Here is a 144,179-nt window from a genome sequence, read left to right as displayed (position 1 = left end):
ACTCGGGGATACAAAAAAAGCAGTATTTACTTTTCTACCCACTTAGTATTTGTGCTAATTATCAAAGACTTGTACTTGTAACGAGGCTAGGTTATTTTATCTGTCCTGGTATCGCCACAATTATATTTGATTGCACTAGATATACTGGTCATGTACCTCAAACTATTCAGACCCATTCATTTGCAGCTGAAAGCCCTTCAGAGTTTGGTCTTTTTTCTTGGCCACTACAGAGATTGATAAGATGTATGAATGCAATTACCATACCTTAAACGATCAATCAATCAAATAGCTTTATAATGGAGCCTTTTGCAATAGAACCCAGTCCAATCACTCGGGATGGGTTATAAATGTTTTTTACAGGTTTATTTATTGAATGTGTATGTATGTATTTATTTATTAACAACATGGAGTGAATTCATTTTTCATAGTGTTGATTTATGTGAGGTGATTAAATGTCTCTATTTTTGAGATATAAATCAGTTAATAAGATCCCATCCTCACCCTATTATTCAAATTAATAAGCACCTACCAAGACCAGGATTGAAACAAATGATCAGATACAAAATAAATAAATAAACAATATTAAAAATAATAATAAAAATATTAGTCCATGTTAATATACATAACACAGTAGCAGCTCAGATAAAATATGAAAAATGTTCTCAGTGAGAGATCTACAGAAAGACACAAACATTTCCCGGCAGACAGTGAAACGTCACTGTTGTCGCCTTTTTGTATAAATACTCATCATTATCAGAGGACCTGAGGTTTTGGTCAAGCACAGTGCTCCATGGGTTTTTTTTCCTGTCCTTGGCTTGTAAAGATCCGGCGCTTTTCTCTCTTCGCAGCTTCTGCATGAATTCACATATTAGAGCAAAGTGGACTAATGAGCCACAGCACTGACCGGCGATGGTAATCCATCAGTCATCCACCATACCATAGGTTAAAAAGAAAAGTAATTCGGATGATTAATGTCCGGTAAAATACTATTGGAAACATTCAGTTCCACTACAAGCTCAATAAAGCAGCTGAGGAAATTGGACAACAAGAGCAGACAAATGGCTGCCCTGCTGCTAAATGAACTGCTGTTGAGTGGATATTAATTCCAGTAATTTTACTTCAGGGAAACAACAACTCTCCCTTTGTATGTGCAGTCCTGTGTTTCACCTTTCCTGTAAGGATAAAGCCGCTGGCTGGGCCTTCTGTGAAAAACAACTTTCAGCGTGTGTCGAGAGCCTCCCAACAATGGGGGCAAGCAGCCACACAGCTCCTACTTTCAGTGGGGGCAGCAGCAGCATTCATTTTTAACCTTTTTACACATATTTCCGAGGTCAAATATGTGACAGTGGCTTATAATTGCGTGTCAGGCACCATAGCAGGTGATGACTGATGAAGCCAGTAGATGTAAATTGCCCATTAAGAATTTTATGAGGACTTCCATTCACAGAAAAACTTATTCATTTTCTCTTCTTTTTGGTAGCTTAAGTGTTGCCACATACCATATCGCTTAATTGCGATCCAATTATATGTAATTAAATTGGTGATCAGTGAACAATCCCTCATTTATCACCAAATGTCACCAAACAAGATTATTAATAATTGTGTATTGTAACAAGCTTGTATCTTAAGTAGTACCCTCTTTATAGCCCAACATCTCACAATGAGCATACATTCTTAAAGTGTAAGCTGTGACAATGTTACTGAAACAGCTGTGGGGGGGGGGGGAATTATTTTTTTTAATTATGTTTTACACATAATGGTTTCATTCAATAAATTTTGATTTTAAAAAAACTAAACAACTCCCCCCCCCCCTCCCACTTATGCTGATAGTCTTACTGGCTAGACTGGAGGATTTTATTTTAAAACTCAGTAGTATGATTTTCTTAAGAATTTAGCTCCAGTGACAAACTGCCCCCTACAAGGCAAGCACAAAATACTGGTCCTTTCCATACTTTTGATGATTACAACCTGAGCAACTGCTTTTAGAACAATGGGAGGAATGGAAATACAATCATATAAATTCAGCATTTTGTTTTTCTCACCAGTTTGTATTCTTTTGTTTAAATGTTCCCCTTTTTATCACTTATCACTGATGAAAGGCAAAACTGATGTCTGAACAACACACTTGAAAAGCCTTAAAGGTTTTCCTGTCATAAAACTCAGGTCAGCATGCCAATAAAATACCAGGATTATGGTTATATTACAGTGGACTGTGCATAAAAACATATTCAATTAGATAGTGACTGTTAATAATGAACTATGGTGCACAGTTTTCTTAAACCACCCTGACTTGTGTTGAGAATGCCAGCTGATTCTGCTAGCTAAGGATTTTAATATTTTCTCCAGTTATTAAACAAATAATAATAATAATATAGGGAAATATTGTGGATTTACTATGTTTTTATGGAAAGAGAGTTGACATCTCTGTGATGGCAAAAATGCAGAAGAATATTTACTTTGTTGGACATATTTTGAGAAGACGTTTGGTCAATGGAAAGCTTAACATAGCCTGACAGTCTCCTTCCACTTGTGTCTCACAGTTGCAGTTTTCTACACATTTAAATATTTCTATGCCTCTTTTGGTGAAGCTGCACTTATCAGAATAATATGCTTTTATTGGAGACTATAAGGAGATGAAAGAAATAAAATAAAAGATTTAGAAACTTTTAGTGTCACAGCAAATAAACAATAAGCTGAGAGATGGGTTGCACATGGAACTTTCCCACTCTGCATAAAAGATGGGCTTTGTGGCACTTAACCTTCTGCAAAACTTTCGCTGCCTGCATGCTGTGAATCCACATCCATAGTCTAAAGGAAGAAATAATAGTGTGGAGGTGAACAAAAAAAGTCAGCCTCTCACTCTGTATAATTGAATTTTCCACTCGGCAAAGTCACACAGCCTACCTCCCTGGCACACGTGGCGGTGACAGCTTCTATCCCAAGCTTTGGCGACCAAAAATGAGTCTGAGAGGAAGAGAGAGAGAGAGCATGTGTATGTGCTTGTGTGTGGGTGCGATGGGAAGAGTGAAACTGACCCAAAAAGCATAATGAGAAACATTCGATGAAAGGATATGAGCAAGAAAGGGAATGGGAGAGTAAATCGTGAGGGAGCAACAGGAGTTAGGGGAGTTGTGAAGTTCTATCATCCTCCGTTATTTGTGTAATTCATTTTCTTAAGTAGTCTTGCCTAAGTTTGTTTACATAGTTTTCCTTTCCCCCTCATACTTGTAGTTGATAATAATTGAATTGATTCTAAATTGGTTTATAGAACAGATTTGTATTTTCTTGCTGTGCATTTTTCTGAATTTGTATTTATTTAAAATGCACAAATGGACTATATAAGTTCACACTTGAATTTTGGCAAACTTGTATATATTTTTTATAACATATAATTGTTACACTATAACCATGGAAGAATCCATATCTTACGTAAAAATATGTGGTTTTATGACATTTTTTTTTTTAACTAGCAAACTCGATGCTGTACTGCTTTTGGCAGTTTAACCAATGGGCCATGCTCATACTACTACTTGCCAGAGATCTCTCAGAAGATAATGTCCTAACTGACACTTGCCTGAGGTGTGTTGACATGAAACCTCTGGAAAACAAAGGACTCGGGGAGTGAATCAAGTCTAATCTGATTTATCTGGCACACTCTGAAAACTCCATCAAGAAAGCAGCTTGTCTCATAGGGAATTCCTAGGGGTTTGTATTGCCATTCACTTGGACACAAAAAGGCGCAACAGATGAAATGATCAGTGTGAGGTGTGCTTGGGGCCTTTATGGATATGCACCAAAACACCTTCCGACAGCATTCCCGCTCTTAAGCAAAGACAATAGCAGGGTCCCTGTGTGCTGATCAATATACTTTCACCTGTCACTGGCTTTAGATCTCTCAATCTCTGGGACGTGGGGGGGTTTAAAAAGAATGACAGAGAGAATGGCATTTGGTTTGATTAGTCGTTTGAAGGACTATTTTCAGCAGAAATGAGCAAGCTCCCACCCCAGGGCTATTGGAGAGCGGTCACCCAGTGTCCAGGAGAAAGGGAGCAGTGTCTGGGCTGTGTTTTGGTGGGTGGGGTATGATTGATGTAGGCCTTGAGTTCTGCTTGGCCAGCAGTCCACAAGCTGGTGTGCTTCAGCAAACAGGAAGACACCAACTGAGGTGCCCAGCTTGCCTCTGCCCACCAAGCCCTCAGAGTGTGCAGGCAGCATAGAAAATACATTGGGAGGCTAAAGGTTAGAGAAGCAGCACAAAGGAATGCCAAAGGAAGTCTTGCTGTGTGAGGGCAGGCCTTAAGACAAGAGGAAAGGGCTCATTTGTGATGATGAGGACCAAGGCAGCAATTAACCATGTAGCTTCTGCTGGTTGCCAAGAGTCTGTGAGGGAAGGAGATTTTGCTTGGAAGCTGTAACCTTAAAAGACCCTGTAGAGAAAGACCTGTACAATTGGAGAAAGTGCTGACTCACAGAGCGGAGCAAAAAAGGCACATTCTCTGTGTTTTACTTTCTGTGTTTCACATACATAATGAAAAGGCAAAAGGAGTTAAGAATTAAAGAGCCTTGGAGAGAATGTTGCAGTAGGCAATACAGAGACAATGGATTGTGTGGAAGAGCCAGAGGCCTGTGTGGTTCTGCATTTGTGCCAACAGCTATAATGAGTCATAATGCACAGGACATACTCTCTCTCACACACACACATATGCACACGCACGCACGCACGCACGCACACACACACACACACACACACAGTGGTAAATGCACACTAGATTCTGAAGGACGACAGGACTATGAACTTTGACAATGTACATTAGATAAAAAGAGGTTTTCACACATCCCTATTCGTTTTGGTGGTGCAGTGATTCAGAACCAAGTTTTGAAGTTGCCAGCTGACACTGGCACCATCTTTCTCTGCGCTGATCTGTGTATCCGACCAATATAACAGACTGTTAAAACTTTCCAACAATGGAACGATATCTCTTGAAAAATGATACGTTAAATCCGTATTTAAATTTTTTTGGGGAGCGATGTGGTTGAGAGCATTTAAACGAACCTTGGCATCACGCAGCTGTGATGCTTGTGTGAAATCAAAATGGAAAAGGAAGGAGCAATGAAGCATAGAATGAATGTAGCTCCCTTAAAATTATTGTTGTTCTTTTCCTTTGTAATCATGATATCAAGTGGCACACTACACTTTGGTTTCCTACGGGAGGGGGTTACGCAGGGACATCTTTCAGGCACTTATCCATGAAAAACAACTGCTTTGCAAATAGATTTACATACAAATTGAACATTTGAGAGACACATGAATAGTCTGAGGGTCTCTAACTGTACTCTCATTTATTAATGTCATATGTTTGATACCTGTCTGGCAAAGGCATTTAAAAACAAATGAACAATTTTTGTCTTCATCCAGCTGAGCCCAGACTGAATTTTTGTTTAATACTGTCAGTAGGCAGGTGCAGACTACTATATATTAGAATATAGAATATTAGAATATATATATATTTGTTTGGTTTTTACTTAATTATATGTAATGATGTCTTTATTTGGTTGAAGAAGCCATATGAGCTACAAACAGCTTCCTTACAGGGGAGAGAGTGAGAGAGTTACAGTTATACAGTTGTACTCATTTTGGTACTAGTATATAAATTCCAGGTCACACACAATCGTAACTCAGGAAAATAGTCAGTAAACTCAATCTTTAACTGAATAACTGATGCTACCAAATATGTTCTGCCAATAGCTTTTCTTACAGTTTTTGTATTTAAATCTGAACATGTATTAGGCCTAAAAAAAGGAAGTCTTCTTAATTATGAAGGCAAAAGACATCTTTTACAACAGTCTCAGGCTGATTGTATGACCGGGGGTGGGGGTGATTGTAGATCTCTATAGACAGTGTGGCATACTGGTAGTCAGAAAAGGCAACCTAAAATGATCAGACGGGTGACAAATTAAAGGAAAAAACAACATAAATTGTCTCAGTAAGGTGTTTGGCCACCATGAGCCACCAGAACAGCTTCAATGCACCTTGGCATAGATTCTACAAGTCTCTGGAACTCAACTGGAGGCTTGGAACACTGATCTTCCAAAAGATATTCCCTCATTTGGAGGGTGGTGGAGAGTGCTGTCTAACACTTCAGTCCAAAATCTCCCATAGGCGTTCAATTGGGTTGAGATCTGGTGACTGTGAAGGCCATAGCATATGATTTAATATCATATTCATACTCATCAAGCCATTCAGTGACACCTTGTGCCCTGTGGATCGGGGCATTGTCATCCTGGAAGAGGCCACTCCCATCAGGATAGAAATGTTTCACCATGGGATAAAGGTGATCACTCAGAATAACTTTGTAATGATTTGCAGTGACCCTTCCCTCTAAGGGGACAAGTGGACCCAAACGATGCCAGGAAAATGTCCCCCACAGCATAACAGACCCTCACTGTAGGGGTCAAGCAGTCAGGCCTGCACTGTTCACTTGGTGTATGCCACACATGCACTCCCCCACTTGTCGATAATATGGTGAAGGATGACTCATCTGACCATATCATTTTTTTTCCACATCTCTGTAGACCAGTGCCTATGGTGCCCCAATAATGACCCCTCTTTCAAAGTCACTTAGATCCTTTCCTCTTGCCATCTTGGTCCAAAATTGAGGTCAACTGGGCCTGCTCAGCATTTTTATACATGACACAGAGCATGTAGGATGTTAATTACTTAATTGTATCATGCAGTACACCTGTTTGGAGGCATCTGCATTTGTTATGTTCCTCCACTCATTTATTCAGGTTTTTCCTTTAATTTGTCACCTGTCTGTATATAACCCATTACTAACTTGTTAAGATGCATCTGTAAAATTGAGTCGAACTGTGCATTTACATCAAATTGTTGATCAAAATATAAAGCAGTGGAATAACTTAAACTTAAAAGAGGTGTTATTGGTTAACCTGTCATCAGTTTAAAGGTTTAAGTGCTTCTTCACTTACACAGTTTAACAATCACTAACATACCATCTGCAACCTATACAATATAACAACATTAGAAATATAAGTATAAGAAATGTGTTTGAGAGGAGTAAATGTCACTTCAGCGTTGGTGACTAAGATGTTGTCGCGGATGAAAAACCTATCCAGCACACTGACATTTTATTTAGGACTTCTATGTCTTTTGGTTCATTACTTCCTGCTGTTGACTTTTTCAATTACCAAGGCTTTATGAACTCCTACGCAGTCCTGTGAAAAGCCATATTATTTGCTTAGTAATCAAATCCTCCAGTTCCTTAGAAACAAATTGATTGTGCACAATATAACTTCCTACAGTACACAGAATTGTATTATGTGCCTTTCAGTCTCTCTCCATAATAAAAAGGGTATCATTCAACAATGTCAAATTACTTTAGCCTTCAGCACACTTAAAACCTATTTTTTATTACACAGAGCAACTAAAATTAAGTTAACTGGGGTTCCCAACCCAGAATCATAACCATACCATTCCTAGATATATGGAAATATCACTGAAATAATACTTCTTGTGAGACGCATACAATCATTTCAAAAGCATATTATTTTTTCATGTGTTATGCTATTATGTCCAACACCAACGATGTGTAAAATTGGAACTAAACTGAGAGTATAGGTAAAGTATCTTTCATATGTGTCAGTATTGTCTCATTATCGGCTTTTAACACGTAAAAACAATCATTTTGGGAACTGCCATAGTTATTATTATTATTATTTTTATTTCTTGGCAGATGCCCTTATCCAGGGCGACTTACAACATAAGTGCAAACAAAGTGCAAAAATACAGAGAAGTACAAGGCATCAATCATTATAAATTCAACTTTAGCTAAAACATAGCAATTCAAAAGAATACATTTTACAAATTCCAATTTACAATTTACACAAGTACAGTAAGAGACTTCCTACATTCTGGACGGTGAAAGCTAAGTGCTGTCAAGATGTAGGGTTACAGACGAGGGCTATGGGAAAGGGAGCAAGGAGGAAAACAATAGTTGTGCTACAAGACTCATGCTGGTGGGAGAATGAAATGGAACCGAAAATCCGAAGACTTTTGTGATTCTCACCTGAGTTTGAGTCTTTACTGTTAACCAAAGGGGCAGCCAGAAGAGGGCAACCTTTTTCTAGTAATAAAGAAGTCAACTGCACTGCCCCCCTGGCATTTCCCTCCCTTTCACTTCCCCAGTCCGTCCCACTCTCCCCTCTCTCCCTCCCTTCCCCACGTCACAATCACTCCCACCAGCCTTAACCTCCTCCTTAATCCCTCCTCCCCCGGGTCTCCATGGCAACCGCTCAGACAAGCAGGTGACCCTTTGACAGGGAGCAGATGGTGTCCCGTGGAGGTAAGCGAGGCCAGACAATACCACCATATTGATCATGTTGCTCCTCTTTCTCCAACTTCATTCTGAAGTTTTCTCCCCACCCCAGTCCCCTTTGCCCCCCCTCCCACCTCCTCTCAGTGCACACTTCCAACAGCTCGCCAGACAGGCCCTGTGATGCCTAAAGAAGCCTGGCCTGGGAGGGAGAGTAGGCTGCGATAAACAACGAGGCCTGGCTCCCTCTCTGTCTGCGTCTCTCTCTCTCACACTCTACTGTGCTTTCAGACAGAGAGACCCCTCAGTGGAGGCATGAAAGCTCTGGAGAGCCATTCACTGATTTACACTAACTTCATAGCTGTCACATAGATTCATGACCAAGCCAGGCCATGAAGACTGAAGGGGTGAGGGGTGTGTGTGTGTGTGTGGTGGGGGGTTGTATGGACAAGGAGGACTTATGGGGAAGTAAGAAAACAAGAGAGTGCATTTTGCCTTGGTTTCTATGTGTACTGTCTGCAGGTGTTTTCTCAGCCTTGGCTACAGTAACTCACTCTAAAGTAGCTTTTTTTTTTTTTTCTAACCCAACCGAAGATAAAGTACAAGTCCACCCCCTCCCCTCTATCGCTCTCTCTTTTCTACTTCTTCTTCAAACTACTGAATAATCCACAAACAATGCCATGCTACAAAGCAGTCTGAACTAATGTCACAGTGCTGCCAGCCTGGAGCCTCACAGAGGGCTACTTGTTTCTTCGTTTTTATGGAGATCAGTAAATGCATGTAGGACATTGCGTCCAGGTTTTAGAACAAGTGGCAAAGAAAGTGTGCACCACAATGAGGCCTTTCTTATGCATTTAGAGCCCTGTGCCCACAAACACCTGGGTCTCACAATGGGGAGAAAGAGTGCCTATTGTCTCCAAGTTGCACTACGTATATCAATACTTTCCCTTGGCTCGATTGTTGGCGACGTCCACATTGAAGGCGGACTCTAATATAAAGATGCACAGCGAGGAGTTATTGAAAGCTGTCCTCTTTTCATAGATTTACTAATAGGTACCTATTGAGCAGAGCAAATGTTTTTTTAAAGTTTTGCAGAGCAGCAACAGTCTCCGTATGTGTTGCTTGACAATGTTGCTTCTAACAGCTAGCCCCCCCACTGAATTTGTGTGGGATGGATGCTATTAAAAAAAAAAAAAAAAAAAAAAGAATACTTTAGCAATAGAGTCTCAACCGTAAGAACAGAGTTGTTACTTGAAAGACAAATAATAAAACATTGGACACATTGTTTTTAGTGAATAAAACAATATGAATCTCTGAATCTGTGAGTATTTATAGGTGATTTTAGGCTTTGTTAATTGAGACTATCAGTAACAATATACTGGACAGTAGATATATTCCATGACACTTTGATACATCTTCAATTAAGTAATTCACCACATTTCTGATAATATTAATAAATATAACAGTAGTCGATCAGTTTTGTATTAGGTTCAGCCATTCCACACCATTTTTGTGACCTGACTTTTTTTTTCCCCTTCCTTCTCTGTGTGCACATTTTCCTCCTCACATCGCTGTTTATACAGTTCAGATGAAGTCTGCTCATTTAAAAAACACAGCTCACTCTCCCTTGGGAGATTTTTTGGGGTTTTGTTTTTGTTTGTGTGTTTCCATACAAAACAAAACCAGGAGCAGAGATTTAAAGGCTGTACGTTCAGAGCTGTTGAAAGGGCTGGTTATCTCTCTCTTTCAGCATGGTGCCCAAGCACAGCCACACAATACCAGAGCATGAATGTGACTAGTTCTCTATGATAATCTGCAAAAAGGGAAAACACTCTACCCACAGATTAAAAAGGATACCCCCCCGAAAAAGCCCCTGTATTTTACTTCCTATGAGCAAAAGCTGAACGTTTATATTGTGATACAAATCCCCTTGTGTAGCTCCTAGATGTTTTTTATTTTAAATGAATACAAGTACATTTTTACAAATGTACAAGTTTTCCCCCAATGTCTATGTGTCCAAAACATTGTGAAACATATAGCCCTGTTATAGATGGATCTCTTTTCATATTACACAAAGCAAGTTACTCTGATTTGGTCTAATTGTCATTATTTAGGGATTTCTTTGCTATCTTGCCGTCACACATTCACAAAGCCAGCATGTTTTGGTTTCGGCTCTGCCTCGGGCTACTTAATTTTGACCTCTTATCCTCCTAGGCCACTACAAAGAGAACCACTCTGCAACACTCTAGTAATGATTTCATGAACATTATTTCTAGAGCTATTATTATTTTCCCCCCAACTTTGAACTAGCATAACCGATTCACATTTTCTCAGTTTTGAAATTGTTTTTTCAACTCTACTGGCGCTAATAATTGCAAGCTCTCCAAAACAACACATAAAATGTTGTAGTTATTCTTAAAATCCTATTCCCATTTATATATTTTTTATTAACGTCGTTGTAACTTGTCAGTAAATGTTTTGGAATGCAACATAACTGAAATAACTCTGCAGTGTTCATACCTAATAGTGCAAAGACTGTTCTTCTATATGGGATTACACCATTGGGAAAAGCAATTAGCAGAATCTTGAGATTGATTATAGACAGGGAAATTCCAGCAATTTTCCATGCTTCCATAAAACAAAAGATCCTTTTAGATGTGTGTGAAAAGTCTGAATATGAAATATAATTGCCAGAATTCTGATGGTAAATGACTGAATGCTGTAGTAGGTTGTGTTCTGTTCCCAGTACAGTATAAAGCTACTTTTTGAGCTCAGGCACAGGGTATGTACTTTGTGAACCCTGCGCAGCATGGCAGTGACTAATGGAGAAATGTGGGGACCATATTGCGGGGCATGTTTTACCAGAGTGCTGACAGATTAATAGGAAGGGTAAATAGCAGCACACTCATTGTCGGCACAGTGGGCATTTGGCAGGATTGACTGCTGCCAGACTTTGTTGTATTTGCGCAGGGGAAGCCTGGGCAGGTCCTGCTGAGGAGGCCCAGCCCAGGTCACAGGCCTTTGTCTTTCATCCCCATCCCTAACAATGGCCCTCTCAATGTACGATGGCTTTACCCCCTCTACCTCCCCTTAAGTTATGCAGTTCCAGTACTTAGAAAGCTTTTCAGACAAATGGTCTAATCTGGGCCGAGTTTGCCATGGTGTGTCATTACGAATGCTTTTTATAACCTTCATGCTGGCTGTGGGTGACGCAGGAAGACATTCTGTGTTGTTTTCTGTGATTGTGTTTGATGCATATGTTTATTTGTGTGCTGTTCTTGTGGTGTCAGGGGCTGTTATTCCATTTTTGTTTTGGACAATACATTAGATTCGTTGCACCTTGTATCCCTATTATTATTATTATTATTATTATTATTATTATTATTATTATTATTATTATTATTATTATTATTATAATAAATACCTGGTCTGATGTTTTGGACACCAAGAAAAGGGTTCTACATTATGCAGATGATATTGTGAAGTTTTGTATCATCCCAAAGTATAAGACACCATTAAACATCAAATGGTGGCTCTTTCTCTTATAGACATGATGAGACTAGAAAATCAGTTTAATACATATTTCCTGCAGTTAAGTCTTAAAATGTTCATTAAATGAAAAGAATAGTGCTGAATTTTCACTGGAGAATTGCTTTTGATTTTGAGTAGGCAAAACTTGAACATTTGTTTTTAGATAAATTAGTTAATGGCTTAACTAAGCTGAAGGAGAATTAAATATACTGAACAAAAATATAAACGTAACATGTAAAATGTTGGTCCCATGTTTCTTGGGCTACATCATCAAAGATGCATCTATTTACATCCCTTTTAGTAAGCATTTCTCCTTTGCCATGATTATCCATCTAGCTGACAGGTGTGGCCTATCAAGAAGCTGATTAAACAGCATGATAATTACACAGGTGCACCTTATGCTAGGGACAGTAAAAGCCCAGTCTAAAATGTGCAGTTTTGTCACACTACACAATGCCACAGATTGGCATGCTGACTGCAGGAATGTCCACCAAAGCTGTTGCCAGATAATTGAATGTTCATTTCTCTACCATAATCCACTTCCAACATCATTTTAGAGAATTTGGCAGTACATCTAACCGTACTCAAAACCGCGGACCATGTGTATCCACGCCAGCCCAGGACCTCCACATCCAGCTTCTTCACCAGCTGATGAAATGGTGGGTTTGCACAACCGAAGAATTTCTGCACAAACTGTCAGAACCATCTCAGGGAAGCTCATATGTGGCTCATAATCATCACCGTGGTCCTGACCTGACTGCAGCCAGCAGTGAATCACATGCTCCCTCAAAACTTGAAACTTGAAATCCATAGATTAGGGCCGAATTAATCTATCTCAATTTACTTATATGAACTGTAACTCAGTAAAATATTTGAAATTGTTGGATTTACATAAAAATGCCTGATACAAAAGTTTTTGGAGCCTCTCCAAGTCGCAAAATGCAGAAATGGCATGTTCCTCAATACTCAGCCCTGATTTACTACTGTGTATACATCGACATGATACATTTCTGAAAAGCATCCTAGCAACAGATATAGGGGCAGTTGTGTTACCAGTGAACACTGCAGAGAAAACTGTTTTTAAAAAAGCAGGTAAAAGCAGGTAGACTGCAGGTGAAATTCTTGCCATAATCTCCCCTCTTGTTTCTTGTGTTGAGCCAGTAGTGCACAATAATGAACAAATCGGAATACTTGTGTGCCCCGCTTTCATTTGGAGTATTCATGAGTATTTTAAAAGTTTAAACTGCATAATCCTGCCAAACACCAGAAACGTGATTTCACCTTGAGTGACAGCAGTGTAGTTTTGGGATTCCCATTCAAAATGACTGCCCCTGGGGTGTCATGTAGTTTTGTGTCACTTCCTCCCTGAACATAATGTGATTAAAGTGCTCTCTGTGCTTCAGACTCCTCCCATCAGAGAGTGAGTTTGGAGAGCTTTTGTAACCATCTGTAGTTTATGGAAGTCAGAGGAGCACTTTCAAATGTTCTTTGTCTTGTCAGTAGTAGACAGGACTTAAGGCTGCCTGATTCTGTACTGTTCTGTCACTTTAATCAAGCCATTTGAGCCTTGTTTTATGCCTGTTGTCAATAGCAGTTGTGTAGGTAGACTAAGTTCAGGTGCAATGTGTAGTTTTGGCCAGCTATTGATAGGTATAGGATTAAAAGGCTACAAATTAAATTATTTGAACACTGAATGTGCATTTCAATGGTATAGAATAACCAATACTGATTATTCAGCAATTCCCAACATGTCTCTGAGCTAAAACGCCTGCCACAACCCAAGAGAGACTGAATACCTTTATTATTGGGATGCTTTGTGTCCCTAGGAACTACTAACTTCAGTCTTCCAATGGCATAGCCTGGTTTTGAACTGGGTGTCAGGTTCCAGTGGTTCTTATAGGCTTTCCATTGATGACTGATTTAACACCTGGAATAAATGGGTGATATGACCTCAATTAAGATCTGATTGGAAATAAAAACTAGAAACTACACTGACCTGTGAAACTGGATCTGCCCAGGATCTATCCTGTGGGGAGTTACCAGTTGGGACTCTCAGGGTATTATTTTGAATTATTTCAATGAATGCTCTCTACAATGTGAAATATTTTCTTCCATTTAGAGATATTGTTATTATTAATACTAGTATTATTATTCATCAGCTACAGGTGTCTTTGTTATACACAGCACAGGAGGAACACCACTTTACACTTACTGAGCCCTAACAAAAATTAAAAGAAAACTCTTTAATTATATTCAAGGCATTTATGTCATGGACAGAGAAGTTGGAAAAATTTGCAGTAATAATAACAAATTATGATAAAACTTGAGGCTCTTCTTTGTTCTTTAACCACTAGATGTGTGTCCTGTACTCTACTGTACACACATATTAGCTCTCTGTCAGTCTAAACACTATTAAACTGCCCCAGTGTCTTGTCACCATTGGTTACGCTGCTGTTAATTTCTAAAAGGGGCTTGTTAATATTTTACAGCAGATAGCTTCTTTTTTTTTCGCCCTCCCACCCCTCCTTTCAAGATGGAGTGTGGGACGAGGCCAAAAAATCCTGATCCAGAGCAACTAAGTGGGGAGAGACGCACTCATCTTAATGATTCATGATTGGAGAGGCTGATAGACTGCACTGTTTCCATAGAGCCAGCCCATATATTTCCCTTTAATGTAATTAGGCCCCGAGATTTATGAATACAGCAGGCCACAACTTGATCCATGTTCATTTTCAATTACTGCACTGAAAAGCCCCAGTCCAGATGTCTCTATTTACAGCATTCAAATGGCCGAGATGAGAAGCTCTGGGGGAGTGTCCAGGGTTGACACACTTGTTAATTCTTCACTGGGAGCACTCTGCAGAGGTCTTGGCTTTGACCTTCGCTGAAAAAGATGAGGTCCCCAGGAGCAAGTGCATCAATGATTTGGGAGACCGACTCCATGACCTGCCGGGGTCACGCGCTCTGCTTTGTAGGTATTTGTTTGCAGAAAAGGAAGGTCAGCCCGTTTTTATTCTGTGGTTACAGTTTTCAGGGCTGAGAGGGGAAAGAGGCTGCAATAGTGAGGCCAATGTGAGTTCTATGTCAAAGAAAGGCACACAAAATAGAAAAGGCTGGATTCCCTGACTACTGCTGACTATAAAAGACTCCGATTATGCTACGAAGGACAACTTTCATGGTGCACTTTAATGTGATTTATGATACAGTAAAAGTACTCTTTTATTTCATTTGACATCTGTCAACACTAACATTTTACTGTGTATTAGGTGAAAGATTTATATGAATAATAATTTAAAAAAGTTTATTGTCTTATTAAAAACATTTGAGAACCTAGTCAGGGGTTTCATGTATTTGTATGGATTCTATTGCCCAAAATTACATTACATAAAATCAACTTATAGGGCAAAGCATGTGAAACAAACATCAGCACCCAGATTTTAAATTAACACTTATGTATGAAGACTTCTGTATTTTCAAAGTGTAGTACTTTATTATAAATTGTGTTTTTAATTCTGTTAATTTTTATTTAAAAAAAAGACATAACCCCGCTCGATTAACATTTAGCTTTTTATTCTGCACTTTGATTATTATTGTATTTTTTGGTGTTACATGAAACTGAAAAAGTCATTTTTTAATTTGTTTTATGAAAATCTCAAAATTTGCAACACTTTGAGCAAATTCTCCATTAAATTGAAAGCGATTACAACTCCCTACATCCAATGATTTCCAACAGTATGTTTTAACTTCAAAAGGTAAAAAATATGATGACATGCTTTTAAAGCATTGTACAACAACTGCTTTACAGAACTTAAAGAACATGTAACTATGAGTGAACACAGGTTCTGGACATTCTTTTACAGATTGACTGGCTATGTGAGTAGAACTTGACATCTTATGGTTGCCATTAGAGTAAATATATTTTCTTTACTATTTCTCCAAAATTCACCAGTTTTCTTTTCTGAGAGGTTGAAGTAGAGGCAGACTTTTCTCTGGTTTAAAATTAACCTCTCAAAAATGATTAACCATAATAATCCAGAGCCTAAAGGGATAGAAACAAGAACTTTTCCTTCCCACACATGGAATGCATGAGTGAATTTGTTAGTCATTTACATTTCTGTTGGCGTACGTCCTTGTACCCTTCTAAGCATTGTGAAAGTGAGGAATAACATGTACGGCATGACCCAGACTAGGTGACGTTCTGAGGAAATTAGCAGAGCATCCATGTTGTGTTGTTGGGAACCAAAACGGGTGCCTGCACCCAGGAATGGCTTGAATGTGTCGCTTGGCAGGTACAGAACCTCTGTGTTTAAGGGATGTCTACAGGGTAAAAGCCACACTCGGGAGGGTCGGCCTTTTACGACTTCTGCTCCCCATGCAACCCGCCAGCAACTCTACAACAAGGAACTTCATAAACATACAGTAAGTTCATATATCAACATGAAGAACATTCATTTGGCTCATTAAGAGTGCTCACTACAGATTTATTTAATTACAGATCTGACCGTATTATTACATATTCCAGAATATATTTTGGAATAGCTTTGTGATTGGTCAACTGAAGGAATCATGAAAGGCATGAAAGGCCAGTGGGGGGCTGTCAGGCTTTGTCCAAGCACCTTCACAGAAAGAAGGAATATTTTAACACTATGGCAGAACGTGCTGTAAATAATTTTCTGAGACAAGGCTGAAAATAAACAATTCTGGTTCCCACTGATGTCCCCTAACCAGTGTGGCCAGCATTTTAGATCCAGATTTTAGGTGTGAAATGAAAGACAGTAAAATCTATCTAATTCATAATTTCTCTGTATCTAATTACTGCATCTAAAGAGAGCTTTGCACATTGCAGAGGGTGACACAAATTTATTTGAAAAGATTTTTAGTATTAGATTAATTATTTCTGGATGTTTGGAAACTTAGCCACTCATGTTCCGATGCCTGAGTAGAATACTAATTGTTCTGTTTTTTCAATCTTGTTTTTATTTTTCACAATTCTGGTCTTTGAAGTTCTCGGGGTACAAATGGTTTTGTTGTAGCTAAGCTCTTAATTATTTAACTTGCTTTCCAACATGATGCTGTCAGTAAACACCTTGACTGTCATTTTCCCCTCTTTGGCAGTCTTTACCTCTTTCAAGGTTCGACCACTTTTGACTTGTGTGATCGTAATCAGAGCACAATGGTTATGATCTCTCCACTTCTGCTCCTTTTGCTTTGACACCTTTGTGTCTCTCCACTGCTTGCTTTATTCTGAGAGCTACATCAGAGCCAGTCCCTCACCCAGTAGTCTGTATGTGATAGAACCTCCAGAAAAGGCCTAGGGGAGAGCTATAATCCAGTTTGTTTTATACACCTCCTTAAATTGCCAAGTTCTCCACAAAAACATATTCATTATTTGCGAAGCAGGACACTTGTTCAATGAAGGGAAGGAGGATTCTAGAAGGCGGACGTGTTCATTTTGTGCATTAATGATCTCCAAATGTATTAATGCACAAAATATCTTCTCTAGCAGGATGCTTCTGGCCTAAATCAATTCACTTATATGGGCAGGATACACTTTTCAGACCAAATGTTCCTGATAGTCCTACTCTGTTCAGACCAAGTGCCACTGATAGTCCAATGTTGGCTGTCATTTCTCCTAATTTCTCAGACATATGATACAGTGGTTTGACGTTATCATGTTGGTCCTCATCTCAAATTATTTTTCTCCTAACTTGGTTACAATACAATTGCTATGGGTCACCTTTGCTGCATCACCAAGAGATACTAAATTACTTTTATTAAAAGAGATATTAAATTACATCCTACTTGCTTCTAACCCATAATTACATGGTGAGGAGTCATCCCCCCCTCCCCCCTCTATTGAATTTAATTATCCACCTTTCTTGAAAAGCTTTCTGGTGAACATGGGCAAACTTCAGGGCTTTGTTGTAGCATTCAGCTGGCTGTCTTTAAAGTCAAAAGATCTACCCAACTTTGTACCCTAATGAATTTTAAGCAGTTTAGCAAGTTATTTATGGATATCACGGCGATCTAGCCATTGTGACAGCAGAGTCCAGCCAGTGCCATAGTTTTGTCCCATGGCTCACCCCTGACTATGTGGACTCAAACAGCTGTAACATTAACTTTTGCTCATCCTATTGTCATAGACCAAGCAGTTATATTGTGCTGATTGCTATTAAATTAAAGCAGAAAGGATGATGGACAAATGGGGAGTCCGGTGTGCCAGCAGGGATCTTCTTAGGCTTTTTTTGACTTGTTTCAGGGTCACAAAGTCATTGCAGTCACCTGACCTTTTGTAAAGCTCCTGACTGCCATGATATGCAGGACCCTTCTTTGGAAGAACTTAATTAAAGACAATTGCGTTTTCTTGCTAATATTAGCGGTTGACTTAATCCAGGCCTTTTTCTTATGTGTGTGTGTGTGTGTGTGTGTGTGTCTTTTTGTTTTCTTTAAAATGTTATCATCCAACTCAATGAAGTAACTAATTCCTTTTGTTTAGCACTTAAAGGTTTGGCATCTATGTCTCTGATCACTGGAAGGATTTTTATCTGACTCAGTGCTCTGCTGCTTTTCTCTTCCCTCTCCTTTGTCCGAAAGCTGCTGTGGTGAGGACTTTTCTTGTGTGTGACAGTTAATCAACAACTACCACATGTTGATAAAGGACCACCAAATGCACAAGTGAATGAAACCCCTTTCATACGTCCTCCTGCTTTTCAGGAGCGTATACCTAGTTGTCTTAGCTTTTGGTCCTTCATGTGCTTTCTTCTATTTCCATTCAGAATTATCATCCCTTCACAGAGAAGTAAACTCCCCCAAAGGCTTTTTCTCCATGTTTTCACTAATCAACAGCAAAGTTTCAGCAAACCTTTCTAAACTATAAAACTGACATATTTTCTCAATTCTTGTTAGTAACAGTAAAATATTTCTATATTAAAGATTCCTGTCTTTTATGGTTTGTGTGGAAAGGAATATGTTTTTATGCATACCAGCTATTATGTGTGGCGAAAGACTTTCTGATTATTAAGAATTCAATTACTGATTACTGGGTGACTGATTTAATAATGAGATGCTGGTTAACATTCAAATTAAGAGGCAATAAATATAACTTAAAGGGTAACAACAAGTTTTAGGGTATGTTATTTTTAATGATTGCTCAGTATTTTATTGAATTAGTCTAAAAAAGCCTCAACCCTCAATTTAGGTTCATTTGGACTCATGTGACAAATATATCAGAATCCTTTGTTTGGCAATGTTGAGGACACAATCTACCTATCTGACCTCTTCCTTCTGTATTCTTCCTTTCATTTCCTGGGGATGAGGGCAGGCTTCCAGAACCCATGCCTGAGGATTCTTAATTAGGGGACTAATTGAAACAAAATGGTTCTCTTAAAAAAGCCTTTATTCTTCTTCTTCTTCTTCTTCTTCTTCTTCTTCTTCTTCTTCTTCTTCTTCTTCTTCTTCTTCTTCTGTTGTTGGATTTCATTGGGAACTCTGCATCTGGAAATCAGCTATTGTTAAATAATGGCAGGCTCATCACAGTTTTTTGCAACCTGTTTCCAACAAACATCAGTTTCTCGCACAGTGGTACTCTATAGTCCCCTCCACGTGTCAAGTTTCCATCTGAAATGTAATGCTGTTTGGTTGTCTTCGGTGGGAGACACAGAATTGATTAAATGTCCATTTGTGTAATCCGGCACAGTGCGAGTGTAATCAGGTAAAAGTCAATTAATAAAACATACAGAGCTAGAAATCAGCATGGCATTGGTCCCTTGGCTCTGAAGGACAGATGGTCCATAAGCACGGCCCTACTGAGGATTTACCTACTTTACTTTCCTTGATTAGCATAAAACAGACAGGATATCTTTTACCATAAGCTCAAATCAGGTTATGCATTTGCTTCAACTCCACCTAGTTATTTCTGTGGTTTCATTATATATATATAAATATATATATATATATTGTCAAGGGAGGCAATATGCCCCACAGACCTCGGCAATGGAAATTGTATGTGAGTATAATCTCTATAATCTCATCAAGGACTAAACTGAATTAAACATTTAGATGGGGAGGATGAGTTTGAAGACAATACATTTTTTTACATTTTCAAAAATCATCATAATAATAAAACAGACATATTTAATCTCTTTCACAGTAGAGGCTTTTCGCTAGTATGCAAACACCTCTCATTATTGTTATATTATCTTAATAATTATACATTCATTGATATACTTTTAAAGTCCGTCTTGTGTTTGTTGATTATTAACTTTAGTTAATTAGTTCCTTTTTGCTCCATAACATTAAACATACATATTAGATATCTAGATCATGAGAAATTCCTGCACAAATTAAATACAAGTGTTATTTGAATTCAATATGCCAGATGACCACTATATATATATATATATATATATATATATATATATATATATATATATATATATATATATATATAGTTCCTTGAAAAAGTCCCAAAACACTTTTCAGAATTCAGAATTTTAAATATATTTAATATTGTTTTTTTCCCCACTGAACTACAAAGCATTGAGCACCATGTCAAATCAAAATAAATATTCCTACAGCTTTAGCTTTTACTAACAAATAAAAAATGGAAATGTTCAGATTAAAAAAGTATTTGTACCCTTTGTAATTGAAGTCTAAATTAACTCAGGTACAATATATTATATAAGTCACAATTTTTCCAACTGTGTAAGAAATTATTGGATCACCTGCTTTAAATTCATCTGTGAGGATAAATACCACTCTCTCTGTATGGTCACACAGTGTGGTAGAGACTTTTAACAGAAAGAATCAAAATGAAAGTGAAATAGCATTCTAAGCCAGGGATGTCATTATAGAAGAACAAATCTGGGGAAGGGTACAAAACCATTTCAACGGCATTTCAACATACCCCGTAGCTCAGTGCAGTCCATCATACAAAAGTGGAAAAAATAGCTGTGAGTTAGAATGAGTTAGTGGCTACAATGGATGATGGTCATGTATCAACAATCTCCAAGGCATTCCACAAAAAGAGCCTTTATGGGAGAATGACACCTAGAAGATACTGCAGTTACACAGCAGAACGTCTTGGCCTGAGCGCTAATCAAGCACTACACACACACTACACACTACAAGTCAGGTAACACCATCACCACCATAAAGTATGGTGGTAGTAGGAGGATGAATGGCACATAGTACACAGAAATCCTGGATAAAAACCTGCACCCTTTGGCCAAAAAACACAAACTGTGAAGGAAGTTTGTCTTTCAACAGGACAATGATCCAAAGCACACTGCCAAAGCAACACTGGAGTGGCTTGAAATTAACAAAATAGATGTCCTTGAGTGGCCCAGAGACTTCTCCAAAAATAGCTGTAATAGCTGCCAGAGGTGGTTCAACCAACTATTGACCCAGGGAGATAAATACTTAAACTACATTTCAGTTTTTAAATTGTTACATCTTTTATTGTTTACAATGTACAATGGTATACATAGTACAGCATAAATAATAGTTGTTCTGTGTATCTGTTTCTGAGATACTTCAGGTTTTCCTGACATGATTTACAAGGAAAAAACAAACATCCTTCAAACACAGCCTGTTGTTTTAAAACCCCCAACCTCACATGTCATGTGACAAAGCCTGTGGCTTCCATATTCTGAAGCGCGGTTTTCTTATGTATCTTCCGTATCTTCCACATGCCACATTTATTGCATTTTACCCCAGTTTCAGATGACAAGCGGTTGCTTTTTTGTTTTTGGCAGTTTAAAATGGGATTGCAGTTAAATGTAAATGAAGAGAAGCATAGCAGAACCCCCCGCCCCTTCCCCCCACCCCCCCTATCCAAGTGTGGACAGAATCTGATAATAAGCAAAGCCTTGGCCAATTCCTTTGATGGCTTTGAAGTAATAGAATGTAAAATTAGTGTCTGAGCAAATATTTCTTGATGTCTGGAGGAGAAGGCCGCACTGTACCGAAATGTCTCTATAATGTCTCCCGCATTAGTGACACTCGTAGAGAGGTCATGGCAGGCCCTCCCCCAGACACACATTGTCCCCCTCAGGCCAGCCAGTTAACCCCAGCTTTGAGGAGGCCTGACCTGCCATCTTTTCTCAGACTCTCACTGTCATTGTCTGCTGCGTACACGCGGGCAGCACTTCAGGCTCCTCGTAATGACCTGAGAAAATGTTTACCCTGAGTCAGTTTCAAGCTCGCGGGGGAAATAACAGCCCTGAATGATGAGTGTTGACCCATCCCCTTGCTCTGACCAAGTAACCTGGGTTTCTAAAAAAACAAGGCTGTATTGTTATGTTGTTATATTTTCTGTTGAAAGAGAACTGCTTATTTGAAGGTAGAAACTGCACCGTCAAACTTCATTTGTGAGTGATGTACCCTGTCAAAAAGTGCCTCTATTTGGCATTTGCAGTGAATTGCCTATAAATGTATTCCTTAAAAATTAAGTTGCTGACCATAGCACCATATGGAAACCACCCCCACATGCCAAATAAAGCATGTAAGATTAATGACAAGATTCAATAATTTTATATGAACTTGAATTGGGTTGTTATAGCACTGTGTTCAAGCTCTTCAGGTGAAAAGATTTAAGCCAAAGGAGGGCTGTCTGTTGTGATTCTATTCAGTGAAACAATGTAGGTAGGCCTGTCACCCTTTATCATTCAAGGAAGTCATGCATGCCTCTTCTCGTGATATGGTCAGTGATGAAGAATGACCTGGGCCTCCAATCTATAGTACCTATGCTAATCCTCTGGCCAGCACTGGAAACACGTTTTGCATATTGGCTACACAACCTCCCCCCATCCTTCACAAATCTAAAAATCACCATATCATTCTATCTACAGGACAAGATGGAGTTCAGCCTTGTGCATAGTATAGGATTTCAATGCACAAATGCAGATGGAAAAAATGTATGGTAAAACTGGATATTAAAGTGAAATTAATGATTCTTGATTCAGGGATAGACTTTCTGATTTGATGCTCTTCTGAAACAGTCAGCCATCCCTGATATCTGGCCTTGACTTGGGCATAGTTGAGAACAGGGGTCTGCAAATCTGGTCTCTGAGAGCTATAGGGACTTCTGTTATCAGTTATTGACGTAATTTGGTACTGTTAATGGTGTTTTGTTTTCAGGTCTCCCGTCAACCCTCAATTAAAGCGCCCTATTAGTGCTGCAGGACTGTGGCTCTCCTTCAGCAGAACGTCAGACCCAGGGTAAAACGTGTGGGAGGACTTCGGTTAAACAAGCAACTGAAATCGTGTGCTTAGTGGTATATGAATAAGGCGTACTTTTGCTATGATTTTAAGTGTGCGTTCCAGCAATTCCCAAAACTAGAATTTTAAAATTAAAATGACATTTAAATAGGAGCTACTGGTCTTGTATATTAAAGACAAGCCCCCCCCCCCCCCACCACACACACACATTTTAATTACTGCTCCGGTGAATACAGCAAGGAGATAATCTGGCCTAACCTCAGAGTGGGGTATCGTATTACATTTTCATTAGTGGAGATTTCTGTATGCAATTAAGGATCAGACTTCTTGAGACTCAAGAGGAAGGCAAACTAACTTTTCTTCTCACGCACCTGATCGGCAAGGTGGCCTCATTTATGTGCTTGGAGTACTTGTGACGAGTTTGTGCACTGCATCGACCATCTGCCTGCACTTCACTAGGAACCATTTCTTTTTTATTCCCGCAGCGATGTTGCCTTTTTCTGTTATTTTTCTGTTCCCTCCCCCCCATTTATAAACCAATACCTTTCTGTTCAGAGCCAGTCTGTATTCATCAATTCCTCATTCAACACTGTTAGCAATTAACACCTTCCTTGTTATCTGCCCATGTTTTCTATTCTTCCATCATCTTACGCTTTACACTTGTATGGCACCCCCCACACCCCCATCACGCATCTTTTGTTCTAAATACACTTGATTTGGCTTTGAATACCTAATTAGTGCCAACAAGGTAATTGTCTCATAAGTGCTTGCAGTTTGCCGCTTTATTGGCCCCCATTTATCAGCCACTATTATCTGGCTACCCTTCAATTAAAATTAAAGTGATTGTAATGAATTTCTATTGCCATATTCATATGCATTGAGCAGGAATCAAGTGCAAAGACCAGTAGAGCCAAGGCATATCTTGTAGCGGCAACCCTGTGAAAGCAGCAATGCATTTTGCTGGGTTTCTGTGTACTGGCATCTGTTGGAAAAGGTTTTTAGGAACTCAAAGTATATTTACTAAAAGTGTCTAATTTTACATCTGAGTTTGAGGATATGCTAGAAATTGTACAGAACATGTTTTTTTGAAAAAACATTGTATCTCAAGGTCCCCTATGAGCTGTATATTATAGAAATGTGAGATGCTCACTTCAGGTCATTCAGGTCAAGAACATAAATGACTGACTATATGACCCTCCATCCGTCTATGGTGTATATTATTTAATCCCTGTGATACCAATGCTTTCCAATTGCCAAGGTTGTACTTTAACTGTGGTAAACACTATTGAATTGCTTTTGTTTGTTTTCCGTCATCTTCTGAGTTTCTTGAAGCCAGCCCTGGAACCTCCACAGTGGACTCAGTGTAGGGTAGAAATTGCTCTGGAATGTGATAAATTGCACTCAGGCCGTGGACCACCCTTCCACAGAAAAGATGTCAAGTCACTCAATCCTCTAATCTGCACTGACTGGATTCCATTAATCAAACAAGATGGCGGCAGGGTGGACGTGCAGCAGCGGGTGCTTTGAGGCTTGTGATTGGAGCAACTGAAAGGAGAAAAGATGGTGTGTGCCACCCTAACATATGTGAGTTGGAGGGTCTTCATTATGATCCTGCCAAGTGTCAAATGCAGATGGATGTATTCTGCTGGGTGCTGGATTTTGTCAGCTGAGCTTTATTGATGACAATACCACAGAGCTCTGCTAGGGGTGTTCAAAGGCTGCTGTAACAGGTGGCACCAATTGACATACTTTTTCTTTTTTTTGGGGGGTGGCACAGATAATGCTGACCTCTAATGCTTGTGAAAAGCTAATAGGTTATGAACTCTAAAACCAACTGCTTATACACATTTGACCCTTTTCAGACGGCACTTGATACACTGCCGTGATTACTCACGGCTGCTCTTCAGGGATATGGATTGTTAATTGATGCACTTCTTGCTTGTGATACGACACTGATAAAGGCTGTAGATCTGACAGACTTCCATGATTGTGCTCTACTGGGATCTGATAAGAATTTTGGGAAAGGGCTAGGCTTTAAGAGACTGGAAAATGTCTGTCTATGGACCGAGTTCTCCTTTTCAGGCACAATTATTTTCTTCTGCATTACAAGTGGGGTACAATTTATTAGAGGAAAAACAATATATTAGTTGACAATTTGGGGTGAGAAATTTGCTCTTTTTACACTGATCGTTTGATCAACATGCATAAAACTGTGTACGTGCAGAGAGGTGTTAATGGAAGATGCATAAAAGGAGACCTGAACAGTTATTGAAAACTGATTGCTGAGCTGGCCATTGAAGTAAAAATTCAGTACATGCATGTAACTGGGACAAAATGTTGATTTCATTAGCAATCTATAATAACACATGCCAGACATCATTGATCTTTTACTTTTGTGTTAGGAGTTGAGTTAAAAGTGGCAAATGCCTAATTACCATCATGAAAACTTCTGATTTAAGGGCAAAGAGGATGTGGAAAAAGTAACGGTTTTCATTTTTGTATTTTGCAGGCTTCTCCATACTATGTGTCCTTTGTCAGTGGTGCAGTCCTGTGGGACAGAGGAGTTTATCATTACACGGTAAGCCTGCTAGATTGCATACAACAAAAATAGTGTCACGTTTCTGTCAAGTGAGCCAATTGGTTCATCGTTTATCCACATATAGCTAGTGATGTAGTCTGCAGATGGTCTAGTCAGAGATATCTGTGTAAAAATTACATAATCAACCACATACAGTACTGTGCAAAAGTTTTAGGCAGGTGTGAAAAAATGCTGTAAAGTAAGAATGCTTTCAAAAACAGACATGCTAAGATTATATTTATCAATTAACTAAATGCAAAGTGAGTGAACAGAAGAAAAATCTACATCAAATCCATATTTGGTGTGACCACCCTTTGCCTTCAAAACAGCATCAATTCTTCTAGGTACACTTGCACACAGTTTTGGAAGGATCTCGGCAGGTAGGTTGGCCCAAACATCTTGGAGAACTAATCACAGGCAGTCTCAGTTGCTTCTCTCTTCCTGTAATCCCAGACAGACTCGTTGATGTCGAGATCAGGGCTCTGTGGGGGCCATACCATCACTTCCAGGACTCCTTGTTCTTCTTTACGCTGAAGATAGTTCTTAATGACTTTCTCTGTATGTTTGGGGTTGTTGTCATGCTGCAGAATACATTTGGGGCCAATCAGATGCCTCCCTGATGGTATTGCATGATGGATAAGTATCTGCCTGTACTTCTCAGCATTGAGGAGACCATTAATTCTGACCAAATCCCCAACTCCATTTGCAGAAATGCAGCCCCAAACTTGCAAGGAACCTCCACCATGCTTCACTGTTGCCTGCAGACACTCAATCGTGTACCGCTCTCCAGCCCTTCAGCGAACAAACTGCCTTCTGCTACAGCCAAATATTTCAAATTTTGACTCATCAGTCCAGAGCACCTGCTGCCATTTTTCAACAGCCCAGTTCCTGTGTTTTCGTGCATAGTTGAGTCGCTTGGCCTTGTTGCCATGTCGGAGGTATGGCTTTTTGGCACTTCTGACCAGACTTCTCCGGACAGTAGATGGGTGTACCAGGGTCCCACTGTTTTCTGCCAATTCTGAGCTGATGGCACTGCTGGACATCTTCCGATTGCGAAGGGAAGTAAGCATGATGTGTCTTTCATCTGCTGCAGTAAGTTTCCTTGGCCAACCACTGCATCTACGGTCCTCAACGTTGCCTGTCTGTGCTTTTTCAAAAGATCTTGGACAGCACATGTGGAAACCCCTGCTGCCTTGAAATTTCTGCCTGGTAGAGACCTTGCAGATGTAGTATAACTAACTTGTGTCTTGTTACTGTGCTCAGTCTTGCCATGGTGTATGACTTTGGACAGTAAACTGTCTTCTGCAACCTCACCTGTTAGCTGAGTTCGGCTGTTCCTCACCCAGTTTAATTCCTCCTACACAGCTGTTTCTTTTTCAGTTAATGATTGTGTTTCAACCTACATATTGAATTGATGATCATTGACACCTATTGTTTAATCATACACCTGACTATATGCCTACAAAATCCCTGACTTTGTGCAAGTGTACCTAGAAGAATTGATGCTGTTTTGAAGGCAAAGGGTGGTCATACCAAATATTGATTTGATTTAGATTTTTCTTCTGTTCACTCACTTTGCATTTAGTTAATTGATGAATATCATCTATTAACATGTCTATGTTATTAACATGAATATAATCTATTTTCACACCTGCCTAAAACTTTTGCACAGTAGTGTTTTCATTTGTATTGAAAAAGAACAGTTTTAACTAATCACAATTTATAGTGTGAATGCCTATAATGCTCCCCCCCACACTCTTTTTGGGGGAAAAACACATTCTTTGGGTTATGATCTGTGATCTATTTTAGAAATAAATACACAGAAGTGGTAGTAAAGTATTTGTAAAGGTGTAACATTTTTATTCCCATATATATATATACATATATATATATATATATATATATATACACTCACCTAAAGGATTATTAGGAACACCATACTAATACTGTGTTTGATCCCATTTCGCCTTCAGAACTGCCTTAATTCTACGTGGCATTGATTCAACAAGGTGCTGAAAGCATTCTTTAGAAATGTTGGCCCATATTGATAGGATAGCATCTTGCAGTTGATGGAGATTTGTGGGATGCACATCCAGGGCACGAAGCTCCCGTTCCACCACATCCCAAAGATGCTCTATTGGGTTGAGATCTGGTGACTGTGGGGGCCAGTTTAGTACAGTGAACTCATTGTCATGTTCAAGAAACCAATTTGAAATGATTCGACCTTTGTGACATGGTGCATTATCCTGCTGGATGTAGCCATCAGAGGATGGGTACATGGTGGTCATAAAGGGATGGACATGGTCAGAAACAATGCTCAGGTAGGCCGTGGCATTTAAACGATGCCCAATTGGCACTAAGGGGCCTAAAGTGTGCCAAGAAAACATCCCCCACACCATTACACCACCACCACCAGCCTGCACAGTGGTAACAAGGCATGATGGATCCATGTTCTCATTCTGTTTACGCCAAATTCTGACTCGACCATCTGAATGTCTCAACAGAAATCGAGACTCATCAGACCAGGCAACATTTTTCCAGTCTTCAACTGTCCAATTTTGGTGAGCTTGTGCAAATTGTAGCCTCTTTTTCCTATTTGTAGTGGAGATGAGTGGTACCCGGTGGGGTCTTCTGCTGTTGTAGCCCATCCGCCTCAAGGTTGTACGTGTTGTGGCTTCACAAATGCTTTGCTGCATACCTCGGTTGTAACGAGTGGTTATTTCAGTCAAAGTTGCTCTTCTATCAGCTTGAATCAGTCGGCCCATTCTCCTCTGACCTCTAGCATCAACAAGGCATTTTCGCCCACAGGACTGCCGCATACTGGATGTTTTTCCCTTTTCACACCATTCTTTGTAAACCCTAGAAATGGTTGTGTGTGAAAATCCCAGTAACTGAGCAGATTGTGAAATACTCAGACCGGCCCGTCTGGCACCAACAACCATGCCACGCTCAAAATTGCTTAAATCACCTTTCTTTCCCATTGAGACATTCAGTTTGGAGTTCAGGAGATTGTCTTGACCAGGACCACACCCCTAAATGCATTGAAGCAACTGCCATGTGATTGGTTGGTTAGATAATTGCATTAATGAGAAATTGAACAGGTGTTCCTAATAATCCTTTAGGTGAGTGTATATATACACTCACCTAAAGGATTATTAGGAACACCTGTTCAATTTCTCATTAATGCAATTATCTAACCAACCAATCACATGGCAGTTGCTTCAATGCATTTAGGGGTGTGGTCCTGGCCAAGACAATCTCCTGAACTCCAAACTGAATATCTGAATGGGAAAGAAAGGTGATTTAAGCAATTTTGAGCGTGGCATGGTTGTTGGTGCCAGACGGGCCGGTCTGAGTATTTCACAATCTGCTCAGTTACTGGGATGTTCACGCACAACCATTTCTAGGGTTTACAAAGAATGGTGTGAAAAGGGAAAAACATCCAGTATGCGGCAGTCCTGTGGGCGAAAATGCCTTGTTGATGCTAGAGGTCAGAGGAGAATGGGCCGACTGATTCAAGCTGATAGCAGAGCAACTTTGACTGAAATAAGCACTCGTTACAACCGAGGTATGCAGCAAAGCATTTGTGAAGCCACAACACGTACAACCTTGAGGTGGATGGGCTACAACAGCAGAAGACCCCACCGGGTACCACTCATCTCCACTACAAATAGGAAAAAGAGGCTACAATTTGCACAAGCTCACCAAAATTGGACAGTTGAAGACTGGAAAAATGTTGCCTGGTCTGATGAGTCTCGATTTCTGTTGAGACATTCAGATGGTAGAGTCAGAATTTGGCGTAAACGGAATGAGAACATGGATCCATCATGCCTTGTTACCACTGTGCAGGCTGGTGGTGGTGGTGTAATGGTGTGGGGGATGTTTTCTTGGCACACTTTAGGCCCCTTAGTGCCAATTGGGCATCGTTTAAATGCCACGGCCTACCTGAGCATTGTTTCTGACCATGTCCATCCCTTTATGACCACCATGTACCCATCCTCTGATGGCTACTTCCAGCAGGATAATGCACCATGTCACAAAGGTGGAATCATTTCAAATAGGTTTCTTGAACATGACAATGAGTTCACTGTACTAAACTGGCCCCCACAGTCACCAGATCTCAACCCAATAGAGCATCTTTGGGATGTGGTGGAACGGGAGCTTCGTGCCCTGGATGTGCATCCCACAAATCTCCATCAACTGCAAGATGCTATCCTATCAATATGGGCCAACATTTCTAAAGAATGCTTTCAGCACCTTGTTGAATCAATGCCACGTAGAATTAAGGCAGTTCTGAAGGCGAAAGGGGGTCAAACACAGTATTAGTATGGTGTTCCTAATAATCCTTTAGGTGAGTGTATATATAATATAATAAAACCACAGACATGTTTAATCTCTTTCACATTAAAGCTTTTTTGCAAGTACACAAAAAACCCTTATTAACTTCAATACTTTCAAACAAAGTCACTGAAATACAGGCAAAGAAACATGATTGACTCTCCCTGTCCCTGTCCCTCTCTCTCTCTCTCTCTCGCTCTCACTCTCTCTCTCAGGCACAGCTTTACCCTTTCAGGGCAATTCTTAGTAACCCCTCTCATTGGTAAATTATTTTGCCTTCTTCCAGCTGGCATAAGCCCAGATGACTTCCCTGGGTCTGCCCGAGTGTAGGCTTCAGCTGATAGACCACAAATTAAGCACTGAGACCTGCACATAATCCATCACAAAGGCCTCTTTCTATCATCCCAGAATAGCCCCACGCCTGCGTCCTTACAGAGACACTACGGTGGCTGACACCCTCATTTATGCCTTTGTTTCTCTGAAATCTCTCCTTGCTGGGCTAGCCTTTTAAGCTGCACCTTCACCAATAGCTTCCCGTGTGATACACCATCACACTTTCCCCACATGCATCAAAACAAGGCTTAAAAATCTTCCTGATGCCTTTTCAAGATCAACACAAAATTGGTACATGCAGACAAACACACAGACATTTACATATGGTTGCAAAGACGCATATATTTCACTCTTTAACTTTGTTAAATAACTGTTATTATTCAATTATTCTTGACCCGTGCCTGTGCCTATTACCATTCACACAAGCAACTACACTACAGCTTTACATTTGCTCTGTCCTCAGATGCTGGGGTCATTCATGTAAATCACTGAGATCTTACCACCTTTATTAATTATTCTGTGCAACATTTTACCAGTGAAATATTGTATTAATGTTTGAAATGAAGGCATATAAGACTGGTATCCCTGGCGGGACTGTTGTAGACCCAGTGACTGTGTTATTGGTGACGAGAAACTGTCTCATAAAGGTGAAGGAATTAATGCAGCAGTAAATGATGACGCTGCTCCCTCCTCTGCTGTTCTGAATGCTATTTCATTTAATGGATAGAAAATGTATCCAAGAGCATGTTAAACATGCAGTGAAAAGTGTGTATTTTATTTAAAAAAACACCCCCAGAATGCAAGATGATAAGGTTTACATTTAATGCTTTAATGGCACAGAGTTAACTACAGTTATCACTTATTTGACATTTAGTTGATACAGAATTAAGGATGAATTTGAGCAGTAAACATTTTATCGATGATTTGGAAATATCTAGCTTTAAGACATTATTCAAGTAGAAAAGGTCAAAGAGAATCTGATTAAAGTACAGGTGTATGCAGATCTGCTTCCTCTTGCCCCTTGTGATTGATCTGTGGTGCACTGTTGCACCATTTTCCGCTTTCATACCAATTGCAAGATTTGTTTAACTGTGTGGTAACACTCGTCCAGTCTTTTGCAGCCCTAGCATTTCATGACGGAACTACTGTGAATGAGAGGTACCTTTTAATGTTGGTAAATGTCAAATTTTTCATCATAAAGTCAATTTAGCTCAGGCAATGCTCCCTTTACCCTATTATGACAAATACATATGTGTGCTCACAGGGAACAGCAGCCATGACACATTAAGTCCTGTAGTTGTTTCGTTTGTGTAATAAAAAAGGTTAACTCTGGATTGATAGTTTAGATTAAATTCTCTCTTTTTAATGAGATGAATATCAAACTGACAGGATGCTAACTCACCCCCCACCCCCACCCCCACCCCCTGCCTTCATCAATGCACATTACTGAAGGAATCAGGGAAATGGCCAACCTATTATAGCTTCATTTCCAATGTGGCTGTCCTCGCATTCATTAATGCCACTTAATCAGAGTTGAACTCTGTTGACCTTCCCTTAGAATGTCCCCACACACACTCAGGAGAATGGGCTGCGGGTAGGTGTATGTGTTGAGCTGGCGTCTACAATCGACACGGCATGTTGCCATGGACACGGCGGAGGTTTCCCTTGCCTGCATCCTGTGGAAGGCCTTTGCTTAAACAAGCAGAAACGCAAGACAAAAGCGTTCGCCACAGCTAATGGCTTAATTTACATTTTCAACTTGCTCAAATGTTCCCATTTCCTCCCCTCTTCCTCTTTTAAGCTGGTCACAGTAACTTTTAAGGATGACCCCGCTGTTAAGGATGTGCATTCTGATGCGACAGTATAGACATAATGTACTGAATGAATGGGCTGTGGGACAGACCCCTTTTTACCATTTAGTCTTAATGATGCCTCGGCCTTGTATGGTGGGAGACTGGGCCTTTTGTTAAGGCTGGAAGGAGCCAGTCTTGTTTTACTTTTCTCAGTTGAGTTTCTTAATTTAACTTGTTAATCTATCTTGTCTATCTCTCTCTGTTAACTTAAACATTGGTTCAATAGTCATGCTTTTCTGTGTGTGTCTTTATATGTATTTAACCCTAGCTCCATATACACCTTGCGTGCTTATTATATATCTGAGACACAGTTCGGAGTTGCTGTGATGCTCTCCTCTGGATGTAAACTGTGTTGTTAAATTTTTACTTAATGGTAATATTTCTATATTTTAAACAGTTAACATTCTCACTATATACATGTTTTTTAAGTGCCGATGGCACTTTTAAATCACACATTTCTTAGCCATAAATTTTGAAGCTGCTGTCTAAACTTGATTCTAAGCAGAATAGAAGCAAACATTATAACAGGAATCAGGGTTAGTGCACATATATGATCTGAAAGACATGCAAGTTCACTGTAGGTTATATAATTATGCTAGGCAATGTCCTGACAAAATGCAAAATATGCTGAACTATAGCGAGAATTTATAAATGTTGAAATCTTCTTTATGCATAGAATGTATTCAATGTTTTCTTTTTCCCCATTTCATATACAATCTGAAGGGGAAATTGCAACCTGTTACAAAAATGCACAAATACAGTATCCTATTTAAAAGTAAACACAGAAAAGAAAGGCAGTCTTTTTTCTATAAATCTGTCCCACCACAATGATGACATTAAACTGCAGTTGAACTTTGCTGCAGTGCAAATACAAATATACTTCTTTTAATTGTTGAAATCTCCTTGACCTACAGTGAGATTCCACAAAACAAATCTTCATTGGTTACTTTTAAAAGCCCGTTCCTATCACCAAGGCCACCCTGACTAACAGCGGATTGCAGGCAAATCGTCCAGCGCAACGAGGGAGAGAATTAAAGACCTGCAGAAGTAATGATGCAGGTGCACAAACATGACTATTTGCAGAAGGAGTGAAATTCATTATTCATTTGGATGCTTTCAAGTTTAAATATTTTGCCTGAACTAATTTTGCTAAACGCTGAGTCATCCACAGAGTGTTTTCTTATTTGATTGTTTTATTTTTTCAAACGTCTCTCACACAAATACATCCTGTTCTTGCATTTCTAATATGGGAATAAGTCAATATTTAATTAAATGGTATGGTTTTATTAAGAATGTAATGTATAATTATACCAAAAAGGCTTATTCAATATAGAATTACACATTATACATAACAAATACTGGTTGCATGAAAATATAAGGGAACGTCACTAATTTAAATTTTCAAATGACAATTCACAATTATTGTATACTCTAGCTTGTAAACCCATTTTTATGGCTTCTTAACTCTCTATACCTTATATTTTGTCTTCAAGTTGACCATTATGTGGATAAAATAAATGGAGCTAACTGATATACAATGTGTTGTAAATGAGGAACTGAGTGATACAGAATACAATAGATTTACATTAGAGGTTATAGTATATATAGGTAGTAATCATGTTTATTGAATTGGGGTGATCATTTACCACAGAAATGTTGGCAACACTCAAGTAAAAAGTGGTAATTTACTGATATTTCCATTAATGCAGCTGTGTCCAGTGTAATGTCCATAGCATGATTGTGAATTATTTTGACACCCTCATACACATTAAAAATTAAATGTTTGCTTTATATCCTTTAAAAATAAAATCTATAAAATTGGTAATCTGCTTGAGGCCTGTTTACCAAAAACTTGGTAGATTTTTGAAATATTATTCTCTGACCTTCAATATTCCAGTAACCTTACTATGTCTAGTCCTGTGTACCTGCTTTCTGTTTCAGGAGTACTGCCAGAGTGGATGGGTTGTGTAGGTATAGTGAATGTAGACTGGCTGCATTTTAAGGTCAGGAGGTTATAACCTAAGACCATAGGTCAGACCTGGGGTTGCATTAGAGAGGTAATTACTGTTTATATTGGAGTACAAAAGTATCTAAGGATAAGTTATTGTGTGGAATGATGGACTTCTGCTTTATTTCTGGCACAATGAGCACAGATTGGAGTGGAGGTTTAGAATTTTTAAAACTTGTGAAAACAATTAAAATCGCCCTGGATAAGGGCGTCTGCCAAGAAATAATAATAATAATAATAATAATAATAATAATAATAATAATAATAATAATATAATTAATTAATGCTGTAGATGGAATGTGGGACTTACTTCACAATCTTTGAAAACACATACAGGTTTATTCTATAAACACAGAAAGTTCTTCCAGTAACATCAAATCTTCTTTTTAGTTTTTTGGATGTTAGTTCAAGTTCAAGCAGGTTGAACACACTGCATTCTGGTACTGCTTTTTTACTTCCCTTGCTCAAAGCCTTTCTGACCAGCTCACAGTAGAGAGACTAGGAACAGTCTTGTTTCTCTACAAAGCATACAAATCTTAAATAAACCAACAAATAAATAACAAACTATAATCAGTTTAACAGGTTTGAGGAACTTATTGGTCTGAAATTCCTTGTCTAGAGTTTCTGTCCAGTTCTTGTGTTCTGCTGTGGACAAAGACGAGCAGCATGCATACTTGTAGGGGGGAGCTGAAAAGAGGAGTAATTATCTCTCAGTGAAAGTAGAAAGTTGGGCTGAATGCTAAGCTCCATTGTAGCCTGGCTTCTGACACGAGCTGATAATCAGATTTTCTTCCCTAAATCCGCGGGGCCTCAACAATACTCCCCACTGTCTGAGCTTCCCAATATTAAACTTAATTAGAATGAGCAGAAACACAAATCTGAATTATTTAAAAATCTGTTTTTTCATGGTCAGTGCTCTGGAGGGTTTAACCTTGTTAAAACTAAGCCTGGCTTTTTTAGCCGTCAGAGTTCTAAAGAATTAACTTTTTATGAGGGCACAGAAATTTCTAAATAACTTCTATTCAGCTTAGAGACATTTTCAGCTTTTTTTTTTGGTCTCCCAACAAGATAGTTCATTTAGAGTCTAGGCCATTTTGTGGCGGGGGTGGGTCCTCACTGTCGGCTTTCTGGTAGCCATCTGGGATACTATCTAATAGACTTCCTATATTCATTTCAACAATTTTACATTTACGTTAACAAGCTATTAACTGTGAATAGTCTAATCATATTATCTAGACCTTTTAATATAAGGCTGATGTGGGCTAAAGCCATGACTTCATCCTCTGTTTCTTGAAAGTAATCTAGAAGCACAAACGTGGCATGCAATTTGCTATAGTAGTTCCTTATAAAATCAAGGTTTCACAAGCCCATTATTATTCTGCTTACAGAGTGGTCCCCTTTTTCAGACACTACTGGGAAACATTTTAGACACAGCAAAGAATGACTTTGGAGCTGTAGCTGTAGTGTCCAAAATGAATTGCTTGTTTTGAGACTTAATGCATCAAAGATGGTCTTTTCAGTCATGTAGACGTGTCTTTGGAGACTTTGGGCATGAAAATTGAATATTAATTATAACTTCACAAACACCAAAAGGTTTGTGTGTGTGAGAGAGAGAGAAAAAAGCAACTAACCCAAATACAACAGTAATGTAAAAGTAAAGCCTGATGTGATGTGTTTTAGGTTCTGAGATATTAAATGTCTCTGAAATTATATATATATATATATATATATATATACACTCACCTAAAGGATTATTAGGAACACCATACTAATACTGTGTTTGACCCCCTTTCGCCTTCAGAACTGCCTTAATTCTATGTGGCATTGATTCAACAAGGTGCTGAAAGCATTCTTTAGAAATGTTGGCCCATATTGATAGGATAGCATCTTGCAGTTGATGGAGATTTGTGGGATGCACATCCAGGGCACGAAGCTCCCGTTCCACCACATCCCAAAGATGCTCTATTGGGTTGAGATCTGGTGACTGTGGGGGCCAGTTTACAGTGAACTCATTGTCATGTTCAAGAAACCAATTTGAAATGATTCGACCTTTGTGACATGGTGCATTATCCTGCTGGAAGTAGCCATCAGAGGATGGGTACATGGTGGTCATAAAGGGATGGACATGGTCAGAAACAATGCTCAGGTAGGCCGTGGCATTTAAACGATGCCCAATTGGCACTAAGGGGCCTAAAGTGTGCCAAGAAAACATCCCCCACACCATTACACCACCACCACCAGCCTGCACAGTGGTAACAAGGCATGATGGATCCATGTTCTCATTCTGTTTACGCCAAATTCTGACTCTACCATCTGAATATCTCAACAGAAATCGAGACTCATCAGACCAGGCAACATTTTTCCAGTCTTCAACTGTCCAATTTTGGTGAGCTTGTGCAAATTGTAGCCTCTTTTTCCTATTTGTAGTGGAGATGAGTGGTACCCGGTGGGGTCTTCTGCTGTTGTAGCCCATCCGCCTCAAGGTTGTACGTGTTGTGGCTTCACAAATGCTTTGCTGCATACCTCGGTTGTAACGAGTGCTTATTTCAGTCAAAGTTGCTCTTCTATCAGCTTGAATCAGTCGGCCCATTCTCCTCTGACCTCTAGCATCAACAAGGCATTTTCGCCCACAGGACTACCGCATACTGGATGTTTTTCCCTTTTCACACCATTCTTTGTAAACCCTAGAAATGGTTGTGCGTGAAAATCCCAGTAACTGAGCAGATTGTGAAATACTCAGACCGGCCCGTCTGGCACCAACAACCATGCCACGCTCAAAATTGCTTAAATCACCTTTCTTTCCCATTCAGACATTCAGTTTGGAGTTCAGGAGATTGTCTAGACCAGGACCACACCCCTAAATGCATTGAAGCAACTGCCTTGTGATTGGTTGGTTAGATAATTGCATTAATGAGAAATTGAACAGGTGTTCCTAATAATCCTTTAGGTGAGTGTATATATATTTATATGTTGGACTATTGTTATTTCTTTGTGTTTTTGCCCATTATAAGAGAGCTGTTAGATTTAACAAACCATTGACCAGTGACTGGCATGTTTAGGCCTGTTATTCCAGAGGTCAGGAGTTGCAATCCAACCGCCTTCGCCTTGAATTGAAATAATACCCGTGGCCTTGATCTTTGTGACCGCAAGAGTAATAACTGTCAGATTTTCCGATCAGAAACTTTCCCAACGCAGCACTGCACTGTAGCTCTTGTGTTCATGGGAAAATCTGTGGAGGGAATTTCAAAGCCATCATACTTGAGAGGTGAACATGGGGCGAAGGTCACACTGGTTGCATCTCTCTTATGATCATGTAGATATGGCTCCAGATCAGATATTGTGTGTCTTGCTTTTGTTTGACTTTAGGGAAAAAAGTATATCTTAAATCTTTGCAAAGATGACTGGTTGAAACACACTGAAAGGACTGACTTATGGGTATCCACTAATAGTTGTAATACAAAATATAAAGAGGCCTCACATGAGTAATGTAATCTTCTATGGATGAACATTTACCTTAATGCCTGATGGTAAATCTGATGTACTGTACCACAATGAGCAACACAATATATGGAAAGTTGCTTTGCCTTCCTAAGTGTCTTGGACCCCGTTTACACTTATTAGGCCGGGTCTGGGCCGCCTCAAATTTAGGCCGGATTTTTTCAGACACCCCATTCACTTGCGGGTTTAGAAGCCTAAGTGCTTTAACATATGCGGGCGAAAAGCCGGCCTAAACGAAATGCATGCCGGGAATAAACAAATCTGCTCAAACAAACCAGTGACGCAGGACATTAGCTCTGCTTACAGTTGTATGTGCTGTATTTATAATCACAACTTATTAATATCGATTGGCTATTGTTCGGTTCTATATTTTATTTGAAAGTAATCTTAACCCTTTGCAGCCGAAGCTTTCTAAAATAATTAAAAATGTGCTGGTTCAATGGGGAATCTAATTCATATATTTCCCTTTTCAAATGTCTATCTTCGGTTCTGCAAGTGTAAAAGTGCTGTTATACAATCCACCCGAAAGCGAAGCACCTTTATTATGACATCTGCATTAAATCACAATAAATCGTGTGCATTAGTATGCAATCGACTGCATGGAAAGCAGCCTCTGTGATGCGTCTATAGTGATATCAGACAGCAGCGCTGTGCACTTCTGCGGTTTCTGTTTTAACTTCATCTTCATCCACATTGTAAACAGCGCTTTCATTTCTGCATCGTCCCAGTTTTTACCTCTAACGCTGGCATTTGAGATTGTACTGCTTAGCTCAATATAACTGCATTTCGGATTGCATAGTAAATAACCGGTATCGTATTAAAATGCACTGGTTTGAATGGAAACCTGCTTCGGTTAAATTTATATCGTTTTAATGTAAAATTCGGATAATTAATAAAGTTATGGTCCCGTTCACAATGCAATTTCCACGTGTAAAATGCATACTGTTAAATTTCAGACTTCAATCATACTTAGTACAAGAACAAACAATAGCAAGTTTACCAGCTACACTTTTATTTTAATCGACCGAGTAGTTTGAACTGTTTACATTCTAACTCATTACTTAGCCTATACTTTTATAATATATATAAAGATGTGAGCTAGTGAAATGTAACAATACAGTTAAGGCTATACATCGATATGACATTCAAACAATACAGAGACAATACTGTGTCCTGCAGCGGTGCAGCTGTTTCGGTGCCCGTGTTTACGCTGTTATTTATTCCGCGTCTCTCAGACACGCAGTCTCTGGGGGGCGGGGCTTGAGTTGCGTCACACGCTGACGCTTTTCACCCGGCCCAGGGCCCGTCGCGTTCACAATTACATTTAGGCCGGCATTAGGCTGGGTCGAAAAATTTGTGGCGGGTCGAAAAGCGAGACTACTTTTGACCCGGCCCAAGGCTGGCCTAAATCTATGACCCCGTTCACATATGAGTTAGGCCGGCCCTGAACGGTGTCTTAGGTATTTTTTGAACAGGAAAATAAAAAATGAACCGTGACTAGGGTAGGTATCTGATTGCAACCTTAACATGAAACAACATTATGCTGATACTTTGTTACATACAGTGCCATGCAATAGTATTCACCCCCCTTGGCATTTTTACTATTTTGTTGCCTTACAACCTGGAATTAATATTTTAGATTTTTTGGGGGGGTTGTATCATTTGATTTACACATGCCTACCACTTTGAAGATGCAATTTTTTTTTATTTTGAAACCAACAAGAAATAAGACAAAAAAACAGAAAATGTGAGCGTGCATAACTATTCACCCCCCCCCCCCCAAAAAAAAAAAAAAATCAATATTTTGTTGAGCCACCTTTTGCAGCAATTACAGCTGCAAGTCTCTTGGGGTACGTCTCTATAAGCTTGGCACATCTAGCCACTGGGATTTTTGCCCATTCTTCAAGGCAAAACTGCTCCAGTTCCTTCAAGTTGGATGGATTCCGCTGGTGTACAGCAATCTTTAAGTCATACCACAGATTCTCAATTGGATTGAGGTCTGGGCTTTGACTAGGCCATTCCAAGACATTTAAATGTTTCCCCTTAAACCACTCGACTGTTGCTTTAGCAGTATGCTTAGGTTCATTGTCCTGCTGGAAGGTGAACCTCCGTCCCAGTCTCAAATCTCTGGAATACTGAAACAGGTTTCCCTGTATTTAGCACCATCCATCATTCCTTCAATTCTGACCAGTTTCCCAGCTTCACTGTGGGGATGGTGTTCTCGGGGTGATGAGAGGTGTCGGGTTTGCGCCAGACATACAGTTTTCCTCAATTTTAGCCTCATCTGACTAGAGTACCTTCTCCCATATGTTTGGGGAGTCTCCCACATGTCTTTTGGCGAACAGCAAACGTGTTTGCTTAGTTGTTTCTTTAAGCAATGGCTTTTTTCTGGCCACTGTTCCATAAAGCCCAGCTCTGTGGAGTGTATGGCTTAAAGTGGTCCTATGGACAGATACTCCAATCTCTGCTGTGGAGCTTTGCAGCTCCTTCAGGGTTATCTTTGGTATCTTTGTTGCTTTTCTGATGAATGCCCTTCTTGCCTGGTCTGTGAGTTTTGGTGGGCGGCCCTCTCTTGGCAGGTTTGTTGTGGTGCCATATTCGTTCCATTTTTTAATAATGGATTTAATGGTGCTCTGTGGGATGTTCAAAGTTTCAGATATTTTTTTATAACCCAACCCTGATCTGTACTTCTCCACAACTTTGTCCCTGACCTGTTTGGAGAGCTCCTTGGTCTTCATGGTGCCACTTGCTTGGTGCACACAGGTGGACTTTATTTAACTAATTATGTGACTTCTGAAGGTAATTGGTTCCACCAGATCTTATTAGGGGCTTTGTAGCAAAATGGGTGAATACATATGCACATACCACTTTTCCGTATTTTTTTTTTTTTAAGTATTTTTTTAATTTTACACTATTTTGTGTATGTCTATTACATGAAATCCAAATACAAATCTATTTAAATTACAGGTTGTAATGCAAGGCACTTTCGCAAGGCACTGAATGTTGGGAACTACAAGGTTGGGGTGGCCCCACCAATAAACAAACTAGCTTTGAGTTTAGCTAGAGAGAGAGAGAGAGAGAGAGAGAGAGAGAGAGAGAGAGAGAGAGAGAGAGAGAGAGAGTATGTACTCGGTGGCAGAATAACTAACTAAGTAAGAGACAGAATAAGTACTTGAATTGAGTTGTGTGTCTGTGTGTGCGGCTCTGGTAGAAGAATTTATTACCTGTACAGTAAAAAGTGTGTCCTTTGAATGCCAGGGCCGCAAGAGTGCTATTAAATTATTTCCTGACAAGAAAAGATTGTCTGGCTGCACCACAAGGCAGACTTTTGGCAGGCTGAGTGTCGTGTGCTCAGAAATCAGTCATGAAAATCAATATTTGCTGCCCGCTGTCTTTTATTGCTAGCTGGACTCTGGACATGTGTCTTACTGCACTTACTGCTTTTTTTACTTCAGGTTGGGCACAGACCAGAGGAGAAATTAGCTCTGCCCTTTGAAATGAACAATTGGAAAGACAATTAAATTGCCACTTGCAGCTGTAAGTTTGTAGCCTGAGTGTGGCTCACTGTTTGGGTGATGAATATGGGGTTTTGGGCTTTGTAATATAAGTAAATCTTACTTACATTTTAAGACAGCAGTTGTTGAAAAGCCACTGAAATAGGTGTTTGTGAATCTGTGTGTATTTTGAGTAACATCTTTGAAAGAACTCTAGACATATGGTTCGACTGCTCCTGATCTACTCCCCTTCAACTCCTCACTCCTCTCTGGCTGTTTCCCCTCTGCATTTAAACAAGCTGCTGTCATCCCACTCCTCAAGAAACCAACCCTTGACCCTACCTCTCTTCAGAACTACCGCCCCGTCTCACTACTCCCCATCCTTTCTAAGACCCTTGAGCGTGCTGTCTACCGTCAGCTCTCTGCATTTCTTTACCATCACTCACTCCTGGATACTCTGCAATCCGGCTTCTGCACAGCTCATTCCACTGAGACTGCCCTCTTGGCAGTCACTGACTCCCTCAGCTGTGCTCGGGTGGCCTCCCTCTCCTCAATCCTAATCCTCCTCGATCTCTCTGCAGCATTTGACACTGTCGATCACTCAATCCTCCTCTCCTACCTCTGGGACTGCTCTAGCCTGGTTCTCCTCCTACCTCAGCGACCGGACCTACCAAGTGACATGGTGAGGTTCCTCATCCACCCCCCAACCTCCTCACAGGCATACCCCAAGGCTCCATCCTGGGCCCCCTCCTGTTCTCTCTCTATAATCGCTCCCTGGGCCTCCTGATCGCATCCCATATTTTCTCTTACCATTTTTACGCAAATGATGCCCAGATCTTCCTGTCTTTTCCCTCATCCGACAGCCTCATCCCCTCTCACATCTCTTCCTGATTATCTGCTATCTCCGCCTGGATGCACTCACACCACCTCAAGCTCAACCTCTCCAAATCTGATCTCCTCTTTCCCCCCCCTCTTCCTCACCTTCTGCTGATCTCACCATCTCAATCCCATTAGAGTCTACGACACTCTCTCCCTCTTCTTCCGCTAAGAACCTAGGAGTCACCCTCAATCCTGCGCTCTCCTACACTCATCACATCACCACGCTGACACGCACCTGCAGATTCTTCTTGAGCAACATACGTCTTATCCGACCCTACTACTCGACTCAGCTGCTCGTCCAGTCACTGGTCCTCTCCCGTCTGGACTACTGCAACTCCCTCTTGGCCGGCCTGCCTGCAACTACTACCTTCCCGCTCCAGCTGATCCAGAACTCTACGGCTCGTCTGGTATTCTCTCTGCCCCGATTCGCACGCGCTACTCCACTGTTCCGCTACCTCCACTGGCTCCCGATATCGGTACGGATTCAGTTCAAGACACTGACCCTGACCTACTGCTGTCTCGAACAGACTGCACCGAGTTACCTGCAGACCCTCATCTCTCCATACTTGCTCTCCAGACCGCTGTGGTCTTCCGGTGACAGAAGACTAACTCTACCTCCTCTCCACTCCCCTTCCTCCAGAGCCCGCTCCTTCTCATCCCTGGCCCCTAAGTGGTGGAACAACTTTCCCACTGAAGTCAGGAAAGCAGAGTCCTTTACCTCCTTCCGGCGATTACTCAAGACGCATCTTTTCAGACTCTACTTTTAATTTACTCATTCATTCTCCTGTAAGATTGCACTTATACAAGTTTTGTCATAAGCTTGCTTTACTAGCACTTGTATTGTTTATTTTGATATCCCCTGCGCTCCCTTTCCCTTAGCTCTTAACTTTGACTTAACATCTTGTCTGCACTTATCAGCTAGGATGTAAGACCTTATATATTGTTTACTGTATACCTCATATACACTTGTGTAAACTGTGAATTTGTAAAATGTACTATGCCTTGAATTACACTTTTGTAAATCACCCTGGACAAGGGCTTCTGCTAAGAAATAAACAAATAATAATAATAATACAGTATTTCAACAGAATAAAAGAAAACAACTTGTAATAATTCACTTAATTATGTGCAATGTATCCTCTCTCCATGATTTTAAATTATTTTTAAAAAATACTTTTTTGTTTGTAATTATTTTAGATAGAACTGCTTTCCAAGATTCATGCTGTATTCAATTACATTTTGGCTTGTTATAGACTTTGAATGTCAAAATCCATCTAAATGACCTGTCTGTATTTTCTTGTTGCTGGCCCTTTTCATGTGTGTATTATCTTAAGCGATAGGCTGAATGATGGTGTATACCATATATTGCTCAGAATCAGTTCAATAGAGATGTCAGGCCTCATGTGTGTGGGTAGAGTGTGGCCTCCAGAAAACACAGTGTCTGTGTGCGTTGGATATGTGCTTTATTGGGCTTTAGCATCTGCCCTATCCCACACAGACAATAGAGTTGAGTTTCATTGAGTGTGCTGTTTGTAAATTGAAGATCTTGCGGATTTCTTGGCATCCCATATGGAAAATTGATATATTTACCATATATAGATATTTTATTTTCATATATTTGTAATATATTTATAATACTATACATATATTAACGTCTATTATAAGTATGGGTCGAATGTTGGATTCATGGGGTTAATTGTATCTGTCTGTGAACCTCCATTGTCGAATCCATGCTGCATCCCATCTGAGATGTCTTTAGGACATTTTTGCCAGTGATTATAGAAATTCCCCTCACAAGAAAAGGCAGTGTCCTAGCTCAAATCAATGCCAAATGAGTTTGTAATAGAAATATGCCTTGACAATCTTTGAAAGATCACTAGGAAGAGAAATATTTTACAAGGGTACTGCTATATATATACACTCACCTAAAGGATTATTAGGAACACCTGTTCAATTTCTCATTTATGCAATTATCTAACCAACCAATCACATGGCAGTTGCTTCAAAGCATTTAGGGATGTGGTCCTGGTCAAGACAATCTCCTGAACTCCAAACTGAATGACTGAATGGGAAAGAAAGGTGATTTAAGCAATTTTGAGCGTGGCATGGTTGTTGGTGCCAGACGGGCTGGTCTGAGTATTTCACAATCTGCTCAGTTACTGGGATTTTCACGCACAACCATTTCTAGGGTTTACAAAGAATGGTGTGAAAAGGGAAAAACATCCAGTATGCGGCAGTCCTGTGGGCGAAAATGCCTTGTTGATGCTAGAGGTCAGAGGAGAATGGGCCGACTGATTCAAGCTGATAGAAGAGCAACTTTGACTGAAATAACCACTCGTTACAACCGAGGTATGCAGCAAAGCATTTGTGAAGCCACAACACGTACAACCTTGAGGCGGATGGGCTACAACAGCAGAAGACCCCACCGGGTACCACTCATCTCCACTACAAATAGGAAAAAGAGGCTACAATTTGCACAAGCTCACCAAAATTGGACAGTTGAAGACTGGAAAAATGTTGCCTGGTCTGATGAGTCTCGATTTCTGTTGAGACCTTCAGATGGTAGAGTGAGAATTTGGCGTAAACAGAATGAGAACATGGATCCATCATGCCTTGTTACCACTGTGCAGGCTGGTGGTGGTGGTGTAATGGTGTGGGGGATGTTTTCTTGGCACACTTTAGGCCCCTTAGTGCCAATTGGGCATCGTTTAAATGCCACGGCCTACCTGAGCATTGTTTCTGACCATGTCCATCCCTTTATGACCACCATGTACCCATCCTCTGATGGCTACTTCCAGCAGGATAATGCACCATGTCACAAAGGTGGAATCATTTCAAATAGGTTTCTTGAACATGACAATGAGTTCACTGTACTAAACTGGCCCCCACAGTCACCAGATCTCAACCCAATAGAGCATCTTTGGGATGTGGTGGAACGGGAGCTTCGTGCCCTGGATGTGCATCCCACAAATCTCCATCAACTGCAAGATGCTATCCTATCAATATGGGCCAACATTTCTAAAGAATGCTTTCAGCACCTTGTTGAATCAATGCCACGTAGAATTAAGGCAGTTCTGAAGGCGAAAGGGGGTCAAACACAGTATTAGTATGGTGTTCCTAATAATCATTTAGGTGAGTGTATATATATATATATATATATATATATATATATATATATATATATATATATATATATATATATATATATGCTTTGGAATTACTGTCATTGAATTTATAACTTTGTCCGACTGGCGGTAGAATATATTTTTCCATCATTTTACAATATAAGGTTTTAAAACTGACAAGGAACCAGCCCTACATTTTTCCCTTAGGCCTGGAATGCAATGAAAGTTGAATGGAGACAGGCTAATGTGGTTAAAAGTAGTTGTGATGATTTCCAGAGGAGGATGAGTTTGGAGCTGATAAAGAAAGTGACAGCTGTCTACAGATTAACTGCAGGACTGAAACCCACAAACAGGATGTTTCAGACAGGAACTGAGCCACTGTTGTTAGAGTGGGGAGCTGTCTTAGGAAGGAAATCCAATTTTGTGAAGTTTGTGTTTGGTTAAATTTGGTTTGCTGACCCTTAAGGGGGTTGGGTTTCCTGGGATCTTAATTCATGTTTTCTTGAAATAAAGAAATTACTTCCAATACTTTGGCTATTAATAATAATAATAATAATAATAATAATAATAATAATAATAATAATAATAATAATAATAATACTAATACTAATAATACTATTACTATTACTATTACTACTACTATTGCTACTAATAATAATATATTATTATTATTATTATATTATTATAATAATAATATATGCATAGACTGTTCATAGACAGAATTCCTACTGATTGTAACCATAAGATATAATGATGAGATGTATAAAATACTTTACTCTTGTAATTCATATGATTCCTTCCTATCGTCGGTAGCTTTTAAATCATGGATTTTGAGAATAACCTGCTTTTGATTCTATACTTTGAGAACTGCAATTGAAAGCTAAAGAATAGATATACAGTGAAATTGAAGGAGAATGATGGGGCACTGATCCAGCTGCTTCCATATGTTTCATTCTTTCATTACCACATCAGAAGTTCAAACACACAACAGAAAAGGGTCAGGAAAAACAAAATATTAGTTTACCGTTAGGGTACTTGCTTCTGATGTCCACAAGGGGGAGCCTTGGGTATTCATGAAGACACAATTCCATAGGACAGCAATGATTTAATATCCATCTTTAAGAAAATAAACAATTAAAAAAAAATATGATAAATTGCACAGCATTAAATATGGTTTTCAGATATATAACAATGAAAATGCAGTTCTGTACCATCTGATACCAGTTGATAAAATCGATTTCATATGTTTTGTCAATATTTTTTTAACGGCATTGCAAGTTGTGGATAATTCTCTTGATCAGGTTATTACTGTCATGGAACTGGAGAATTCTGTTGCCCTGGAGAGATGTTAGCTCTTGCTGTAGCTCTCTGTTCCCAAATTCTATTTTATAACCTTTTAGTCACTACAGAGAAAGGCGTCTGGCAAAACCACACTTCTTCGTAGCGTTAACCAAAACGTTAAAGGACTCTACATAGAAGTTGCTTGCATATCAAAACTTCCTTGCAATGCTGTGTGGGAGTACTTTTGAAAGAGTACAAATGAAAGGTACAGTAAAAGAGGCATTGAAATATCCCTGTTTATAATAAATAATTATAAAATACTTCAAATGGAAGGCTAGGCTGCAGTAAATTAACAATAAAGAATAAAAACAGATGCATTGGAAAGACCTGGTTTAAAATCCCATAATGCAATGAATGGTCTCCCTGTGGGCTGTTCTGCACAATTATTTATACAGTGTATTTTACAAGGATTTCCAGTATCTTAAGCCCTGAGACCTAAGAAAGGTAATTTTGTCATCCCAGTCACATGCACACTATGAATGTGCTTTTGATTAATCTCAAACAGTGATGAGTTCCTATAAACTGTAACACCTTTAATTGGCTGCTGTACATCCCCATAAAATACCTTGTACATGCATGTCAGTTTAGAGTATTTCTAGCAATAGGTGCAGTTGTTACTGGGTAATGTTTTACATTGTATAGATGAAGTGAAGGTTGCTTCAAATTAACATTCCACCAATTACAAATGGCTACTAAATTGAATTAGGGTAATCTGATATTGATGGCCTTTTGTCATTGTTTTTCCTCTTCTTTTTTTCCCTTCTCCATTTGGCTTTTCAATGGTACTTTGTCTTTCAGAATAGAAATGGAAATGTTTACCCAGACATTAAAGTATTTTCTGAAACTCTGTGTGTGTGTGTGTGTGTATCTCTGTTTGTGAGTGTGTGTGTGTGCTGGCTGTTTTCTGAAAATCATTTTAGGATTCCAAAGGTTTTGATGTTTCTTCAGTTAAATTAGCTTCAGGTGCATGTCTAGCTTGAACAGGTGCATGAATAGCTTTCTATTATTCAAAAACAATCAAACAAACAAACAAACAAAAAGATATCAGCTAACAGATGGCCAAGTTTGAAGAGCAGTCTGTGATGCAAATCCCCTCAGTTACTTTTTATAGTGATTTCATTGGTTTGCAATAAACAAAATGTCCTCAGCTTCCTTCTCTGTTCCAGCACAGCCCAGCCACCTCCCGCCCTTCCCTGCCCTGTCCTCGTTTTGTTGCCCACATGAAGTCCTGCCCCAGCTCCTCAAGGCCTCCACGAGTTCTCCCGAGACCACTGCCTTGCCGCCTATCAGAGAGCCTAAGAAGACAGATGCAGACAACCTTGAGGAAACAGACGTGTACAGGTGAGAGCAGACACTTGTACTCTCCAAATCCGATCCTGGAGGTCCACCTGAGCTTTGGATACATTTGATGGGTTAAGTAAATAATTGTTCACTTAACTGAACCAGTGTTACACCTTCTCTAGGTGATCTTTTAAAGAGGCCTAGAAAACCTGCTGGAGTGTGGCCCTCAATCCCTAGAACAAAAAGAAGCTGGGCCATACTTTCTCTCTTCCTAAGCTCTTGTTGGGTCTGCCGAAGTTCTGCAGACTTATGCCACTTAAAGCTTAACTTAAGTTAAGTTAACTTAAGTGCCAAAACTAAGACCAGACATGATAAACATAAAAGTGGACTGAATTAGACACATTGGTTCTCAGAACAAATTCATATTGTGGATGTTGATTCTCTATGATGCTAAGAAAGAAAAATCAACTCAAATTAGTAAGTTGTTAACTACAGGGTAGCTTTTCTTCCATTACTTAAGAGATTTTATAAACAGAAAACAGATGAAGAAGATTAATTTATATTATGGCTCTCTCCCTCGACAACTGAGAACAATCCAATGCATGAAAATTAATCATAAATAAATATAAAGGAAGGCCTCCGATTATAATTTAACGTGGCTTATGTCTTAAAATGTCTTAAAGCAAGCATTTAAGATGCCTGATTGATCTGCATATTACCACAGTAAACTTGTTCATAATCAAAGGAAAACCATCTATTTTAGTTTTATATTCATGAATAACCAGCTCTCTGAGGCCTCCCTAGTAATTGCCAGTGATGGTTTCAGGTCAACTACTGAGCAAGCAATTTGTATCAAACCAGTTTTTAATATGAAATATTCAAACATCACTGTTGTTTGTATATGAAAAGCTTTTTTTTTCTTTTTCTTCTTAATTGTCCATTTACACATATTGTCATATTATTTGTGGTGATTAACTTAATGCAAAGACAACATCTTGATCATTCAATTTTGCCTGAAATCAAATCTGTCTTTTATTTCATATTTGTTGTCTATACATAAAAAAACAAGGTACACTTTGCCCTTTTTCTGAGTTCCAGCATAGACCCATCTGACATATACTGTGTGCAACATTGGGAAATTGCACATTTGAATCTGCTATGGTGTCTCTTAGTAGATAAAAGTCACAATCTAATTAAAAGTAATTTACTTTGCTCCAATGATTGCTTTGTAGAAACATGCTCTGCAGGCATTTTTTTTTTTTTTTTTTTTTTTTTTTATGGGATGAAGCTCACATAGCAACAGCCATTGAAAAGACCTGAACCTTCTGCTTACTTTCCTGTGAGCCTGAAAAGGTCACAGTGGAGGGGCGATCCACAGTCCTGGAACTCAAACTGTTTATAATGCATAGGCATTTGTCATCTGCTCACCATTAATATACATATTGGAAGGCATGGCATTGAAACGGGGAGCATTTTTCTACACTTGGGTTTAAAACTAATTATTCAACCATATGGTGGTCAGCTCAGCAACAATCCCCCCCCCCCCCCAGCCTGCAGAAAAAAAAGAAGGAAAAGGTTTCTTAGGGCAGTTTACACAGCTATGACTGTCTTGACACATGTCATTCAACAGCCCCCCTTGAATAACAGATGGGATAAGTCTGGGAACTGTGAAAAGATCATTGCATAAATCTGGTACCCGGCTCCCACTCTTTATCCTCCAGAATGACTTTGGTCACATGGTTGAAGGATATAACAACCCAGGATTGTCTATGGAAGATTTTCCCCTGCTTTCTCTCTCTCTCTTTTGCACACAAAAAAAAAGACAATTTTGGCTGCCGTTTTTATTTATCGAAGGGATCAGGATTGGAGATGAAAGGGATTGTGGGTGGATGGTTGGTGGCAGAAAAGGAGAGCGAGAAAGCGGTGTGCACTGTATGAGGCTGGTGGTGATAGTGTGTGTGTGTTGGGGGTGGTTAGATTCTTGATGCTGAGCTTTTTGTGCATTGGGGGGAATTATTGGTGGGGTTTTGGGGGGCAAAGAGAGGGGAAGACAGACAGGGGTCTTTTCATTAGCCTGGTATCAAGGCTCAGCCTGTTGCATTGCTATAGAAATCGGACTCTAGTCTTGCTTTGAGGATTTTCTTTTTCCTCCTCTCGTACTGTATTGATGGGTACAATGAGGCCCCAGTCAATCAGATTCCTGCAGGAGTAAAGTAAGCAGGCTTTAATTCTGGATATGGGAGTCTAGGAAAAATTGTCTTTGATTCCCACATGGTATTTTCACCAGTATGCCTTTGGAACCTTTTAACATTTTTAATATGCCAGATGTATTAGCTCATAGGGACTTAGAATTAAATGTGGATGTCTGAAAATAAGGATTAGAGGAAAAGTTAATTATGTTGATGTCGAGGCTTTTATTTTTTCCAATTTGTTATTATTATTATTATTATTATTATTATTATTATTATTATTATTATTATACATTTTTACTCCACATTTGTTTGTTTTTATGTTGCCATTCTGGCTCTGATCTGAAGATTTCCATAACCTCTAAACTCTGAATATAAGAGCAATATATGAGCTGATGAATGGGAATATAAGCAATTAAAAAACAGGAGTGAGATATGCAGCATGACAAAGAAACTGGTTTTACATTTTACTTTTAATATATTTTTCCAGCAATTCACAATTGTATTCTTGTTTTTTTTAGTTAATTTTTTTGCATTCTTTTAAAATACTGTACATTTTATAGTGTTGCTTTATGGAAGAAGCAGATTAAAATTAGAAATTTGTCAGCTGCACAAAATTAATAAATAACCACTATGTCTCTCTAGACAATGGTGGTGATCAGGCATAATAGCAAAGACAAGGCAGTGAAATCTAAAAAGTTACTCTCCCCTATATTTTACATAAATTACATCTTGTAACAGTGCAATTAAGACTTTGCACTCCTGTGAAAGAAAATGAATCTTTTCAAAATAAGATTGAATGTATTCACTCAAATGCAAATTGTGTTTCCTAATAAGTTTAACAAGCGGTTTATAAGCACTGGGTTGCTATAACATCATTTTGGAAAGAAGATTATATAGGGAGAGTATATAATGTGCTTATTTAATCAAACAAACAAACAAACACAAAAACTTGGATTGTTATTAGGTATATTTATTTTCATGTATTTTAGACTACAAACACCTAGAGAAGTAATGGAACAAAAAATGAATAAAGGAAGAAGTCTGATATTTCTGTAAGAAAGATAATTCTTAAATAGTTTTAGTGTCCTAATTTGGGGCTCCTCAGAGATTCATGCGCACCATTTTACCAAATTAAATCTAGTTATTTTAGTTCCAATGTTTATGTTGATTTGCTAATGTTACACTACCTGTTCTATCCAGGTATTAACCAACCAAGAGTACTGCTGAACTACAAACATGGGTAGTCTCAGGACTTGACACTGACAATGAAGCAATGGAAAACGCTCCCTTCCAAATCCCAATAAATCGGGAGCGGAAACATCAGTGGCTTAGCCTTGGCAAAGCATGTTTGCTTTTCCTTCTGATTTTTAAATTATGATGAATGTGGCAAGACCTCATGTTAATTATTCAAGCCCTTCTTTTGTTTGCCTTGAACAATGCCTGTCATTACAGGGCCCTGTGTGCCAATATGCCCCCCATTATGGTGTCAGAACATCCCTGATTGGTCACCAAGAAGCATCATGTGCCATTGATGGCAGTGACATGAAAGATGCATGGCTGTGCACAGCACCATTGCTGTGCTGAAAAGAAAACCAGTTTGACCCAAATAGCCTTACTTTCAAACAATGTTGCACCAACCAAAGACAACATATTGGGAGTAAAAATGCATGTAAACAGGCTGTATTGGAAGATTGGTATTGGTAACATGGCAATAGGGCAGTCTTTGAAGTATTCACATCTTCAGAAATATTGTCTCTACAACAATGGTTAATGTAATTAATCAGTCATAGATGTTTATTTGAAGCCCTTATACAGGGCACTGTAGATATTGAAGAAAGAGGTTTTCACAGAAGATGTGTTTTGTTTTTTTAAGATGTATGAAGACCATTCATTTTGTTTTTTTGTTATGATGCCTAGGGATGTGTGAAATTGTACATTAAAGACCAAGCTTCCTTGAAAAGTTGCAAAAAAGGGACTGGCAACAGGCAAGCAAACACAAAGAGGCTCATAAATACACCTTACAAGTATTTGCAGGAATTAATCCACCACTATACACATAAATACGGTCACAATCATCTGTCTTTCAAATTGAATGAATTTAATTCAACATATGAATACACATATAGTCAGTCAGTATGATTTCCCTGTGAATTGCTTCCTGGTAAGAATATAACACTCTATTTCCTTTCCCTCTAGTAATGCATCCCAGCAGATGTCCGAATTATATTCAGAACCTAGCTATAGAAGACCACATACTAAATCCAGAGCCCAGATCTCCTGCCCCTAGCAGAGCCTCTGCCGAAGAAGCCCATAGCATCTCTCCTGAAAGTGTCCAGGCAAAGACAGAGCCAACTGGATCCTGCCTGAGTCCTGGGCCAACCTCAACTGGTGCCAAAGACCAGGAGGAGGAGGAGGAAGTACCAGAAGAAGATGAGGAACACACAGTTCTATTGGCTAATCGCCAACCTTCAGAAGTTGACCCAGAGTTTGAGGACGTGGATCAGTTCAGGGAGATCATTACTCCTGTCCTCTCCGATCTGGAAGATTCCCTGTCCAACTTCAGCCGTCCATCGTCCAGTTTGTTCAGTCGAAGCACCCTTCTCAACAGCGGTTTGAGCAGTGTTCAGTCTGGTACAGCTCCCAACAGTTCACCTCATACCAGTCCATCAATACTCATGTGCTTGTGTTTTGTTTGTTTGTTTGTTTGTTTGTTTGTTTGTGCATTTTCCCCCATTCAGCCCATCTTCAAACCCCAGGAGGTGCTTCAATTTAAAGGGACAAACCCTTCATGCATTGTTTACCATTTTGAATCTGTATAAATGTCTGATGGATTGCTTTCAAGAGCTAATCTGATTAAGGCTGTTAAGTGCATCATTACCTCTATTTTGACTGTAAATATAATCAATATTAATTCCTGTCTTGTGTCACACTGGTCTGCGTTCCATATTGACACAGCAGGTTCAGTGCAGGGCAATGATTTTTCACAAAGAAACACCTGTGAGTCAACCAGTGAAGCCAGTACTATGTGATTATTCTAAAAGGTTTACCAACTTTTTTTTGGTACCAAATTGTTTTTAGCACTTAATTACATGAAGAAAATGTATCAATAGGTCCCAGTATTGTCTTCTTAATGACCGTGAATCATTAGAGTAGATTTAATTTCCTCAGTTCATAAAGGAGCCCAGTGATTTGACTGAATTACACATCAAAAACTATTATGGATTGCAATTTCTGCCCATTTTGTTGAAAAGCTACAATTATTTTGGAGTTCATTACATATGTATAGTAATTTATATGATCAAATTACAGTTGTTGCCTGTATCTAATAATGTTTTTTTTTCAAAGCTTTATAATTATTGATTGGGTATTTGTTCTTAATTTTTAAACTGTTATTTTTACATTACATTATAAGCTCTTCGTACAATCCAAAGCCCACATTTAAATAGTTTGAACATGTACAGAAAAAACATATTATTAAAACAAAAACACTTAGGGCCATATTCATAAAACTTTTATGTTGTGTAAAAGTAAATAAATAAATAACTATATATGTATGTATTACAGAGAGAGAGAGAAACAAACTCTTAATATTACAAAACCAAAAATAAACATTTGAACTTATTTTTTTAAATAATAGGCTTCAAAATCACAGTGTGTCCTTGTACTTTCACTAAGCTGATGTTAAAGAGAAGAAGTCTATTGAAGATGGGCAACCAGTGTGCATCAGTTGATTATGCAATGTTCAAATATACCACCTTGTTTTTCTTTTACTTTTCTTTTTATATTCAATCTTTATTCTATATTTAATGGAAAGTCTCCTGTTGTGTTCTATAGGTATTGGTGACTTGGAGCCAGAGGACAGCATTCCTCTCTCCCAACTGCGTTCCTCTTACTTCTCGCTCTCTGCTCTTACTTCTCCTGACCCAGAGGCCACTAGCAGAAGAACCTCTCTACACAGCCTCCTGCCACCAGGGCCCAGTTGCCATGACAACCGAACGCTGAAATTCACCCTCAGCCAGCCGGACTGTCACAGCGATGCTGCACAACCTCAGCAGACACAAACCTACTCTGTGGGGAGGCAGTCACAGTCGGAGATGACACCTTCCTTTGTGGAAATTTGGCATGACCGGGCACTTCACCAGTGGCCTGTTCTTCCACCCATCTCACCGCAAAGAGGTTAAGAAGTGTTTTTTTCTCTCTCTCTCCTCAACATTTCCATATGGTTTGTTCACAGGCTCCACTGTGCATATTGTGAGAGGTTATTTACCCAAACTCCTGGGGGGGGTAGAATTGTTCCATCATTGCTGGACATCGAGAGATAAACAAAGAAAGAAAGAAAGAAAGAAAGAGAAAATCAAAGCCCCCTGTGTACAGAAAGTGCCTCAGATGTACTTGTTTCCACTGCATCATTGTGAAGTTCTTGTCAGGCCATTTTTTCCCCCCTGACATAATAAATAATGTTGAAAGCTTTTTTTTCCTTTCCACAAAACACAGTGAGAGAGCAGCCTTTGGATAGAATGCTGGTAGTGTCTGATTCACAGCATTTCCAAGCATTAGGCTTGTACAATGGTTCCTCGTGTGCCATTGCTTCAAGCTATTGCGCTCCCTTCCCTGGCATTATCCCGTCTTAGAAAGCAGACATGTCACTGATAGCAATAAATCCATGCTAAACAAAGTTAAATGTCACAATAACAATAAAAACAAAACAAACAATGGACTAGTTCTTCCTTCTTCATGCTTCCTAATTTACCGTTTAGAGTCAGAATAAAGAACAGAAATTGCTGGTAAGTCAAACATGCTTTGGAGTGGATTTTTTAAGGCCCAAAAGTCACACTGCCAAATTCCCCAACCTGCTCCCTCACCCCCCCACCCCCCCAAATCAGTTTTCTCAGTTCAGTTTGGATTTACAAGAACAGTCTTTATTTTCGAAATCAATGGATCCCAAGAGACTATAAAAGACCTAGAAGACGACTACATAGAAGATGCAAAGATGAAGTATGAAACTTTGCTGGTGTGACCTAGAAAACAGATGCTTTTCATTGATACTAGTGGAAACATCTTGGGGAGGCCTTCATCCAGCAGTGGATTGATTAAGGCTCATGTTGATGATAGTGCTATAATGTGTGTGAGCATATCTATATGATGTATATATGAATTTGCTGTGTATATACTGTGTGTTGGAATCGCTAAAGATTTAATACATTTTGTTAGTAACTTCTCTTTTGAACCCAAATTGAGCTTTTATACTAATAATCATTTTACCTATTTGTAGCGATCCTCTGCAGATCTAGTGCAAATTGGGTAGCATACTTACATAACTAAATTAAATTAAGTATTGAAATATGAATAATTAAATATTAATACAAATTCCAAACTTTTACAAACATAAACATTGGAGAAAAAATTAGGCGTATTTGTTCTTAAATGTCTGAAGATATAATGATAAAAAATTGCTTTGAGGGTAACACTTTACAATAATGGGCACAAACCCTTAATGAATCAGGAATAACGTATGGATACCCCATTCACTTTCACTGAGTTCAGATGTTGATCACATGTATAAGCCCTTACTGCATACCTAGTCTGTAACCCTATCCCTAACCCTGACCCTAACCTTGTTATACATGTGATTACCAGCAAGACTCCGGTGAAGAGCATAAGGTATTCATGTGGTATTCCTGTGGTGTTCATACCTGAATTCAGTAAGAATTGGTGCCCTTTATTATAAAGTGTGACTGCTTTTTTAATCTTAGCCCGTCTGCAGCAAAATGGTAAAACTGAGGGGAAAACGATTCTATAGCAACAATATTAGTGATGCTAATGACTTTTCTCCCTTTGCACACGAGGGGTGTAGGAATCGGCAGCAGGCCTTTCCTGGCAATATGTCCAGCCCTGGTTTTCTGTAGCCCTTTCAGATGGATGATTTCATTGTAATATTAGCAGTGTTCCCTTTCAGAACACCATGCAAGGGTTGAACAATCACTAGCTGACCCTGCTCTGACCTTTCTTGAGCATCATCTTCAAAGTCTAACTGTCCTTGACAATGAGGGAGACCTTCCCATTGTCAGGCCTTTGCATGCAATCTTAGTGTCACTTTAAATGCTTTCAAGCCCAAGCCTTGGTCGAAGGAAGGAGACAAAGTGGCCTGTTGTTTCTAAGTGACTTCATTTGAGCTTCCCATTTGTGCCAGTGCCTGTGGAAGATGATGGGTGTCTTGACAGAAGCGATATGCTTTGAACTGTTGAGTCAAATCATTCTTTTGTTTTCACGTTTCTCGGCAGAGTGCTACAACCTCTTCGGATGCCACCACACAGAATTGTGATTGCCTGGCGTGTCCGGAGAGGTGACATTCCTCTGTGCTGTTTATTCTGTGATTATTAAACAAGGATAGCAAAGCAAGCCAACAACAAATATATATATATATATATATATATATATATATATATATATATATATATATAAGGGAACGTAAAGTGTATTTTGTGGCGTTTAATGTTATTTTTACTGAATATAGAGTGTGTTGACATTTGATCAGGAATCGTATATTTCTCTTTGTGATCCTTCATTCATGCTAGGGGAAACAAAGTCCTTTTATAGTTCTGAAGGGTCTTGGCACTTCTAAACCCTGTTATATAAAATATCACAAATGCAGCAACTCATATGTTTGACACTCTTCCCCCTCGAAAACAGGGTAGATATTAAAAAGGTCTATACAAACTTTATTTCCCTGTTTAAATGGTTAACAAACTTTTTTTCTTTTTATTTCAAGCATGAACAACTAATGGGTCAAAGTGCACATTACAGCTGGAATTTACATCGTGTATCTTGAAAGTGTGTTGGCAAAGAAGACACAGAATGGCCCTCGCTTCAAGTTTTTATTCAGCTCACAGTCTTCCCAAGCAGTTGGATATTCTATATTTCTCTGCACCTACAAATATTGCATAGTAGTTAAATGTGTTGAAATGAATACTAGTTTGGTATTTTCAGAAGGATAACTAGATTAAAGGGTGAATGTGGGATCTGTAATCCCTACAGTGCCAGGCTTCCTTGGGTTAGTTAAAATAACCCATGTTTTGTTTGTTGTTTTTTACTTGTAATATCTCAGTAGTGCTCCATAAACAATTCCAGTCTAGGATCAACTATTTAAATGGCATTACTAACTACTGCAGGCTGAAGTGAAGTGGCATTTAAAAAAGCAGGAAGTGTGAACTATTTTCTGAGGCATTATTTAAACCCTCTGTGTTTATCTGTGGTCCTCTGTGTTCTGTTTCAGATGGCCCTGAGGAGCGACACCGTTCCTCTCAAATCAGCTATGTCCAGCCTGATGTCTTTGATGAAGCAATATTCCCTAGAAAAGGCTCATCTCTGTCCCAGGAATACCCAGAGAGCATAAGAGAAGGATGTAGTTCAGTTGATACAGGTACTTTTAATTACCATATATTTTACCACTATATACATTTTGTTAGTTACTGTATCCTTAGTGGGTAATTTATTTTGTTATCTTCATTGTTTTATAAACTGTGACAGCATGCAGGGGAGTGGTACATGACTGTATGTATTGTAGGACCATGTGGTTCCCCCACCTGTCCTCCTAGACGACACTGACAGGACATGGCTCACACCCCATGCCATGTCACAGGTGATGGAGAATGCGACCACAGTTTTGAACAATACCTAGGACAAAACATGACAACAAAAAGTCATGGAGGACCAATTCAGACAGCTAGTCAAATCGAACTTTGTCCAACAAGAAATGTACAGGGGTCATGAAAGCCAAACACCGCCTCAGCAATGAGTCTACACAAGGAGCTGCGCTGTCTCAGTGGCACCATAGCATGAGGATCATGGAGCCCCAATCTGCCAGTGGCTCCACTACTCACAAAAATAGCCCCCCAAGACAACATAGAAGCTTACCTGACCACATTCAAGCACATAGCCCAGTGGGAAAGCTGACCGAAAATCGAATGGACAGATATCCTGGCTCCATATCTTTCCAGCATTGCTCAGCAGGCATATCATGACTTGGATAAGAGACAAGCTCGGAAATACTCTGTGTTAAAAAATACAATTCTTAGCCACCTGGGAGCTTCCGCTTTCGTCCAGGCTCAGTGTTTCCACAACTGGACTTTCTCTCCGAGTACTCCGCCTTGCCAGAAAATGTTTGATCTTCTCCACACCACAAAGAAATGGCTACATCCAGATGTCCTGGAGAAAGAAGCCCTCGTCAAATGGGTCATGGTAGATAGATTCCTCCAGTGCCTGCCTTATGACAAAGTGAAGAGCCAGCCAGAGCAAGGAAAACAAGGAAAACACTGAAAAACGTATGGAGTGCCCAGAAACCCTCTGGGATACGTCCATGACATTGCTCCTAGACTCTGGTGCATATTGTAACGGGTTGGGGGGCCCGTCACAAGAAAAGGCTGTGTGGTCTTGAAACACACAGTAGGAAGGCAGGCAAAGGGTACAAAACAGGCTTGCGGTTGTTTTATTGCTTCCCTAAATGGCAGGCACAGTGTCAAAAAGCAAAACAAAACCTAGCTCTGTCCGAGCACTAACTAAACGTAAACAATCCCTAACTACAAAACAAACAATAACAATAACAGTAAATGCCCGGGTCGGTGGAGCCGAACACCAGTCAAACAGAAGCACGACAGGGGCAAGGCAGGTTCGTAGTCACAGTCCGTAATCAAAGTTCGTTACCAGTGGGAGGTTGTCAGACAGTCCGGAGTTTAAGAGGGAGAATGGTCCAGGTCCAGAAAAAGGGTCGTAAGCCAGTGAATCCGTCAACTGTGAACTTATCCCTTCTTTCTCCTGCTCTTCCACTCTTTCGCCTTCTCGCCTTCTCGCCTTCTCGCCTTCTCGCCTTCTCGCCTTCTCGCCTTCTCGCCCTCCTGTGCACCTTGCTACCCCAGCCAAGCATGCACACACAGGTTCGCTTCCTGCTTCCTTTTATAGGGCAAGTGGTGGGCAGGGCTATGGCCATCAGGAGCCCTGCTGGCTTCTGGGGTTTGGAGTCTTGGAGGAGGGGTTTTGTAGTCTCCTCCACTGAAAGACCCGCCCTCACCACAGCCTTGCCTCTCACACTGCCACAATATTCTGTGTACACAGAGACACCCAGGACTTACTGACTGCACCAGTTAACCTCCTCGCTGCCAGAGGGCCCTGTCATCTAACCATTGGAGTGCTCGACAAGGTACCATTACCTTAAATCCTTGGCTGAGACTTACCCCTCTTCCAGGAGTAGTGGGACCACTCTCAACCTGACCGTGTTGAACAAATCTCCATAGAGAGAAGAAGGAAGTCACCCCCCAACAAACAGAACCTGACGCAGGGCAAAACGAAACATCACATGCCCCTCTTTTCCAACTATACAGAGTGATGTGCGCAACAATAGCTCTGTAGAAGCGAAAGCTGACACTGATGACAAAGCAGGGCAGGAAGAGTCGACCCCCTTCTCTGAACGACCCAACATTAATATAATAATAATAATAATAATAATAATAATAATAATAAAAATAATAATTCAGTTACTTAGCTGACTTACATTTGACTTACATTTGTACCTCCCATTAATGCACCTCCCAGCACTCTGCGATACGGAACAGCACAATTATAGGACTTTTCAGCACGCTCTCTGCAACATCCAGGTCATGGAGGGGAAACCTGTACATTTTGCCATAGAAGAAGGACTGATCTACCAAGTCATAAAGAAATAAGGAAAGACTGGAGCAATTACTGGTCCCACAGCCATTTCAAGAAACAGTGTTACAGTTAGCACACACCAACCTTCTGGGCGCACACCTGGGGGAAGAAAAGACGAAAATGCATCCTACTAAGATTCTACATCAGGAAGTCTTGGAGCTAATCAATCACAATGCAGATTTATTCTCTAGCATCCCAGGACAAATGTCTCTCATTTCCCATTCGATCCACACTGTTCCAGGGTGGAAAGTAATAGTAAAGCCCAATCGTATCCTAGAAGCTCGCTGAGACATCATCAAGAAAGAAGTGCAGATGATGTTGAATCTGGGAATAATAGAGCAGTCTCAAAGTGCATGTAACAGCCCCATTGTGCTGGTACCAAAGCCTGATGGGTGACTTCGGTTCTGTAATGACTTTAGCAAGCTAAATGAGATCTCAGACTTAGACACCTATCCTATGTCCCGGATCAATTAACTGATTGACCGGTTGGGGAAGGCATGCTTCATTTGTACCTTAGACCTCACCAAAGGATACTGGAGGTCCCACTATCCCCCAGCACAAAAGACAAAACTTTTTCACTTCCACTATAACATGCTACCTTTCAGTCTACACGGGGCACCAGCCACCAGCTGCTTACCTAGATGATTACCTTGTCCACCACCCGGGATGCTGGGTTTATTCCCAACCCCTGAAACTGTAAGTTTGGGCCTACCTCAACTTCTCTGTCGGGCGAGAACTGGTCAAACTCCAGGACAGTAAGGTCTCTGCAATATGAAACTGGCCCCAGCTGGTGAATAAAAAACAAACAAAGTGCAAGCTTTTCTGGGGTTAGTCAGCTATTATTGCCATTTTATTAAAGATTTTGCCACTTTAACACAGCCTTTGAAAGACCTGACAACAGGTGGAATAGAACCCCGAAGTTGAGACTTTATTATTTTTTAATTATTTGTATTTCTTGTCCAGGGCGACTTACAAAATATAAGCACAATACAAAGTGCAAGAATACAGTTCATTACAAGGCATCAAACATTAAAAATTTAAATTTACATTATATAAAGCAATTCAAAGCATAATACATTTTACAAATTCCAATTTACCAAAGTAAATACAATAAGTGAGGTCATACATCCTGGAAAGTAAAAGCTAAGTGCTGTCAAGATGTTAGGTCACAGTCAAGGGCTACGGGAAAGTGAGCAAGGGGGAAATCAATAATACAAGTATTAGTAACGCAAGAAGCATGATAAAATGTTTGAAGTGCTATCTTACAGGAGAGTAAAAGGACTAATATTACAAGTACTGTCTGCAAAGATGTGTCTTGAGTAAGCACCGGAATGAGGTCAAGGGATGAGAAGGAGTGGGCTCTGGAGGAAGGAGAGTGGAGAGGAGGTAGAGTTAGTCTTCTGGATCCGGAAGACCACAGTGGTCTGGAGGGGATGTATGGGGAGATGAGGGACTGAAAGTAGCTTGGTGCAGTGTGGTCAAGACAGCGGTAGGTGAGGGTCAATGTCTTGAACTAATTACGTGCCGCTATCGGGAGCCAGTGGAGGGAAAGGAGCAGTGGAGTAGCCAGTGCAAATCGTGGCAGAGAGAATACCAGACGAGCCTCAGAGTTCTGGATGAGCTGGAGTGGGCGGGTAGTGGATGCAGGCAGGCCGGGCAGGAGGGAGTTGCAGTAGTCCAGGCGGGAGAGGACCAGTGACTGTACGAGTAGCTGAGTTGAGTAGTCGGTGAGGAAGGGACGGATCCGGCGTATGTTGCTCAGGAAGAATCTGCAGGTGCGCGTCAGCGTGGTGATGTGCTGGGAGTAGGAGAGCGCAGGATCGAGGGTGACTCCTAGATTTTTAGTGGAAGAAGAAGGAGAGAGTGTGGTGGATTCCAAGGGGATTGAGATGGGGAGGTCAGCAGAAGGTGAGGAAAAGTGGGGAAAAAAAGAGGAGATTTGGAGAGGTTGAGCTTGAGGTGGTGCGAGTGCATCCAGGTGGAGATAGCAGACAAACAGGATGTGAGAGGGGATGATAGGGTCATCGGAAGAGGGAAAAGACAGGAAGATCTGTGCATCAGCTGCGTAGAAGTGGTAGGAGAAACCATGGGATGCGATGAGGGGGCCCAGGGAGCGAGTGTAGAGAGAGAACAGGAGGGGGCCCAGGTCGGAGCCTTGGGGTACGCCTCTGAGAAGAGGTTGGGGGGTGGATGAGGAACCTCGCCATGTTACTTGTTAGGTCCAGTCGTTGAGGTAGGAGGAGAACCAGGTGAGAGCAGTTCCAGAGATTCCAAGGTCAGTGAGGCAGGAGAGGAGGATGGAGTAATCGACAGTGTCAAATGCTGCAGAGAGATCAAGGAGGATGAGGACTGAGGAGAGCCGTCTCAGTGGAGTGAGCTGTGCGGAAGCTAGATTGCAGAGGATAAAGAAGTGAGTGATGGGACAGAAAGGCAGAGAGCTGACAGTGGACCGCCCGCTCGAAAGTCTTTGAGAAGAAGGGGAATAGGGAGACAAGGCGGTAGTTCTGAGGAGAGGTGGGGTCAAGGGTTGGTTTCTTGAGGAGTGGGATGACAGCAGCTTGTTTAAAAGCAGAGGTGAAACAGCCAGATAGGAGGGAGGAGTTAAGGAGGGAAGAGATGAAGGGGAGTAGATCAGGAGCAGTCACTTGGAGGAGGCGAGAAGGGAGAGGGTCCAGGGTGCACGTTGCAGGTTTGTGACGTAGGAGGAGAGAGGAAACTTCAGAGTCCGATAGAGGTGAGAATGAGATAGAGGAAGCTTGGTTGGTGGGAGGTTTGGGTGTGATGGGAGAGGAGGGGGGACTGTTGAAGAGCTTGCGGTTGTCTGTGATCTTGGAGGAGAAGAAGGAGGCAAAATCATCAGCAGTTAGAGACGAGGGAGGAGGAGGGGGGGGCGAAAAGGGAGGAGAAGGTGGAGTAGAGTTTGCTAGGGTTGTAGACAGTGGATTCAAAGAGTGACTAGAAGTAAGACTTCTTGGCTGAGGTGAGTGAGGAGGAGAATGTAGACAGTAGAGAGCGGTAGAGTTCGAGGGCAGCTGGGAGTTTGGTCCTTTTCCACTTCTGTTCAGCGGCACGCAAAGGAGAGGAGGGATGGACAGGACAAGACGTGAGAGGACAGAGACAGTCAAGGGAGGAGGTGAGGGAGGAGAACAAAGAGGAGGTAGCACAGTTGACAGATAGATGGGAAAAACAATGGAAGGTAAGAGGGTGAGGGCAGTGGAAGCAAGGGTGGAGGGGGAGACGGAGCGGAGATTACAGTGGAAGGTGACAGAGGGAGTGGGTGGGGTGGGGAGGGAGGGGAAAGAAAGGGAGAAGGAGATGAAGTGGTGGTCTGAGATGTCCATGGGTGTCATGGAGAGTGTTGAAGGGGAGCAGCCTCTAGAGAAGATGAGGTCTAGCTGGTGGCCTGCACTGTGAGTAGGGGGAGACGGGGAGAGAGAGGAGTTAAATGAGTGAAGGAGAGGAAGAAATCCGGCAGAGTGGGAGGGGTTGGAGAGGTAGCCATTTAAAAGACTGTCACCAACCCGTCCACCAGGCACCAGACTTGAGTGCCCCCATGCTAAACCAGTGGTTCTCAACCCTGGTCCTGGAGGACCCCCTACCCTGGTGTTTTTTGTTCCAACCGAGCTCTCAATTACTTAATTGAACCTTAATTGAATTAATAATTTGCTGACATTTGCTTTTTAAATTGTGTGACTGATAAAAAAGTTGGTTCTTTAATAAAATAAGTTACTTATACAATTTTATACATAACCTTTACTGTTTAAAATAATTAAAAGGTTCTGATTCAGGAAATTGAGAGTAATTGAGAGATTACAAAAAACAACAGGGTAGGAGGTCCTCCAGGACCAGGGTTGAGAACCACTGGTTTAACTACTGGTTTAGACGGATGCCTCTGAAATCGGCCCCGTACAAGAAATAATGGAGAAGAGCACCCAGTTTTATACCTCAGTCGAAAGCTACTTACATGGGAAATCCGCTATTCTACAGTCGAATAAGAATGTCTAGCAATTAAATGGACACTGGTCTCACTGAAATATTACCTTTTTGGATGAAAATTCCTGAAAGCTGTGGGTGTATGATGGTGGGTATTTTAGGACTATGCAATCCCCCCATCTGTGCTTCTATATGCCACATGATGATGTAAACACAATGTCACGCACCTATCTGGTATCGAGCACTGGCATAAAAACTCTCTACAAACGACACCCAGGGTAAAGTACCTATAGGGGAAACATAGAGGGTGAATAGGCATATGAAAGAGAGAGAGATAATTGAGAATGAAAAGGAAAAGACTGACTGACTACCACGATAACGACCCATCTTTGGCTGACAATCCTCCTTGGAAACCAACCTCAGAACGAACCTCGACTCTAAAATCCTCCTAAACTACACCGTGTTACAGCAAACCAAAGTGACAACCCTGACAGGAAATTTATCACACCCACGCCATGTCACAATACCTACCTACATACATAAATATATACAATTATAAAGAGTCTTGGTTTCTCTTACATGCACTTTTCAGTGCTTTACTTCAGTCTGAAAATCAAACCTTTTCAAACACTCACTGTTCTGATCTGCTTCCTTTTCAAACTAATATCTATAAAGGCAGATTCATCAGTGTGCTGATAAAGGCATGTTTTTAATTTGATTATTACCAAAGTTAAGATAGAGTTGAAAATAATTCACACACTTCATCAACGACAATTTACTCCATATTGTTGCTGTTACTAAATTATGTTAATTAAACTATACTTATTTATCCATAATATATTTTCAGAGTTTGGTTAAATCTGCTTCAGTTCATTTGGAGGAGCTAACTTACCACAGGGATTCTATAAACCTTTGATTGCCAATGCATTGCTTTCTAGTTTTACACTGTCCCCAAGCTTAACTTGGTTAAACTGGAATCTGTACGGTCATCCAATAATTCTTCAATTAGTTCAGGTTCTGCCTCCTTTCAGCATTTCACCTTTGCTTAATTGTCTGTGACTATAATCATGCGTGTTTGTTTTTGCATGCTAAACTCAGACAGGGTTTTGGTAATCTCTGGTTTATTTGTATAAACAGTAACGCACACTATTTATGGAAGCTTAAAGTTTGGGCTCAAAAGTGTGGAATTACCTAATGAAAATGAAAGCCTCTCTAGGGATATTGGAGAGCTTTTCCATTTGCTAATCCCTGATAAGGTGTTCAACCTCATTGGCTGAATAGCAGAATAAGAGAAACAACCAAACCCTGGTGTACCTTTTTTTCCTAAGGAGAGTGAGCTTTCAATGAGTGACTGACAACAAGATTAATCTTTGTGTCCTTTTTATTTTCACAATAATCTGACCTATGTTTCTGTATATTAATAATTTTCTTTTGTAGGCTAATACCAATGCAATGTAATGCATTATATATAGGGTATAGGGTATTTTTGAGTATATATACTTTCAAAATATTTTTCTATTAGTCCTTAATTGGAGCAAGACTGACAACAGGCAGTGGAGAGAACCAGACCTGACTTAAATGTTGAAATATTACTTTCTCTTTCATTTGTAGGATTGTTGTGTCAAAAAGAAACGCACCCAAACACATTCCACAATTGTGTGAAAAGGCTTTCTTCCTGTTCTAACACCTCCTTCTGGGTGGTATCTAATCTGGCTTTTAATGAATCTAATTGTTTATCTCACAGAGCCTCACCTGATACTGTTTCTCTTCACATATATATATATATATATATATATATATATATATATATATATATATATATGTTCTCTTCTGAGGTGTTTTTGTATTTCATGTTTTGGTTTGCTTCATGAAATATCAGTACAAACCACAGATTTTCACATTCAACTCCTCTTCAAAAAATAAAAATGTGTGAAACTCAGTGTAGCATGGACTCAGAAAACCCCCTTCATGAAAACCTCAATAGAGTGAAACAAAACAGCAACAAAAAAAACATTGCTTTGCAGTCATGGGTTAATATTTGCATGGGCAAAGTGCCAGTAGAACTCTGTTACAAATCAATCGTATTGTAATTGCTATTTAATAAACAGTCAGTGAGTAGTAACATACTCATGTTACATACATAAGTAACAGCTGTCATCACCACCAATTACATCCATCCATCAATAGAAAGTAGAAATTATTTTTGCCATAATGTACTGGCCATGAAGCGTGGTTTTATGGTATGACTGCTTTTAATAATTAGGTTTCAGTATTTTTTGTCGATTACCTAACAATATACAATAAATAAAAATGTTAAGTTTCTGTATTTTCACATCATAAATTTAAAGCATTGGTAATCTGCAGTATGTTAAAATGGCATTATTAATTAAATTAGCTGGTCAAATAATGTTAATTCAATGTGTAGTTTCAAGTGGTAGAAAGCTTTTGAAATATATGTATATTTTTAACTTTCTTGTCAGTTTGCTTATGTAGTCAAATAAGATAGGATTTAAACATTTTTCTATCATTCACAATTTCTTGGTAGACAGCAACATTTTGCACTGGCAACACAGTAGATGAAAACAAACAGTGAAAAAGGAGACATTGTTTCAATATATTTGATAGATTATCCAAAGTCGTCCTCGAGACCTTCAATGTATCGAATTTCATTTGCAGAGCTATCAAGGCGGACTGCTTCCCTGTCTCTGGGCTGTATGAGTGAAGCAGGGTCTCTGTCTCACGTGCGACTTTTGCTGTTGGACCACAACTGCGAGGATCCTCTTCTGGACCCCAGCCCCCTGCAAATGTATGACTCAGACCGGGACAGCTGGAGAGAAACAACTGATTGCAGAAATGGAGTCATTGGAGCCCATGAGCGTATTACATCTACAGGTGATATCTACAGCACACTTTAACAGAAGTGATTGTCATTGAAGATATTTACATATTAGCAACCTTTTAAAATGTGTGTAAAATGCTGCATTTAGACACAGCCTTCAATATATATTTGTTGTCCTTGCATGCACAGCAGGCAGTTTTTTCAGGGTTGGATTATCTCACGAGGAAGCTGTGCTAAAACAACATGTCTGAGGAGTAACTACATATTGAGAAGCAGCTGCTAGAAATACCAAGGCTTAAGGTGGCCAGAAAACAATGGCATAACAGTGTGGAGTATACATAATACACTGTACTGTGGCATTTGGCAAGCTGTTCTCCCTCAGAATCTGCCCCTGCACAGGTCTGAACAAGTTCACAACAGTAAAACAATTAAACATAAGTTCATTTTTGCCCATGAGCAAAGTATATATTTAACATCTATCAAGATCAACAACACAGATTTATCATTAACACCAAAAGCTGAGTTAATATGTTGCTAAGTGATATTTGTTTTGTAACCAAAAACGCGTAGTTTTATTTTGATCATGTGTACATAGAAATCTTTGAGGTTTAAAAAACATGTTTCTTATTTTTTTTTACCTAAATGGTTTAATTTTATTTAAAAAAACAAAAAACAAAACTTACAAATGAGTTAAACTATCAGTTATACAAACTAGCTACATTTTTCAGTTCAAGACAATTATTTATAATTATTTTTGAACTATAAGAAACTAGTTTCACTATTGGTCCTGTCACAATCACATTAGTAAAAGTTGGTTTATTGATTGATAGCCTATTTTAAAAAGTATATCTGTGTATATAATATAATAATATAATAACATTAAAATTAGAATAAAGTTCAAGAAAACTACGTCTTAATGGTGTATCATTGTATTTAATGAAACTCCAACAGTGATGCCACTATCCTGGGAGTTTTTATGTTTAGTCCACTTAGATACATCTGCATACAAGAGAGTTTTGATTAGTATTGTAGAGAAAATTAGCAATTGCTGATAAGATTCACAAAGATGTTAGCTTTTAAAATTCACAATAAAGTAATAAAACAATTTAAGAACTGAATTGGGCTACAGATTTGTTCCCATTTTTCCGTTACCTCCACCTTTCAAGAGCACATTTCCAAATCCAATCTGAGGTCTACAAATTAATTTGTCTTTGTCCATTGTTCCTGAAGAGCAGGTATTAGCAGTGAACTGTGAGTCCTGTAAATGTCACTCAGTGGTATTTCGTAACCCATTTCCTGGTGGCAGTGGGAATATTTTATTTACAGCAGTGGTTAATTGAGACCTCAAATTTTCTAAAAAAAAAATATTATTTTATATTGTACAATTCCATTATTACCCCTTAATGTTAACCTCTGGTATTAACAAATGAACTGAGCTAGCTTTTGGAGCTGTTAACTCAGTAACCCACTGAGATCTTATCAAAGCAATAACAGAAATAAAAATAACAATGGGAATAGAACAGAATAATAACATTATTACATAATATTATACTACCACACACACTAGATTAAGTCTGTCACTTTGCTTGTGTAACAGCCTAGTACAGATTGTCCTTCTCATCTCCCCATCTGCATAACATCCTGCCATTTTGCTCAGTGCAGCACGGTAAGAGTGACGCCACCCTATCACATCAGCACTCTTGGCATGTAGAGAAAATGATGCCAAAAGTTCCTCAATCCAGGAGTTCATGCAAACCCTTTCATTCAAACTGTTCTGTCAGAATGTGTTACATATACTGATATAGTTTTTTTTTTACAACAAAATAATTAACTGACACAAAGAGATTACATTAAATGGCATTGTGAACAAATATGGGTAAAGAAAACAACAACACAAAAAACACACACACAAAACAAAACAATCAAAGCTTTTTAATTAATAAGTTATGGTCTGAAAGGATATAGAAAATAACTGCTGCCCTGCTCAGCCCTAACCCTGGGCAAGAGCTCAGGGCAGGTTGAGCAAATTTATTATCATATTACTCAAAATGACCAAGCAAATCAGCCAAAAAGCTTGGGCTTTTGCATCTCACTGGCTTCAGATTTCATTTGAATAAAATAAAATGAAAACAATGTCAGTTTTTGTTCTTTGTGTTGTGTTTCTTCATTCATTTAACTTGTAGGTGCAGCTAATACAGGATACCTGTGTGTCTATTTCTTGATAATAAGTATGACTCCTCTACCATTTAGATTCCTGCTAATAAAAAATAAACTATTGCATTGACACTGGCAGCTTTTTTAACAGAACAGCTACAGTAGTCAGGCAATTCTGAATACAATCTTGCATATCAAAAGGCATCTGTAATTAAACCTTGCCTACTGACTGACTAGCTAGCAAGTATGCTGTAGGGGGTGTGCCAGTGCAGTGTGAGACTCTTTGGCTAAGATGTGTATAGTAACTTTAGACAACAAATCCTGTTTACCCTCCGCGACTCCCCTTTCTAATCAGTCAACATTGCGGACCGTTTGATATATTAGCTGCATGCTGATTTCTCACTCTTGTTTTTTTCGCTGGTCTCCTCACACAAAGTGGCAATTTATCATCTCTCCTGGCAGGCTTCCCGTATCGCCATGCACCTGCCTTCTTTAAAGAAAACAGACTGCCAGATACTTGTACAAATAAAGGCATAGATGATCGGCAGAGTATTTACACAATGGTGAGTCCCCGTTCACAAAAGAATGTTTTTCTTGCACTGCATATGGTTCGTGTATATCACTGTATAATAGACTTTAATAGACTGCATTTATGCCCTGATCTTATGAGCTTTCTGTTAACTTTCACGTCAATACAGCAATATAACTACGGCTGTTGATGATTGGGTAAAGAGCTTATATAAGTGCCTGTTTCCACTGGCCTGTCCTAGGGAGAGCTATTACAGTAAGACTCTGTGTCAGCTCAGAGACCTTTAACTTTAAGGTGCTTTGACTTGTTTTGGGTTGTTGCTGATTGGATTTGAATTAATCTCTATAATGTTTATTGAACAGAAATCTGGTGAGTAAACAGCAATACACTACAGTGTTTATCCAGCTGTTGTGAAACCCAACCCATTCAGTAAAAAAAAAGAAAAGAAAGAAAAACATGAATCCCACCCTGTATTATGATTGTGTTTCCATAGAGATATTTCATATTAAATAAGTAGTAGGTGGGCTGGGAGCCATTCCTTTCATTGCCAAGTTTGCAGTAATATGGTTTGAGTCCGATTCAGGCCCTGACTGCATCATCACTGTGGAAAGGGATAAGAGAGATTTTTCCATTTAAAAAGCTCTAGTCTCCCAAGCAGCCCAAATCAACAAAGCAATGTGTCTTAACAAAACCAAGTGCCTTAAATATGTATATGACTGGAAATATTCTCTGTCTTTTCGCAATGTAAAAAAAATAAAATGAATATTTTATTAATTTCAAAATGTTATCTCATATAATACCATATTTTAATATTTTAAATCACCTCTTAATAAATATATATGCCATTTAATGTGTGTATTGTATGTATGTATGTATGTATGTATGTATGTATGTATTTAAATTTGTAGTTTGGTTTTCTCACTAATTGGATCATTAGTTTGTTTTGTTTGATTCTTTTGATGTATCTTTACCTCAGATTTTTATTTCCCAGAAAAAAGAACACAAAAATCAGATTGTACATGCAGGCTGTTGCTGAGGCGGTATGCTCAGGAGACAAATTAGCCCAATTTGTGAAGCACTGTGCACTGAAGCTTATATAACCTGGATATATTTCCCCACCTTTTTTCTCAATTTCTGCACTGGGGGAGTGACCTCAGAATAATGAATGGTCAGAACAATTTGCTGAAATGGCAAATTTCAAGCTAAGCAGAAACCGGAGAGACTCATGAAGATTCAAAACTGTTAAGAAACATGATTAAGGGCACAGTAAGACAATTAGAAACTGAGAGATGCCCTATGTACTGTGAAAAATGCCCCTGGTGGTAAAGAAACACCATGTCTTCTCTTAGAACACTTTACGCATTGGCTTGGAAATGTTGCTGCATTACCCAAATTGTCTGTGATTTGCCAGGCAAGATCCAAATACCTTACAAGTTGCACACATTAAAAATACACGGCATACTTATGCACAGAGTGGCAGACAAATGCATAAGTAGCCTTAATTTGCAACAAAGTTGTTCACTTGTTCTTTGTAGTTAAATAAATATGGTTTATTTATCCTGCATTGTGCAACCCGACACACTGAGACATAGACATTCATCTTAACAGCTCCTTCATCTGTGTCTTCTTTTTCTTGATCTTTTATTCTTTACAAAAGCAATATTCACTAGTCTATTTGGATCCCTCATGCCATATTTATATGTCATATATGACATTTGTGACATAAGCAGAAAAGAAATTGGAAGCTCAGGTAGCAGAGCTGTCTTACTCAAACCCCATCTGCAACTGGCTCCTATTCAGACCTGTTGGCTAATATTGACTTGAGCACCTCAGTGGCTGAAGCAGTAGTTTCATCTCCCCGTGCATCTCCATTCTTTGACATGTTCACTGTTTGTGACAGACAAAAGAGTGCCCTCATGGGAGAAAAAGGGGGACAGGTTTTTGTTTTAAGATATTGTGGCAAGATTTAGCTGGACACAGACCAAAAGTGAAAGGGGGGGTAGTTTCTGTCAGTTTATACAGACAGCTTTGAAAGAACATGTGGTGATAGGGCAGCTGATAAAGGTGTGTGTGTGTGTGTGAGGGGGGTGGGGGGGGGTCATTTCCTTATTCCACTTATAACTAGCCCAAAGAAGGATTTGTGACACTACTCTCTACATTAAGCTCTTGTGAGGACATCTCCTGGCTTTCTCCTGGGACAGTTCTTTATATAGTAATTGGCTTAGAAAATGCATGAGTCAACAGAATTTATATCAATGGCAGGCTTTAGATTATTTCCTTTGGATTTATATAGCAAAAGTCATATTTTGAAAAGTATAATTCTTACCCAAATACAGTACTTGCTCTAGTATATTCCTTGTCTCATAATTGTTCTCTAAGGCAATGGTTGCCCAACCTTTTCAAACTGAAGTCACACCTACTGAACAGAGAATTTTGCATAGCACACGTTATTATAAACGTTCGTCAAAACTGACTTTCGGTGAGAAACTTGAGCTTGTACTGATGTACAGAATTGTGTAATTCTGTTGGTGAATTGTGAAGTAAAATACGAAATTTGAAAATGTTTAACTTACAGATGCCGATGAAGGTAGGAATGGTCTTATATTTAAATTTATTTTGAGTAATGTAGTGCAATTTTGCATTTAAATTCAGTTGTGTTAAAAATCGTGTTACATTTTGATCCAGGCTAGGGTTTAGTTTAGTATCCAGTAACCTTAGGCTTTCATAATGATTAGGAGCTGCTTTTCTAATGACTACTGATTTTGGTGTTGGCTGGTAGGGAATGTATTAAAACACAACAGACTTACTTATACACTTATATTATTTTGCAACACGAATCTCTTTGATTAATTCTGTTTGTTTATCTTATTAATTTATTAGAAAATCCTTCATGCCTGACATAGCACACTGGTTGGGCAACACTGCTCTTAAGATTTTATATGATTAGTCACATTATCAGCATTTTCTGAAATATAATATTTTTTACATATTTTACATACACATTTTAAAGCCTATAATGTGCAGCTTCTCCGTCACATTAGGCTCCTCCCCCTTGTTTTAGTTTCTGAGTGTTCATTTTGTTACAGTCATATTATAAATGGGGCTTTCTGCTTCACTCAGTCAATGTTAGTAGCATGTTCACCTCCTTTCAAAAGAAAACCTACTGATTCAGACAGAATTGGTCCTAGAGTTGTAAAGCCAAGATACATTCAATGGGGACTTAATCCCATATCCTACAGAGGCCTGTGTATTTAATTCATTCATATGATTAAGTCATGGTAAATAGTTTCAAATAAGAACAATATTATTAGCATGTTAACAATGGCATTTCCTGGAGAAGAGATTTTTGTGTTTAGTGGCAAATGCTAAATAATGCAATTACATGTAAATACAGTAGCTTTTAAGGCATTAGGCAGCTTAAATTGCAGAATCACAAGTGAACACAAGGACGTATGAAATGTAACAAATGAGAGGAGTCCAGTCAGTCCACATTGCTAATATAAATATTACCACCCCTCAAGGAAAATAAAAAACATAGTGATTCAAGGGATTGGACATTAAATCATAGTCATGTTTAAACATTAGAAAAAGAAAAATAACTGACTTTGCAATTTACGTATTATAAATTGGGCCTTCTGTGAAGATTTAGGTTCGCCCACTGGTGCAGGTATAACAATTTGATTAGCCTGATTGTGGTCACACCTCTATAGAACCAGACCAGTCTGAACCCTACCAACCCTGGTCCTAGCGGAGCCCTGTGTCTGCTAGTCTTCGTTCAGATTGAATATGAGACACTGATGTAGGTTAGAATGGCAGGTTAGAATATAGTTATTATTATTATTAATATTATTATTATTTTTATTTCTTGGCAGACGCCCTTATCCAGGGCAACTTACAACATAAGTGCAAACAAAGTGCAAAAATACAGAGAAGTACAAGGCATCAATCATTACAAATTCAACTTAGCTAAAACATAGCAATTCAAAATAATACATTTTACAAATTCCAATTTACAATTTACACAAGTACAGTAAGTGACTTCCTACATCCTGGATGGTGAAAGCTAAGAGCTGTCAAGATGTAGGGTTACAGACGAGGGCTACGGGAAAGGGAGCAAGGAGGAAAACAATCAAGAACGCGAGGAGCATAATAAAGCTGAAGTGCTATCTAGCAGGGATAGAGGACTAATATTACAAGTGCTGTCAGAAGAGATGCGTCTTTAGTAAGCACCGGAATGAGGTCAAGGACTCTGCTTTTTTGACTTCGTAGGGCAGGTCGTTCCACCACTTAGGGGCCAGGGATGAGAAGGAGCGGGCTCTGGAGGAAGGAGAGTGGAGAGGAGGCAGAGTTAGCCTTCTGGCACTGGAGGAGCGCAGTGGTCTGGAGGGGATGTATGGAGAGACTGAAGGTAGCTTGGTGCAGTGTGGTCAAGACAGCGGTAGGTGAGGGTCAAAGTCTTGAACTGATTGCGTGCCGCTATCGGGAGCCAGTGGAGGGAACGTAGCAGTGGAGTAGCCTGTGCGAATCGAGAGAATACCAGACGAGCCGCAGAGTTCTGGATGAGCTGGAGTGGGCGGGTAGTGGATGACGGCAGGCCAGGCAGGAGGGAGTTGCAGTAGTCCAGGCGGAAGAGGACCAGTGACTGGACGAGTAGCTGAGTTGAGTAGTCGGTGAGGAAGGGACGGATCCGGCGTATGTTGCTCAGGAAGAATCTGCAGGTGCGCATCAGCGTGGTGATGTGCTAGGAGTAGGAGAGCGCAGGATCGAGGGTGACTCCTAGATTTTTAGTGGAAGAAGAAGGAGAGAGTGTGGTGGATTCCAAGGGGATCGAGATGGGGAGGTCAGCAGAAGGTGAGGAAGAGTGGGGGAAAAAGAGGAGATCTGATTTGGAGAGGTTGAGCTTGAGGTAGTGCAAGTGCATCCAGGTGGAAATGGCAGACAAGCAGGAAGAGATGCGAGAGGGGATGAGAGGGTCAGAAGAGGGAAAAGACAGGAAGATCTGGGCATCATCAGCGTAGAAGTGGTAGGAGAAACCATGGGAAGCGATGAGGGGACCCAGGGAGCGAGTGTAGAGAGAGAACAGGAGCGGGCCCAGGACGGAGCCTTGGGGAACGCCTGTGAGGAGAAGTTGGGGGGTGGATGAGGAGCCTCGCCATGTCACTTGGTAGGACCGGTCACTGAGGTAGGAGGAGAACCAGGTGAGAGCAGTCCCAGAGTTACATTTAGGTTACTTGTGGTGAGTATAAAAGAAAAATAAAATAAAAAAGTTGCCTGTAGGGATCTTTAGTTGCATTTTGGACAAGAATTATCTATAGGGATCAAAGTAGGGTCATATTTCTCTTTTAGCTAGTGTTTGTGGTTTCTATTTTCCAGTAAAACTAGACTCCTGTAAGGTTTAGGATTAGGTTTCTGCTGAGTTTGGATATTAATAGTTTGTGGATTGGGCATGGTTTCAAATGTTCAAGTTGGCAATGATTTGGGAAGGGGTAGGTATGTCATTGGTGTAACAGAATGGTGTGTAGTGTCAAGTCTTACCGTTTGGCACAGCAATGCAATCACAGATTCTGAACGACTATTTAATTCCTATCCCTGTATTCAATTCCAGCTTGAATGTTACTTATTTAAGAAAATCAATCATTCGCTAAAATTAGAACATGTGCATGTGCAAATAGTTGGTGTTATGGTAAGTTTAATTGATTTAGGAACAGTTGAAGGCTGCTGGGATGCTACAGTTACAGGTAGGTTGTTTCTTAGTCATATCTGAACTAATGTAACTAACATTTAGGGTTAAAATTAGTTAAATTGTGGCTAGGGTTAATGGTATCTTTTTCTCTGTAGACTTAGACTTCCATTAGTGTTAGGGGTATGTTTCTACTTATTGAACTATGGCACATGTCATTTTGTATTGGGCACGACTTCAAAGTTGGGTGTTGGCTAAGGCTGGGGTCCTGACTAAAATGAGTGCTAATAACAGGGTAGGTATCTTTCTGGTGCAATACAATGTTGTATAGTGTAAAGATTTTCATTTTGGCACTACAAAGTATCAGAGTAGAGTATCAAATTTCAGAATAAATATTTTTATGATGGTTATCCTTTAAAAAGCTGCCACAGTATTTTCCCCCGAAACAGAGATTAAAGCAAATAAATGAAAAAATGCGACAGAAGTCTCTATGAAAGACTTGGATTGTTAGAGGTTCCAAGCGGATTTTGTTATGAGAGAACCTCCTGGGCCACACCCTCCCAGAGGTGGCCACGCTATGTTGTAAAGCTGTAGTAATTGTATAGTAGTGTACCATTGGCTCTTTCATATTTTTCTTAAATTTTCCATTTGAAGTTCGAACATTTTCTTCTCTACAGGAATTTGTGTTATTTGCAAAGGAAAAAATTTGACAAGAAGTCATATCCATTAGTTATATCCCATGCAGTTATTGTTAGTATTGATTTGCACCCACTTAATTTCAAAGTGTTTATTGTTTGGGAGTGTGGGGATCTCCATCAAGATTCAGGTGATCTGGCCACAAAAGAGTGGGAGAATCACTGATCAGAGACGTAGATATTTTAACTGGTGGTGCTGCCCTTGATCATACCAGCCCTTTTTCACACCCGCATCATTTATTTCTGAATTACTCCTAAATGTTGCTTTTTTCACTCTTAAATGTCACTCCTGTGTATTTAGGAGATGCTTGAACTTAAGTCCTGCCAAGTATAAAAGCACAAGAGCCCTTAGGCAGATTTATATCCTTAGGAATGAAAGCCAAATATTGGCCTGTCAACCATCTTACACTGCAGTAGAGCCTAGCTGGAACAAAACCTCACAGAAAATCAAATAATAATAAGACAGAAAAGTGCTAGTGAGGCTACAGCAGGTGTGAGGTCAATTTTTCATGGCCTATTTGGAGAGAAAGCTTGCGGTTTATTTTAAATGGGGGGAAAGTCAGACTCCCGTGCGGAGCTCCCATCAGGTTGCCTCCATTTTTCTTTAGGCCTCTTGTTCGCCGACTTTTTTTTCTTCTCCCTGCTGAATGCATCAGACAGTATCAGCTGTCAATGAGGCCCTGTGTCTGAAAACGCACGGCCACCAAACAGCTAGCACATCACGGGAGATGGACGTTTTCTGTTTTGGACAGTGCAGGTGCAGTAATAGATAGATGGGGTCTGTCCTGTTCTGTATTCCAGGGAGGGAGACCAAAACCATTTGTAATCACAAGAGCTGGGCAGAGGGTGCGTCACAGAGAGAGGCGACTTTTCTATACAGAGAGGACTTTAGAGCTTCATAAAGGCATTTCACTCAAGCCATTTACCCTAACTGTGTATTTAAATACACAGCAGCATTAAAAATAAGTTTTCTTTCTCCAGTCAGTGACCTAGAAGAAATTGAATTATGGTACAGTAGATGCTTTTCCCCACTTCTCTAAAGATGTCCACCCTAGAGATCTTTAAACAATAGGACAAGGGTTAAAGGTTACAGCAATGCTCGTCTAAATACATCTTAATCATATTTGATTGGAAACAACACATTTTCAACTGCAAAAGGGAGTAATGTAAAAAATGTGATTAAAGATGAAGCCAGAAGCGTTAATTTTGGTGAGCCAAAAACATTTTACCTCACAACATTCTTTTGACAAAGCTGCACGGTGGGAGGGGAAACCAAAAAAGAGGCTTTGATCTCCCCCAATGTAACGAAAGGTTATGTGGTGTTGAAATCAATTGTCCATTTTTAAAGTGCACAATACCAGTGATGCAGACTTATGAGGTGGAAACCTGGTAATTACAAAAACTGCAGTCAGCTCCTATTGACACCTGCACAAAAGCAACCTCCAGAATGAAATTGCACTGTCGTTTGATAAATGATAGCTGTTAGAGCTCAATCTGCAATTGTTAATTACAGCTGATAAATGGAATGATGAAGCCATTCAGTGTCGACTGTGGGTTTTAACCTTCAGCCTTTTGTGGAGGGCTCTTGGCCGTGGCGCACTGCTTGAGAGGAGAACAAAAAAAGGGGAACACTTGACAGGTGGATGTGCATGTATTTCAAAGTTAAAGACTGTTGGTTTGACAAATGGGCTGGTAAATGGGTTACACACACCCTATAACCTTTGGCAAAGTAGTTTTTTTTGCCGGGCCGGGCAGCTATAGAAAAAACAAGATTCCAACTAATGGGCTATTCTAGCAATTTGACATAGGCTGTGGAAGTGTGAGAGAAATGGCAAAAATGCATTGGAATGTTTCAATTTATTTTTCACTTTAATTTTATTCAGCTTTTGAAAGGCCGTAGAAAGCCGAAAAACAGAAAGCATGATTCAACGCATTTAAGTAAAATTATATAAGTATATTATATAAACTATATACTTTGAGGGAGTGTGCAATTGGCATGCTGAATGCAGGAATGTCCACCAGAGCTGTTGCCAGATAATTTAATGTTCATTTTTCTTTCATAATCTGCCTCCAACGTAGTTTTAGAGAATTTGACAGTATGTCCAACTGGCCTCACAACCTCAGAGCTTGTGTGATCATGCCAGCCCAGGACCTCCACATCCGGCTACTTCACCTGCGGTATTGTCAGAGACCAGCCGCCTGGACAGCTGATGAAACTGTAGGTTTGCACGACTGAAAAATGTCTGCACAATTTGTCAGCTCTGGTGAACATTCCTGCAGTCAGCAGGCTAATCGCACGCTCCTCAAAACTTGAAACTTAAATCTGGGCCTAATACATTTATTTCAATTGACTTATTTCCTTATATAAATTGTAACTCAGTAAAATCTTAAAAATTGTTGAATGTTGTGTTTATATTTTTGATCAGTGTAATTCAGGAGTTAAAAAAATGCCAATTAATTTATGTAGTAGAAGACCTAGACTCAATTTACTTAAGGGAACGATGGCCTTGTCTTGTGTTTGGGATGGAGGAGGGTGGTAAAGCAATGAAATGCGAGTAAAGTGCGTTTGTCACTGGATACTTATGCTCAGGAATGCAGAAGTTGAGCACAAGATTGGGATAGTCCTCCTCCCGAATTTCAGTTTAAGCTCCATTGATGCCCTCATGCTCAAATGATTTCTTAAACATTTCATAAATACTCAACTTCTGGGAGAATGTCCTTTGGACAGACGAAACAAAAGTAGAGCTTTTTGGTAAATCACAACAACTCCATGTTTACAGGAAAAAAATTGAAGCTTTCAATTAAAAGAACACCATCCCTACCGTGAAACACGGAGGAGGCTCAGTGATGTTTTGGGGTTGCTTTGCTGCCTCTGGCATGGGTGCCTTGAATCTGTGCAGGGCACGATGAAATCAAAATACTATTTTGGAGGCATTTTGGAGCGAAACGTACAGCCCAGTGTCAGAAAGCTGTATCTCAGGCACAGGTCATGGGTCCTCCAACAGGATAATGACATGAAACATACCTCAAAAAGCACACAAGAATGGATGAGAAGAAAACATTGGACCATTCTGAAGTGAGTCCTGATCTAAATCCCATTGAACATCTGTGGAAAGAGCTGTAACTCGCAGTTGGGAAAAGGCACCCATCAAACCTGAGAGAACTGGAGAGGTTTACTCAAGAAGAGTGGGCCAAACTACCAGTCGATAAGTGTAGAAATCTCATTCAGAGCTACAGACAGCACTCGATTGCAGTGCAATGGCTGTGCAACTAAATATTAGGTTATGGGTTGCAATATTTTTGTCAGTGCCATTTTAATTTGTTTTACTATTTAAAGTAATATGTTACGTCAAATGCAAAGTTTCTGTTCTATTGAATGTGAAATAAAGAATGGTGGATACCAAATACTTTTGTCAGTCTGTGAAATTGTGAAAGGGTGGAATGGTATTTATACTTTCGGCCATGTCTGTAAGTCAATGTTTAGAATCCATAATCTGTAAACCATTAAATGGTATAAGTCACCTGGGCACCAACATCATACATTAGGAAAAAAATAATAATAATAAAAACATTTTTATGGCAAAAAAGTACAATGTGCAAATGTTTTGGGCATGACCATCTTTTTGTGTTTTTAGCTCCATTCAGAGGTGGATTGCAGTGCCATTGGGTCCTCATCTCCCCTTAAAGACCACTCCTGGTCCACGTCCCCACAGTCTGACTCAGTGTCTGCTGAAGAGGGAAACTCTATCTCCTCATCCACAGGTACTCTCTACCCATAACATTGTTAAGAATTTGGTATATGTAATACACATACAATATTGTTCCCCACATCAATTAATTTGATCCTACAAAGAAGCTTTTATCACAGGATCAGGTCAAAAGTTCAGATTTACAAAGAGGTGTGTCTGTTTGTATATATGAATTTGTGTGTGTGTGTGTGTGTGTGTAGGGGTTCTCTCTTATTTCACATTTACCTTATGTTTGTCTATTTTCTATCTTTTCCACCTTCTGACTCGTGTTTGAGCCTTTGCTTTGTTTTTGCAACTTTGAAAGCATTTACTGAAAGTCATCTGTTAGTATGTAAGTATCGTTGTCATCAAAAAGTGATTTGGTTCTCATGTGTGCCAGAAATCAATTCTTCTTGTTTTTGAATACCAGCTGTAATATTTTCTTCTCGTGCCTTGATATCACCATCCACTTTTTTGTATGATATGCTCTCAGGCAGTTTGACATAGTCAGTCTGAAGCTTTGTGAATTGCCTGGTCTTTCATTTCTTTTCCAAGGGCTTTCTGCTCTCTCTCTACACACCCCCTTGCTTCCACATCATTGTTTTGCCAAAATGGCATCCAAACACACAGTTCAGTTCATATTTCTATCATATCACCTGCTACAGGCAAACGCAGAGCTTATTATTGTTGATCTGCCTTTTAAACATAACTTCTCATCTTGATGGCTTTTAAAGTGTTTCAGGATGTAAGCAGAACACAAAGCAAAGGGAAAGGGGAGTTACAAAACTAACGTCATGCAAACACAATAATCTTGAATAAATACCAAGTGGGCAATCTTTGTTTTGGAGAATCGCCCATTAAAACGATTCCTACCTTACCAACATGGTTGTGTTTAACTTTGCTTCATAGCCAGTTCACCTTGATAAAAAGTTCATTAAGGCCCTTTGCAGAGGAATATTAACTCACGCAGAAAGAAAATCGCCTGCACTATGGCTTTATTTCATTTTTTCCAAGTAAAAAAAATAAAGGTCCAGTGCATGTATCTGCATAGATGTATCAAACTAATAGGAGATCTAACATCAACAGTAAAAACTTGTATACTGTATTGTATTACGTTTTTTCCTCAACTGTATAACTGCAGCAGGGCAAGTGAATCACTTCTGTCCTGTTATGCTTCGATACACTTGTCCTCTAGCAACACTTGGCAATGAACAACACTCTGATTGGTCATTTTGCAAACTTTATTTGTTTTTGTTATCGTTGCTCTTTCTGACAAATTGCAGCATTGAAAGCTGAGCCCATAAGCCATAAGCTTTTGTCAGGGTTTGGAAAGGAACAATTCACTTTGGTGGATTACTCCCGAGATGAATGCTCCAAATCTGAATGTATGCCTCTGCAACTACATTTGTTCTCCTTAAAAACCCACAAACCACCTGAGACTATGTTCTATGCAAGAAAAAGACCTCTGTGAATTTCTATATACCCTACTTCTACATTGGTTCTTCATCAGCAAGCACCCACAGTAGCCTAGGTGTTGCATGTCGGGGAGAGTTTTGAGGAGAGGAGACTCGAGCTACGGGTGTTCCTGATAGGGCAGTAGTGAATGCTGGCTGTGATGTGGAGCACAATTCCCTTCCAGGGTTATGTGGAATGTAGAGATAACATGGCAATAATTGGAGATTATATCGTGCTGTGGGTTTTCTTTGGCTGTTCTTTTAAGGTTTTTCCTCCAAAGCTGCTGGGCATGTTGTTGGAGAGCTATAGCTCAGGGGACCAACCGAGAGGCTTAGGGTAAGAAGGAGATCCAGGCATGGACAAAAATCCTCTCCCCTAGCCAGGAAAACGGGCAGAAGGATGTAGTGAGCCATAGGAAAAATAAATACAATAAATGTCAGCGTCATTAAAAAAACATGCAACAAAAAACAGTTTGCATAAGGCAATCACTTCATTGTATTGATTGTCTTCTCATGAAACAAACAAACAAAGGTGTTCTTTTTTTATAATAATTTACATTCCAGACTATATGCAGGAGTTCCGACTCCGAATGAAAAAAATATAAATGTTTATTTTTATGTCCTTTGCACTTTATTTTTTTTTGTGGGGGTTTTCCAGATAACTCCCAGTGTGTATTCTAGAGTTAAAAACATAGCAAACAAGTGGACATTAGGGAAAATCACACACATGATTGAAGCCACCGCATAACACAAAACTTCAACTGCTCCCCTGGTTGGAAATTTTAAACCCAGAACTTGAAGACAATTAAGAAGAAGCAAAAGCCCTTTAAAAAAAAAAACATTTGCCATCACATTTCAGGTTCATAATTGACTATTTGCATGTGTGCCAAACTTATGATTTTTATTTCTCCCTCTGTTTCATTTAATAATCAGATTTGAAATTTGGGCTCTTTTTCTGTTTTTCACCTCACTTTTCCAAAATCATATTTGTATACATTCACCCATAGCTGCTTAATATAATATTGTGAGGGAATTTTAGGAGTTGGTAAGTTTTTTGTTGCTCCTTTTCTTACATTTTCCTAACACATTCCATTTCCTCTTTTTTTTACACTTTGAGCTGTCTGCAATTGAACTGATTTTCTCTTATTCTCATCAAGGGTTCAGTGAGAGTGAATTTGAAGCAACTTATGGAGAGAGGGAGTTTTTCAAACCTACACAGAAAATTCTGGATGGAGGCCCTACCAGTAAGTGCATTATGTTGGATATTGTGTCATGAAATCTTTTTAATTTCACTCTTTAAGAGCTAATCCTTCAGGACTGGGCCTAGTTCCTTGATAGTGTGCCATCCAACCGCAAAATACAATGTTGTTGTGAAAGCTATGGAAACAAGTAACTTAAGTTAGTTTTTGTAAGCACTTTTTTTGTAAACAGGCATTCATTAAGATTTTACTTCAGTTAATTTGACAGTTGTTTATGTTGTTTTGATCCAATGGCTTTTAAAAAACAATGGACATGGTTGAGACCCATGAAATGGATAATTAAAAAGGTCTGACAAATGCATCAGTGCCCCTGGAAAGAGCCTGTTTATGTGTTAAAGAACATACTCCTGCCATGCATTTAGAGACTCTGTTTCTTTACTTACACATAAAATATCACAGATTATTGAAATATATATATTTAATCTAATGGAGTGTAACATTACCCCCCCCCCCCGGGAATGTTTATTAATTTCTTATTTGTTTTGGCTTTGCAGATTACTTTAAATCATACCTTTCCAAAAGTTTTCCTTGGTGGTGTTATAAAGTCATTCTGTTTGTTTGTGTCGTGTTTTCTTCCAGTTAATTCTTTCAATCTCCAATCAATGCTCTTGATATTTTCTTTGCTTAAATGCATTGTTTATAATATTTTGACCCTTTAAATCCTTTCTGGTTAAAAAACAACAACCGAATAACCAAAGCCTACGTTAAATCCTGCCATTTTTCTAAATACAACTTGAAATGTAAAATAATTAAGGCATTTAGCAGAGTCAATGCAACCATATTTTTCAAGCTGGACTTCGACAAACAAACCATTGTTGTAAAGATCGTAATTTTTTCATGAGTTTCTTTAATTCTGTTTGGCTGCAGGGCGCTTTGCAGATTTTAAGCATTTATTGGTGTGTTTAGCATTCAGCTGTTACTTAAGATGTTAAAGTGCAAATAAATGTAGTAATCAATAGGCCACAAAGCAGACTAATCTGTACTGACCCACAATTTGTTAAGGATGCTTTGGAGCGATGGCAAGATTAAGTGTATAAAAGAGGTAAACACTGGGCCTGAGATTAAAAGTGTTTAAGGGTGGGATTGCTTCCCCTAGACCACACACTGACAGTGAATAGTCTGTAGCTATTGTCTTTAAATCCTTCATGTTTTATCCACTTTAAAAAAAAAACCTTGGATACCAGAACTTTGATTGGCACTTGTCAGGGCTGATAGAGAGACCAAGATTCTTCAGGGGGAAAAAGAGGCTGGGCTTGTCAAAGTCTTGAACAGTCAGGGGACAATCCCCCTTGAATAATTTAAGTTTTCTTCAACTCTTTTTTTTTCTAAAGGGAAGCAAAACAAAATCTGGGTGGCATGCCAGAATGACTGGCACTTTGTTGCAGCTCAGGGATTGTCTTGCTTAACTCTCTGATTCAGGCTGTCATCCTTTTAAAACGTATAAAAAAAGAGATACAAGTTAGATCTTCTTTCAGTTTCACTGTTTCTTTTTCTGTGTGTGTGTGTGTGTGTGTTTGTGTGTGTGTATTTTGTGTATGTTTTGTTTCCACTATTGGTTCAGATCTGGGTTGGGCTGTGTAAAGGATTTAACTAGGCCTCTCTCAGCCAAATCCAGCTATCTACCTTGTTCAGATGGGTTTGTTGGTATGGAAACCTAGCCTGTGTATTTTAGATGGTTTCTAAGCAATTCAATACAGCTGCTTCTTTTTCCAGCTTTAAGTGATCACAGAACACAGCTATTCATTCCAGGGTTTAAGAAAATAAAGTATCTTTTAAAAACAAACCTCAACTGTTGTCATTTGGGTTTTATGCATGTTTTATTGCATTTTGTTTATTTATTTTGGTAAATAAAGTATGGTTCTTCAAAATGTTACAATACAAAAAAGCAGCAGATATTTCATTCATAATGTCAAACCTTTAGATAGCAAAGATCCTATTTTATTTTGCCTATTATTTTTAAACCATTAATTAACATACGTTTCTGGTTATTGATTTCTGATGTACATACTGAGCATATGTATGTATGTATTTTATTATCTGAAGTGGTGGATAGTTTTATGTATTTTTTTTTCTTCAGTGTTAATTGGGATGTAATTGATAAACACAAGGAAATACATTTTTTTTAAAGAAAACATGTTTTTCTCATCTTTTGGTCCTGTAATGATTCTGATACCGTATTTCTGTTTACGAGTTTAAGATGGAAGAAAGTTAATATACTGTTGGAGGAAGCTGGTTTTAGTGCCTTTTTTAAATAAGTTCAGAACATGTACAGTGAATTTCAAATAAAGATGTTGATTAAGGTTTGCACTCCTGCAGTTTTAGTTAATGTTCTAGTTATAAGAGTCAAACGAAGGGCTCACGTTAGTGTATTTTAATTACATGTACATTACAGAGGTCCATAGTGTAAAGGAAATGTATGATCATGTGACTACACTGCAATGCAAGACAAACTGTGAAATTCAATGTAGGAATTTCCTGTGTTGGTCTTTGAACAGCAATGTAGATTTGATTGTTGACACTGAGGAGAAAAGAACAATAAAACAATTATATGTTATCGATTTGTATGTATTTTATACAGTACAGTAGAATAGGAATCTGCAGTTAATTTTTGGTTAGGCACAGATGTTTTAGCCTGTGTCAGATTGTCCTGAAATGTACACAAACTAGTGTAATGATCTATTACCTGAGTGTTTATCTTATAAATTAATGCAGTTTCTGCTCTCTAGTCTCTTCCTAATGGAACAATGTTTTGTTGCTTGGTAAAGAATTTTTTTAAGTAAGGTCAATAGAAAAAAACTGCAGTGTCTTCATTTAGAAAGGAAAACAAATCCACAATTACCACAACAACAACTTGCAGAGAAAATTAAAACTTGGGGACTATTTATGTATTTCAGTGACCAATGTGTGAAGCTGAGCTGAAGACAAATGTGTCATAAAATCTTTAATAATAAAACATGACTGAAGATTTGCATTATGTATTTTGTGGAACGTCTGTGGTGTTTGACTTTTGAATATCCAGTTGGTAAAGCCTAGTCACAAAACACATGGTTGAACTTTTGAGTGCACTTTTAAAGAATGGAGCCGTATAGTCACATTCATTTGGTGCAGGCTTCTCCTAGTTCTTAGAAGAAGAGTGTAGTTGGATTGGATTACAAAGGGAGCTCTCATGTAGACCCTTAACAAAGGGAAGCAATGGTGGACAAGTAATGCTGGGTAAGACAATTAAAACACACTGCCATACTTCCACTGATCAGTCCATGAGCTCCACTTCCCCTTGTTTTCCAGGTACAGACAGGAAAGGGAAGGAGGAAGTGTGCTCTGGACCAGGGTGCCCTGGGAAAGGAGAGCGGGCCGGAGAGGCAGGGCGGGGAGGTCGGGGCCGTAGGAGGAGGCCCTTACGCTTGGAGCAGCGCCTGAGGGAGGAACGGGAGAGGGAGCGGCGAGCAGAGGATAGACAAGCCAAAGTCTTTCACATCTACACCAAGCTGAGGGAGGACAAAGCCACAGCTGCGCGACCTGCCGAAACCATGAGCCTCTCCAATTTCGAAGACTGTGAGTTCATTTCTTGTTGTTGCTCCGTTCACAGGACATACGTTTTCACTTTTTCCTGAAGCCTGGGGTGTGGGTTTCAGTGCTGGAGAGCCTCAGGTCATCAAGATCACTTGAAATCCACTGACACCCTAAAATCTAAATCTTAAAATGAATTAAGAATTGAGGTGGTATTAAATCCAGAAGACATCTTGGCAGTCACTGTAACAAAACAACCTCAGTAAAATAATTTCCTGTTGTCAACTGTCAATCCCCAAACTAGGCTTTTAATAAATATTGTCATACTTCAATGGGTGTGAATGCAGAGCAGGAGTTATCATCGCAATCAACTCTGATTAACAGATCTGGCAGCCATACTGACATGTGCATGCTGTATATTATTGGATGGTTATAGAGAGGAAAAGAGTCTCATGGATTCACACCAAGCTTTTTTTCATCCCTCACCTAATGTTCGGAAAAGATATCTTTCAGCCTCCCTCATATTGTGACTCCTACAAACCTTTTAGGCTTCTCAGAGTCTCAGCCCTCTAGGTTCTCGTGTTGGTTTTGTGACTGCTTTTCAACAGACTGCTGTCCGAATTAAGAAGTGCTGAAACCAGTTTTTCCCCATTGTGTTTATTCTAAGAAATCAGGTTTTAACTAATGTGACAGGTGGTAAATTGTTTTTTTCTTCATAAATAGTTACATCTAATCTAATCTACTAAATTAAGAAACACGGAAATTGATTTAAATTAATTTAGCTTTTTTAAAAGAAAAAAAACAAAACAGATTCCCAAAAGCAATCCAACTTACTTTGGAATTACTTGTTTTGGAATGGTAAAATGTAAAATGTTCTGCACTATACATGGACAAGCAGATCCTTTCAGTGTATGCCTATGAAACAAGACCTAGAGAACAGCAAAGAGTTTTTTTTTTCCTCTGTTAACAAGACATTCATCTTTCAGCTACCATCGTTCAGAACCTGGACATGTGACTCCCTGTAATTGCATCCTAACTGCTGTTTTCAGCCCATGAACAGTATATTCAGATGTCCTCAGCCGAGTAATTTGTCAACATAGCTCCTCATTATTAAATGAAAGGCATTAATGGTGCTAATTGGTCTTAATTGGCACCTACGCATCCCCATGGTTGCAGGCCAGCCAAAAGAAAAAGAAAAGATTCCAAAAATAGTCGACAGAGCTGCAGTACACTTGAATTAGCCTTGGTCTTGTGCGCTCGCTGTTCTAGGCTCTCCAGCATATTGATTAAGCTGAAAAGCCCCAGAGAGAGAAAATGAGAGAGAAAATGTACATGAAGCAAAGTAAGTATTCATATTGACAAGTACCCACCCCCCACGCGCTTTAACCGATGATGCATTTCGAAGCTTTGCAGTACACATTAAGCAGGATATATTGTGCTTTACAATGCCCACAAAAGACTGCATCCCTACAGTAGATCTGTACGCCCACTTGTGGACAAGGACAACCCAACCATGAATCAAAGGTATTAGCGGGAATGTTTGGATGTTTGGATTCCAAGCAAAACACTTGGCAACTCTCCAGGTCTTAGTTCTAGCTACTGCATAGTTGAAACTATGTACTCGTGTGGTATATAATTGTGCTCCTTACATGTTTCTTCTGTTTTTTTTACAGCACAGAATAGTCTCTTTAAAGTGAAAACAACCTGTGCTGATGGCAAGCTTTGAATGAATGAAAAGGAAGCCCTGTTTTTTCTCATCTTTTTGTGTGATACAGCGCTTTTATGCAATCACTGTTTGCACAGCCTCAAGCTAGGAATACCTTAATGTACTTGACATCAGCTCAAAATTACTGGGCAAACAAACAACAAAGCTATTGATAAGCCGAAGTATGGCATATGTTTGGTGTCTTTAAAGAAAAGTGCAAAAAAAAAAAAAAATCTGTCAAAGAGCTCATTATGCTCGGCCTCCGCAGAAAAGAGCCCTCCACAATACACTTATTAGTGGCAGAATGTCAAGGGGAACGACTGCAATAATAGCATATAATTTTGCTTTGTTTGCATTATCACTGGAAATCTCACAGCCAGTGGCTTGTAGTGATGTGAGTGGCTGTAGGCCAGCCCACTTAGCGAGGCTTCTGTGTCAGTGTTTATTTTTTTTAATTTTTCCCCCCCTCCTCTTTTTCCGAAATAATAGGGGCCTGACGTGGCCTAAGCCTCATACTCTGGCTAGTTGCTGACAGGTTTATGAAAGGACCCTGATGGGGCATCCACTGAACCATAGCACAACATACCACACTTTTGACTGCAAAGTCCTGAGACACATGTGGCTTTTTATCAAGTCAAATGTTGAGTGAGCAAGGTGTGAGGGACTTCCCAGTGATAAACACACAATTAACCACTGAGAATAACTGGCATTAATGAAAACATCACAATTAACTCTTGACAAGTCAAATAACAGGTAGATTAAGCAAGCACTAGAACAAGGGTTATTATAATTTTATTCAAATTACCAGTGTAAAAGCTTGCACACATGTATCTAATATTCATTATCCAAAATGTGCCCTCTCTGTCCTCCGCAGCTCAGGAACACATATCTTAAAAAACTGACAGATGGGCTTCAGTGTAGCTTTGCACTGGATTTAAGAGTCCAAACTAATTGCATAATGACATCATTATAATAAATAATATGAAATCAGGTAAACCATGCAAATGCTTGTGTCCCTGTATGCAAACCAGTTGCAGACAGAAAAGCATTCACACCCTTCAGTTAAAATAGTGTTATTTAGTGATACATTCAGTTTAAAAAATATTTTCAATATAAACTGTATATATTTTAATCAATGCAATCTTTTGTTTGTTGAACCCTTATTCACCCTCATTCAGCCTGAAGGCAACTGTACAGAATCCACCAGACTGAACTGAGTTAGGACCAGGGGGTGCCACTCCACTGATTTTTATTAAACATATACTGTATAGTCTATATAGTATAGCAGTATAGTATATAAGTATATAATATTTGTTCATTTCTTGTTATAGTGCTGTAGTTTCCACTAATTTGACATCTCCTCATTCTGCATAGTCAGTATAATAATTTGCTTGTTTATTAATTAATTAAAAGCATGGTAATGGATTGTGCATTGTTTACTGATTTGTTAGTCAGTCAGCCAGCCACACACGTTTTGTTGGCTCTGCCTGCATTGGAAGGTTGAAAAGTTGTCATTGTGTTGAATGAAAGTAAAAAGGGTGATAGTGGAGAGGCTATTGTCACCCCTCTTAAGATCCAGTGGGTAAGGCACAACAAATTGCCAAGGTGATGCACTTTTATATACACACTTAACATACTTACACAGCTTTAGGTGGAGAACGTTTTCTGATATAGTGCCAGTGATTCATCCTCCCCTGTATCATATCCTGGTTGCCAACACGGGCAAGCAATTTACCAGTTGAAGGGTTTTGATCATAGTTACTTACATCAATAATTGGCCAATTATGGCTCAACATGGCTCTGATTACTTGCATGAAAGTGAGGATTATCATACAACAAACAGGAAAGCAATAAAGTAAATTTGTTTCATTAACTGACAAGCGGAAGAGTCACAAAAATGAGCATCAATTGCTTTAATATTATCAGTTAAATGTACATTTTGTCCAAGTGAGTTGAGTCCACTCATTTGTAATATTCAGATATTTATAATTTGTATATATATGGATAGTATATTATATGTATATTTAAAATGTATAAAAGCATATTGTCGTGTATATGAGTACTTTATTTCTATTTGGTATTAAAATGCTCTAGAAATTCGTATTCAGAGGATAGCATTGTTTTGTAATAATACAATCTTATTCTTTGTATTAGAATACTTTAGATCATTCTTTAGCTCTTGAGTTTTCATTGTTTTCTGTTACTTATTATCTTTAAAAATTACTTCTGGAGCTCAAACATATTCAGAATGTGTGTTTGGCTTTAGCACTATTGACTTGCATATAGAAAAATATGGAATTCTCTTTATATTGCTATATATAGGCGGGAGTGCAGGTTTCTCAAAATAGCTAAAAGTTCTGTGTAGACTAGAGAGTTATTGTAATGAATGGAATTGAAGGCCAGTAGAACTGCACTGAAAATGAGGAACTGCAAGTTCGAGTTAGTGAAAAAGATTAATATTACACCCAACATTTATACTTTGGAAATTATTTTCATGTTAGGCCAGTTTTATGTATTTATTCTAATCAGTGAGTAAAAGTACCTTCTTCAGCCTTACTGGAGAGTCCCCCATCTGTCTGTCGCACTGCAATCCATATCCAGCCTGAATCATCAGCTTTACAATATAAACTATATATTTGTAGTACATATGGACACTGGGATGAATTTGTGCAGAACCCTTCAAATGATACTCCCAGAGCATGCAAAGGTGTTATTAGTCCTCATATTATAATCTTATCTGGGTTATTGCTGAATGGCATAGGAAAAGGAAGTTTATGTATTTCTCTTGAGAATAAGAAATAGGGTAAACATAAAATTCAAGAAATAAAGTAATTTGATATAGCTCCAATTGATTACTTTCTGTATACATTTAAGTAGCTCACTGAATGTCTTCTAGAAAGCGCAAAGTTATTAACAGGCTTAGATATCCATCTAAAATTGTGAATATCTCCTTCCGTCATTGTTAACATGTAATGTAAAGTGATTGCTGCAGAGTCTCTCTCTTTAATTACCCATCTCTAAGCCAGGGTTACACACAATGACTGTCAGGACAGCAGACCGTGTACCGTTCCTCCAGGGAATATGGAATCCCCCTGTTTACAGCCACTCTGTTATTGCAAGCATAGCAGGAATACCAAAACTGCTCAGCTCTTACTCGCAGCAGTCTCGGGACAAGTATATATGTGCTGCATCAAGTTTTAACTGACATTGTCTGCTTTTTCACTGAGTTCACTGTATGATTGTAATTAGAATCATAATCATAATCAGTAAACAAGATGATTTAAAAGAAAGGTTAGCATAAAACCATATAATAATTAAATCTAAATTAATGTGGATATGTGGTGTATTTGCTTATCAATATTTACTCAAACTGTTAATTTTATTATATTTAAAAAAGGTTGAATTAAAATAAACTTGAAACAATATTCTGTGTTCATCAATTTTAATCGTAGTTTTGATCATTTCTACTTTGAAATACAGAATACTTCTGACAGAATGAATCAATATAAAAGGCAGGATGAAATATACATGTGTTCAAGGTTAAAATGCAAAATTGTTAAGTTCAGGTAACTTACAGGAAAATATATTTGTGGTTAAAAAGAAAAAGTGAATGTGCATCTTTCACATTGTGATATTATTCAGAAAAATTATAAAAATAACCAAATACCAAAACAAAGCAAAATAACTAAGCTTATATTAAATAAATCACCCTTGTACCTCACATTAAATAAGAAATAGCTTGTGCAATCAAATAGGACATATTTTAAAAACATATGTGAATTTCTTTAGCAGGATAGGGCACACAACATTCAATAGCAAATTGCAGTAAGGTAGGAAAAGAATAGAACAAAAAGAAATCAAACAATAATGGAAAAAAGTCAATGTGGCCCATTGCTAAAATGGCAGCTCAGAAGCCTATTCTTCTTCTTCTTATCTGGGGTGAATTGCCTTTATTTCATTACCGATCACGTTTTTGCAAAATTACTCTTGGCTTTTTTTTTTTTATGTAGTCATTCTCTAGATGAACATTTTCTGGTAGACTGCACACCAAAGGAAGCAACCTGTGTCGTCTAAGCGAAAGTAAAAAAGCCATCAAGCGCTGGAGTGTAATAAGATAAGGATATCAGGCTAAGCATTAGTGTGTTAGCTTTGTCCAAGGCCCCAGCTTTTTCAATGGGCTGAGGCGCTCTCTTCATTTGTCACCCCAGCGCACCTTTTGTGTCGGTAATTTCCCATTGGTATTGCTCTGAGCTGCAAGTTGACTAGCCTCTTGCTTGACCTATTATTTCCAGCAAGCTTCGTACATCTGCAATAAATCCAGGGAGGATTTGCAAGCGTATCAAGGAAGAAAAAAAAAGAAAAAAAAAAGTGGCGGTGAGAACTGATAAGACCGTATGGCTGCAGAGACAAAGACATTTCTGTTGCTTCGATCAAATGGACAAACTGCTGCTCAATTGATTCAGGGAGGGGGGGATTTGATTGGGTTTCGCCAGATGTCTGAGTAGTGGATGTGAAAGCAAAGCTGAGTCTAAGCCAGTTGGGATCGACTTGAAACCTTCCTGCTATCCAGAGGACGGGTCTGTCAGTTATTTGCAAACAGATGTACCAACCAGCACTTTAGGTTTTGATCAATCAACCCTAAACAAGTAAAGTTGACTAGATGCGAATGTAATCTTTTGCATGAGAAAAGAAAATCATCGTATGCCTCATTTTGATTACAGATAAGCGGATAAAGTACAGACTGAAGCAACCCCCTGCCAATACTAAACAGCATCGATCTGATCTTTTATATGTGGAATTTAAAAGCCCCACGAACACATGTGGTTTTAGATGTACAAATCAATTCACTTTGATTTAAAACTCTGTAATTCCATTCAATTTTTTGCTAGTGTTTCTGCACTTCTTAAAACACGTCAAAATCTGATTTTACTTTTTAATACATTGTCTTAAAAATATATTTCTCCACGAATTAATATGGATATGGGAAGATTTTTATTTTTCAGAAGTTACAGTATTCTAGGCACTATTTTGTTTTCAGTAGTATTTTATTCTTAAAAAAAATATTTAAGTACCTCACTGCCCTCAGTGCACTGAGAAATTTACTCAGGGACAGATTTAATTTGAATAATACCAAAGTAGTTTATTCAGCTACAACAGAGCACTCAGATCATGGCCAAGTCTAAACTCTGAACCTGGCCTACCCGGAGCAATACAAAAGCCTTCAAATTACACATGATTCTTGCTGCAAAGAGAATATATTAGGCATTTTGCCAGGGCACTGTCACTCATTAGAATATATATATATATATATATATATATATATATATATATATATATATATATATATATATGACGTACAAAACTCAAGAGCAATACAAAGTGCAATAATACAGTGCAATTCAAGGCATAATACATTTTACAAATTCCAATTTACACAAGTGTATATGATATATACAGTAAACAATATATGAGGTCTTACATCCTAAATTGTAAAAGCTGTTAAGTGCAGACAATATGTTAAGTCAAAGTTAAGAGCTAAGGGAAAGAGAGCATAGGGGAAGCAAGGCAAGTAGTATTGCAAAACGTTGTATAAGTGCTATCTTACAGGAGAGTAAATTACTAAATTAGTACTGTATATATTATATTAGTGACATGCTGTGCCTTTTGGACATTTGCCTTCAACAAAATACAAATACTCCAGTGTATAATATGGTATGGATGCGAGGCGGAGTATTTGTATGTTTTTTTGAAGGCCCATGGCAAAAGGCAAGGCACACCACTGAAATACATGCATTATGTAGTATACTATCCAAGTACCCGATAACAAATGCACATGAAAATGTGTCATGCATGTGTGTGGTGGATGTATTGGGTGTTTAAATAATCAAATAATAATTGAAAAATATTAAATTAAGATTAAATCCAGCCTACGGTCCTTTTGAACAAAGTGATTTATTGCATGATAAATCCGACATGGGGTACATCAGTTCGTGAGTTCTGTTCTCAACCATGACATGTCAAAGCAAGGCCCGTATGCTTCCTCCAAGTTGTGGAGAACTGTTTTTGTGGGAATGCTTGTTTGAAGCTGTGAAATTGCAGTGGGTCGAGAGGTTTGAGAAACAAAAGTTTTTCATATATTTGAACCAACTGCAGGTGCAATGTAGTGGGATCTTATGTCTGTATGAGACAGCGCTCTCTGTCCACTTGTGCACGTCAAACCCCTTACTCTGAAGGATCGAACAAAGTGCATCCGAGAAAGAAAAAAATAATTGAACTTGGAAAGAAGAAGAAGTCAAAACTACTAAGGTGCAACAGATGCCCATCAGCAAAGAAATTGGCCCCCTCAAAGTTGTCATGATGGTCTACAATGTGTTGAACTTGTTTAGTCAAATCCTCAAATTTAGAAAATCTCTCCCGAACACCCAAGTCTGCCCCATTTCATTTTGATGCCATGCTGCCACTTTTGTTAGACAGCTAAGGTTGTTGAAACCTGTGCTGGTCCAGGGTCCCTGATCAGTCCTGAATAACAGACACTCCCAGCAATACAGTTTGTTCCTTAGTAGGCTACCTGCTAGCCAGGGGTAGTGCTGGTAATTTCTGTGTTAGAAAAGCCTCACACAACTTTTACTTTGTTGTTGTAGAACTGGATGCGGTGGTATTGTTTGTCATGTTCAACAAAAAAAAGGCAAAGCTAACAGGTCCGCAATAACATAGATGGGTTCTGCACCAGTCGCCATTTCCCTGATATAAGCTATCTTAGTTAGCCCTCCTCTATTCAACGAATCGGAAGGGTTCTGTTAAAATATAGCTCCAGCCCCTGGTGCATTGGTCAATGACAGGAACTCATTAAAGTCCTAGACTGATGTAAAACAGTTGAAAATAGCCCACCCAAACACGTCACAATATGATTGGCTAGTCATACAATCACTCCAAGGTTACAGCGATATAGTTACAGTGAGGGAAAAAAGTATTTGATCCCCTGCTGATTTTGTACGTTTACCAACTGACAAAGAAATTATCAATCTATAATTTTAATGGTAGGTGTATTTTAACAGTGAGAGACAGAATAACAACAAAAAAATCATGATCATGATCTGTTAGACTTGCATATTAATCAGCATTTAATTAATATTCTATAAAATATTCCCAATTATTTCCTTTTTTTTATTTGGTTTTGAGGTCTAAATCTATAAATGAGCACACCTATTTTTCTCTATGTTATTTTATTACTATTCTCAGATAAACATCTTTTTGATTTACTGTGGTTCGGTGGATTCCTTACAAATTGGATTTCTTACAACAAATAATAGGACAAAGTGCTTTATCAATGTATTGACAATATACAACTTGCTCAAACAATCAATGGTCTTATTATATTGCTTCATGTGTACAAGACAAAAATAATGGACTTGAGCATGATTTTATGTATTTATTGCAAACGTCTATAAACTGAAAATACTGGTGTGTGCAAGAAGGTTTCTGTGTCTTTTTCAAAACCATAACAATAACAACACTTCTGTGGTTAACATGAAGATGATTTCAGTTAATTGAAACACCCATTTTCAAACCATATATAACATGCAAAGCTTTTGTAGTACCTTGATTGCCTACTGAATGATATATAGCTGGATATATTACTTGGCTATTGAAAAAACTTGGTACTCGTTTTGATGTGAATTTCTACTTTGTGCCTGTGTACAACTAAGGTTGTTGTTTTTTAACTACTACTCACCAGCAACACAAAAGGTGACTAGTGTGCTGCCATATGATATCCTTCAATATATTCAGGCACTCATTTCTTTTCAAACGGGAATTCAATCTGACTCGCTATTGATGTCCTTTTCATGTCATGTCTGCTCACCAATCATTGCTCATTCTTCAAACAACTATTTCTTAAAAATGAAACCGCTAAGTTATAATTTCCCTAACCTTGACCTTACAGTTAAATATATTTAACTGCATTTCAGTACATGTCCTGAATTTGTAATGTCATAGAACTTTAATTCTGATATGACCTTTGTAACAAAACCTACTGTTAACTCCCTTTTTGAAATTCTTGTGAGGCCTAAAACAAATTAAGTCATCTTTGTTATTTTCCTGTCTTTTAAAATGTTAATGTTTTCTCAGAAGAAAATGTTCTTTGGAGTGGTCTGAAATATGAACACACTATTAACATATACACTCACCTAAAGGATTATTAGGAACACCTGTTCAATTTCTCATTAATGCAATTATCTAACCAACCAATCACATGGCAGTTGCTTCAATGCATTTAGGGGTGTGGTCCTGGTCAAGACAATCTCCTGAACTCCAAACTGAATGTCAGAAAGGGAAAGAAAGGTGATTTAAGCAATTTTGAGCGTGGCATGGTTGTTGGTGCCAGACAGGCCGGTCTGAGTATTTCACAATCTGCTCAGTTACTGGGATTTTCACGCACAACCATTTCTAGGGTTTACAAAGAATGGTGTGAAAAGGGAAAAACATCCAGTATGCAGCAGTCCTGTGGGCGAAAATGCCTTGTTGATGCTAGAGATCAGAGGAGAATGGGCCGACTGATTCAAGCTGATAGAAGAGCAACTTTGACTGAAATAACCACTCGTTACAACCGAGGTATGCAGCAAAGCATTTGTGAAGCCACAACACGTACAACCTTGAGGCGGATGGGCTACAACAGCAGAAGACCCCACCGGGTACCACTCATCTCTACTACAAATAGGAAAAAGAGGCTACAATTTGCACAAGCTCACCAAAATTGGACAGTTGAAGACTGGAAAAATGTTGCCTGGTCTGATGAGTCTCGATTTCTGTTGAGACATTCAGATGGTAGAGTCAGAATTTGGCGTAAACAGAATGAGAACATGGATCCATCATGCCATGTTACCACTGTGCAGGCTGGTGGTGGTGGTGTAATGGTGTGGGGGATGTTTTCTTGGCACACTTTAGGCCCCTTAGTGCCAATTGGGCATCGTTTAAATGCCACGGCCTACCTGAGCATTGTTTCTGACCATGTCCATCCCTTTATGACCACCATGTACCCATCCTCTGATGGCTACTTCCAGCAGGATAATGCACCATGTCACAAAGGTCGAATCATTTCAAATTGGTTTCTTGAACATGACAATGAGTTCACTGTACTAAACTGGCCCCCACAGTCACAAGATCTCAACCCAATAGAGCATCTTTGGGATGTGGTGGAACGGGAGCTTCGTGCCCTGGATGTGCATCCCACAAATCTCCATCAACTGCAAGATGCTATCCTATCAATATGGGCCAACATTTCTAAAGAATGCTTTCAGCACCTTGTTGAATCAATGCCACATAGAATTAAGGCAGTTCTGAAGGCGAAAGGGGGTCAAACACAGTATTAGTATGGTGTTCCTAATAATCCTTTAGGTGAGTGTATAGACACTCAAATATACTGTGTATATACAACTGTCTATATATTTGAGTGTCTGTACATCCTTCAGTGTCTGTACAGTAGTGTAGAACCTATGAGAATAGAAAAAGTAAAAGTATTTACTGTACAGGAAGTTTTCAGTGTATTTTCAAAAGTGGAAAATATAGACCCTTAATGATTGAACAACTTTTTTTTCCCTTGCAAGGATTGTAATTAGTCATCCTCCTCTGTCCTGCCCGTGTTGTGTTATGTCGGCTAAACATGTTTCTTTATTTGTTTTCTGTTTTAAAAATAACACAACAAGTGTGTTTGGAATGGTTCATTCGATGTACAGAGGGCTGTTTGTATCGCTACTGACTATTGCTTTCTTTTCTCTCTCTATCTGTGTTCTATTGCAGTTGACTTTCTGGCAAAATACTGTATTTTCAGTCAAGAGAAGCTGGCTTTGTACAAAAGAGCTTTTGAAGCGGTAAGTGTGGCTGATGACTTCTCCTCATCCCCACACAGCCAGAGCCCTCTGAGATGAAGTAACCTGAGGTAGAGATTTGTGGTGCACAGTGCCTGAATTTAAAATCCAGTGTAACTTTAGAAAGCAGGCACACTTTTTCTTCTCCGAGAACAATTCCACTTCCGTTCCAACCTCCTCCCGCCTCTTTCCCTCTTTTCCTTTGCCTGAAAAGAGTACACAATCTTTCCAGAAAGGAACCATTAGCCAGATTAAATGGGCAGCTGATGACTGAAACATTGCTTTCTGCATTCACAATTAGTTTTATCCTGTGTGTAATTCTGAGAAGGTAATGAATGGATATGATAGTTGTATTAAATGTACATCTTTCAGAAGAAAGCATTGTTAATCATAGATAAATATCGGGGTGGGGAAAAAGTTTTTTAGGCTTTTAATAAAATCCAGTTGTTGATAAAAACATCAACAATACCAAAGTGCTTAATTTCAAATTGTGACAATGAAAAAAATAATTCAAACTGCATAAAAAGAAACAAAAAAACATATATTTTACATTGCTGTGATTGCTATGAATTGTAAGCCAATATAAAAATACCATATGTCATTTTATATATATACAGTATGTGTGTATGTGTGTGTATATTATATAAATGTGTGTATATCTATATATTAAGTTGTAGATAGACATATTTGAAATTTAAAAAATCCTTTATTTATGTATATTTAATACACCATGAATCTTACAACAGTTCCCAGTTCATATGTACTATTAAAAAGGTTTTCAGTACTATACTGTAAATATGCTGATATTTAGCTGTAAATTGTAACCAAAGACAATGTTTGTACTAAATATTTATATTCGTTTTTTTATGGGATTTACTCTGCCTTTCAGTTTCAGTGAAGACAAGATTAAAGATTGTTTTTCTAATTCCTGCTTAGATTCCCAAAACCAGGGTGGATAGGTTGAGAGATTTTAATAAACATCAAGCACCTTGCTCTTACATTCCTTTAATCCCCACACTTACTTTACCTTTGTTATCCAGCTACTTAGAAGACAGGTTCGCCATGTGTCTGTAACTTACCCTAACTATGAAGAGCGTCTACCTATAAGGGCATTTAAGTAAACGTAAAAGTAAAGCAAAGTGTTAATTAGGGCTGTCGGGCTTGTGCATTGTGTACAAGGTGGGGTGAGGCAGAAAACTGCAGGTGTTCATAAGTAAGGTGCACTGCATTGTGCTGTACTTCACATTCAGGAGATTTGGTCTTTTGAATAAAATTATTCAAGAGAAAACCCCTGCCAGAATAAAGTAAACTACTACTGATTCTCCTTTTGTGGCTCCAGGACAAAAGCACAAGGCCGTCATTTCTATACTAGTGAGCTTACAATTTGAGGTCTGGTTCAAGTTTCTTTCTGGAGGGAAAAAAAATTGAGGGGTATACAGTGAGGGAAAAATGTATTTGATCCCCTGCTGATTTTGTACGTTTGCCCCCTGACAAAGAAATGATCAGTCAATAATTGTAATGGTAGGTGTATTTTAACAGTGAGAGACAGAATAACAACAAAAAAATCCAGAAAAACGTATTTCAAAAAAGTTATAAATTGATTTGCATGTTAATGAGGGAAATAAGTATTTGATCCCCTATCAATCAGCAAGATTTCTGGCTCCCAGGTGTCTTTTATACAGGTAACGAGCTGCGATTAGGAGCACTCTCTTAAAGGGAGTGCTCCTAATCTCAGCTCGTTACCTGTATAAAAGACACCTGTCCACAGAAGCAATCAATCAATCAGATTCCAAACTCTCACCATGGCCAAGACCAAAGAGCTGTCCAAGGATGTCAGAGACAAGATTGTAGACCTACACAAGGCTGGAATGGGCTACAAGACCATCGCCAAGCAGCTTGCTGAGAAGGTGACAACAGTTGGTGCGATTATTCACAAATGGAAGAAACACAAAATAACTGTCAGTCTCCCTCGGTCTGGGGCTCCATGCAAGATCTCACCTCGTGGAGTTTCAATGATCATGAGAACGGTGAGGAATCAGCCCAGAACTACACAAGGAGGATCTTGTTAATGATTTCAAGGCAGGTGGGACCATAGTCACCAAGAAAACAATTGGTAACACACTACGCCGTGAAGGACTGAAATCCTGCAGCGCCCACAAGGTCCCCCTGCTCAAGAAAGCACATGTACAGTCCCTTCTGAAATGTGCCAATGAACATCTGAATGATTCAGAGGAGAACTGGGTGAAAGTGTTGTGGTCAGATGAGACCAAAATCGAGCTCTTTGGCATCAACTCAACTCGCCTTGTTTGGAGGAGGAGGAATGCTGCCTATGACCCCAAGAACACCATCCCCACCGTCAAACATGGAGGTGGAAACATTATGCTTTGGAGGTGTTTTTCTGCTAAGGGGACAGAACAACTGCACCGCATCAAAGGGACGATGGACGGGGCCATGTACCGTCAAATCTTGGGTGAGAACCTCCTTCCTTCAGCCAGGGCATTGAAAATGGGTCGTGGATGGGTATTCCAGCATGAAAATGACCCAAAACACACAGCCAAGGCAACAAAGGAGTGACTCAAGAAGAAGCACATTAAGGTCCTGGAGTGGCCTAGCCAGTCTCCAGACCTTAATCCCATAGAAAATCTGTGGAGGGAGCTGAAGGTTCCAGTTGCCAAACGTCAGCCTCGAAACCTTAATGACTTGGAAAGGATCTGCAAAGAGGAGAGGGACAAAATCCCTCCTGAGATGTATGCAAACCTGGTGGCCAGCTACAAGAAACGTCTGACCTCTGTGATTGCCAACAAGGGTTTTGCCACCAAGTACTAAGTCGAAGGGATCAAATACTTATTTCCCTCATTCACATGCAAATCAATTTATAGCTTTTTTGAAATGCGTTTTTCTGGATGTTTTTGTTGTTATTCTGTCTCTCACTGCTAAAATACACCTACCATTAAAATTATAGACTGATCATTTCTTTGTCAGTGGGCAAACGTACAAAATCAGCAGGGGATCAAATATTTTTTTCCCTCACTGTATCTACATCACAGCTGCATTCAACACCTAGGTCTGGCCATCTATATAGGTTTCTGGTGCAACAGAATTCCACGTACTTAAAGATACTAGCAAAAGGGTCTCCACAAAACATACCATGAGTTATGCAACAGGAAAAAAACACAATGCATTTGTTCTATTTTAAAGCAGTCATTTCTGATAGTAACTAATAGTAATTTAGACCCAAAAAAATGCAATTGCTGGGCTGTACAGGACCTTATCTTCTGCCTGCAAGGTTTTTGTGCCGTATAAACTTTTTCAACATCCAATTAACATTCCAATGTGTATTCTGAGTAGTAAGCAATATGAAATTCCACACTTGTATCCCCTGCAGTACTTAGAGACAGTTCTTGTCATATGTCTTCAAAGACAATAAGAGAGACAAGACCACAGCCAGTCCTTGTCACACCCTTGAAGGCAGGTTAGGATGTCATTTTCCAAATAGCCATGTTCACTGGCAAGTTCATTTTTCTCTGAAATCCAATCACACGTTTGCAGTTTGCTATAAAGACTGACCAGAGGAATGCAGCCTCTGATTTATTCCCCTGTGTTGCAAAGGTTAAATGGACAAGCAATTTGATGTTGGTTTGTGGTCATAGGTTATCAAGGGTATAGTCTGAGATTTTTGTTTCACTATGACATGATGATTATTAAGATAATCATATTAATTCAATTAAATAGTGTATAAATAATTGATTACAGTAACAGAGTATCAGAGGGAGTGATTTTCACAAACACATCCATAGCATTAAAAAGAAAAATCGTTAGAAAGCCAAACTATAAATAGTTTAAACATGGATTTCAACACAAAACTGTGCATACATGTTAACTGACCTCCTTTTCTGGTTTCCCAGGCTGACAGTGATGGCGATGGGTATCTCACCTGCTTCCAGGTCCTTGTGGCATTGAAAGAGATTGTCCCTCCAGAGGCCCTCACCGATGCTGAAGAAATGTATGTTTACAGGGTAAATATCACAAAGACAGGTGCTGTTTTTATTTTTATTTTTTATTTTTTTCCTTCTTCTTCTCCTTTCTCCAGGAGGAGTAACTAAGTAACTCTGTCAGCACTATGCAATCATCTGGACTCGTGTAAAAAAACAAAAGAAAACAAATAAGACTTTTCCAATTCATAATTTGAAGCCCAGAGACAGGTGGATACAGTAGATCTGCTGAAGGAGTAGCAGAGTTTTGATTAAAATCAATCTGAAATCAGTACAAGGATCCTCAAGTTAATGTCAGGAAGACCAGATTAGATGGTGCTGGCACCTCACTTTGCATTCAATTCTCTAAAGTCTTTAAACCATGGACATTTGAGGAGCTACTTAACCCATTTATAGTTAACCCTGTTAACTTTCCGCCATAATTAATTGAGTCCCTTTCATAATTTTCAACTAAAAGTCTCTAATGATTCAGATTTAAGCAGCACAGTGGTCTGAGGGGCTGGGAGAGGAGCTGCCTCCATCCCTAGGCAGACACTTGAGCTTCTGCTGTGTGCCATGAAAGAGGAGAAAGAGGAGGGAAATACATGTTTGGTTTTCTCACTTCAGGGCAGTTGTGGAAATGTTAGTGGCAAGAAGACCTATCAAACAGAATAAAAGGTCCTGTACAATATAGCATTGTTTATTTTAAATAATTTGAATATGTTTTTTTTAATTTGTGTAATTTAGGAAATACTTTTTCTGTTTTCTTGCCGAATTAAACCCTTTCTGGAATAACTATCTCTGTTATTCAGCACACAAGGCCCCTTTGTCTTATGTAAGTACATCTTTTGAAAATGCATCTTTGTATCACTTTTCTACAACTGGATATCTGTTTAGTCTTAATTCTACAGTTAGTCCATTTAAATAAAAGCTCCATAACATCTTTTAAAAACTGTACTTTTCCCTTTTTTCTAAGCCACTGACAGATGGACTCAGTGATGTTTATGTATTTATGTACTGTAGAAAGAGCAAACCTGTCTTTCTTCCCATCAGTCGGCAACATCATCTATAGTCTATATTAAATTCACTGCCTGCATCGGCCTAAGCAAACACTTACTGTGCTTAGATGGATTGTCTTTTTTTCGGTTTGCTTTTTGGAAGGATTTTGTTCACACATGTACATCTTTCAATATCTTTTCTTTAATCCTGCATATGGCTGGTTCATACATATGGTGCTTTGTTTTGAAATGTATTTACTTAATGTGGCACCGTGTGGGGATGTCAGGGCTCTGAAAAGCAGGGGCTCAGGAAAACAACAGGCAGAAGTGTGGTATAAAAAAGCAGGTTTGCTTGAGTGCTCAAAGTAAATAGGCATACAAAAACCCAAATAAACACCAAGCTCCTTGTTGAGCTTACCTCAACACATATTCAAGCTCCTCCATAAACATGTAGCTGAATATAAACACGAACACAGCAATCAAGTCGATAATCTGATTCCAAGTTCAAAGTCTGTTACTGTAGTCTTCTCTCAGTCACTGTCCTTGCAATCCCACAATGACTCCCAGGCTCTCCTCCTGCCTCACCACATCAGGAAACCAGACACATCCTGTTTTATATAGTGAGAGATGCAGTCACAGAGGTAATTTTCCTCACCTGGGATCCAGAGAGGTGCAGGGCAGTTCAAGGTGGTCCCATACCGTGCCGCCCAGCACAGCGTCACATTTATTATGAAGAAAAGTGAATATTACCCTTAGTACTAAAATAAATTAAAGGTAACTATATGTATATGTAATTGAACTATATGTAAACTATTCTTAAATTTCTGTTTTCTTTTTGACAGAAGGATTGAAATAGGGTAATATATGAAACCTTTGGGCAAATTAGTTAGATTGTTATGCAATATGTGATTGACTGTTATCTGAAGAATGTCAAAAAGTGAAAGTTGTTTTACTATACTTTATTCTTCTGTAAAACATTTACATAATACATTCTTTAAAAAAACATAAATAATTTTCTTATTCTTAGATTTTAAAAATAAAGTTTTCGGTGTGTTGAAAGTAACTGTAAAACAAAAAACAAAAACGTATATATTATATTCCAGACAAAGGGCTAGACCCATTCAAAACATTGATCTACCTATTATATGTAAATTACAAACTTGTACCATATTGTATTTTGATTTATAAGTAGTAGTAAGTAGCTTGTGAAAATACATTAAAATATGTTAAGATAAATGTTTGTATATTGCAATTCACACGTAGGTCAAGGTTTCGATTTGGTCTAGCCCAAAGTTTGAACTAAGCCATCCAAAACAACGATAGCACAATCATCTGGGTGTCTTTTAAGTAAAATCAACCCAATCAGTAATGATCTTTAGAATCAATATGGATTCACTTTTGGTGGTAAAGGCCTGAAATCTTTGCTTTCCACAAGTTTTGGTTCCATTGTGTTTTAACTCTGTCCCTGTCTCTCCCTTTCTCTTTGTGTCAATGTGTCTGTATTTAGATTTTGGAAATGGTGGACTATCATATAACAGATGGCCTGACAGACCTCAAGCTCTTCGCAGTGATGGCCAGCTTGGCACAGAAAATAGCAGCACTGGAGTAAGTACTGAGAGAGTCATGAATAAGTCCGGAGCCTTATTTTTATGCTGGCCCCTATAAATAGACCCAGAGTCTGGGCCTTAGTGGCCATGGAAAAGCCTTTTCTGGTTGTTGACACTGCCAAGGGCTGACCCCTCTCCTATTAATCCAGGCTAGAGGTGAAGGTCTAAGTCAGGAAGCCCTGTATTTCAGTTCAGCGTGGTCACAGTGCAGGGTAATTAAACCACTTACCACACACTGAGTTCCAAGTGGAAGCCAACCAGTTGATCATTTCCCATATGCCACTGAGTTTCAGGAAGTGCTCTTTCTAACTTGTACAACCCATTTGTGCCTTCTCTTTGTCTTTTCTGCCTGCCTTGGTGGAAACTATTACACTTTAAAAAGGGAAAACACATGACCAATAAAGCACTGGAAAACAATTACACGAGGTCTGATATGTATCTATCTATCGTTCATTCTGTCTTAGTATATGAATCAGCTCTTGTGCTTTCTCAACATGTTATTTCTTAGTTGCTGAGATTTAAAAATGCTCTAACTAACGTTACATGCATGAAGCAGGTTCTTGAAGCTTTTTGTTTCTATTCTGATGTCCAGTTGGATGATTTTCCTGCTGAACCCCAGTCAAAGGTACTTCATTATGAAAACTGGTATATTTACAGACTCCTAACATAGAAATTAAGTGGTCCAGTCTTACTGTCTTTTCAAGAAGAAAAACAGAATTGAAGACTTGATAATAAGGGTTTATTGAATTCTGACAAAGATGCTTTTGTTGAGTTTTAGAAAAGCAACTCTCTCTCTCTCTCTCTCTCTCTCTCTCTCTCTCTCTCTCTCTCTCTCTCTCTCTCTCTCTGCATATCTAGAGGTTAAACCACCAGACATCAGAGCTGTGAATCACCTTAGGGTAGTTCAGAGGAGTGAATGATAAGCATCACATTCTAGCGAGGCGTTTCATTTGCTTGTTTTTTTTTTTGCTTTGGCTTTTTTGTGAGAACAATGGAGTGACCACAGGGGAAGGTCTGTTTGAGTTGGATGAGGAGAAGAGGGAGGGAAAGAGGGAGATTGGAGACCAAAACAGACATTCTCTCTCTCTCTCTCTCTCTCTCTCTCTCTCTCTCCCCCTTAGTGCTCTGAGCCAGTCCATCTGCCCCAATTGGGCCATATGCTGCCAAAAGACTTTCTCTCTGAAGCAATTTCACTTTTAACACATCTGCAGCCTCTTCAGTTTCACTCCTGATTCTCCCTGTCTACATTACTCCAGTGAAGATCACCTCCAAGAATCCCAATAGCAGTGTCCTTAGGGAAGACTCTTCTGAACTGTAGATGTCTTTGATGTTTACCAAGCATTTCAGTCCTGTCATAAATACAGCAAAGTTAAAAAATATATATTTCATTTTGATGTTCAGGCTCACCTTATATGTCGAAAATATGTTGTGATTGGCTACCAAATGACACAAGTTACCCCCAATCCCATGTCAAACAGTCACAAAGTCATGTCACTCACTCACAAAATAAAAAAAGGCATTGAAGGGTGAATTCACAGAGGCTATCAAAGCACTGAACAACATAAAATGCTTCCTTTTCATTTCAGAGGAAACAGTTTTACAGTTCACATAAAAAGAGTCAAAATTGTCATGCCCTAATTTTAAGAAGTATTCACCTGCATTTTTAACACAGAAGCTGACCTTTGGAAAGGACCAAGTTGCATAAAGACACTTGACAACACAGGACATGTTTGTGTCATTGAGTTCTGTTTATTGATTGGTCGCCTAGGAAGTATACAAAACACTGTTTGGAGAATTGTTCTTCCCTTGATACCAGAGAGTGATGCAGGGAGGACACACAGTGTTGAGGGCACACCTTCATCTGCTTTATGACTAATTACTTTGACAGTCCAACTCTCCGCCCCTAATTAACTAAAAAACAATGATTTGTGGCTTTTTAAAAGGTTCTATAGCAAGGAAATTAATATGAACATGCATTACTAAGACACATCTGTGTGGTTTAACTGGGAAGCACTTGTCTTTTTAAATGTACCGCTCATTTCAGGCCACATTAGTAAATACACATGCATTATGAAACGGGATAATACTTTTATGATAATTAATTAAAGTGATGGAAAATGGACGTTGTTTTTTTTAATATTATTTGAAATCTTATTTTATATAATTTTTTGATCACCTTTCTCTGGCTTTCTGATTTGTAAAGTGATTGTTTGGAACCGAGAAACATTATATTATATATATATATATATATATATATTCTTTGCAACTGAAAGAAGCCATGATTAAACTCTAAAAAGTAGTATTGACGTCTTCACGACATCATTAACCACCTTGAGGTTTTTGGAGGAGGCACAATGTGAATGTTTCTCTCCTGAATCATGTTCCGAAATGAATAAAATCATGAAGATATTAATTTCTTATGTCATGGCACCAACAGCAGTCATTTAATCAGCAAACGACTCCCCCTACTGCTGGTCAAATGTGTTTCATATCATAGGCAGAAGTACAGATTCAGGAAAACAATCAAGCTTAAGTTGCCTGCTTAGCTGCTTCAGGGACAATAATTTCAGTGGCGCGTTCCAGTCACCTATGCTTCTTCGGTTCCTCAAGATTTAAATAAAGGAGAAGTGAACACCATTATGCCATATGGCCATGGTATTTCATTGTGTTGTTCTTCTGGGGGCTGTTGTGTTTTGCCATTTACAATACCTGTCCTTTTTACCTCCCTGTGGGTATGGCATATTTCTGTTGCTCTCATATAGGAAAATTACACCTCTGGTATTTTCTGAATGAATTAACATCTATTCTGGGTCTAGATTGTTCTAAAGGCTAAATTAATGTATCCTTCACATTTGAATGCTCATGTTACAAATAAGTGTGCCTTATTGTGTGCATTCCTATAGTCCAGATCAGTAACATTAGGCCTTAAACAAGAGCATGATATGATATGAGGAATGTAAAAGCTTGTACAGATTCAAGCAGGCTGAAGTGAACGTATAACAAATAACAGGTCAATGTGTATATCAAATGCACCATCGAGCATTGCTAGTGTTGTGTGCTTGATGTGCAAGAGTACTGCTGCTGTTATGAAAGGAAGGGCAGCATTTCAAAGTATTAAACATGTTACCAGTCCCAGAATAAACAGGTTGATTTCCAAACTCATATCTACTTACATGCCTTCTGTGTATCTGTATGCATGAATGTCTGTGTGTTTCATATATTAATATACACATGTATTTATACAGCATATATAAGATTAAATTACAAATGTTTGACTATTATTATTAGTAGTAGTAGTAGCATTTATTCCTGTATTGAAAGGGTAGTAGCCTTTTCTCTAGGGTTAGCAAAATACTATCAATTCAGTGCAAAAGAACAGTAAATCCCATGGTATTTTTTTCCTCCTAATTCCCTGCAGTCCACAGAGTATTGTTATACGTATTCAAAGGTAAGCAGGTAACATGAGCTGCCTCAGCAAATGTGCTTCAAAGCCTACCCGTTTTCTCGTATGTCCTCTAAATAGACCTACAAAGCCCAAATCTGTGCTAGCCATCAAAGTACAAAAAGAGAAGCTGATTCATAATTTCAAAAACAAAACTCTCCTTCTCTCTCTCTCTCTCTTGCTCTCATCCAGCTTTTAATTGGGTCAGCGCGTGTTTCTGTGAGTTTCTTAAAAGAGGAGCGCCAAAATTTCTGCATGGCACAAGCATTCATCTGTCGCGCCAAAAGAGAATGTGGAGTTTGTCCATTCCCTTAATGACTGGGGTGCTAAGGCTTGAAGAGGGACAACAAAAGAATTGGGTTAGGCACAAGACCTGACCTGGACGCAGCTATTATATTGGGGTGTTGTCATGCCATTAAAGCTCGTTTGGGGTCTTTTACTGCTAACCAAGTGCAATTAATGATCATTAGCTGCACTGTCTCCCCTCGTTCTTGTCAAAGGTCCTGCCAAGGCACTCTCCCTAGCTGGCAGGCCGATGCGAGTACAGGAGGCACTCATGCATGCCATCAACCTAGTGGCACAAAGCCTGTAGCATCCTTGTTTAATAGGGCATTCAGAACTTGTTAGCGGGGAGATGCAAAGGGTCTGGCCACTGTTGTGCCACACGTTGCAAAGCAAAAGTCTACCTCAGCAGAGTTGTTTCTGTTTCTGCTTAATTATTGTGAAATCCTGTCAATGTCAGCGAGTGGTCACGTTGTGCGAGGGCCTGAACGTCACTCTGACAGTTTTAGCCGTTACTCTGCCGGGCCAGGCTTGTGTCCCCCTTTAATTGTTTCAGCCACAATGCAGTGTAAGCAAGCACAAAGGACTCAGAATAGGTTATCATCAGCTTATAAAACCGAGAGGAGAGTTCCCCGGCAAAAAAATTTAAGCATGTATACATATTTAGTTGTTTTTTAATTTTATTTCAAGTCGTGTGTCTATCTGTTTCTGAAAAATGGCTTTTACATGCAGACTACCTGTTTCCAAGAGGGACTTCCATTGTTTCTCTTCTCTCATTTTCTTTTTTCTTTTGGTCTCCTTGGTGGAGGCTTGCATATTTGGTTGAAAGAGATCACAATGGTATCACTTTACCCAGCTGTATGCAGGGCATATGCTTAACATCCTTAAGCCACAGACTTCAGGATGGACTCCCACATTAAACATCTATTTTGTTATTCTTTTTCTTTTCTTTTTTTTTAATGCTGCAAGCTCTGAAAATGAAACCTCGCTAGAAATTCCTCTGTAGTTGGAAGGCTTCAACACAAAATTTCTTCGGACTTTCAGTTACTCACACATTTCAGTAATGTTCAGTAATTCAAAAAGAATGTCAAATATTTGACTTTTTTTGATGCATAATGTTATAGACACAGACACACACACATATGGATGAGTGACTTAAAATATATATGATTTTAACCTTTTCCCTGTCTGAACGTTACACTACTGTTTTCAAAATGATGCCATCATGGAGACTCTCATGTGTACAATATGTGTTTTAAATCCCAGGCTGACTTTACAATAGTGACACAATCCAGTGCTGTAAAAGCTCAGCACAGAATTATATATATATTATATTAAATGTATGTAATAAAATACTGATGTAAGGTGGTTTTGATTGAGGCTTATTTTTATTTTTTACAGTGACTTCATGAGATCCCTCATTGGAAAGATGGACTTTAAGGCACTGGAGCTGAAGCTGTACAAAGCAAGGGTAAATATTATTTGGGTTTTTTTATGGCTACTGTTTAATAAACTGCTTTTTTAACATAACTTACATAATCAGCCATCTTGGAGTTTTGCTTATGGAGGTTACAGTGCAGGATTTGGTTACTTCCCTGTCTTGGATGTTGTATGTCTATGAAGAGTTTGCTGTTGTCACAAACCATCATCTCTCAGTCCATCTAGCAATTGTACCTGCATTTCAAATCCAATGAAAGGTCGGTTATCACTGCAAAGAAACACAATACTGCAAAACACAGAGTTTGGCTTGTCCTAAAGGATTATCTTTGAAATGCCTTTACAGTTTGTGATTTGCTGATGAGCACCCCCAACCACACAGTACATGTCTTAAACTTATACATTAAATAAAAGCTGTCATTAATGGATGAGGAAATCAAATCGGGGGGTGACAATAAATCAGCCCTATTCTTTTAAGTGTGAATTTGCCTTTTCATTTGGCTAACACTTGTACTGCATGTTCAACTTCAATGAAGAGGCGGTGTAATATTGCCATTCACCATGAAAGGGAATTAATTATATTCAAATGTTGGTGTTAGGTTATGTAGAGGAAAGCGGGCACCATTTTCAACCTGCAACTTCAAACACGCTTCATATCTGCAGTGTCGTAATTTTAACCCTGCTTATATGGTTTTGGGTTTATTCCACATAGGCCTTTGTAATTATCAAGCTGAATGGGAAGGGATTGTTGTCGGGTGTTAGTGCCAAAGGATTACCCAAAGTTATTAAACAGGATGCATTAACTGCGCAAACAGGTGCATGCATAAAGGCCAACAAATGGAAGAATGAAACCTGAGGTCTTCCAATTTCAACCATGCACTGAAATTAATGGTTTTCTGAAATGAATGGATGTAGTTAGATTACTATTGACCTGCAGTCAAATTATAGGAAAGAGTCATGCTTTTCTTTCCCTTTTTTCTTTAATTTGTCAATGTGGTGATCCTGTTTCAGAGCTTATTTCTGCATGGTCACTTTCTTGAATTTGAATGCTGGCATTAAATCACAATCGTAAGAATTAGATGCAAAGTTGTCGTCAGGACTAAAGGGAAATAAGTCTCCTTGGATTGGATATGGAGGCTGATTCAACAAGGTGTGCTGGTAAGCAGTTGTCTGTAAATCTGTTTTGGGTTTACGCTTACTGTAATCTATCAAGGAACAAAATCTAACAGTATGCTTGGGATGCTTTAGTATGAGTAAAATATGTGATGTTGGGACCATTGCTCTCTATCTTAGACATTTGTTAAAATGTGTTTTGCTGTAATAAGGACAACCTCTTTAGCATACAGATAAACTTCGAAGAAATGTATGCCATGAAAGAAGATAAAAACAATCTGTGTTTATTGAATACATGTGAACAGATGTCTGGGAATGGAGAGATCCTGGGGAAAGGAAAAGCCCCCTGCAGAACACAAGCCACTCTGTTTTTCAGTAGAAGGGAATGCAGATGTGTTGTGCCTAAATACATCTCTTTGGTTAGTCAGATCATTTGGCACAGAGCTTAAAGAACTCAGGCTCTTCTTTTCATGTAATGGTCTTTTTTGGAAGAGGCTGCATTAGATTGGGAAATTTAAATGCATTAATGCCATCACAGCTTTATGATCCCTGTCTTTACGTTGTCTCTGGCACAAGCCTCTTGACTAACTGGGGAGTGCAGACAATTGGTGATCACTCTCTTGTGATCTAGGAAAAAGCTAGATCATAACTCTTATAAGTATCTTTCTGGTATGATTTAAACCTAACAAATTCTGTTTGGCAAATTGGAACATTTATTTTATTCATGAGCTAAATTATTATGTTTGTATTACCTGCTTATCTGTATGTTTAAATCACATTTTACTGAACTGAATGATATATATATTCGTCGTAGAGGGAAATTCTTTGCAAATTCATGTATGCAGTGAGTGAGGCATTCCAGTGGTTTTTGCTGATACAGTTGACTTCTTGATTGTATAAATAAATAAGCAAAAACTGTAATTGGAAATGAATGATGTCACTCTTTTCAGCAACTGTTTCTGTGCAACATTGACTCCCAAGCGAATACCATCAGCGCCGAGCAACTGCTGGTGGAGCTGAAAGCAGGCGGTATCCGCGAGGAGCACGAGGAGGCAGTGAGGCGCGAGCTGAGGCACATGCAGTCCCTCGACCTGCTCGACTTCCTCATGTATCTGCCGCTATTTGTGCTCATTCACAACTCCGTCATCTCCAACCCCCTGGACGACTCCAAGACGTTATAATATGATATGGAGCTCATAAGTGCATGGATGCATACTATTGCAATATATAGAATGTATTTATTTTATATTTTTTATTGTAGCTTGATATTCCCAGAGCAGCACATTGACTACATTGTGTTATCTGAAAATGGTTCAGTAATAATGTTCCACTTGTACTAACTTTAATAAAATTAACTGTACATCTTTCACATAACACATTTGGTTGGAATCTACTTTTTCACACACACAGTGACATATGGGCCTATGTGTGGAATGCATCAGTTTGTCAATAGAGTGTGTTGATCATCGCGATGGCTAAACACTGACCAAAATGGAAACAAGCAACTTCAGTGTGATTAGGTCTCAATAGGCAAGAAAGTGGCACAATTTGGGACAGAAATCAAATAAATAGACCGCATTTAAAGCAGAGGCAAGTAAGCACTTTAACAGCAGCACAGTCAATTGTCAATGTCGTAGCATAAAAAAAAATCAGCACAGCAAGAGTATTTAAACGACCAACATACTATGAACTGTCATGTTGTCTTGAAACTGACCATTAGTCTGTCTGTGCGCATGCGGAGTGGAAAGCGAGCGCAACAGCACGTGTCTTTATTTCAGAACTGCTCTCCCGCCCCTGGCGGTATACACTCAAAAATGCCAACATTAATAACATATAATAAACTTTTGCAAAACGCACCACATTGTCTAGAATATGGACACGGGAAACTGACTATGAAACGATTTTTTATTATTATTATTATTGGCTTGGGGCACTCAGGGCGCCAGTCAAATTTCAGCAGGGGCCCCAACCCAACCCCCCCAACTCCGCTCCGACGTTGCGGTCATTATAGGCAAGTTCTCACTGCGGTTAAACGTGTATGTTTCCAGGTGAAACGTCAGACGGGAAAGGCGAGTGCTGTCTATGGTACTGAAACCTTTGAGTACTTTCCAAATGCTGCACGGAGATAAAGAAAGAAACAGAACACTAGTAAATACAACTTTTTGACGAATCCACTGCTCCCCTGACAGTAACAGAATACATTAAGCTACATATAGAGTATATATCTGTAGTTGATGCAGAAAAGCGTCTCCATTTATTGGAGAATTTTTCTCCCTCATTCTTCAGCTCATGGAAAGACAACTCCTCTTTTACAAACCAACATCACTAATTGGTTATTGGGCTCTTTTGCTTGTCTCCGTTAAAATTCAAGGGGCGTTCCTGCTGTCGCTTCACGCTCTCCTTTGCATCTTTTCACTCGTTTACAAAACCCAAGTATTTTTGCCTCTTAGCTTAAAAAAAAAGCAGAAGAAAAAAATTGTGCCAAAGAAGCAGTCTCCCTTGTCTGAAACTACACAAATCGTAACGCTAATTCTAGCGGAATTCTAGCATTGTAAGCAAACTTTCCGGAACAGAGACGATTTCTAATGCTAAATAAGAGTGGATGGGCTCTTTTAAAACGAGAGCCTCCCCTAAGCTCACACCATTACCATGGTCAATGTTTGCAAAGGGCCCTTTAAAAGAACTATTGTTGAGTGTTGCCAGGTATTCCTTAGCAACCGCGATGCCAAGGTTTCCTTCTGCAGTGTATATAAAAGACACTGGCTTTCCAACAGAAGACTGCTGTTTTCCTAATTAATAATAATAATAATAATAATAATAATAATAATAATAATAATAATAATAATAATAATAATAATAATAATGAATACACAAAAAAGGAAATTTTAAACTACCTTAACTTGAGAAAATCAGAATACTTTTTCTACATTTTTCTTAAAGGCTTAACACCTGTTTATTATTATTAATAATTATTAATAATATTATTCAAATCGGTTATTGTGATAAGTGTGCTGGGGAAAAGAAAGCATAGTCATATTCCTTCCTCCCAAAATGTTGGTTCCCTATATTTGATTTGTTTTATCTCTAGTTTTATAACAGACAATTGATTATTTGTTCGTTTGATTGTTTGTTTTACAGTCTCTTTGTCAGAGAGACACACAGTGGGTTATCGGGTAGTAGGGTCGATTGTAGGATTTTTTAATTGGGGGGTCCATAAGGGGGCCCGACATCTGCTAGAGGGGTCCTGGGGCATGCTCCCCGGGACGATTTTTTGGTAAAATCGGTTTTAAAAACTCAGGTTTTAAGCAAAGATTTAAGCAAATTACAAGGATAAATTGAGGTATTCATAACAATCCAGCAAAAAAAAAAAAAACAGCATATTTGTTACCATTTGTGTTATTTAAAAAAATATATTTTAAAATTGACATTAACACAATAGACAACAGTGATAACTTATTGTCATTAACACAATAGACAATATAGACAACTTCTCCACCGCCATACCCCCAAAAGTGCTTCAATATGGACACATCCCATAGCATTTGAAACGACTATGAAACGATTTTTTTTAATTGGCTGGGGGGCACTCATTTCAGCAGGGGCAGTACCCCTGTGCCCACTCCCCCTGGCTCCGCCCCTGTCGGGTAGTAATGCTACTGCCCCGTGGAAGGCAACTTCACTCTTTTTCACTTTTTCACTAATGTTGAAGCAAGATAAAGATTATATGTGCTTCTCGCTTTGCATTAATAGCAGTATATCCATCCAAATTAAACAGATTCAGAAATTCGAAAACAAAAAATGTATTTGTCTGCATAAAAGCTTAAATGTCTTATACGGGCTGTTTTCTTTTTCCTTCGTTTTTTTTTGTCTGTCTTTTGGGCTGATATATAAAGGATCCTGTAAAATCCACTGCTGCCCGTTTCAATTCTCAGCGAGATAAGACTAGAATGGAGTTTGCAGAAATGCTTAGCTATCTGCTTACAATCCTCCTCATTTGTGAGCCCCCTTGGTAACAGCTTGGAAAATCTGCAAAAGGAATGCGAGTTTATAGTTGTGCGTTGATGGTCATTATGGCCACCAAATTGCACAGCAGCTCATTAATCATAGAACAGGATAGGCAATCAGAAGGGGTGGGGGGACGACGAATGAATTGAATAGAGCACGAGGGTAATAATGCCTGGTAAATCATGTTTAACATAGAGAGATAGGGGGAATGAAAAAAATCGGACTCTTTTAAAAAAGAAAACTTCTACTTATCTTTGATTTGCATTCAACACCCCTGAATGGTGTTTAAGCCTGTTATTTAATTCATTTGGTGCAGGGCTTAGCACAATACAAACTCCAGCCAGAGACCCATACAGTGTGTGACCCCCAAAACCATTTTTTAAAGGCAATTCGACGTCACTTGAGCGTTTGAACCCAACTAAATTTCAATGCGAGGCCTGTCATAGACGAGCGTATTCTTTCGGAATGAAAGGAATGACCCACAAGCCATTCAAGCGAAAAATGGCAAAAGGAGGAGTTGACTCGTAAATCAATTTCCACAGCCCACCCAAACCCACACTAACCCATTTCTTTCTTTCTTTTTTTAATGTATCGTTTTCTTTGTCGGCAGAATATTTACATTTTTGTATTGTTTGTTTAATTGCTACCAATTAAGTCAACGAGATCTAATTGTGAGCATTGCATTTAATAAATATGTTATTTACCTTTTCCAAAACGATTTCATGACCATTCTAGTGGTCTTCCAATTTTCGTATCCACGATAAACCATATATAAAACGGCTATAATTAGGACATATATATATATATATATATAATGACAATGAGTAAACACTAGAGTAGGTTGAAAACAAATTCAGTCCCCTGCACCATTTTCCAATCTCGTATATAATCCTGTTGAAATGGCGTCCCTTTTTAATCAACACTGAATTTCACACCTGATCATCATGAATGAATACAGCGAGGTCTTTCTCTTCTCCCCGAATCGCAATGTAACGCCACTGTCATCAGCTCCCCAAAGAGGGAAGTAGAGGAGCGCTCCGAAGAAATCGATTTCTCAAGCTGCTCACAGAGGGTTCAAATCCATCCCTCGACCAGAAAGGAACCTTTCCATTTTGGAGAAATTGCTGTCATAGCAGAGCCCCCAGAAAACCCCTGACCCAATGCTGATATCATCCTAGTGTGCATTAGGTATCAAAGAAATGACGCATTCATCTGTCCATTCAGATCTTACACTTTTTCTAATTGTATTTGTTTTATTTATTTAGAGTACTTTTTACTATTACTGCTACTACAATGGACCTTTTTAAATTAATTGTTTTGGTGGTGGTATCCTTAATAGTAATCAAATTCTCCCTACTGAATAAGTACATTACCAGTTTAATACCCAAAACAGACATACAACGAGTGAGAGATAAAGAACAGCATATTATTTTATGCGTTTGTTTTTTTTCTACCGTATATCTGGCAGGAAAATCTTGTATTTTTAATTTTATTTTTGTTTTTTGCTTTTGGAGAGCGATGGAGGTGGGGGAAAGCAATTCGATATGGCAGGTTTTATTTCCTTCACGCTTGACAGGATTGGAAAGGAACGCGTTAATGTTTTCTGACAGGCGACCCGTAATTGTAGGCTTTTCTTTGCCGTCTTTCTGTGAAATTCTGACATAGGCGAGCAGCGTAACGAAGTGTTGTTGCATTGAAATAGGGGCGCCTGCAATACAACGAGCCAAGGGGAGCAAGCATTATTCAGAGATCTAGCTTCTTCTTCTTCTTCTTCTTCTTCTTCTTCTTCTTCTTCTTCTTCTTTTTTCTTTTTTTTTCTTGGTCTCTTAACTAACCTTTGAGTTTAATCCCAAGGCCTGCTGAGTCCCTTTAAACATACACTGGCATTCGACAAGGAGGTAAAAGAAGAAAAAAAGTTATAATTCTAGACTTTGAAAACGGTACCCGTGCAATTTTCCAACGCAACACTTTAGACACAATACCGACAATAAATACAAATACCAAATATCAAATTGACGCGCTCTAATATATGCATAATTAAAAGCTCCCCTTTCATATGAATGCAGGATATAGGTAATTTAGCCACAATTCTGTACAGAAGCACCTATTAATAGTGATCCCGAGGTGAAGAATAATAGACCAGAACCCCCTTCAAATTCATTCCAAAATGCATTTGATTATATAAATGGAGATTTGTTTATCTAACCGCCATCGGGGCGTTGGAGACTATATATTTGAGTTGTGATTGCACTTATCAGGAACGGTGCGCTCTTTGCCCTTTTCGTTATGCCCTCCCACCTGCACAGAGCACAAGTTATATCTAAACTGCAGAGAGCTTTGTTTTACAAGAGCAACTCCTAAGAAGCAGTCGTGCGCTCCTGACACAAGGCACATGCCAACAGCCAATCAGTGCACCGAACCCACCGGCGCAATAATTCATTAAATCAGGCACGCGCCCAACCTCAGCCCCTCCTGTACTTGTGCTTGTTAGGATCTTAAAAAGTGATGTGTTCGTAACAACACCAACCAAATTAAATGATCAAGAATTGTAAGTGAAAGTAAAACACTATATATAATTATATTACATCAATTATATGTATATATATATATATATATAATTATTTCAATAGCAATGCTCAGGTACCCCTTATTGCATGTATGATAGAGATGTGCAATATTGTGTGAGGGACTTCAGGCTTGAAATTTAGCTCAATAGTTCCAATACAATGAAGTGGACGTGGATCTGGATCTGTTTTGCACGTTAATTATTTATGTATGTGTTTTTGCACACTTTGACCTTTGGTCAGAACTATAAAGTCATAAAGATGCACAGATTGACTTTTCATTTTCTTTATTTTTAAAGAGGCTGTAGCAAAACTTGGCAACTCGGTCTCAATGCACCTTTATTTAATAGACTACATCAAACGGCCAGAGCCAGCTGTGCCACACCTGCGTCCTGGTAAATAGTTGGAAGAACTTTTGACTTGTTTTCAAACCGTAATCGTGTTCTCCCTGTTTGACCTCCAAATATAATATTGCTGTGTGCTCCCTTACATCTAAACTATAGTGTCCCAAGAATAAAAACAGATGGTCACATAAGGATACATACTGGGTGGCCAGATCTTTTTGGTAAAGCAACAAAATGTATCTTGGAGAAATACATTATAAATAAATACATACATGAAAATTTGCTGTTGCGACCTTTACTATCATACTACTGTTTGTTTCTCTACATGCTGATAAATCGTTCAACATGTTATATTTATGGAGAATAACTCCAAGATGTATGGAATTTGGCCACTGCTGAGATAATTGTCGTGCTGCTATGAATGAGCTATCATTTTAAACAAAAAAAAGGCTTTGTGTTGCTTAGCGATTAGGCAGATGTAATGAGATTTACCCCAATTCGCTTTGCCCTCTAAATGTGTTTTTTTTATGTCTGTGTTTGTGTGTGTGTTTGTGAAATGCTTCTACTGTATTACACAAATTAACTAACATTTACATTTCTGGTGTCCTTTTAATTGACAGACCATTCACAAATGTGAATTGCGTTAGACATTGCCAATGTATTTATACTCGTCTCATTTATCGCTCGCTAAAAACTTTGATGCTGCTGGAGCGGCAGGGAGAGCCAAAGCTGGCCCACGAATATGCATGTCACGTCCACGCTAACTTGACAACCAGCGCGACCGCTGAAGCAGCCATCCCTATTCATAAGTATTTATTTTGAAGCACATACAAACAGATCACACTTTGTGGCCAGAAAATAATCAAACACTAGAGGAAACGCGTGTTTAGAGAGAGAGAGCGAGACAGGCAGAGAACGATATAGAAAGTGAGAGAGTGAAAGAGAGAGAGGCAAACACAGGGAGGGAGATGGATAGATACACACACACACACACAGAGAGAGAGAGAGAGAGAGAGAGAGAGAGAGAGAGAGAGAGAGAGAGAGAGAGAGAGAGAGAGAGAGAGAGAGAGAGAGAGTCTTTCAAGCAGACGTTCTCGTATTGAACATAAGCATAAAGCTCATATAGCTTTACAAAGTTACCAAGCACCTTGCTCAAAGGTGTTTGGATGGGGATACTGTTCAATAACGTTTCATTGGTCTTGGACTTTTGTTGTATGTCTGAATGCTTGTATAAATCAAAATAAATACATGTTACTCATGTTCCAAAATTCAACAAAACAAATACTTTAGAAAACAAGTTGTTTTTATTATGAAACTAATATATAGAAAACGTGGTTATACGGGGTCTTTTCTCTTTTCTTTTTTAAATAAACCCAGTAGGAAAAGGCAATGGTGTAAGTAAAATAGGCAGCAGAGAAACAATGGGTCGCCATTGTGTATCTGCGTTTGGACAATAGCTGCATAAACTTTGTTCATGGTGAACACCCTTCCACAATATTAATACATTTACAAGTTCCGATAAAATAAGACACGTTGGTGCTAAAGTAAAAATGGGGGGGTTTCCCACTCCATTTCGAGACCTCATACACGATATACAGAGTTGCCAGTTGCAAAAGCAATATAGACTACACGTCTAAATAGGCAGAGGTAATAAGCATCACATATGAATATATCGTCAAAATATACACATATTAAAACCTTTTGTACAAAAAAATTCTATAAATCTCTCTTATATACAAAAATAGCTTAATATATTCCAAAACATCAAGTTTGATACAAATACAATATCTTATAATAAAATCCGCAGGAGATTGGAAGAATTTTAGAGTTAAAATGTGACAGAAGCTTACAAAAAAAGTTCCGAAGTTCTTTGATTGGGTTTAGCATAGTTTCAAAACAACATTGACATCGTCGTTTTTTTGTTTTTTGAGTGTATGTGCCATGAAAGTGTTACAATTCATTTTTAATTTTCTTTGTGGGCGAGTGAGTGCTCTAGGATGTGGGAATCTCCAGATTTTTCATCTGCATGTTTCTGACCAAATATGCATCCTCTCTTCTGGTAGATGGCACTTGTCACTGGGGCAGCAGTCCTGCCCTTTAAAGTCCGTTTCTTCCAGTGGACCCGCTGGAGTGCAAACGCAGTGCTTCGTGTTCTTGGAGGGCGCAGACGCTCCTCTGTGCTATATGTTTTCATTCTTCATTTGGACTGGCATTTCAGTCTTTGCGACCATAGTTCATATCACAACTGGAGACAAAAAGAAAATTAAAATTAAATACAAGTTCAAAAAACGATTCACAAAATTCACATCACATTGCACAATAATCAACAGTTAAATACGTGGCAGTAATAATAATAATAATAATAATAATAATAATAATAATAATAATAATAATAATAGTGATTAGATGGGTTATAACATAAACATAACAACATTAAGAGATACAAATATTCGAAAGCTTAACACACCTGCTGCAAAACTTCAGAACCAATTGGTGAAGTCCAAGAGTTCTTGCTCCTCAGGACTCAAGGGGTCGTAAGATCCCTCGTCTGAAGAGTACGAGGAGACAGGTGAGCCCGCCATGGAGTTCATGTCGTTGGAATAGTTCTGGGAGATGGTCGGAGAGAGGACCCCCGACTGGAAGGCAGCGGTCACGGCGTCATGTTCGTCCAGGAGCTGCTGCAGCGCCCGGATGTACTCCACCGCCGAGCGCAGGGTCTCCACCTTGCTCATCTTCTTGTTTGCGGCGCCGTTGGGGACGTGCTCCCGCAGCGTGGCGAAGCCCATGTTGACCAGCTTCACCCTGTTCCTCTCCCTCTCGTTGCGCCGGGCCACCGCCGCGGGCTGCTGCTGGGGCAGGCTGTACCCAAAGCCAGCGAAGTTCAGCCTCCTTTTGCACCTTAGCAGCTCGGGCGAGGACGAACGCTGTCTTTTGACCTGCTTGCCTGATTTACTGCTGCACTGGCTGTCAGTGGGGCTGAGCTGGATATTCTGGGCGGCAGCCGCAAAGAAACAGGCAGGCGGCATGAACTGCTGCTGGCTGGTGCTTATTTCCATCTTGGCAGTGATATCCATTGGCAGTGGGCGTTGAGGAGAAATGGAAGAGAGAGAGAGCACGAGAATCTCCAAAGTCCCCTTTGGGTTGCTGGAAGGCAGTGCGTCTAGCTCGTGGCGCTCGCGTGTGTCTTAATGTGCGCACTCTGGCTTATTTTATTAGAGAAATCTCACAGGCTTTTGCTTCGCACACTCCCTCGACTGAAATGAGTGCAGCGATCGAGCAATTGCGGGTTTTTCAACACACACAACAGCCCCACGCGTTGGATCTGGCCACGCCTCCACTCACAACTTGCATTCACCTTCGGCTTGAAATGTTGTTGCAATGCGTACGCCGGACGCGTGCCACTCTAACCGCTGAATAAACAACACCCAACTCCGCACAACTGGGACCAGCTCCGATTCTTGCAACACATGCCAGGTCGATGTCAATACAGAGACCATCTTCAAATCCCTAAACAAAACCCAAGTGTTGTTAAGTGTTATTTTGCGTCTTCAAAATGTCTAAAATAAATACAGAAACCATAATGCCACCCGGGCAAAAGAGGTAAACGTTAACATAAACCTGAAAATGATGTGATGCATTATGTTAATTGGTCCCCAACTCATAAGCGTTGGTTATATTACTTTGGCAATCGAAATGTCGTTTTCTGCACCTCAACAAAAGCATTTAAATCCATCTCTATGGTGATTTTTTTAGTAAGTGCTTGTATTTTTAACTAGGAGATGTTGGTGGATAGAAATGTTTATGGGTAGCCTTTATTAAAAAACAACAACAATGGGGTTCATTAAATACAACAATGTTTATTGAAATAGTCGGATTGAGTTGAATCCACAGAGCTATAAACTAGAACCGGACAGTTTAAAGTCTAATACGTTTCTTGAATGTGAAAAGACGAATTAAAGCAAATAAGACTGGAGCGTTTTACATTTAAATGAGCTGTTGTTTACGATCGCGTTACATTACGGACCAAGTGCTGAATGGATAGCGCATAGAATGGATAGAGTCAGACGGTTGACTACTTTACATTTTCCTTAGTTTATTCATGGAGCCTACACTTACTGATGAGGTAGATAATAATAATAATAATAATAATAATAATAATAATAATAATTATTATTATTATTATTATTATTATTATTATTATTATTATTATTATAATAAAATAGTAAAATTGTACATGTTTGTGACAAAATATCTCCAAAACACTTGCACTGTTTTTATTCCACATGAGTTAAACACGAATTTGATTAAACCTTGCACTAAAATAAGCAGTCCAGTTATCCGCACCCGGTGGTATATCCCGTCAAATGAATACTTCTATCAGCAATCTGCTTTTCTGTCTTCCTAAACTTGCGCTCGGACTGTTAGCACATTCAGCAATTTTCAGGAGCTCTTCAAAAGTTGATTGTGCTTTGTCCAGTGTAGAATAAATGGCCATTTACATTATAATTAATGACCATCCCGCAAACAAGCCGACGCCAGATCGTAAATCAGATGCAGATATTCAAAGATGCAATGTTTTCTAAACTCTTTTTTTCTTGTTACACCGAGCAAGTTTGTATGTCAACAACTTTTTTCTCCCATTTAAATTAAAATAAAAGCTTTTTTTCTCTGGCTAAACAAAACCAGCTGATTCTCTTCATGGCACTGATGAATAGATCGAAAGGGAAAAAAAACTACAATAAATTGTGTAATTTTTCTCTGTTGGCTATGACATTCAGATCAAGCCACCATTCAATAACTAGCCCATTTTTTGCTCAGCAAGGGAGTTTAGAAAAGAAGCGTGGGGTCTATTCAAGGATTTCCCTGCCCCCCCTAAGGAGCTCACAATCGCCAGGCTTTATGAAACCTATCTTCCATGCCTTGTCAGTGCAGTTCTAGGGTCCAATTAGTACTTTGTGAAGGGCTTTTTTCTCCTCCAAGTTCTTTGAGAAGCAGAAAGAGCTCTCCCGAGTCCCCTTCCATTTTGACAATTCCAGTCATTGCTCGGTGTAATAATTAATATGACAACTGGACGCTTGAGTCTGTAACACCTCAGTTGTGTGTGTGTGTATTTGTGTGTGTGTATAGTGGATGCCGATGATCTCTTTGTTGTAAAAAATTGTGCTGCTTTTATTTCATGGTGAATGTTTCGGTATTAAAAGTCTGCTTGATGAGTGTAAGGAAACTTTAATAGACTCGTATAATTGAAATGGGATTGAATGTAAATATCCTAACAACCATGTTAGAGTTTTGTTTATTTGTTTCTTATAAAAGGCACCAAACTCCTTTACTGTAACATTAAATGAAACATTTACAGTAACGACAAGACTTAAATATTTAAATGAACCATTCAGATTTACAATTATCCCAGAAGTGCAATGTTATCAAATGCTATAAGAATCGTTCAGACCAAGAGATTAATTGCAGCGCTACAGCGGCAATTAAGCACATAATACAATCTAAAATCTAACATCTCTGCATGACAATGTGTAACCTGCAAATTAGCAATGTGTTTTAAAAACAAGCGTACAAATTATAATTTTGTATGCAAATCCCCCTTGCTGAACAGTCTACACTTGGGCTAGTTGTGACGTTTACAAACTTTTGTACAGTTAAAGTCAATTTAATCGTATAAAACAAAACAAACAAACTTAAAGGTGAAAATCAGAACCTATTTATTAATACTACTACTACTACTACTACTACTACTACTAATAATAATAATAATAATAATAATAATAATAATATTATTATTATTATTATTATTATTATTATTATTATTATTATTATTGTTACTATCTGTGGTATGAGTTAAATATATCCATATACACTGATCAATAGTTCTTTATCGACTTTGTATTATTTAAGCACTCTTTCAAAATCGATCATCATTGATTTAATTGGACTGCAGCAAACTTGGGAATTGTGGCTGCAGTCAGTCGTGTGTCTCCTTTGTGAAGCCACGCGTCCCCTGTCTGTCAATTCACGTAAGCCAAGCAAACATTCAAATAAAAACGAAGTACTTAAAATCTCCATAGGAAAGAACACTGCTCCTTTCCAATAATTAAATACGGGGTTGAATTTTTAATGAATACTCAGAAATTGTGTATTAAATACAGCTAAAATGTATTATTTGTGTTAAAAAAATATTTAAAGTAATATTACATAAAATGAACCTCCCAATACAACCTTTAGATATACATTAATGGGTTGAGCTGACAGGGAAGGTCATAATTACATATTAACCCTAAATATTCGCATTTTGTTATATAATTTGCCATGCACGCAACACATCAAATGAAGTACAACAGTGACTGACATGGTCGGGATCGCACAGATTGTTGTATTTTTAAAAGCTGCTTTCAAAGTAATTATTTTGGCTTCTTTTTAGAGAGCAAATAAGAAAGTTGTTGTAATGTGTGTTGACCAAATACCTAGAGTAAAGGGCGACAACGTGTTGCCACGCTTAGAAAGGTCATTCTTTTATTTACTTTGTTAACTATTAGAGGGGTGGCAGGTGCTTTACCAGGTGCAACGAGAGTGCGATTCCCTGTAGCAAACAGCAGACCCTGCAACCATTTATCAAATTAACTCTTTGGCATTCTGCATTGTGAAGATCTAACAACTTGTTGAAACAGGCAGAGACTACAGATGGGACCCGGCGCCGCCTAACGAGAAGGGGTTCAGACGTGCGCAAGTTGTGCTGATGTTGAGGAATGACTCACATTGTAAGACATCAATTGTTTTTGCTCCACACATTCAATATATAATTAATATCGATCTCATGCAATTAACACACACACACAGACATAATGCAATTTAAAACAAACCATGTTTTATACATGGTCCACGCAAAAAAAAAAAAAAGAAACCTCTGCAAAAACCTGTAGATTAAATAAGAAAATGTAGTCTGTTATAATTGCGTTTTGTCCTTGCTCACAATAAATGCCAATCTAAAATCCGTGTTATATAAGACTATCACAACTGTAGATTACAGGTAGTACTATACATACTGCAGGTTCCTTATTAAGATGTTCTTGATGACCAGGTAGCATTAGAATACGGGGAAACAGGTGTGTATTTAATGTCTGGGGGATTTTGCAAGATAATAAAACTGATTTTACATTTCACAATACGTTGCACACTTGACATGTCATAACTTGCTTGTAACAGGAGCGTCGTATCCAGATGTAGATTTGTGCTGCTCAGTAAAAACAATAAACAATTGACGGATAATATAACTCATTACAATATTTAGGGAGTTTTGGAAATGTGCTTTTTTAATTTAAGTTTCAGGCATGCATAGAGTCCTATTTGCAACGGCCGACAGAGGACAAAATCTCTGAACGTTTCCACATTGCAAATAAATGGTTACAATGTATAATGTAAGCTCGATTTAGTAACTAGCTTTTACATTATAATGGGATCCAGACATGATACATTCATAACAATTTTACACGTTTGCGGAATGTATATTGTGAATGCCAGGTTTATCCTGTTATTCTCAATCTCAATCTCAATCTGTTTTCTGTTTATTTGCTGAAACAAATCTCTGTGTACCAATAAGAAGATAAATAAATAGATCAAGGCAAGATTCTTTTCTACAAAACCGTCCAATGATGTGAACACCACACTGGAATGCTTCTAAAAGCAGTCACTGAATAAGGCACAATATGGCTTGTACCGCCATCTAGTGGTCATAACTGGCAACACGCTGAAACTGGAACTATTGTTTTCGCATAGAATATATTGTTTATAGAATATTTGAACACTTTTAAAATTTTCTTACAACAAACCCTGATTATTGCGATTTATTTTGAATAACCGTCACTAAAGGACGAATTCCACAAATTGTTCTCGTCTGTCTGGTCAGCAGGACTGTCCAAGAATATAAATAAAGGTGATAGTCAGAAAACAGCCTGAACCAGTTATATAAAATTCAGTTTTGTTGTTACTAACCATAACAATAGTTATCATCATCACCATGAAATCACTCTACATTTAAACAGCTATATTCCACGTTTAATTGAGAACACTGCATTCCCATAAAACTCACCTATATATGTACATTTTACATCTCAAAGCCAAGTCGTTTTAGCCAGGATCATCGTGTACTTATTTAGAAATAATAATTGTGGTTTCAGAATAGTCTACGTTTTCGGTCAAAGTTACATTCTTTTAAAACAACTGTCATACTTTGCATTTAGTTAATTGATAAATATAAACTATTAACATGTCTATTTTTGAAAGCATTCTTACGTTACAGCATTTTTTCACACCTGCCTAAAACTTTTGCACAGTACTGTATATTATATATATATATACACTCACCTAAAGGATTATTAGGAACACCATACTAATACTGTGTTTGACCCCCTTTCGCCTTCAGAACTGCCTTAATTCTACGTGGCATTGATTCAACAAGGTGCTGAAAGCATTCTTTAGAAATGTTGGCCCATATTGGTAGGATAGCATCTTGCAGTTGATGGAGATTTGTGGGATGCACATCCAGGGCACGAAGCTCCCGTTCCACCACATCCCAAAGATGCTCTATTGGGTTGAGATCTAGTGACTGTGGGGGCCAGTTTAGTACAGTGAACTCATTGTCATGTTCAAGAAACCAATTTGAAATGATTCGACCTTTGTGACATGGTGCATTATCCTGCTGGAAGTAGCCATCAGAGGATGGGTACATGGTGGACATAAAGGGATGGACATGGTCAGAAACAATGCTCAGGTAGGCCGTGGCATTTAAACGATGCCCAATTGGCACTAAGGGGCCTAAAGTGTGCCAAGAAAACATTCCCCACACCATTACACCACCACCACCAGCCTGCACAGTGGTAACAAGGCATGATGGATCCATGTTCTCATTCTGTTTACGCCAAATTCTGACTCTACCATCTGAATGTCTCAACAGAAATCGAGACTCATCAGACCAGGCAACATTTTTCCAGTCTTCAACTGTCCAATTTTGGTGAGCTTGTGCAAATTGTAGCCTCTTTTTCCTATTTGTAGTGGAGATGAGCGGTACCCGGTGGGGTCTTCTGCTGTTGTAGCCCATCCGCCTCAAGGTTGTACGTGTTGTGGCTTCACAAATGATTTGCTACATACCTCGATTGTAACGTGTGGTTATTTCAGTCAAAGTTGCTCTTCTATCAGCTTGAATCAGTCGGCCCATTCTCCTCTGACCTCTAGCATCAACAAGGCATTTTCGCCCACAGGACTGCCGCATACTGGATGTTTTTCCCTTTTCACACCATTCTTTGTAAACCCTAGAAATGGTTGTGTGTGAAAATCCCAGTAACTGAGCAGATTGTGAAATACTCAGACCGGCCCGTCTGGCACCAACAACCATGCCACGCTCAAAATTGCTTAAATCACCTTTCTTTCCCATTCAGACATTCAGTTTGGAGTTCAGGAGATTGTCTTGACCAGGACCACACCCCTAAATGCATTGAAGCAACTGCCATGTGATTGGTTGGTTAGATAATTGCATTCATGAGAAATTGAACAGGTGTTCCTAATAATCCTTTAGGTGAGTGTACATACCATGATCCTCAGTTCAATCACCATGTAGTCATTATTTTTTACTTACTGAATATTGTTTATCATGTAATTCCAGAAGGTGGCAGTGTCTCCCCCAAATGATGCATTCATAATTTATACAAAAATGCATTTTAAATTGCAAAGAAATGTACATAAAACGAAACAATAAACTAAATACACAATGTGCATTACATCGCCTTCTGTTTCAAGACAGAATCTACACTTATTTATACACTACATTAGAGTAAACAAAATTGCAATAGGTTATGTTTATTTGTAAAATACAGTGAGTTATGTCAAACTGAAGCTCTCTCAGTATGAGTCCTAATATTAACCTTTAAATGGCATATCAAATGAATTGCCGAAACATTAGTCATCGCTACAATAATCACCTTCTTAGAACTGATGAAGCATCTTAGAAAAGTATAATTAAAAACACATAATATATAGATAGTATATTTATTTGGAACAGCAACAATAATATACTTTTTTCAAGGTTTATGAGTACCTGGTTAAGCACCTGCTTACTTCCTATTTTACTGAATACGTGTTTCTTCCATCAATAACAAAACGTGTGAATAAGATGGAGTGATATAACTCTGACTCATTTGTTCCCACAGTGGCCAATGTTTTCCTTTTTCTAAGAAACACCACATTCCCAGTTGCATACTGTGATGTTGTCCATTTCTTTCACACCTCAGATACACCTACATATGTTTCAATAAGGGGCAGGTAACCTACTGAAGAGTCGTAGAAATCCAGAGAGAGACATATATTTCCAATCAGGTTTTTATTACAAGCAGCTGCAAGGAAGAGGTTCAAGAGGCAATCTCAAGAACAGTCTTAGAGAAGTTATAAACTACAGGCACTTTTGCAGACCAGACAGGAGAGAAAGATAACAGGTCCACATGTCTGTTCCGTGATGAGTGCAAGTTCGGTTTCTGCCTGACAACTCCTTAGGAAAACCCATATATGGTCAAACCGAGGTGAATTAAAGCAAACGTAATGTATAATATAAGGGGGTTTGTACGATGTATCAAGCCCAAATTGCTGGAGAAAACTGGTTTAAACCAAAAGCATTGGAAAGGTTTGGGGAGAAATTGTAAGTGATCATCAGCGGAATGGAAATGCAATGTAGCAACAGCAGAGATAAGGAAGGGAGGAGTTCTCATACAAATATTCACGTCATATTATCCATAATCAAGAGGCCTCACACATATAATAGTTGTGTGACAGGCCGCTGTCTGTCACGGCATGGCTGCTGCTGGGCTCGCTGATTAGGTGCTCATGTAGCGTGTTACTAATTAATATACATTTTAATTTAATATACATGACTACGCCACCCTCAGACAGGTGAGGGACCTCCAATGATCTCCCGCACAGATCTCAACTGAGTAGAACAATGGCAACTGCAGGGATTGGTATGCAAGACAATGAGACCAGTCTCATTGCACAGTCTAAGCCAAGGCATCACTATCTGCTAGACAGCCATTACTGTTCAGAGTAGATAGCCCGGCATTAAAGTTCTTTACCCCGTCTCCTTCAGGCTCCTTCAGGGCTCATTAGGTATTATCCTATCTCATAAGTGTCGATTGTGTAAGCTCTACATTAGGGGGTTCCTAGGACAGACAACAGACAACACAGAACAAACAAATGAGGTCCTACAATGGCTTGTCCCCATTGTACACATAATAGTTGAGTATAATATAATCTTTTCCTGCCTCCTTGTCGTGGGCCCAGGACCTGGAAAAAGGAAGAAAGACTCGTACTATAATCAGTACATTGACACATTCTTTGAATAGACTCCATTCAATTTGTATTTAAACATTTTGTTGTGGCCACCCTCCTGTTGGAAGAGACAAAGTTAATTTCATTATTCATGCAGTCTTCTTCCCATAATATGATTTGACCTGAGGCCAATATTCCCAGCGCACCCCTCCCTCCTGTCCATCCATAGACACTGCCCCCCCCTCAGGGGGGAATCCTTATCAGTGTGGCCCTGTCTCACAGCTTCTCCCCCAGCCTGAATTTCCTAGAGTTGCATGACTTTAACTCAAATAACTTTTAGTTATCTATTTATTTTACCTCATTCTTTTTCCGTATGTATTTTTACACACCTCTGAATTAATTCTTCATCCTCTCTCATGTCCCGATCAAAATTACCCCCAGAAAACCTGTGTTCTGAAAGTGGCAGCACTTCCCCTTCCTAAAAAACAAATTCCCTCTTAAGCTTCCCAAGCCTCCTCAGACCTTCAAACCATCCCTGTTCCTTGCTAAACAGTTGTCTAAGTTATGTATTGATATATGTAATACATATATCATGCTGTTATATTATATAATTATTCCATTATATCTAATAATTCCCAAGTACTTCAGGAAAGTAAGTTTCATGAAATGTGTACAGCCAGTCACCTCCCTAACAAAAAGCTTATGTGAGCACTAAGACAGGTGTTTCAGCTTCCTCCTATTGAAGTCCAATTTACTCTGGTATGTGTTACCAAAGCCAGATTGAACTGATCAATAGTTTATCTCTTACCTACTCAGTGTACTTAGGGATTTTGTGTTATGACTGGGGACATCAAACTCTTTGTCATAGAAATGACCGGCAAAGTTAAATTACAGCATTATAGTTTCCCGAAGCACTTGGTTATTGCTTTATCCCATATCTAAGAAACCTTCACTGAGTAATTGCTGTTGTAGCGTTATGTTGAAGACTTTGTCTTCAAGTAACTACGGTGGAACCCTGCTTACAAAGAAGATTTTGTGCACAACCTTGGAGCCTTCAAACCAGTGGAAAATCTGTTTGGAAAAGACTCTACTTTCGCGAAACCCCAACTTCCAGGTGCATCGACTGAGTGGAAGTTCTTGGACAAAGCCGAACCGGACTGCCTTTGTTCCAAACCACACGGACCTCGTGCCGTGTGCGGTTATCTGAGCCCGAAGACAGAGAGGCCTCTCTGCGACGAAGTTCAGATAAGTTTAACAGTTTGGAGTTCATGATTCATGACATTTGAGAAATCAATTAGAAATGTTAATCTGTGATTCATAACTCTAGATTGTGTAATATCATTTAGTTTTCTTAAATATAAATGTGTGTTGCATTAAACTGTTTTGTTGATAATTTTAGAAATAAAATCTGCCGAGAAATATCTTCTCATTCCTGTTTAACTGTTTAGTCTGAAATTGACACAAGTTAACAGACATTAGATTATTGGTGGCCCTGCCTATCCTTAATCATTGAATAATAATCAGTTAAGAGAAATTGTGGTAACAAGTAATGATAGGATCTTTCTCGGCACCTGAACGTAAATGAGACTGATATATATATAACGAGAAGTTACCTGACATAAATACTAACCTGCGTAGTTATTTAATGTCTGACTAATAATACTAACGAGAGACTCACCTTCGTCTTACTAACCGGTATTGTAGTCAATGTGTTTATAACCTTTTTTGTTTAACGATTTGTGTTATCATATGCGATCCCATGGTCTTTGATTTGGTCACGGAAGTGATTTGTCTTTGATTTGTTGATCTAGAGTTGAATTTTAATTAGTTTTTCCCTTTTGTATAATTAGTGTAGTGCTACATTTAGTCTTTGTTTTGAATACATTTGACAATTTATATCTTTGGAGTTGGTGTCTGCGTCCAATTATTACAGAAATTGAGTTCTACAAGATTCCAGGATTCGTGATAAGGTGATACTATAAATTCACTTCTTTAATTGAATTTTATAAGTGTACCTTACGCTACACTGTTTCCTCAGATTCCCATTTCTCTATCTCTCTGTCTCTCTCTCTCTGTATATATATGTCAAAATGTATGTATGTATGTATGTATTATTATTATTATTATTATTATTATTATTATTATTATTATTATTATTATTATTATTATTATTCTTTTGCTCTAATACATTTTCCATATTAATCTACCTATTTATGTGTAACACCTAGTTACAACCCTTCCTTCTTTCCTTTTAAAAAAAAAAATCCACTCCTCTGATTGGATGTGGCACTTCAATTCCCCTCATGCTTTCTTAACAGATAATCCACCACCGATATGTCCTTCACTTTTGACATCGTGTTCCAGTCTTTCCCGTATTTGCGTCCCATGCAACACTCTGGTCGAAAGAACAGTGACAGCTGCTACTATTCTATCGCCCGACTGCAAAATATGCAATCTACCTCAGACCCGTGTTACACGAGTAACACCTCAATGATTTAACAATGACAGCCGCATAAAGCCCTAGAAACCCGGGACCTTCTGACTTGGAATCACAGAAATCTCTGTAGACTTATTGCACTCTTTTATTCTTGATAGTGGGACAGTGCCCCTGGTGACTATTGATACCCGTACAGAACACTAATTTACAGGGTGGTATTGAAAATCCTAAACCCTTATCCTGCTCTGCACTAGCACCAAAGTCTGGGACACCGAAGCCACCATGCTGCCGACTATGCCAACTGAAAAGTCGTAGAAATCCAGAGAGAGACATATATCTCCAACCAAAGGTTTTTATTAAAAGCAGCTGCAAGGAAGAGGTTCAAGAGGCAATCTCAAGAACAGTCTTAGAGAAGTTACAAACTACAGGCACTTTTATGCAGACCAGACAGGAGAGAAAGATAACAGGCCCACATGTCTGTCCCGTGATGAGTGCAAGTTTGGTTTCTGTCTGACAACTCGTTAGGAAAACCCATATATGGTTAAACCGGGGAAAATTAAAGCATACGTAACGTTTAATATAAGGGGGGTTTGTATGATGTATCAAGCCCAAATTGCTGGAGAAAACTGATTCTTATCAGACTCTGTTCCTGTGGGTATCAGGGTTGCACTATGGTACAGTACCGTAGCACAGCAAGGCTGCAAGACAGTGTCCCTGTTTACACAGACACACGGGGAAAGAAATGCAGTTCATTACGTACTGAATGCATTATAGTAAAAAGTCTCTCCTTTTTGCAATACAATGCAGTATAATTCAGCATTAGGATTCAAAATATTATTTAGTTGTTTGTCAGATTAACAGACGTCCTGTATTAACTGGAAATTTAGATATTGAAGAAAGTAGTAATTTGAGAAATTTCACTAAAATATGCTTTATAGTGATGACATTTGGGTTACATTTTTGTCTGGGCTTGGTTTTGGCTTTTGTTAGGACTTATGTCAAATGCCAACACTTATCTGTCAGAGTTTATTTAAAGAGTCTATTTAAAGTCCTTGTAATACTTTGGGGTCATAATTGCAAATAGCTTTCTCTAAGTGAGAATGCAATACAGCTTCATTGATAATTCTTTCTTCACTACATAAAGCTCTGAGGAAATGGCAGTAGTATTTACAATCGCTGGAGGAAGGTGTATTACAGTGTCCAATGAAATCAGAGCTACAGTGGTCGATCTTGTTATAAACGAGTCCAACCAAACCGCAAATAGTCAGCTGTGGCAGCATTTATCCAGACATTTCATGCTGAATATAGGTATGTGTGTAGCATTTGATGCAGGACAGTGCCTTGTCTAAATGCCAAATATATTTGCACTATTGTTGCAACAAGATTGTGTAACCCATGTATGAATTTAAGCTTTGTGTATTGCTATTGTGTAGAGGCCAGTTGCAGTAGTTCTGTGTAGCTGATTTTAGAAACACATTTTCATCCAAGGCCATAGAGAGAACAGAAGACAAAGGGAGAAGTGTGTGATAAAGATTGGGGTACTTCATTGACATCATGTAGTTGCCCAGCAACCAAAGGGAGTAATCTTCTATATGATAGTATGTTCTTCAGAAAAACTTTAGATGTGTCTTCCCAACTGACCATCTGCGGAGCACTTTGTTGTAATTTAATAAACTATTTTGGTATTATTTCAGTTAAATTGGGCCCTGATTATTCCTTGTCCACCTATCTATTCAGGGAGTAAATTTCTCCCTATTACATTCATGTATAATTGATTCAATAATTACTCAGTGTTATTCATTGTATGTATTTAGTGCTGATGTCAATGTTTTTCTTGCAGAACCAAAAGACCTTCCTCTGGTGGGTGAGAGCGCATCTATACTGCTTGGCCATTGTGGATATAGTGGTGGCACAAAATGCTATACGCCTCATAGACATAAACAGCGGCGGAAGTAACTCTAAGCACAGAGGGGGCGGCGCGCTCTCGTAGGCCTCACCCACCACCCCTCTATAAAGCCTACAACTGTGGGGTCCTCCAGGTAGTCCGCTGCAGAGATATAACATGTTTTTTATATATATATAAAACGGGTTGCCAGTGTAACGGAGTTAAAAACACACTGTAAGCTCACTCCACAAAGGACAATACACATCACTCTAAGCGCAGCATCTTAAAGCTACACTTTTATTTTTTTCTCGTTCCTTATGTTTCAGAGTGCCTAATTTGTATTTTCTATCCATTGTTTTACATATCTAACTTAACGATAGCTAGTTGGCTAGTTACTAGAGTTTAAACCAGACACAGAGCTTGCCAACTGATAGGATAGGTTACACATCAATCAAATATTATAACAAACCCGTCATTATTTTATTGACAAAACAAAGATGAACATTGAACTAAACAATCTGTTTTCAATTATTTCAGAATAATTTTTTTGCTGTTTTGGTACAGTATGGCGTAAAATACCAAAAGTATTTTAAACAAATGACTAAATAAATGAATAATGATTTTGAAGACCCTGATCCCGGCCCAGCAGCAGCACAGGTGCAAGTCCCAGGCAAAGGGGTATAACAACAGACTCTATACATTGCTATATACAATACTTTATAAAATAAGCAACAACAGCTCAGATCAGTGCCAGTATTTAATGAAATCATACAGTATAACGTAAGATATTATATATACAGTGAGGGAAAAAAGTATTTGATCCCCTGCTGATTTTGTACGTTTGCCCACTGACAAAGAAATGATCAGTCTATAATTTTAATGGTAGGTGTATTTTAACAGTGAGAGACAGAATAACAAAAAAAACATCCAGAAAAACGCATTTCAAAAAAGTTATAAATTGATTTGCATGTTAATGAGGGAAATAAGTATTCGATCCCTTCGACTTAGTACTTGGTGGCAAAACCTTTGTTGGCAATCACAGAGGTCAGACGTTTCTTGTAGTTGGCCACCAGGTTTGCACACATCTCAGGAGGGATTTAGTCCCACTCCTCTTTGCAGATCCTTTCCAAGTCATTAAGTTTTCGAGGCTGACGTTTGGCAACTCGAACCTTCAGCTCCCTCCACAGATTTTCTATGGGATTAAGGTCTGGAGACTGGCTAGGCCACTCCAGGACCTTAATGTGCTTCTTCTTGAGCTACTCCTTTGTTGCCTTGGCTGTGTGTTTTGGGTCATTATCATGCTGGAATACCCATCCACGACCCATTTTCAGTGCCCTGGCTGAGGGAAGGAGGTTCTCACCCAAGATTTTATGGTACATGGCCCTGTCCATTGTCCCTTTGATGCGGTGCAGTTGTCCTGTCCCCTTAGCAGAAAAACACCCCCAAAACATAATGTTTCCACCTCCATGTTTGACAGTGGGGATGGTGTTCATGGGGTCATTCCTCCTCCTCCAAACACGGCGAGTTGAGTTGATGCCAAAGAGCTCGATTTTGGTCTCATCTGACCACAACACTTTCACCCAGTTCTCCTCTGAATCATTCAGATGTTCACTGGCAAACTTCAGAAGGGCCTGTACATGTGCTTTCTTGAGCAGGGGGACCTTGCGGGCACTGCAGGATTTCAGTCCTTCACGGCGTAGTGTGTTACCAATTGTTTTCTAGGTGACTATGGTCCCAGCTGCCTTGAGATCATTAACAAGATCCTCCCGTGTAGTTCTGGGCTGATTCCTCACTGTTCTCATGATCATTGAAACTCCACGAGGTGAGATCTTGCATGGAGCCCCAGACTGAGGGAGACTGACAGTTATTTTGTGTTCCTTCCATTTGCGAATAATCGCACCAACTGTTGTCACCTTCTCACCAAGCTGCTTGGCGATGGTCTTGTAGCCCATTCCAGCTTTGTGTAGGTCTACAATCTTGTCCCTGACATCCTTGGACAGCTCTTTGGTCTTGGCCATGGTGGAGAGTTTGGAATCTGATTGATTGATTGCTCCTGTGGACAGGTGTCTTTTATACAGGTAACGAGCTGAGATTAGGAGCACTCCCTTTAAGAGAGTGCTCCTAATCTCAGCTCGTTACCTGTATAAAAGACACCTGGGAGCCAGAAATCTTGCTGATTGATAGGGGATCAAATACTTATTTCCCTCATTAACATGCAAATCAATTTATAACTTTTTTGAAATGCGTTTTTCTGGATTTTGTTGTTGTTATTCTGTCTCTCACTGTTAAAATACACCTACCATTAAAATTATAGACTGATCATTTCTTTGTCAGTGGGCAAACGTACAAAATAAGCAGAGAATCAAATACTTTTTTCCCTCACTGTATATATATAATATATAATCTGGTGGAACGTGGATGCCCTTGTGGGGCCCCTAGATGCGATGGGCCCTGCTGCCTGTGCCACATCGCCCCCATGATATTTTTTGCTTTTGGACATAAAACAAAACATTCTAGGAAACAATTACACATTTTCACACTAAAACTTGAATTTGGGACACAATGACCAAAACCTGTAAATAATTTACTACAACCACACACCAAATCTGTAATACTAATGGCACATATCCTGCTTTCCACTCAGATTGCAATTCTATAACACACGTTTGGCAAAACACAACACACAATTCTATACATTTTGCACAACCTTCACAACTAAAATCTATTGAGTGCAAATGAAAAGCAACACAGTTCAATAAGCTAAGCTCAAGAACCAATTAATCACATTCACTCTTCACATGTGCAAATGCTGTTTGTGTGAGTTTTCATTTTGCAAGCAGACCTTTAGTATGGATAAAAAGGCCACATTTGAGGACTCCTGTGAGAACAATGGAAGTAACTTGGCAGAGAGGGTTAGAGGCAGAGGTAGCGGTAGAGATAGTGGTAGAGGTATCTGTCTCATCATCATTGAGATACCTGGCCAACGTGGGGGAAATCTCACCATATGCAAAGCTGTGAACCACAATGGGGTCCTCCACCGCCATACCACCCTTGGGCCAGACCACACTACCCATCTGCATAATTTCCTGACCACCTTTTTCAGTCAGCAGAGAGGGCCAGATGATCCTGAGCACCACATATATGTTCTCATTTAGGACAATGTGAGTTTCCATCAGGCTGCTCAGGTCCTCAACTGGTTCCATGACCATCCCAGGTTTACATTTCTCTATCTCCCACCCTACACCCCATTTCTCAATCCCATATAGCAGTAGTTTTCAGCATGTCGGTGGAAGGTGTATGACCGCATGAGCATGAGCATATAGCCTGTGGAGACATCCCAGCAGAGTCCTGTCAGGGGTGGATGCGCCATGCCAGACAATATGTCACCCGCTTTCATCTGTGGCCATTCCAAAATAACAGACAGACAATTTTTTTGCAAAGGAGTATTGTTTTCTTGACTGTTATGATTTGTTGGTATGACTTTTTTTATGACTGTGTTTTGGGAGCATGTCAATTCGTCCCCGACAATTCGTCCCCGACAATTCGTCCCCAAGTCAATTCGCCCCCATCATTATACCTTCTTCATTTCTTCTTGCACAACATTTGTAACCATGCGTGCATTCACTTATTGTAGAGCCATAGAACACACATATATGTATATATAGTAGGCAGGCCAAACAGAAGTGGAAAAGGACCAAACTCCCAGCTGCCCTCGAAGTCTACCACTCTCTGCTGTCTACATTCTCCTCCTCACTCACCTCAGCCAAGAAGTCTTATTCCAATCACTCTTCGAATCCACTGTCAACAACACCCACAAACTCTACTCCACCTTCTCCTCCCTCCTTGCCCCCCCTCCTCCTCCCTCATCTCTCACTGCTGATGATTTTGCCTCCTTCTTCTTCTTCAAGATTGCAGACATCTGCAGGCTCTTTAACAGTCCCCCCTCCTCTCCCATCACACTCAAACCTCCCACCGATCAAGCTTCCTTTTCTTCATTCTCACCTCTGGTAGACGCTGAAGTTTCCGCTCTCCTCCTACGTCACAAAGCTAGAACGTGTGCCCTGGACCCTCTCCCTTCTCGCCTCCTCCAAGCGACCACTCCTGATCTTCTCCCCTTCAGCTCCTCCCACCTCAACTCCTCACTCCTCTCTGGCTGATTCCCCTCTGCATTTAAACAAGCTGCTGTCATCCCACTGCTCAAGAAACCAACCCTTGACACCACCTCTCCTCAGAACTATCGCCTTGTCTCCCTATTCCCCTTCTTCTCAAAGACTTTCGAGCTGGCGGTCCACTGTCAGCTCTCTGACTTTCTGTCCCAACACTCACTCCTTGATTCTCTGTAATCCGGCTTCCACACAGCTCACTCCACTGAGACTGCACTCCTGGCAGTCACTGACTCCCTCAGCTGTGCTCGGGCGGCCTCCCTCTCCTCAGTCCTCATCCTCCTTTCTGCAGCATTTGACACCGTTGATCACTCCATCCTCCTCTCCTGCCTCACTGACCTTGGAATCTCTGGGACTGCTCTCACCTGGTTCTCCTCCTACCTCAGTGACCGGACCTACCAAGTAACATGGTGAGGTTCCTCATCTACCACCCAACCTCTCCTCACAGGCGTACCCCAAGGCTCCGCCCTGGGCCCCCCTCATCGCATCCCATGGTTTCTCCTACCATTTCTATGCTGATGATGCCCAGATCTTCTGACCCTCTTCCTGCTTGTCTGCTATCTCCGCCTGGATGCACTCGCACCACCTCAAGCTCAATCTCTCCAAATCGGATCTCCTGTTTTTCCCCCACTCTTCCTCACCTTCTGCTGACCTCTCCATCTCGATCCCCTTGGAATCCACCACACTCTCTCCTTCTTCCACTAAAAATCTAGGAGTAACCCTCGATCCTGCTCTCTCCTACACCCAGCACATCACCATGCTGACATGCACCTATAGATTCTTCCTGAGCAACATACGCCGAATCCGTCCCTTCCTCACCGACTACTCGACTGGTCCTCTCCCGCCTGGACTACTGCAACTCCCTCCTGGCCGGCCTACCTGCAACTACTACCTGCCCACTCCAGCTCATCCAGAACTCTGCAGCTCGTCTGTTATTCTCCCTGCCCCGATTCACACACGCTACTCCACTGCTCCGCTCCCTCCACTGGCTCCTGATACCGGCACGCATTCAGTTCAAGACATTGACCCTCACCTACCGCTGTCTTGACCACACTGCACCAAGCTACCTTCAGTCCCTCGTCTCCCCATACATCCCCTCCAGACCACTGTGGTCTTCCGGTGCCAGATGACTAACTCTGCCTCCTCTGCACTCTCCTTCCTCCAGAGCCGCTCCTTCTCATGCCTGGCCCCTAAATGGTGGAAAGACCTTCCCACCGAAGTCAAAACAGCAGAGTCCTTGACCTCCTTCCAGCGCTTACTCAAGACACATCTTTTCAGACAGTACTTGTAATATTAGTCCTTTTAATCCCCGTTTGATAGCACTTCACAGAGTTTTATCATGCTTCTTGCATTTTTGATTGATTTCCTCCTTGCTCCCTTTCCCGTAGCCCTTGACTGTGACCCTACATCTTGACGGCACTTTTACTTTACTTTTACTTTAACATTTTGTCCTCAAACTTGATGTGTTATGATGTATGACCTCACTTACTGTACTTACCTGTGTAAATTAGAAGTTGTAAAATGTATTATATTTTGAATTGCTATGTTTAAATATAAGTTTGATGCCTTTACTTCACTGTATTTTTGCACTTTGTATTGCACTTATGTTGTAAGTCACCCAAGAAAAATAAATAAATAAATATAATAATAATATATATATATATATATATATATATATATATATATATATATATATATAAACACATACACTATTTTGTATTATTTATTATAATGTATTTTTTTAATTGATACATTAATTTGAGACTATAACCCCAATTATTAAGTTCTATACAATTAGTCATGGCAAGCAGCGATGGCTGCAGGCTGCGTAAAATAGGTTTCATGTTAAAATTGTATATCAGTTGGTGCAGTAGTTAGGGAATAGTACTGTGAATTTGGCAATCTGGGTTTGATTCCTGATCAGTACTTGTTATTTTCTTATGTGTACATTATTATTATTATTATTATTATTATTATTATTATTATTATTATTATTATTATTATTATTATTTTAAATAGATAGTGTCCTAGAGTTAAATGGTATCAGAGTAGAAATAACAATTAGTTATTTTTCATTGTATTTCACTCACCAGCCTGCTTCTTTACCCACTGAGCAGGCGAAGATAGCCTTCATCACCCTGCTCATGGGCAAGGTGCTGCAGTGGGCATCTGCCATATGGATGCAGCAGGGAGAAATCACCAGGTCCCTGAGGTTTCACAACCTAGCAGGCAACAGTGGATGGGGTGAGCGTGCTCTCCTTTCAGTGTTCCGCAAAGGTCTACACTCCAACATACAGTCCTAACTCGCCTGCAGGGATGAAGTCCTTGGACTGGAACAAGTCATCCAGCTGGCAGTCAGACTGGATAACCTGATGAAGTCAGGTCCTTACCAGCCAGCCACATGTCCTCTCTTCACTACCAGTCCGCTGTCCAAAACAGAGCCCATGCAGTGGGGACATATACACCTGTCGCAATACAGACAATACAGATGTGGCTCTGACTCTATTGCGGACAACCCACTCACTATCGCGAGTCCCATCCTGTTCATCCTTGTTCCCCTGCAGAGTCTCTCCACATCATAGTCAGTACAAAATACTGTCCTAATATGACACCTGCTCAGCTGCGGATCCCAGCCAAGCTGCAGCTCGGAACTAAAAGCATGTCTATTCTCACCTTCATAGACTCGGGGTCCGCAGGTAATTTCATCAGCCAAACAGTGACTCGCTTTCAAATTCCCCTCTCAATGTGTGAACCTCCTCTCATCATCAGAGCCATAAACAATCAGCCAATCGGATCTGGCCAGATCTCACAGAAAATGACTCCCTGCACATTGGTCTTCTGCATACTTAACAGCTGCAGTTCCTGGTTATTGACTCCCCTGGGGCTGACATTGTTCTGGAACTGCCATGGTTTGCATTCCATGACCCAGTTATTTCCTGAAAGAATAGGGACATTCTGTCTTGGGGGCACAGGTGTTTCTCTCACTGCCTGTCCTCACCGTGCCGTGCCACGCACATTGAGAGTCCCCTGCTTTCTACGCCATTGGACATTCTTCCCCAGTAACAGGACCTGGCTACCGTCTTCAACAAAACCCAGGCCACCAAATTGCCTCCTCATCATTCATGGGATTGCGCCATAGACTTCCTCCTGGGCACCTTTCCACCTAGAGGTTGCATTTATCCTCTTTCGCTCCCAGAGTCTCATTACATGGAGGACTACACCAATCAGCCATAACATTATGACCACTGACAGGTGAAGTGAATAACACTGATAATCTCGTTATCATGGCACCTGTCAGTGGGTGGGATATATTAGGCAGCAAGTGAACATTTTGTCCTCAAACTTGATGTGTTAGAAGCAGGGAAAATTGAGAAGTGTGGGGATCTGAGCGACTTTGACAAGGGCCAAATTGTGATGGCTAGATGCCTGGATCAGAGCATCTACAAAACTGCAGCTCTTGTGGGGTGTTCCCGGTCTGCAGCGGTCAGTACCTATCAAAAGTGGTCCAAGGAAGGAAAAGCGATGAACTGGCGACAGGATCATGGGCGGCCAAGGCTCATTGATGCATGTGGGGAGCGAAGGCTGGCCCGTGTGGTCCGATCCAACAGATGAGCTACTATAGCGCAAATTGCTGAAAAAGTTCATGCTGGTTCTGATAGAAAGGTGTCAGAACACACAGTGCATTGCAGTTTGTTGCGTATGGTGCTGCGTAGCCGCAGACCAGTCAGGGTGCCCATGCTGACCCCTGTCCACTGCCGAAAGTGCCTACAATGGGCATGTGAGCATAAGTACTGGACCACGGAGCAATGGAAGAAGGTGGCCTGGTCTGATGAATCACGAGTTCAAGGTGTTGACTTGGCCTTGGCCTCCAAATTCCCCAGATCTCAATCCAATCAAGCATCTGTGGGATGTGCTGGCCAAACAAGTCCGATCCATGGAGGCCCCACCTCGCAACTTACAGGACTTAAAGGATATGCTGCTAATGTCTTGGTGCCAGATACCACAGCACACCTTCAGAGGTCTAGTGGAGTCCATGCCACGATGGGCCAGGGCTGTTTTGGCGGCAAAAGGGGTACCTACACAATATTAGGCAGGTGGTCATAATGTTATGGCTGATCTGTGTATATCAAGGAGGCATTGGAACTGGGCATTATCCTCACCTCTACATCACCTGCTGCAGCGTGTTTCTTCTTCGTGGCCAAGAAGGACAGAGAACATTGACCCTGCATAGACTACCGTGGACTAAATGCAGTTACAGTTTAATACTGCTGCCCCTGGTACCTGCTGCCCTGGAACAGATTCTTGGAGCCTGGTTCTTAAACAAACTGGATCTGTGCAGTGCATATAATTTGATCAGGATCAGAGAGGGGGATGGATGGAAGATCACATTCATCACAAATAGCAGACACTGTGAATATCTGGTCATGCCCTTTGGTCTCACCAATGCGTCTGTTTTCCAGGCGTTCATCAATGAAATACTGAACTTTTTTACATTTTGTGATTGTGTACATTGAGGATACCTTGATTTATTCCCAGACCGTCTCTGACCACATCTCCCAGGTCCTCAAGGTTCTCCAGTGCTTGTGGCAGAATGACCTCTACATCAAGGCAGAGAAATGCAAGTATCATTGGTGCGTTGGTTTCCTTGGTTACATCCTTGACACTGATCGAGTCCTTATGAACCAGGATAAAGTGAGGGCTGTTACAGAGTGGCCCCAGCCATAGACAGTCAAGGACTTGCAATTTGCTTTATCCGGGACTTCTGTTCTGTGGCTTCCTTCATAACCTCGTTGCTTAAGGGTTCTACTTGCACCCTGACCTGGACAGGTGCAGCCACTGACACCTTTGCCCAGCTTCAGAAAGTGGCGTAAGGGCAGTTTGTCGCAACGTCACGGCTCTCCGACTAAGCTCTATCCCTGCACCTTTTTCTCCAGGAAACTCTCTCTGACGGAGCATAATTACAAGATTGGCAATTGGGAGCTCCTTGCCATTAAACTTGTGTTTGAGGAATGGAGACATTGGTTGGAGGGTTCCCAACATCCCTATGTGGTCCTCACTGACCACTGTAACCTAGAATAGATCTGCTCCGCAATGCAATTGAATCCCCATCAGGAATGCTGGGCCTTGTTTTTTTACCCAGTTCAACTTCACGTTCACTTACTGTCCAGGCTCAAAAAATATCAAGGTGGACGCCGTTTCTCTGCAATTTGACTCGCTTTCCATGCCTGGCAACACAGATGCCATTCTACCACCATTCTGCATTGTGGCTCCTATTCGATGGGATGTTATGAAGCACATAGACATCGCTGCTGAACCTTCACCCTCCAAATTGTCCAGTCTCTCTTTAATACATTTTTGCTTCCATATGTTCTCAAGTTCTGCAATGGCTCCATTCCTCCACTGCTTCGGGACATCCAGGTTCAGCAAAAGTTTTGGTGGCCCTCTTTACTACAGGACATCACATGTTTTGTTGCTGCCTGTCCATCATGCATTCAAGCCAAGACACCTCAACAACTCCCTGCCGGCCTCCTGGAACCTCTCCTCTTTCTGCACAGACCATGGTCACACATTGCTATAGATTTCCTGACAGATCTCCCAAACTCCAATGGCTACACCACCATCCTGGTTGCTGTGGACCGGTTTTCCAAAGCCTGTTGGCTCACTCCCATGAAGGTGTTGCTCATTTCTCTTGCCACTGCAGAATATTTTTTCTCCCAGGTCTTCTGCTTTTATGGGCTGCCAGAGGACATTGTCTCTGACCACGGCCCCCAGTTCACCGCTCAAAGTTTGGTCTGCCTTTTTCCTACTTAATGTCAATGTAAGTCTCTCCTCAGGTTACCGCTGGAGTGACTTAACCAAGAGTAGTTTCTCTAGAGAAGAGTTTATGAATGATAAAAGCTACTGGCCTTTGTTCTCTTGGTTCTCCCTGCAGTAGGACAGCTCCAAGCCCCACATCTGATGTGTCTGTTTGCACTGTCAAAGTCTTGTCAAAGTTTGGACTCTGTAAAACAGAACTATGACACAAGGCATTTTTCAAATCCAGAAATGACTCTTGCTGCAGTACTGGGAGTAATCTGTCTGGTATACGATACCATTTCTGTCACTCTGGAATCTCCTTGTTGAGATGTGTGAGTAGGGTGGTATAGCTCAGTCTGTCCTGGAATAAGCCAGGAATCAGCTTTTCTTTTAGTTGTTGTTGCTGTATTGTGGTTAGATGGGATAAGACCACTGGTGAAGGTTCAGTGGCTGATGGGAAGTACTGGTCTGGAGCCTCTTCCTCCTCTCCCACTGCATGTACAAACAGTTGCTGGGTTATTGTCTCTTCACGAGGCCTCCAGGCATTAAGTATATTGAGACGAAAGGTTTTGGGTTTTGGTTTCATGTGCTCAGGCATGCAGATCTGGTAGGTCAGAAGTCCCATTTCTTGCACCACCTCGTATGGGCCTTGCCATTTGCTATTTGCCAACTGACACTCAGGACATCTCCTGCATTAGTCACTTGACTTCTGAATACATATTTGGCCAATAAAATTGATTAGCTATCCTAGCTAAGGTTTTATGCTTCCCCAGATGTCCTGCCCAGGAAACTGAATGACCTAAAGCAAGTACTGTCCGTATCAATTCCTTTGGTAGAACAAACTGTTCTACTTCCCCTTGACAATGATACAAAATGTCATTTTGCAACATATAGCTCTCTTCTTTTAAAGAATTTCTCTGCATCTGGGCTATGTCTTTTGCAATTACGTTTCCATACAAGGGTTTTAGAGATGCATCTCCTCTTTCCAATTCCACAATATTTTGTGGGGTTTAAAACTCCACTGGGAGACAGTTTTCTTCTATGGTTGTCTCTTTGCTATGCACTGTAGTTCCCTTCAATTTTTCCCTTCTCCTCTGGCTTCCCTGGCACATCTTCAATGTCTTCCTGATAAAATGGCATAAATTGTAAAGAAGCACTCTCCTGTTCTTTCTTTTCCTGCGCTCTTGTAATAGCAACATTACAGGGTCTGATGTCACAATGTAAGTCTGTGAGGATTGGTACATCCTGGCCCAGAACCACTGGATTTGGCAGTTCTTTTACCAGACCAACCCGTAGGAAAAATGTCTGTCCTAAGATAACTATGTACACATCAGCAGTAGGATAAATCTTCTTCTAATACATCTAATACTCATGGCTGCTTTCATATTCCACCATTCTCTAGGCACCTGTGCCTCCTGCACTAGGGTTTGAGTACTCCCTGAATCCAACAAAGCCTTTAAAGGTTCCCCATTCAAAACAACGGCTACCACCTGATCAATTCCCATTCTTCCTATCATCAAGTCAGTAGGTCTTGGAACATAGCGTAAGTTAGCCAGCTTAGACTTTCTAGCAGGACACCGAGTCTTAATATGGCCTTCCTGTCCACAGTAATGACACCTCACCTTCTCTCTCTCAGGCCTCTCACAGATTGGGCAAGACCACCACTCTTATTCCCCCTTCTGACTAACTTGGTATAAGGTTGTAGCTTCTTCTAGTGAACCTGTAGCTCTTTGGGCCCTTCCTCGCTGCTAAGAAGACCTCGGGCAGACA

General features: G+C 39.5%; 2 protein-coding genes across 2 annotated transcripts; one reads left to right on the top strand and one right to left on the bottom strand.

Annotated features, from left to right (window-relative positions):
* The first annotated feature begins 47,699 nt into the window (after positions 1-47,699).
* On the top strand, positions 47,700-111,255 carry LOC136750424 (uncharacterized). The gene is made up of 14 exons (XM_066705491.1): positions 47,700-47,869; positions 52,198-52,632; positions 53,836-54,177; positions 57,275-57,421; positions 66,313-66,528; positions 69,092-69,192; positions 79,169-79,295; positions 81,873-81,959; positions 85,260-85,526; positions 96,982-97,052; positions 100,955-101,065; positions 103,526-103,623; positions 108,751-108,820; positions 110,850-111,255. The coding sequence occupies exons 1-14, from the start codon at positions 47,749-47,751 to the stop codon at positions 111,078-111,080; spliced, it is 2,424 nt and encodes an 807-aa protein (XP_066561588.1). The 5' UTR covers positions 47,700-47,748; the 3' UTR covers positions 111,081-111,255.
* A 6,862-nt stretch (positions 111,256-118,117) lies between these two features.
* Positions 118,118-120,057, bottom strand: ascl1a (achaete-scute family bHLH transcription factor 1a). Its single transcript, XM_066705736.1, has 2 exons — positions 119,280-120,057; positions 118,118-119,057 (listed from the first exon to the last, which is right to left on the bottom strand). The coding sequence occupies exon 1, from the start codon at positions 119,884-119,886 to the stop codon at positions 119,293-119,295; it is 594 nt and encodes a 197-aa protein (XP_066561833.1). The 5' UTR covers positions 119,887-120,057; the 3' UTR covers positions 118,118-119,057; positions 119,280-119,292.
* Between the last annotated feature and the right edge of the window lie 24,122 nt (positions 120,058-144,179).

The sequence above is a fragment of the Amia ocellicauda genome, chromosome 5, assembly GCF_036373705.1.
Source record: "Amia ocellicauda isolate fAmiCal2 chromosome 5, fAmiCal2.hap1, whole genome shotgun sequence".
NCBI classification, from domain to species: domain Eukaryota; kingdom Metazoa; phylum Chordata; class Actinopteri; order Amiiformes; family Amiidae; genus Amia; species Amia ocellicauda.
Note: the sequence above shows the minus strand (reverse complement) of the source record. Positions and strands in the feature narration are given on the sequence as shown.

Coding starts and splice junctions, on each gene's coding strand:
- ascl1a (XM_066705736.1), bottom strand. CDS start 119,886: ATGGATATCACTGCCAAGATGGAAATAAGCACCAGCCAGCAGCAGTTC.
- LOC136750424 (XM_066705491.1), top strand. CDS start 47,749: ATGAAGTCCTGCCCCAGCTCCTCAAGGCCTCCACGAGTTCTCCCGAGA. Junction 97,053..100,954: donor ACAAAAGAGCTTTTGAAGCG/GTAAGTGTGGCT, acceptor CTGGTTTCCCAG/GCTGACAGTGATGGCGATGG. Junction 103,624..108,750: donor CAGAAAATAGCAGCACTGGA/GTAAGTACTGAG, acceptor TATTTTTTACAG/TGACTTCATGAGATCCCTCA.